We start from the raw sequence: 144,179 nt of genomic DNA on the forward strand, positions 1-144,179 counted from the left end.
GTACAATTCAAGTTTTAGGTATTGATTATTGACTTTTTAGCTGGCTTTGGTGCCTTGGACATGCGCTAGGACATTAAGATTCTGCATGAAAGGAGGACTAGCAGCCGAGTTGCACGGGAGAATGAGAAAAGTGTTCATATGTAGTAAAAACCTGAAAAATCCGTCCGCTTTCGTCATTTGTTATCGACCCTACTTAAAGCCAGATCGTCACATTGCGGGCTCTTCTCTCTGAAACGGTTGTACTTATCGTCTGCAAATCTATGTCGCGTGCTGCAGTATGCTGAGACACTAAAAGCACCATAGTAGAACACAGATAAAGCTTCTAAGTTGATGTAATAGCCAGTAAGAAGTAGTACAATTCAAGTTTTAGGTATCGATTATTGACTTTTTAGCTGGCTTTGGTGCCTTGGACATGAGCTAGGACCTTATGATTCTGCATGAAAGGAGGACTAGCAGCCGATTTACACGGGAGAATGTGAAAAGTGTTCATATGTAGTAAAAACCTGAGAAATCCGTCCGTTTTCGTCATTTGTTATCGAATCTACTTAAAGCCAGATCGTCACATTGCGGGCTCTTCTCTCTGAAACGGTTGTACTTATCGTCTGCAAATCTATGTCGCGTGCTGCAGTATGCTGAGACACTAAAAGCACTATAGTAGAACACAGATGAAGCTTCTAAGTTGATGTAATAGCCAGTAAGAAGTAGTACAATTCAAATTTTAGGTATTGAATATTGACTTTTTAGCTGGCTTTGGTGCCTTGGACATGAGCTAGGACCTTACGATTCTGCATGAAAGGAGGACTAGCAGCCGAGTTGCACGGGAGAATGTGAATAGTGTTCATATGTAGTAAAAACCTGAGAAATCGGTCCGTTTTCGTCATTTGTTATCGAACCGACTTAAAGCAAGATCGTCACATTGGCCGCTCTTCTCTCTGAAACGGTTGTACTTATCGTCTGCAAAGCTATGTCGCGTGCTTCGGTATGCTGAGACACTAAAAGCACCATAGTAGAACACAGACGAAGCTTCTAAGTTGATGTAATAGCCAGGAAGAAGTAGTACAATACAAGTTTTAGGTATCGATTATTGACTTTTTAGCTGGCTTTGGTGCCCTGGACATGAGCTAGGACCTTATGATTCTACATGAAAGGAGGACTAGCAGCCGAGTTGCACGGGAGAATGTGAAAAGTGTTCATATGTAGTAAAAACCTGAGAAATCCGTCGGTTTCGTCATTTGTTATTGCATCGACTTAAAGCTAGATCGTCACATTGGCCGCTCTTCTCTCTGAAACGGTTGTACTTATCGATTGCAAACCTATATCGCGTGCTGCGGTATGCGGAGACAGTAAAAGCACCATAGTCGAACACAGATGAAGCTTCTAAGTTGATGTAATAGCCAGTAGAAGTAGTACAATACAAGTTTTAGGTATCGATTATTGACTTTTTAGCTGGCTTTGGTACCTTGGACATGAGCTAGGGCCTTAACATTCTGCATGAAAGGAGGACTAGCAGCCGAGTTGCACGGGAGAATGTGAAAAGTGTTCATATGTAGTAAAAACCTGAGAAATCCGTCCATTTTCCTCATTTGTTATCGAATCGACTTAAAGCCAGATCGTCACATTGGTCGCTCTTCTCTCTGAAACACTTGTACTTATCCTCTGCAAAGCTATGTCGCGTGCTGCGGTATGCTGAGACACTAAAAGCACCATAGTAGAACACAGATGAAGCTTCTAAGTTGATGTAATAGCCAGTAAGAACTAGTACAATTCAAGTTTTAGGTATTGAATATTGACTTTTTACCGGCTTTGGTGCCTTGGACATGAGCTAGGAAAGGTGCATGAAAGGTGCATGAAAGCTGCATGAAAGGAGGACGAGGAGCCAAGTTGCACGGGAGAATGTGAAAAGTGTTCATATGTAGTAAAAACCCGAGAAATCGGTCCGTTTTCGTCATTTGTTAAAGAATCGACTTAAAGCCAGATCGTCTCATTGGCAGCTCTTCTCTCTGAAACGGTTGTACTTATCGTCTGCAAAGCTATGTCGCGTGCTGCGGTATGCGGAGACACTAAAAGCACCGTAGTAGAACACAGATGAAGCTTCTAAGTTGATGTAATACCCAGTAAGACGTAGTACAATTCAAGTTTTAGGTATCGATTATTGACTTTTTAGCTGGCTTTGGTGCCTTGGACATGAGCTAGGACCTTAACATTCTGCATGATAGGTGGACTAGCAGATGAGTTGCACGGGAGAATGTGTAAACTGTTCATATGTAGTAAAAACCTGCGAAATCCGTCCGTTTTCGTCATTTGTTATCGAATCGACTTAAAGCCAGATCGTCACATTCCCCGCTCTTCTCTCTGAAACGGTTGTACTAATCGTCTGCAAAACTATGTCGCGTGCTGCGGTATGCGGAGGAACTAAAAGCACCGTAGTAGAACACAGATGAAGCTTCTAAGTTGATGTAATAGCCCGTAAGAAATAGTACAATTCAAGTTTTAGGTATCGATTATTGACGTTTTAGCTGGCTTTGGTGCCTTGGACATGAGCTAGGACCTTATGATTCTGCATGAAAGGAGGACTAGCAGCCGAGTTGCACAGGAGAATGAGAAAAGTGTTCATATGTAGTAAAAACCTGAGAAATCCGTCCGCTTTCGTCATTTGTTATCGAATCTACTTAAAGCCAGATCGTCACATTGGCCGCTCTTCTCTCTGAAACGGTTGTACTTATCGTCTACAAAGCTATGTCGCGTGCTGCGATATGCGGAGACACTAAAAGCACCATAGTAGAACACAGATGAAGCTTCTAAGTTGATGTAATAGCCAGTAAGAAGTAATCCAATTCAAGTTTTAGGTGTCGATTATTGACTTTTTAGCTGGCTAGGACCTTACGATTCTGCATGAAAGGAGGACTAGCAGCCGAGTTGCACGGGAGAATGAGAAAAGTGTTCATATGTAGTAAAAACCTGAGAAATCCGTCCGCTTTCGTCATTTGTTATCGAATCTACTTAAAGCAAGATCGTCACATTGGCCGCTCTTCTCTCTGAAACGGTTGTACTTATCGTCTACAAAGCTATGTCGCGTGCTGCGATATGCGGAGACACTAAAAGCACCATAGTAGAACACAGATGAAGCTTCTAAGTTGATGTAATAGCCAGTAAGAGGTAGTACAATTGAAGTTTTAGGTATCGATTATTGACTTTTTAGTTGGCTTTGGTGCCTTGGACATGAGCTAGAACCTTACGATTCTGCATGAAAGGAGGACTAGCAGCCGAGTTGCACGGGAGAATGTGAAAAGTGTTCAAATGTAGGAAAAACCTGAGAAAAACGTCCGTTTTCGTCATTTGTTATCGAATCGACTTAAAGCCAGATCGTCACATTGGCCGCTCTTCTCTCTGAAACGGTTGTACTTATCGTCTGCAAAGCTATGTCGCGTGCTGCGGTATGCTGAGACACTAAAAGCACCATTGTAGAACACAGATCAAGCTTCTAAGTTGATGTAATAGCCAGTAAGAAGTGGTACAATTCAAGTTTTAGGTATTGAATATTGATCTATAGCTGGCTTTGGTGCCTTGGACATGAGCTAGGACCTTAAGATTCAGCATGAAAGGAGGACTAGCATCCGAGTTGCACGGGAGAAAGTGTAATGTGTTCATATGTAGTAAAAACCTGAGAAATCCGTCAGTTTTCGTCATTTGTTATCGAATCGACTTAAAGCCAGATCGTCACATTGGCCGCTCTTCTCTCTGAAACGGTTGTACTTATCGTCTGCAAAACTATGTCGCCTGCTGCGGTATGCGGAGAAACTAAAAGCACCGTAGTAGAACACAGAAGAAGCTTCTAAGTTGATGTAATAGCCAGTAAGAAGTAGTACAATTCAAGTTTTAGGTATTGATTATGGACTTTTTAGCTGGCTTTGGTGCCTTGGACATGAGCTAGGACCTTAAGATTCTGCACGACAGGAGGACTAGCAGCCGAGTTGCACGGGAGAATATGAAAAGTGTTCATATGTAGTAAAAACCTGAGAAATCCGTCCGTTTTCGTCATTTGTTATCGAATCGACTTAAAGGAGATCGTCACATTGGCCGCTCTTCTCTCTGTAACGGTTGTACTTATCGTCTGCAAAACTATTTCGCGTGCTGCGGTATGCTGAGACACTAAAAGCACCATAGTAGAACACAGATGAAGCTTCTAAGTTGATGTAATAGCCAGTAAGAAGTAGTACAATTCAAGTTTTAGGTATCGATTATTGACTTTTTAGCTGGCTTTGGTGCCTTGGACATGAGCTAGGACCTTAAGATTCTGCATGAAAGGAGGACTAGAAGCCGAGTTGCACGGGAGAATGTGAAAAGTGTTCAAATGTAGTTAAAACTTGAGAAATCCGTCCGTTTTCGTCATTTGTTATCGAATCGACTTAAAGCCAGATCGTCACATTGGCCGCTCTTCTCTCTGAAACGGTTGTACTTATCGTCTGCAAAACTATGTCGCCTGCTGCGGTATGCGGAGAAACTAAAAGCACCGTAGTAGAACACAGAAGAAGCTTCTAAGTTGATGTAATAGCCAGTAAGAAGTAGTACAATTCAAGTTTTAGGTATTGATTATGGACTTTTTAGCTGGCTTTGGTGCCTTGGACATGAGCTAGGACCTTAAGATTCTGCACGACAGGAGGACTAGCAGCCGAGTTGCACGGGAGAATATGAAAAGTGTTCATATGTAGTAAAAACCTGAGAAATCCGTCCGTTTTCGTCATTTGTTATCGAATCGACTTAAAGCCAGATCGTCACATTGGCCGCTCTTCTCTCTGTAACGGTTGTACTTATCGTCTGCAAAACTATTTCGCGTGCTGCGGTATGCTGAGACACTAAAAGCACCATAGTAGAACACAGATGAAGCTTCTAAGTTGATGTAATAGCCAGTAAGAAGTAGTACAATTCAAGTTTTAGGTATCGATTATTGACTTTTTAGCTGGCTTTGGTGCCTTGGACATGAGCTAGGACCTTAAGATTCTGCATGAAAGGAGGACTAGCAGCCGAGTTGCACGGGAGAATGTGAAAAGTGTTCATATGTAATGAAAACCTTAAAAATCCGTCCGTTTTCGTCATTTGTTATCGAATCGACTTAAAGCCAGATCGTCACATTGGCCGCTCTTCTCTCTGAAACGGTTGTACTTATCGATTGCAAAGCTATGTCGCGTGCTGCGGTATGCGGAGACACGAAAAGCACCATAGTAGAACACAGATGAAGCTTCTAAGTTGATGTAATAGCCGGTAAGAAGTAGTACAATTCAAGTTTTAGGTATCGATTATTGACTTTTTAGCTGGCTTTGGTGCCTTGGACATAAGCTAGGACCTTAAGATTCTGCATGAAAGGAGGACTAGCAGCCGAGTTGCACGGGAGAATGTGAAAAGTGTTCAAATGTAGTTAAAACTTGAGAAATCCGTCCGTTTTCGTCATTTGTTATCGAATCGACTTAAAGCCAGATCGTCACATTGGCCGCTCTTCTCTCTGAAACGCTTGTACTTATCGTCTGCTAAGCTATGTCGCGTGCTGCGGTATGCGGAGACACTAAAAGCACAATAGTAGAACACAGATGAATCTTCTAAGTTGATGTAATACCCAGTAAGAAGTAGTACAATTCAAGTTTTAGGTATCGATTATTTACTTTTTAGCTGGCTTTGGTGCCTTGGACATGAGCTAGGACCTCAAGATTCTGCTTGAAAGGAGGACTAGCAGCCGAGTTGCACGGGAGAATGTGAAAATTGTTCATATGTAGTAAAAACCTGAGAAATCCGTCCGTTTTCGTCATTTGTTATCGAATCGACTTAAAGCCAGATCGTCACATTGGCCGCTCTTCTCTCTGAAACGCTTGTACTTATCGTCTGCAAAGCTATGTCGCGTGCTGCGGTATGCGGAGACACTAAAATCACCATAGTAGAACACAGATGAAGCTTCTAAGTTGATGTAATAGCCAGTAAGAAGTAGTACAATTCAAGTTTTAGGTATTGATTATTGACTTTTTAGCTGGCTTTGGTGCCTTGGACATGAGCTAGGACATTAAGATTCTGCATGAAAGGAGGACTAGCAGCCGAGTTGCACGGGAGAATGAGAAAAGTGTTCATATGTAGTAAAAACCTGAAAAATCCGTCCGCTTTCGTCATTTGTTATCGACCCTACTTAAAGCCAGATCGTCACATTGGCCGCTCTTCTCTCTGAAACGGTTGTACTTATCGTCTACAAAGCTATGTCGCGTGCTGCGATATGCGGAGACACTAAAAGCACCATAGTAGAACAGAGATGAAGCTTCTAAGTTGATGTAATAGCCAGTAAGAAGTAGTACAATTAAAGTTTTAGGTATCGGTTATTGACTTTTTACCCTTCTTTGGGCCTTGGACACGAGCTAGGAACTTAAGATTTTGCATGATGGAGGACTAGCAGCCCAGTTGCACGGGAGAATGTGAAAAGTGTTCATATGTAGTAAAAACCTGAGAAATCCGTCCGTTTTCGTCATTTGTTATCGAATCGACATAAAGCCAGATCGTCACATTGGCCACTCTTCTCTCTGAAACGGTTGTACTTATCGTCTGCAAAGCTATGTCGTGTGCTGCGGTATGCTGAGACACTAAAAGCACCATAGTAGAACACAGATCAAGCTTCTAAGTTGATGTAATAGCCAGTAAGAAGTAGAACAATTCAAGTTTTAGGTATTGAATATTGATCTTTAGCTGGCTTTGGTGCCTTGGACATGAGCTAGGACCTTAAGATTCAGCATGAAAGGAGGACTAGCAGCCGAGTTGCACGGGTGAATGTGAAAAGTGTTCATATGTAGTAAAAACCTGAGAAATCAGTCCGTTTTCGTCATTTGTTATCGAATCGACTTAAAGCCAGATCGTCACATTGGCCGCTCTACTATCTGAAACGGTTGTACGTATCGACTGCAAAGCTATGTCGCGTGCTGCGGTATGCGGAGACACGAAAAGCACCATAGTAGAACACAGATGAAGCTTCTAAGTTGATGTAATAGCCAGTAAGAAGTAGTACAATTCAAGTTTTAGGTATCGATTATTGACTTTTTAGCTGTCTTTGGTGCCTTGGATATGGGCTAGGACCATAAGATTCTGCATGAAAGGAGGACTAGCAGCCGAGTTGCAGGGGAGAATGTGAAAAGTGTTCGTATGTAGTAAAAACCTAGAAATCCGTCTGTTTTCGTCATTTGTTATCGAATCGACTTAAAGCCAGATCGTCACATTGGCCGCTCTTCTCTCTGAAACGGTTGTACTTATCGTCTGCAAAGCTATGTCGCGTGCTGCGGTATGCGGAGACACGAAAAGCACCATAGTAGAACACAGATGAAGCTTCTAAGTTGATGTAATAGCCAGTAAGAAGTAGTACAATTCAAGTTTTAGGTATCGATTATTGACATTTTAGCTGGCTTTGGTGCCTTGGACATGAGCTAGGACCTTATGATTCTGCATGAAACGAGGACTAGCGGCCGCGTTGCACGGGAGTATGTGAAAAGTGTTCATATGTAGTAAAAACCCGAGAAATCCGTCCATTTTCGTCATTTGTTATCGAATCGACTTAAAGCCAGATCGTCACATTGGCCGCTCTTCTCTCTGAAACGCTTGTACTTATCGTCTGCTAAGCTATGTCGCGTGCTGCGGTATGCGGAGACACTAAAAGCACAATAGTAGAACACAGATGAATCTTCTAAGTTGATGTAATACCCAGTAAGAAGTAGTACAATTCAAGTTTTAGGTATCGATTATTTACTTTTTAGCTGGCTTTGGTGCCTTGGACATGAGCTAGGACCTCAAGATTCTGCTTGAAAGGAGGACTAGCAGCCGAGTTGCACGGGAGAATGTGAAAATTGTTCATATGTAGTAAAAACCTGAGAAATCCGTCCGTATTCGTCATTTGTTATCGAATCGACTTAAAGCCAGATCGTCACATTGGCCGCTCTTCTCTCTGAAACGGTTGTACTTATCGTCTGCAAAGCTATGTCGCGTGCTGCGGTATGCGGAGACACTAAAATCACCATAGTAGAACACAGATGAAGCTTCTAAGTTGATGTAATAGCCAGTAAGAAGTAGTACAATTCAAGTTTTAGGTATTGATTATTGACTTTTTAGCTGGCTTTGGTGCCTTGGACATGAGCTAGGACATTAAGATTCTGCATGATGGAGGACTAGCAGCCCAGTTGCACGGGAGAATGTGAAAAGTGTTCATATGTAGTAAAAACCTGAGAAATCCGTCCGTTTTCGTCATTTGTTATCGAATCGACATAAAGCCAGATCGTCACATTGGCCACTCTTCTCTCTGAAACGGTTGTACTTATCGTCTGCAAAGCTATGTCGCGTGCTGCGGTATGCTGAGACACTAAAAGCACCATAGTAGAACACAGATGAAGCTTCTAAGTTGATGTAATAGCCAGTAAGAAGTAGTACAACTCAAGTTTTAGGTATCGATTATTGACTTTTTAGCTGTCTTTGGTGCCTTGGACATGGGCTAGGACCATAAGATTCTGCATGAAAGGAGGACTAGCAGCCGAGTTGCAGGGGAGAATGTGAAAAGTGTTCGTATGTAGTAAAAACCTAGAAATCCGTCTGTTTTCGTCATTTGTTATCGAATCGACTTAAAGCCAGATCGTCACATTGGCCGCTCTTCTCTCTGAAACGGTTGTACTTATCGTCTGCAAAGCTATGTCGCGTGCTGCGGTATGCTGAGACACTAAAAGCACCATTGTAGAACACAGATCAAGCTTCTAAGTTGATGTAATAGCCAGTAAGAAGTGGTACAATTCAAGTTTTAGGTATTGAATATTGATCTATAGCTGGCTTTGGTGCCTTGGACATGAGCTAGGACCTTAAGATTCTGCATGAAAGGAGGACTAGCAGCCGAGTTGCACGGGAGAATGTGAAAAGTGTTCAAATGTAGTTAAAACTTGAGAAATCCGTCCGTTTTCGTCATTTGTTATCGAATCGACTTAAAGCCAGATCGTCACATTGGCCGCTCTTCTCTCTGAAACGGTTGTACTTATCGATTGCAAAGCTATGTCGCGTGCTGCGGTATGCGGAGACACGAAAAGCACCATAGTAGAACACAGATGAAGCTTCTAAGTTGATGTAATAGCCAGTAAGAAGTAGTACAATTCAAGTTTTAGGTATTGATTATGGACTTTTTAGCTGGCTTTGGTGCCTTGGACATGAGCTAGGACCTTAAGATTCAGCACGACAGGAGGACTAGCAGCCGAGTTGCACGGGAGAATATGAAAAGTGTTCATATGTAGTAAAAACCTGAGAAATCGGTCCGTTTTCGTCATTTGTTATCGAATCGACTTAAAGCCAGATCGTCACATTGGCCGCTCTTCTCTCTGAAACGGTTGTACTTATCGTCTGCAAAACTATTTCGCGTGCTGCGGTATGCTGAGACACTAAAAGCACCATAGTAGAACACAGATGAAGCTTCTAAGTTGATGTAATAGCCAGTAAGAAGTAGTACAATTCAAGTTTTAGGTATCGATTATTGACTTTTTAGCTGGCTTTGGTGCCTTGGACATGAGCTAGGACCTTAAGATTCTGCATGAAAGGAGGACTAGCAGCCGAGTTGCACGGGTGAATGTGAAAAGTGTTCATATGTAGTAAAAACCTGAGAAATCCGTCCGTTTTCGTCATTTGTTATCGAATCGACTCAAAGCCAGATCGTCACATTGGCCGCTCTTCTCTCTGAAACGGTTGTACTTTTCGTCTGCAAAACTATGTCGCGTGCTGCGGCATGCGGAGAATCTAAAAGCACCGTAGTAGAACAAAGATGAAGCTTCTAAGCCGATGTAATAGCCAGTAAGAAGTAGTACAATTCAAGTTTTAGGTATGGATTATTGACTTTTTAGCTGGCTTTGGTGCCTTGGACATGGGCTAGGACCTTAAGATTCTGCATGAAAGGAGGACTAGCAGCCGAGTTGCAAGGGAGAATGTGAAAAGTGTTCATATGTAGTAAAAACCTGAGAAATCGGTCCGTTTTCGTCATTTGTTATCGAATCGACTTAAAGCCAGATCGTCACATTGGCCGCTCTACTCTCTGAAACGGTTGTACGTATCGTCTGCAAAGCTATGTCGCGTGCTGCGGTATGCGGAGACACTACAATCACCATAGTAGAACACAGATGAAGCTTCTAAGTTGATGTTATAGCCAGTAAGAAGTAGTACAACTCAATTTTTAGGTATCGATTATTGACTTTTTAGCTGTCTTTGGTGCCTTGGACATGGGCTAGGACCATAAGATTCTGCATGAAAGGAGGACTAGCAGCCGAGTTGCAGGGGAGAATGTGAAAAGTGTTCATATGTAGTAAAAACCTGAGAAATCCGTTTGTTTTCGTCATTTGTTATCGAATCGACTTAAAGCCAGATCGTCACATTGGATGCTCTGCTCTCGGAAACGGTTGTACTTATCGTCTGCAAAGCTATGTCGCGTGTTGCCATAGGCGGAAACAGGAAAAGCACCATAGTAGAACACACATGAAGCTTCTAAGTTGATGTAATAGCCAGTAAGAAGTAGTACAATTCAAGTTTTAGGTATTGATTATTGACTTTTTAGCTGGCTTTGGTGCCTTGGACATGAGCTAGGACATTAAGATTCTGCATGAAAGGAGGACTAGCAGCCGAGTTGCACGGGAGAATGTGAAAAGTGTTCATATGTAGTAAAAACCTGAGACATCCGTCCGTTTTCGTCATTTGTTATCGAATCGACATAAAGCCAGATCGTCACATTGGCCACTCTTCTCTCTGAAACGGTTGTACTTATCGTCTGCAAAGCTATGTCGCGTGCTGCGGTATGCTGAGACACTAAAAGCACCATAGTAGAACACAGATGAAGCTTCTAAGTTGATGTAATAGCCAGTAAGAAGTAGTACAACTCAAGTTTTAGGTATCGATTATTGACTTTTTAGCTGTCTTTGGTGCCTTGGACATGGGCTAGGACCATAAGATTCTGCATGAAAGGAGGACTAGCAGCCGAGTTGCAGGGGAGAATGTGAAAAGTGTTCGTATGTAGTAAAAACCTAGAAATCCGTCTGTTTTCGTCATTTGTTATCGAATCGACTTAAAGCCAGATCGTCACATTGGCCGCTCTTCTCTCTGAAACGGTTGTACTTATCGTCTGCAAAGCTATGTCGCGTGCTGCGGTATGCTGAGACACTAAAAGCACCATTGTAGAACACAGATCAAGCTTCTAAGTTGATGTAATAGCCAGTAAGAAGTGGTACAATTCAAGTCTTAGGTATTGAATATTGATCTATAGCTGGCTTTGGTGCCTTGGACATGAGCTAGGACCTTAAGATTCAGCATGAAAGGAGGACTAGCAGCCGAGTTGCACGGGAGAATATGAAAAGTGTTCATATGTAGTAAAAACCTGAGAAATCGGTCCGTTTTCGTCATTTGTTATCGAATCGACTTAAAGCCAGATCGTCACATTGGCCGCTCTTCTCTCTGAAACGGTTGTACTTATCGTCTGCAAAACTATTTCGCGTGCTGCGGTATGCTGAGACACTAAAAGCACCATAGTAGAACACAGATGAAGCTTCTAAGTTGATGTAATAGCCAGTAAGAAGTAGTACAATTCAAGTTTTATGTATCGATTATTGACTTTTTAGCTGGCTTTGGTGCCTTGGACATGAGCTAGGACCTTAAGATTCTGCATGAAAGGAGGACTAGCAGCCGAGTTGCACGGGAGAATGTGAAAAGTGTTCAAATGTAGTTAAAATTGAGAAATCCGTCCGTTTTCGTCATTTGTTATCGAATCGACTTAAAGCCAGATCGTCACATTGGCCGCTCTTCTCTCTGAAACGGTTGTACTTATCGATTGCAAAGCTATGTCGCGTGCTGCGGTATGCGGAGACACGAAAAGCACCATAGTAGAACACAGATGAAGCTTCTAAGTTGATGTAATAGCCAGTAAGAAGTAGTACAATTCAAGTTTTAGGTATTGATTATGGACTTTTTACCTGGCTTTGGTGCCTTGGACATGAGCTAGGACTTTAAGATTCAGCACGACAGGAGGACTAGCAGCCGAGTTGCACGGGAGAATATGAAAAGTGTTCATATGTAGTAAAAACCTGAGAAATCGGTCCGTTTTCGTCATTTGTTATCGAATCGACTTAAAGCCAGATCGTCACATTGGCCGCTCTTCTCTCTGAAACGGTTGTACTTATCGTCTGCAAAACTATTTCGCGTGCTGCGGTATGCGGAGACACGAAAAGCACCATAGTAGAACACAGATGAAGCTTTTAAGTTGATGTAATAGCCAGTAAGAAGTAGTACAATTCAAGTTTTATGTATCGATTATTGACTTTTTAGCTGCCTTTGGTGCCTTGGACATGAGCTAGGACCTTAAGATTCAGCATGAACGGAGGACTAGCAGCCGAGTTGCACGGGTGAATGTGAAAAGTGTTCATATGTAGTTAAAACTTGAGAAATCGGTCCCTTTTCGTCATTTGTTATCGAATCGACTTAAAGCCAGATCGTCACATTGGCCGCTCTACTCTCTGAAACGGTTGTACGTATCGTCTGCAAAGCTATGTCGCGTGCTGCGGTATGCGGAGACACTACAATCACCATAGTAGAACACAGATGAAGCTTCTAAGTTGATGTAATAGCCTGTAAGAAGTAGTACAACTCAAGTTTTAGGTATCGATTATTGACTTTTTAGCTGTCTTTGGTGCCTTGGACATGGGCTAGGACCATAAGATTCTGCATGAAAGGAGGACTAGCAGCCGAGTTGCACGGGAGAATGAGAAAAGTGTTCATATGTAGTAAAAACCTGAGAAATCCGTCCGCTTTCGTCATTTGTTATCGACCCTACTTAAAGCCAGATCGTCACATTGGCCGCTCTTCTCTCTGAAACGGTTGCACTTATCGTCTACAAAGCTATGCCGCGTGCTGCGATATGCGGAGACACTAAAAGCACCATAGTAGAACACAGATGAAGCTTCTAAGTTGATGTAATAGCCAGTAAGAAGTAGTACAATTCAAGTTTTAGGTATCGATTATCGACTTTGTAGCTGGCTTTGGTACCTTGGACATGGGCTAGGACCTTAAGATTCTGCATGAAAGGAGGACTAGCAGCCGAGTTGCAAGGGAGAATGTGAAAAGTGTTCATATGTAGTAAAAACCTGAGAAATCGGTCCGTTTTCGTCATTTGTTATCGAATCGACTTAAAGCCAGATCGTCACATTGGCCGCTCTACTCTCTGAAACGGTTGTACGTATCGTCTGCAAAGCTATGTCGCGAGCTGCGGTATGCGGAGACACTACAATCACCATAGTAGAACACAGATGAAGCTTCTAAGTTGATGTTATAGCCAGTAAGAAGTAGTACAACTCAAGTTTTAGGTATCGATTATTGACTTTTTAGCTGTCTTTGGTGCCTTGGACATGGGCTAGGACCATAAGATTCTGCATGAAAGGAGGACTAGCAGCCGAGTTGCAGGGGAGAATGTGAAAAGTGTTCATATGTAGTAAAAACCTGAGAAATCCGTTTGTTTTCGTCATTTGTTATCGAATCGACTTAAAGACAGATCGTCACATTGGATGCTCTTCTCTCTGAAACGGTTGTACTTCTCGTCTGCAAAGCTATGTCGCGTGCTGCGGTATGCGGAGATTCAAATCACCATAGTAGAACACAGATGAAGCATCTAAGTTGATGTAATAGCCAGTAAGAAGTAGTCCAATTCAAGTTTTAGGTATCGATTATTGACTTTTTAGCTGGCTTTGGTGACTTGGACATGAGCTAGGACCTTAAGATTCTGCATGAAAGGAGGACTAGCAGCCGAGTTGCACGGGAGAATGTGAAAAGTGTTCATATGCAGTAAAAACGTGAGACATCCATCCGTTTCTTCATTTGTTATCGAATCGACTTAAAGCCAGATCGTCACATTGGCCGCTCTTCTCTCTGAAACGGTTGTACTTATCGTCTGCAAAGCTATGTCGCGTACTGCGGTATGCGGAGACCCTAAAATCACCATAGTAGAACACAGATGAAGCTTCTAAGTTGATGTAATAGCCAGTAAGAAGTAGTACAATTCAAGTTTTAGGTATCGATTATTGACTTTTTAGCTGGCTTTGGTGCCTTGGACATGAGCTAGGACCTTAAGATTCTGCATGAAAGGAGGACTAGCAGCCGAGTTGCACGGGAGAATGTGAAATGTGTTCATATGTAGTAAAAACCTGAGAAATCCGTCCGTTTTCGTCATTTGTTATCGAATCGACTTAAAGCCAGATCGTCACAATGGCCGCTCTTCTCTCTGAAACGCTTGTACTTATCGTCTGCAAAGCTATGTCGCGTACTGCGGTATGCGGAGACCCTAAAATCACCATAGTAGAACACAGATGAAGCTTCTAAGTTGATGTAATAGCCAGTAAGAAGTAGTACAATTCAAGTTTTAGGTATCGATTATTGACTTTTTAGCTGGCTTTGGTGCCTTGGACATGAGCTAGGACCTTAAGATTCTGCATGAAAGGAGGACTAGCAGCCGAGTTGCACGGGAGAATGTGAAATGTGTTCATATGTAGTAAAAACCTGAGAAATTCGTCCGTTTTCGTCATTTGTTATCGAATCGACTTAAAGCCAGATCGTCACATTGGCCGCTCTTCTCACTGAAACGGTTGTACTTATCGTCTGCAAAGCTATGTCGCGTGCTGCGCTAATCGGAGGCACTAAAAGCACCATAGTAGAACACAGATGAAGCTTCTAAGTTGATGTAATAGCCAGTAAGAAGTAGTACAATTCAAGTTTTAGGTATCGATTATTGACTTCTTAGCTGGTTTTGGTGCCTTGGACATGAGCTATTACCTTAAGATTCTGCGTGAAAGTAGGACTAGCAGCCGAGTTGCACGGGAGACTGTGAAAAGTGTTCATATGTAGTAAAAACCTGAGAAATCCGTCCATTTTCGTCATTTGTTATCGAATCGACTTAAAGCCAGATCGTCACATTGGCCGCTCTTCTCTCTGAAACGGTTGTACTTATCTTCTGCAAAGCTATGTCGCGTGCTGCGGTATGCGGAGACACGAAAATCATCATAGTAGAACACAGATGAAGCTTCTAAGTTGATGTAATAGCCAGTAAGAAGTAGTCCAATTCAAGATTTAGGTATCGATTATTGACTTTTTAGCTGGGTTTGGTGCCATGGACATGAGCTAGGACCTTACGATTCTGCATGAAAGGAGGACTAGCAGCCGAGTTGCACGGGAGAATGTGAAAAGTGTTCATATGTAATAAAAACCTTAAAAATCCGTCCGTTTTCGTCATTTGTTCTCGAATCGGCTTAAAGCCAGATCGTCACATTGGCCGCTCTTCTCTCTGAAACGGTTGTACTTACCGTCTGCAAAGCTATGTCGCGTGCTGCGGTATGTGGAGACACTAAAAGCACCATAGTAGAACACAGATGAAGCTTCTAAGTTGATGTAATAGCCAGTAAGAAGTAGTACAATTCAAGTTTTAGGTATCGATTATTGACTTTTTAGCTGGCTTTGGTGCCTTGGACATGAGCTAGGACCTTATGATTCTGCATGAAAGGAGGACTAGCAGCCGAGTTGCATGGGAGAATGTGAAAAGTGTTCATATGTAGTAAAAACCTAAGAAATCCGTCCGTTTTCGTCATTTGTTTTCGAATCGACTTAAAGCCAGATCGTCACATTGGCCGCTCTTCTCTCTGAAACGCTTGTACTTATCGTCTGCAAAGCCATATCGCGTACTGCGGTATGCGGAGACCCTAAAATCACCATAGTAGAACACAGATGAAGCTTCTAAGTTCATGTAATAGCCAGTAAGAAGTAGTACAATTCAAGTTTTAGGTATCGATTATTGACTTTTTAGCTGGCTTTGGTGCCTTGGACATGAGCTAGGACCTTAAGATTCTGCATGAAAGGAGGACTAGCAGCCGAGTTGCACGGGAGAATGTGAAATGTGTTCATATGTAGTAAAAACCTGAGAAATCCGTCCGTTTTCGTCATTTGTTATCGAATCGACTTAAAGCCAGATCGTCACATTGGCCGCTCTTCTCTCTGAAACGCTTGTACTTATCGTCTGCAAAGCTATGTCGCGTGCTGCGGTATGCGGAGACACTAAAATCACCATAGTAGAACACAGATGAAGCATCTAAGTTGATGTAATAGCCAGTAAGAAGTAGTACAATTCAAGTTTTAGGTATCGATTATTGACTTTTTAGCTGGCTTTGGTGCCTTGGACATGAGCTAGGACCTTAAGATTCTGCATGAAAGGAGGACTAGCAGCCGAGTTGCACGGGAGAATGTGAAAAGTGTTCATATGTAGTAAAAACCTGAGAAATCCGTCCGTTTTCGTCATTTGTTATCGAATCGACTTAAAGCCAGATCGACACATTGGCCGCTCTTCTCTCTGAAACGGTTGTACTTATCGTCTGCAAAGCTATGTCGCGTGCTGCGGTATGCGGACGCACTAAAAGCACCATAGTAGAACACAGATGAACCATCTAAGTTGATGTAATAGCCAGTAAGAAGTAATCCAATTCAAGTTTTAGGTATTGAATATTGCCCTTTTAGCTGGCTTTGGTGCCTTGGACATGAGCTAGGACCTTAAGATTCTGCATTAAAGGAGGACTAGCAGCCGAGTTGCACGGGTGAATGTGAAAAGTGTTCATATGTAGCAAAAACCTGAGAAATCCGTCCGTTTTCGTCATTTGTTATCGAATCGACTTAAAGCCAGATCGTCACATTGGCCGCTCTTCTCTCGGAAACGGTTGTACTTCTCGTCTGCAAAGCTATGTCGCGTGTTGCCGTAGGCGGAAACAGGAAAAGCACCATAGTAGAACACAGGTGAAGCTTCTACGTTGATGCAATAGCCAGTAAGAAGTAGTACAATTCAAGTTTTAGGTATCGATTATTGACTTTTTAGCTGGCTTTGGTGCCTTGGACATGAGCTAGGACTTTCAGATTCTGCATAAAAGGAGGACTAGCAGCCCAGTTGCACGTGAGAATGTGAAACGTGTTCATATCTAGTAAAAACCTGAGACATCCGTCCGTTTTCGTCATTTGTTATCGAATCGACTTAAAGCCAAATCGTCACATTGGCCGCTCTTCTCTCTGAAACGGTTGTACTTATCGTCTGCAAAGCTATGTCGCGTGCTGCGGTATGCGGAGACACTAAAAGCACCATAGTAGAACACAGATGAAGCTTCTAAGTTGATGTAATAGCCAGTAAGAAGTAGTACAATACAAGTTTTAGGTATCGATTATTGACTTTTTAGCTGGGTTTGTTGCCTTGGACATGAGCTAGGACCTTACGATTCTGCATGAAAGGAGGACTAGCAGCCGAGTTGCACGGGAGAATGTGAAAAGTGTTCATATGTAATGAAAACCTTAAAAATCCGTCCGTTTTCGTCATTTGTTATCGAATCGACTTCAAGCCAGATCGTCACATTGGCCGCTGTTCTCTCTGAAACGGTTGTACTTATAGTCTGCAAAGCTATGTCGCGTGCTGCGGTATGTGGAGACACTAAAAGCACCATAGTAGAACACAGATGAAGCTTCTAAGTTGATGTAATAGCCAGTAAGAAGTAGTACAATTCAAGTTTTAGGTATCGATTATTGACTTTTTAGCTGGCTTTGGTGCCTTGGACATGAGCTAGGACCTTAAGATTCTGCATGAAAGGAGGACTAGCAGCCGAGTTGCATGGGAGAATGTGAAAAGTGTTCATATGTAGTAAAAACCTAAGAAATCCGTCCGTTTTCGTCATTTGTTATCGAATCGACTTAAAGCCAGATCGTCACATTGGCCGCTCTTCTCTCTGAAACGCTTGTACTAATCGTCTGCAAAGCTATGTCGCGTACTGCGGTATGCGGAGACACTAAAAACACCATAGTAGAACACAGATGGAGCTTCTAAATTGATGTAATAGCCAGTAAGAAGTAGTACAATTCAAGTTTTAGGTATCGATTATTGACTTTTTAGCTGGCTTTGGTGCCTTGAACATGAGCTAGGACCTTAACATTCTGCATGAAAGAAGGACTAGCAGCCGAGTTACACGGGAGAATGTGAAAACTGTTCATATGTAATAAAAACCTTAGAAATCCGTCCGTTTTCGTCATTTGTTATCGTTTCGACTTACAGCCAGATCGTCACATTGGCCGCTCTTCTCTCTGAAACGGTTGTACTTCTCGTCTGCAAAGCTATGTCACGTGCTGCGGTATGTGGAGAGAGTAAAAGCACCATAGTAGAACACAGATGAAGCTTCTAAGTTGATGTAATAGCCAGTAAGAAGTAGTAGAATTCAAGTTTTAGGTATCGATTATTGACTTTTTAGCTGGCTTTGGTGCCTTGGACATGAGCTTGGACCTTAAGATTCTGCATGAAAGGAGGACTAGCAGCCGAGTTGCACGGGAGAATGTGAAATGTGTTCATATGTAGTAAAAACCTGAGAAATACGTCCGTTTTCGTCATTTGCTATCGAATCTACTTAAAGCCAGATCGTCACATTGGCCGCTCTTCTCTCTGAAACGCTTGTACTTATCATCTGCAAAGTTATGTCGCGTGCTGCGGTATGCGGAGACACTAAAATCACCATAGTAGAACACAGATGAAGCATCTAAGTTGATGTAATAGCCAGTAAGAAGTAGTACAATTCAAGTTTTAGGTATCGATTATTGACTTTTTAGCTGGCTTTGGTGCCTTGGACATGAGCTAGGACCTTAAGATTCTGTATGAAAGGAGGACTAGCAGCCGAGTTGCACGGGAGAATGTGAAAAGTGTTCGTATGTAGTAAAAACCTGAGACATCCGTCCGTTTTCGTCATTTGTTATCGAATCGACTTAAAGCCAGATCGACACATTGGCCGCTCTTCTCTCTGAAACGGTTGTACTTATCGTCTGCAAAGCTATGTCGCGTGCTGCGGTATGCGGAGACACTAAAATCACCATAGTGGAACACAGATAAAGCATCTAAGTTGATGTAATAGCCAGTAAAAAGTAGTCCAATTCAAGTTTTAGGTATCGATTATTGACTTTTTAGCTTGCTTTGGTGACTTGGACATGAGCTAGGACCTTAACATTCTGCATGAAAGGAGGACTAGCAGCCGAGTTGCACAGGAGAATGTGAAAAGTGTTCATATGTAGTAAAAACCTTAGAAATCCGTCCGTATCCGTCATTTGTTATCGAATCGACTTAAAGTTAGATCGTCACATTGGCAGCTCTTCTCACTGAAACGCTTGTACTTATCGTCTGCAAAGCTATGTCGCGTGCTGCGGTATGCGGAGACACTAAAATCACCATAGTAGAACACAGATGAAGCATCTAAGTTGATGTAATAGCCAGTAAGAAGTAATCCAATTCAAGTTTTAGGTATCGATTATTGACTTTTTAGCTGGCTTTGGTGCCTTGGACATGAGCTAGGACCTTAACATTCTGCATTAAAGGACGACTAGCAGCCGAGTTGCACGGGAGAATGTGAAAAGTGTTCATATGTAGTAAAAACCTGAGAAATCCGTCCGTTTCCGTCATTTGTTATCGAATCGACTTAAAGCCAGATCGTCACATTGGCCGCTCTTCTCTCTGAAACGGTTGTACTTATCGTCTGAAAAGCTATGTCGCGTGCTGTGGTATGCGGAGACACTAAAATCACCATATAAGAACACAGATCAAGCTTCTAAGTTGATGTAATAGCCAGTAAGATGTAGTTGAATTCAAGTTTTAGGTATCGATTATTGACTTTTTAGCTGGCTTTGGTGCCCTGGACATGAGCTAGGACCTTAAGATTCTACATGAAAGGAGGACTAGAAGCCGAGTTGCACGGGAGAATGTGAAAAGTGTTCATATGTAGTAAAAACCTGAGAAATTCGTCCGTTTCCGTCATTTGCTATCGAATCGACTTAAAGCCAGATCGTCACATTGGCCGCTCTTCTCTCTGAAACGGTTGTACTTATCGTCTGCAAAGCTATGTCGCGTGCTGCGGTATGCGGAGACACTAAAATCACCATAGTAGAACACAGATGAAGCATCTACGTTGATGTAATAGCCAGAAAGAAGTAATCCAATTCAAGTTTTAGTTATCGATTATTGACTTTTTAGCTGGCTTTGGTGACTTGGACATGAGCTAGGACCTTACGATTCTGCATGAAAGGAGGACTAGCAGCCGAGTTGCATGGGAGAATGTGAAAAGTGTTCATATGCAGTAAAAACCTGAGACATCCGTCCGTTTTCGTCATTTGTTATCGAATCGACTTAAAGCCAGATCGTCACATTGGCCGCTCTTCTCACTGAAACGGTTGTACTTATCGTCTGCAAAGTTATGTCGCGTGCTGCGGTATGCGGATACACTAAAAGCACAATAGTAGAACACAGGTGAAGCTTCTAAGTTGATGTAATAGCCAGTAAGAAGTAGTAAAATTCATGTTTTAGGTATCTGTTATTGACTTTTTAACCTTCTTTGGTGCCTTGGACACGAGGTAGGAACTTAAGACTTTGCATGAAGGAGGTCTAGCAGCCGAGTTGCACGGGAGAATGTGAAAAGTCTTCATATGTAGTAAAAACCTTAGAAATCCGTCCGTTTTCGTCATTTGTTATCGAATCGACTTTAAGCCAGATCGTCACATTGGCCGCTCTTCTCTCTGAAACGCTAGTACTTATCGTCTGCACAGCTATGTCGCGTGCTGCGGTATGCAGAGACACTAAAAGCACCATAGTAGAACACAGATGAAGCTTCTAATTTGATGTAATAGCCAGTAAGAAGTAGTACAATTCATGTTTTAGGTATCGTTTATTGACTTTTTAGCTGGCTTTGGTGCCTTGGACATGAGCTAGGACCTTAAGACTCTGCATGAAAGGAGGACTAGCAGCCGAGTTGCACGGGAGAATGTGAAAAGTGTTCATATGTTGTAAAAACCTGAGAAATCCGTCCGTTTTCGTCATTTGTTATCGAATCGACTTAAAGCCAGATCGTCAAATTGGCCGCTCTTTTCTCTGAAACGGTTGTACTTATCGTCTGCAAAGCTATGTCACTTGCTGCGGTATGCGGAGACACTAAAATCACCACAGTAGAACACAGATGAAGCTTCTAAGTTGATGTAATATCCAGTAAGTAGTAGTACAATTCGAGTTTTAGGTATCGATTATTGACTTTTTAGCTGGCTTTGGTGCCTTGGACATGAGCTAGGACCTTAAGATTCTGCATGAAAGGAGGACTAGCAGCCGGGTTGCATGGGAGAATGTGAAAAGTGTTCATATGCAGTAAAAACCTGAGACATCCGTCCGTTTTCGTCATTTGTTTTCGAATCGACTTAAAGCCAGATCGTCACATTGGCCGCTCTTCTCACTGAAACGGTTGTAATTATCGTCTGCAAAGCTATGTCGCGTGCTGCGGTATGCGGAGAAACTAAAAGCACCATAGTAGAACACAGATGAAGCTTCTAAGTTGATGTAATAGCCAGTAAGAAGTAGTACAATTCAAGTTTTAGGTATCGATTATTGACTTTTTAGCTGGCTTTGATGCCTTGAACATGAGCTAGGACCTTAACATTCTGCATGAAAGGAGGACTAGCAGCCGAGTTACACGGGAGAATGTGAAAACTGATCATATGTAATAAAAACCTTAGAAATCCGTCCGTTTTCGTCATATGTTATCGAATCGACTTAAAGCCAGATCGTCACATTGGCCGCTCTTCTCACTGAAACGGTTGTACTTATCGTCTGCAAAGTTATGTCGCGTGCTGCGGTATGTGGAGAGAGTAAAAGCACCATAGTAGAACACAGATGAAGCTTCTAAGTTGATGTAATATCCAGGAAGAAGTAGTAGAATTCAAGTTTTATATATCGATTATTGACTTTTTAGCTGGCTTTGGTGCCTTGGACATGTGCTAGGACCTTAAGATTCTGCATGAAAGGAGGACTAGCAGCCGAGTTGCACGGGAGAATGTGAAAAGTGTTCATATGTAGTAAAAACCTGAGAAATCCGTCCGTTGTCGTCATTTGTTATCGAATCGACTTAAAGCCAGATCGACACATTGGCCGCTCTTCTCTCTGAAACGGTTGTACTTATCGTCTGCAAAGCTCTGTCGCGTGCTGCGGTATGCGGACACACTAAAAGCACCATAGTAGAACACATATGAACCATCTAAGTTGATGTAATAGCCAGTAAGAAGTAATCCAATTCAAGTTTTAGGTATTGAATATTGACCTTTTAGCTGGCTTTGGTGCCTTGGACATGAGCTAGGACCTTAAGATTCTGCATTAAAGGAGGACTAGCAGCCGAGTTGCACGGGTGAATGTGAAAAGTGTTCATATGTAGTAAAAACCTGAGATATCCGTCCGTTTTCGTCATTTGTTATCGAATCGACTTAAAGCCAGATCGTCACATTGGCCGCTCTTCTCTCTGAAACGGTTGTACTTCTCGTCTGCAAAGCTATGTCGCGTGTTGCCGTAGGCGGAAACAGGAAAAGCACCATAGCAGAACACAGATGAAGCTTCTAAGTTGATGTAATAGCCAGTAAGAAGTAGTACAATTCAAGTTTTAGGTATCGATTATTGACTTTTTAGCTGGCTTTGGTGCCTTGGACATGAGCTAGGACTTTAAGATTCTGAATAAAAGGAGGACTAGCAGCCCAGTTGCACGGGATAATGTGAAAAGTGTTCATATCTAGTAAAAACCTGAGACATCCGTCCGTTTTCGTCATTTGTTATCGAATCGACTTAAAGCCAAATCGTCACATTGGCCGCTCTTCTCTCTGAAACGGTTGTACTTATCGTCTGCAAAGCTATGTCGCGTGCTGCGGTATGCGGAGACACTAAAAGCACCATAGTAGAACACAGATGGAGCTTCTAAATTGATGTAATAGCCAGTAAGAAGTAGTACAATTCAAGTTTTAGGTATCGATTATTGACTTTTTAGCTGGGTTTGTTGCCTTGGACATGAGCTAGGACCTTACGATTCTGCATGAAAGGAGGACTAGCAGCCGAGTTGCACGGGAGAATGTGAAAAGTGTTCATATGTAATAAAAACCTTAAAAATCCGTCCGTTTTCGTCATTTGTTATCGAATCGACTTCAAGCCAAATCGTCACATTGGCCGCTCTTCTCTCTGAAACGGTTGTACTTATAGTCTGCAAAGCTACGTCGCGTGCTGCGGTATGTGGAGACACTAAAAGCACCATAGTAGAACACAGATGAAGCTTCTAAGTTGACGTAATAGCCAGTAAGAAGTAGTACAATTCAAGTTTTAGGTATCGATTATTGACTTTTTAGCTGGCTTTGGTGCCTTGGACATGAGCTAGGACCTTAAGATTCTGCATGAAAGGAGGACTAGCAGCCGAGTTGCATGGGAGAATGTGAAAAGTGTTCATATGTAGTAAAAACCTAAGAAATCCGTCCGTTTTCGTCATTTGTTATCGAATCGACTTAAAGCCAGATCGTCACATTGGCCGCTCTTCTCTCTGAAACGCTTGTACTTATCGTCTGCAAAGCTATGTCGCGTACTGCGGTATGCGGAGACACTAAAATCACCATAGTAGAACAGAGATGAAGCTTCTAAGTTGATGTAATAGCCAGTTAGAAGTAGTACAATTCAAGTTTTAGGTATCGATTATTGACTTTTTAGCTGGCTTTGGTGCCTTGAACATGAGCTAGGACCTTAACATTCTGCATGAAAGGAGGACTAGCAGCCGAGTTACACGGGAGAATGTGAAAACTGTTCATATGTAATAAAAACCTTAGAAATCCGTCTGTTTTCGTCATTTGTTATCGTTTCGACTTACAGCCAGATCGTCACATTGGCCGCTCTTCTCACTGAAACGGTTGTACTTATCGTCTGCAAAGCTATGTCGCGTGCTGCGGTATGTGGAGAGAGTAAAAGCACCGTAGTAGAACACAGATGAAGCTTCTAAGTTGATGTAATAGCCAGTAAGAAGTCGTAGAATTCAAGTTTTAGGTATCGATTATTGACTTTTTAGCTGGCTTTGGTGCCTTGGACATGAGCTAGGACCTTAAGATTCTGCATGAAAGGAGGACTAGCAGCCGAGTTGCACGGGAGAATGTGAAATGTGTTCATATGTAGTAAAAACCTGAGAAATCCGGCTGTTTTCGTCATTTGTTATCGAATCTACTTAAAGCCAGATCGTCACATTGGCCGCTCTTCTGTCTGAAACGCTTGTACTTATCATCTGCAAAGCTATGTCGCGTGCTGCGGTATGCGGAGACACTAAAATCACCATAGTAGAACACAGATGAAGCATCTAAGTTGATGTAATAGCCAGTAAGAAGTAGTACAATTCAAGTTTTAGGTATCGATTATTGACTTTTTAGGTGGCTTTGGCGCCTTAACATGAGCTAGGACCTTAAGATTCTGCATGAAAGGAGGGCTAGCAGCCTAGTTGCACGGGAGAATGTGAAAAGTGTTCATATGTAGTAAAAACCTGAGACATCCGTCCGTTTTCGTCATTTGTGATCGAATCGACTTAAAACCAGATCGACGCATTGGCCGCTCTTCTCTCTGAAACGGTTGTACTTATCGTCTGCAAAGCTATGTCACGTGCTGCGGTATGCTGAGACACTAAAAGCACCATAGTAGAACACAGATCAAGCTTCTAAGTTGATGTAATAGCCAGTAAGAAGTAGTACAATTCAAGTTTTAAGTATTGAATATGGACCTTTTAGCTGGCTTTGGTGCCTTGGACAAGAGCTAGGACCTTAAGACTCTGCATGAAAGGAGGACTAGCAGCCGAGTTGCACGGGAGAATGTGAAAAGTGTTCATATGTAGTAAAAACCTAAGAAATTCGTCCGTTTTCGTCATTTGTTATCGAATCGACTTAAAGCCAGATCGTCACATTGGCCGCTCTTCTCTCTGAAACGGTTGTACTTATCGTCTGCAAAGCTATGTCGCGTGCTGCCGTATGCGGAGACACTAAAATCACCGTAGTAGAACACAGATCAAGCTTCTAAGTTGATGTAGTAGCCAGTAAGAAGTAGTCCAATTCAAGTTTTAGGTATCGATTATTGACTTTTTAGCTGGCTTTGGTGACTTGGACATGAGCTAGGACCTTAACATTCTGCATGAAAGGAGGACTAGCAGCCGAGTTGCACGGGAGAATGTGAAAAGTGTTCATATGTAGTAAAAACCTTAGAAATCCGTCCGTATTCGTCATTTGTTATCGAATTGACTTAAAGTTAGATCGTCACATTGGCAGCTCTTCTCACTGAAACGCTTGTACTGATCGTCTGCAAAGCTATGTCGCGTGCTGCGGTATGCGGAGGCTCTAAAAGCACCATAGTAGAAGACAGACGAAGCATCTAAGTTGATGTAATAGCCAGTAAGAAGTAATCCAATTCAAGTTTTAGGTATCGATTATTGACTTTTTAGCTGGATTTGGTGCCTTGGACATGAGCTAGGACGTTAACATTCTGCATTAAAGGACGACTAGCAGTCGAGTTGCACGGGAGAATGTGAAAAGTGTTCATATGTAGTAAAAACCTTAGAAATCCGTCCGTTTCCGTCATTTGTTATCGTATCGACTTAAAGCCAGATCGTCACATTGGCCGCTCTTCTCTCTGAAACGGTTGTACTTATCGTCTGCAAAGCTATGTCGCGTGCTGCGGTATGCGGAGACACTAAAATCACCATAGTAGAACACAGATGAAGCTTCTAAGTTGATGTAATAGCCAGTAAGATGTAGTTGAATTCAAGTTTTAGGTATCGATTATTGACTTTTTAGCTGGCTTTGGTGCCTTGGACATGAGCTATGACCATAAGATTCTACATGAAAGGAGGACTAGCAGCCGAGTTGCACGGGAGAATGTGAAAAGTGTTCATATGTAGTAAAAACCTGAGAAATCCGTCCGTTTCCGTCATTTGTTATCGAATCGACTTAAAGCCAGATCGTCACATTGGCCGCTCTTCTCTCTGAAACGGTTGTACTTATCGTCTGCAAAGCTATGTCGCGTGCTGCGGTATGCGGAGACACTAAAATCACCATAGTAGAACACAGATGAAGCTTCTAAGTTGATGTAATAGCCAGTAAGATGTAGTTGAATTCAAGTTTTAGGTATCGATTATTGACTTTTTAGCTGGCTTTGGTGCCTTGGACATGAGCTAGGACCTTAAGATTCTACATGAAAGGGGGACTAGCAGCCGAGTTGCACGGGAGAATGTGAAAAGTGTTCATACGTAGTAAAAACCTGAGAAATCCGTCCGTTTCCGTCATTTGTTATCGAATCGACTTAAAGCCAGATCGTCACATTGGCCGCTCTTCTCTCTGAAACGGTTGTACTTATCGTCTGCAAAGCTATGTCGCGTGCTGCGGTATGCGGATACACTAAAAGCACAATAGTAGAACACAGATGAAGCTTCTAAGTTGATGTAATAGCCAGTAAGATATAGTAAAATTCAAGTTTTATGTATCTGTTATTGACTTTTTAACCTTCTTTGGTGCCTTGGACACGAGGTATTAACTTAAGACTTTGCATGAAGGAGATCTAGCAGCCGAGTTGCACGGGAGAATGTGAAAAGTGTTCATATGTAGTAAAAACCTAAGAAATTCGTCCGTTTTCGTCATTTGTTATCGAATCGACTTAAAGCCAGATCGTCACATTGGCCGCTCTTCTCTCTGAAACGGTTGTACTTATCGTCTGCAAAGCTATGTCGCGTGCTGCGGTATGCGGAGACACTAAAATCACCATAGTAGAAGACAGACGAAGCATCTAAGTTGATGTAATAGCCAGTAAGAAGTAATCCAATTCATGTTTTAGGTATCGATTATTGACTTTTTAGCTGGCTTTGGTGCCTTGGACATGAGCTAGGACCTTACGATTCTGCATGAAAGGAGGACTAGCAGCCGAGTTGCATGGGAGAATGTGAAAAGTGTTCATATGCAGTAAAAACCTGAGACATCCGTCCGTTTTCGTCATTTGTTATCGAATCGACTTAATGCCAGATCGTCACATTGGCCGCTCTTCTCACTGAAACGGTTGTACTTATCGTCTGCAAAGCTATGTCGCGTGCTGCGGTATGCGGATACACTAAAAGCACAATAGTAGAACACAGATGAAGCTTCTAAGTTGATGTAATAGCCAGTAAGATATAGTAAAATTCAAGTTTTATGTATCTGTTATTGACTTTTTAACCTTCTTTGGTGCCTTGGACACGAGGTATTAACTTAAGACTTTGCATGAAGGAGGTCTAGCAGCCGAGTTGCACGGGAGAATGTGAAAAGTGTTCATATCTAAAAAAAAAAAAACCTGAGAAATCCGTCCGTTTTCGTCATTTGTTATCGAATCGACTTAAAGCCAGATCGTCACATTGGTCGCTCTTCTCTCTGAAACGGTTGTACTTATCGTCTACAAAGCAATGTCGCGTGCTACGGTATGCGGAGACACTAAAATCACCACAGTAGAACACAGATGAAGCTTCTAAGTTGATGTAATAGCCAGTAAGAAGTAGTACAATTGAAGTTTTAGGTATCGAATATTGACTTTTTAGCTAGCTTTGGTGCCTTGGACATGAGCTAGGACCTTAAGATTCTGCATGAAAGGAGGACTAGCAGCCGAGTTGCACGGGAGAATGTGAAAAGTGTTCATAAGTAGTAAAAACCTGAGAAATTCGTCCGTTTTCGTCATTTGTTTTCGAATCGACTTAAAGCCAGATCGTCAAATTGGCCGCTCTTCTCTCTGAAACGCTTGTACTTATCGTCTGCAAAGCTATGTCGCATGCTGCGGTATGCTGAGACACTACAAGCAGCATAGTAGAACACAGATGAAGCTTCTAAGTTGATGTAATAGCCAGTAAGAAGTAGTACAATTAAAGTTTTAGGTATCGGTTATTGACTTTTTACCCTTCTTTGGTGCCTTGGACACGAGCTAGGACCTTAAGATTCTGCATGAAAGGAGGACTAGCAGCCTAGTTGCAAAGGAGAATGTGAAAAGTGTTCATATGTAGTAAAAACCTGAGAAATCGGTCCGTTTTGGTGATTTGTTATCGAATAGACTTAAAGCCAGATCGTCACATTGGCCGCTCTTCTCTCTGAAACGGTTGTACTTATCGTCTACAAAGCTATGTCGCGTGCTGCGATATGCGGAGACACTAAAAGCACCATAGTAGAACACAAATGATGCTTCTAAGTTGATGTAATAGCCAGTAAGAAGTAGTCCAATTCAAGATTTAGGTGTCGATTATTGACTTTTTAGCTGGCTTAGGTGTGCCTTGGACATGAGCTAGGACCTTATGATTCTGCATGAAACGAGGACTAGCGGCCGCGTTGCACGGGAGTATGTGAAAAGTGTTCATATGTAGTAAAAACCTGAGAAATCCGTCCATTTTCGTCATTTGTTATCGAATCGACTTAAAGCCAGATCGTCACTTTGGCCGCTCTTCTCCCTGAAACGGTTGTACTTATCGTCTGCAAAACTATGTCGCGTGCTGCGGTATGCGGACACAATAAAAGCACCATAGTAGAACACAGATGAAGCTTCTAAGTTGATGTAATAGCCAGTAAAAAGTAGTAAAATTATAGTTTTAGGTATCGGTTAATGACTTTTACCCTTCTTTGGTGCCTTGGACACGAGCTAGGAAATTAAGATTTTGCATGAAGGAGGACTATCAGCCGAGTTGCACGGGAGAATGTGAAAAGTGTTCATATGTAGTAAAAACCTGAGAAATCCGTCCGTTTTCGTCATTTGTTATCGAATCGACTTAAAGCCAGATCGTCACATTGGCCGCTCTTTTCTCTGAAACGGTTGTACTTATCGTCTTTAAAACTATGTCGCGTGCTGCGGTATGCGGAGAAACTAAAAGCACCGTAGTAGAACACAGATGAAGCTTCTAAGTTGATGTAATAGCCAGGAAGAAGTAGTACAATTCAAGTTTTAGGTATCGATTATTGACTTTTTAGCTGGCTTTGGTGCCTTGGACATGAGCTAGAACCTTAAGATTCTGCATGAAGCGAGGACTAGCTGCCGAGTTGCAGGGGAGAATGTAAAAAGTGTTCATATGAAGTAAAAACCTGAGAAATCCGTCCGTTTTCGTCATTTGTTATCGAATCGACTTAAAGCCAGATCGTCACATTGGCCGCACTGCTCTCGGAAATGGTTGTACTTATCGTCTGCAAAGCTATGTCGCGTACTGCGGTATGCGGAGACTCTAAAAGCACCATAGTAGAACACAGATGAAACTTCTAAGTTGCTGTAATAGCCAGTAAGAAGTAATACCATTCAAGTTTTAGGTATCGATTATTGACTTTTTAGCTGGCTTTGGTGCCTTGAACATGAGCTAGGACTTTAAGATTCTGCATAAAAGGAGGACTAGCAGCCCAGTTGCACGGGAGAATGTGAAAAGTGTTCATATGTATTAAAAACCTGAGACATCCGTCCGTTTTCGTCATTTGTTATCGAATCGACTTAAAGCCAGATCGTCACATTGGCCGCTCTTCTCTCTGAAACGGTTGTACTTATCGTCTGCAAAGCTATGTCGCGTGCTGCGGTATGCGGAGACACTAAAGGCACCATAGTAGAACACAGATGAAGCTTCTAAGATGATGTAATAGCCAGTAAGAAGTAGTACAATTCAAGTTTTAGGTATCGATTATTGACTTTTTAGCTGGCTTTGGTGCCTTGGACATGAGCTAGGGCCTTAAGATTATGCATGAAAGGAGGACAAGCAGCCGTGCTGCACGGGAGAATGTGAAAAGTGTTCAAATAGAGTAAAAACCTGAGAAATCCGTCCGTTTTCGTCATTTTTATCGAATCGACTTAAAGCCAAATCGTCACATTGGCTGCTCTGCTCTCTGAAACGGTTGTATTTATCGTCTGCAAAGCTATGTCGCGTACTGCGGTATTCGGAGACACTAAAAGCACCATAGTAGAACACAGATGAAGCTTCTAAGTTGATGTAATAGCCAGTAAGAAGTAGTAGAATTCAAGTTTTAGGTATCGATTATTGACTTTTTAGCTGGCTATGGTGCCTTGGACATGAGCTAGGACCTTAAGATTCTGTATTAAAGAAGGACTAGCAGCCGAGTTGCACGGGAGAATGTGAAAAGTGTTCATATGTAGTAAAAACCTGATAACTCCGTCCGTTTTCGTCATTTGTTATCGAATCGACTTAAAGCCAGATCGTCACATTGGCCGCTCTTCTCTCTGAAACGGTTGTACTTATCGTCTGGAAAGCTATGTCGCGTGCTGCGGTATGCGGAGACACTAAAAGCACCATAGTAGAACACAGATGAAGCTTCTAAGTTGATGTAATAGCCAGTAAGAAGTAGTACAATTAAAGTTTTAGGTATCGGTTATTGACTTTTTACCCTTCTTTGGTGCCTTGGACACGAGCTAGGAACTTAAGATTTTGCATGAGGGAGGACTAGCAGCCGAGTTGCACGGGAGAATGTGAAAAGTGTTCATATGTAGTAAAAACCTGAGAAATCCGTCCGTTTTCGTCATTTGTTATCGAATCGACGTAAAGCCAGGTCGTCACATTGGCCGCTCTTCTCTCTGAAACGGTTGTACTTATCGTCTGCAAAACTATGTCGCGTGCTGCGGTATGCGTACACACTAAAAGCACCATAGTAGAACCCAGATGAAGCTTATAAGTTGATGTAATAGCCAGTAAGAAGTAGTACAATTAAAGTTTTAGGTATCAGTTAATGACTTTTTTCCTTTCTTTGGTGCCTTGGACACGTTCTAGGAAATTAAGATTTTGCATGAAGGAGGACTATCAGCCGAGTTGCACGGGAGAATGTGAAAAGTGTTCATATTTAGTAAAAACCTGAGACATCCGTCCGTTTTCGTCATTTGTTATCGAATCGACTTAAAGCCAGATCGTCAAATTGGCCGCTCTTCTCTCTGAAACGCTTGTACTTATCGTCTGCAATGCTATGTCGCGTGCTGCGGTATGCGGAGGCACTAAAAGCACCATAGTAGAACACAGATGAAGCTTCGAAGTTGATGTAATAGCCAGTAAGAAGTAGTACAATTCAAGTTTTAGGTATTGATTATTGACTTTTTAGCTGGCTTTGGTGCCTTGGACATGAGCTAGGACCTTAAGATCCTGCATGAAAGGAGGACTAGCAGCCGAATTGCACGGGAGAATGTGAAAAGTGTTCATATGTAGTAAAAACCTAAGAAATTCGTCTGTTTTCGTCATTTGTTATCCAATCGACTTTAAGCCAGATCGTCACATTGGCCGCTCTTCTCTCTGAAACGGTTGTACTTATCGTCTGCAAAACTATGTCGCGTGCTGCGGTATGCGGAGAAACTAAAAGCACCGTAGTAGAACACAGATGTAGCTTCTAAGTTGACGTAATAGCCAGGAAGAAGTAGTACAATTCAAGTTTTAGGTATTGATTATTGACTTTTTAGCTGGCTTTGGTGCCTTGGACATGGGCTAGGACCTTAAGATTCTGCATGAAAGGAGGACTAGCAGCCTAGTTGCAAGGGAGAATGTGAAAAGTGTTCATATGTAGTAAAAACCTGAGAAATCGGTCCGTTTTCGACATTTGTTATTGAATCGACTTAAAGCCAGATCGTCACATTGGCCGCTCTTCTCTCTGAAACGGTTGTACTTATCGTCTACAAAGCTATGTCGCGTGCTGCGATATGCGGAGACACTAAAAGCACCATAGTAGAACACAAATGATGCTTCTAAGTTGATGTAATAGCCAGTAAGAAGTAGTCCAATTCAAGATTTAGGTATCGATTATTGACATTTTAGCTGGCTTTGGTGCCTTGGACATGAGCTAGGACCTTATGATTCTGCATGAAACGAGGACTAGCGGCCGCGTTGCACGGGAGTATGTGAAAAGTGTTCATATGTAGTAAAAACCCGAGAAATCCGTCCATTTTCGTCATTTGTTATCGAATCGACTTAAAGCCAGATCGTCACATTGGCCGCTCTTCTCTCTGAAACGGTTGTACTTATCGTCTGCAAAACTATGTCGCGTGCTGCGGTATGCGGAGAAACTAAAAGCACCGTAGTAGAACACAGATGAAGCTTCTAAGTTGATGTAATAGCCAGTAAGAAGTAGTACAATTCAAGTTTTAGGTATTGATTATTGACTTTTTAGCTGGCTTTAGTGCCTTGGACATGAGCTAGGACCTTAAGATTCTGCATGAAAGGAGGACTAGCAGGCGAGTTGCAAGGGACAATGTGAAAAGTGTACATATGTAGTAAAAACTTGAGAAATCGGTCCGTTTTCGTCATTTGTTATCGAATCGACTTAAAGCCAGATCGTCACATTGGCCGCTCTTCTCTCTGAAACACTTGTACTTATCGTCTGCAAAGCTATGTCGCGTGCTGCGGTATGCGGAGACACTAAAAGCACCATAGTAGAACACAGATGAAGCTTCTAAGTTGATGTAATAGCCAGTAAGAAGTAGTACAATTCAAGTTTTAGGTATCGATTATTGACTTTTTAGCTGGCTTTGGTGCCTTGGACATGAGCTAGGACCTTAAGATTATGCATGAAAGGAGGACTAGCAGCCGAGTTGCAGGGGAGAATGTAAAAAGTGTTCATATGAAGTAAAAACCTGAGAAATCCGTCCGTTTTCGTCATTTGTTATCGAATCGACTTAAAGCCAGATCGTCACATTGGCCGCTCTGCTCTCGGAAACGGTTGTACTTATCGTCTGCAAAGCTATGTCGCGTGCTGCGGTATGCGGAGGCTCTAAAAGCACCATAGTAGAACACAGATGAAACTTCTATGTTGCTGTAATAGCCAGTAAGAAGTAATACCATTCAAGTTTTAGGTATCGATTATTGACTTTTTAGCTGGCTCTGGTGCCTTGGACATGAGCTAGGACTTTAAGATTCTGCATAAAACGAGGACTAGCAGCCCAGTTGCACGGGAGAATGTGAAAAGTGTTCATATGTATTAAAAACCTGAGACATCCGTCCGTTTTCGTCATTTGTTATCGAATCGACTTAAAGCCAGATCGTCACATTGGCCGCTCTTCTCTCTGAAACGGTTGTACTTATGGTCTGCAAAGCTATGTCGCGTGCTGCGGTATGCGGAGACACTAAAAGCACCATAGTAGAACACAGTTGAGGCATCTACGTTTTATGTAATAGCCAGTAAGAAGTAGTACAATTCAAGTTTTAGGTATTGATTATTGACTTTTTAGCTGGCTTTGGTGCCTTGGACATGAGCTAGGACCTTAAGATTCTGCATGAAAGGAGGACTAGCAGCCGAGTTGAAAGGGAGAATGTGAAAAGTGTTCATATGTAGTAAAAACCTGAGAAATCGGTCCGTTTTCGTCATTTGTTATCGAATCGACTTAAAGCCAGATCGTCACATTGGCCGCTCTTCTCTCTGAAACACTTGTACTTATCGTCTGCAAAGCTATGTCGCGTGCTGCGGTATGCGGAGACACTAAAAGCACCATAGTAGAACACAGATGAAGCTTCTAAGTTGATGTAATAGCCAGTAAGAAGTAGTACAATTAAAGTTTTAGGTATCGGTTATTGACTTTTTACCCTTCTTTGGTGCCTTGGACACGAGCTAGGAACTTATGATTCTGCATGAAACGAGGACTAGCGGCCGCGTTGCGCGGGAGTATGTGAAAAGTGGTCATATGTAGTTAAAACCTGAGAAATCCGTCCATTTTCGTCATTTGTTATCGAATCCACTTAAAGCCAGATCGTCACATTGGCCGCTCTTCTCTCTGAAACGGTTGTACTTATCGTCTGCAGAACTATGCCGCGTGCTGCGGTATGCGGAGAAACTAAAAGCACCGTAGTAGAACACAGATGAAGCTTCTAAGTTGATGTAATAGCCAGGAAGAAGTAGTACAATTCAAGTTTTAGGTATTGATTATTGACTTTTTAGCTGGCTTTGGTGCCTTGGACATGAGCTAGGACCTTAAGATTCTGCATGAAAGGAGGACTAGCAGCCGAGTTGCAAGGGAGAATGTGAAAAGTGTTCATATGTAGTAAAAACCTGAGAAATCGGTCCGTTTTCGTCATTTGTTATCGAATCGACTTAAAGCCAGATCGTCACATTGGCCGCTCTTCTCTCTGAAACGCTTGTACTTATCGTCTGCAAAGCTATGTCGCGTCCTGCGGTATGCGGAGACACTAAAATCACCATAGTAGATCACAGATGTAGCTTCTAAGTTGATGTAATAGCCAGTAAGAAGTAGTACAATTGAAGTTTTAGGTATCGATTATTGACTTTTTAGCTGGCTTTGGTGCCTTGGACATGAGCTAGGACCTTAAGATTCTGCATGAAAGGTGGACTAGCAGCCGAGTTCCAGCGGAGAATGTAAAAAGTGTTCATATGAAGTAAAAACCTGAGAAATCCGTCCGTTTTCGTCATTTGTTATCGAATCGACTTAAAGCCAGATCGTCACATTGGCCGCTCTACACTCGGAAACGGTTGTACTTATCGTCTGCAAAGCTATGTCGCTTGTTGCCGTAGGCGGAAACAGAAAAGCACCATAGTAGAACACAGATGAAGCTTCTAAGTTGATGTAATAGCCAGTAAGAAGTAGTACAATTCTAGTTTTAGGTATCGATTATTGACTTTTTAGCTGGCTTTGGTGCCTTGGACATGAGCTAGTACCTTAAGATTCTGCATGAAAGGAGGACTAGCAGCCGAGTTGCACGGGAGAATGTGAAAAGTGTTCATATGTAGTAAAAACCTGAGAAATCGGTCCGTTTTCGTCATTTGTTATCGAATCGACTTAAAGCCAGATCGTCACATTGGCCGCTCTTCTCTCTGAAACGGTTGTACTTATCATCTGCAAAGCTATGTCGCGTGCTGCGGTATGCGGAGACACTAAAAGCACCATAGTAGAACACAGATGAAGCTTCTAAGTTGATGTAATAGCCAGTAAGAAGTAGTACAATTCAAGTTTTAAGTATCGGTTATTGACTTTTTACCCTTCTTTGGTGCCTTGGACACGAGCTAGGAACTTAAGATTTTGCATGAGGGAGGACTAGCAGCCGAGTTGCACGGGAGAATGTGAAAAGTGTTCATATGTAGTAAAAACCTGAGAGATCCGTCCGTTTTCGTCATTTGTTATCGAATCGACTTAAAGCCAGATCGTCACATTGGCCGCTCTTCTCTCTGAAACGGTTGTACTTATCGTCTGCAAAGCTATGTCGCGTGCTGCGGTATGCGGAGACACTAAAAGCACCATAGTAGAACACAGATGAAGCATCTACGTTGATGTAATAGCCAGTAAGAAGTAGTACAATTCAAGTTTTAGGTATTGATTATTGACTTTTTAGCTGGCTTTGGTGCCTTGGACATGAGCTAGGACTTTAAGATTCTGCATGAAAGGAGGACTAGCAGCCGAGTTGCAAGGGAGAATGTGAAAAGTGTTCATATGTAGTAAAAACCTGAGAAATCGGTCCGTTTTCGTCATTTGTTATCGAATCGACTTAAAGCCAGATCGTCACATTGGCCGCTCTTCTCTCTGAAACACTTGTACTTATCGTCTGCAAAGCTATGTCGCGTGCTGCGGTATGCGGAGACACTAAAAGCACCATAGTAGAACACAGATGAACCTTCTAAGTTGATGTAATAGAAAGTAAGAAGTAGTACAATTCAAGTTTTAGGTATCGATTATTGACTTTTTAGCTGGCTTTGGTGCCTTGGACATGAGCTAGGACCTTAAGATTCTGCATGAAAGGAGGACTAGCAGCCGAGTTGCAGGGGAGAATGTAAAAAGTGTTCATATGAAGTAAAAACCTGAGAAATCCGTCCGTTTTCGTCATTTGTTATCGAATCGACTTAAAGCCAGATCGTCACATTGGCCGCTCTGCTCTCGGAAACGGTTGTACTTATCGTCTGCAAAGCTATGTCGCGTGCTGCGGTATGCGGAGGCTCTAAAAGCACCATAGTAGAACACAGATGAAACTTCTAAGTTGCTGTAATAGCCAGTAAGAAGTAATACCATTCAAGTTTTAGGTATCGATTATTGACTTTTTAGCTGGCTTTGGTGCCTTGGACATGAGCTAGGACTTTAAGATTCTGCATAAAAGGAGGACTAGCAGCCCAGTTGCACGGGAGAATGTGAAAAGTATTCATATGTATTAAAAACCTGAGACATCCGTCCGTTTTCGTCATTTGTTATCGAATCGACTTAAAGCCAGATCGTCACGTTGGCCGCTCTTCTCTCTGAAACGGTTGTACTTATCGTCTGCAAAGCTATGTCGCGTGCTGCGGTATGCGGAGACACTAAAAGCACCATAGTAGAACACAGATGAAGCTCCTAAGTTGATGTAATAGCCAGTAAGAAGTAGTACAATTAAAGTTTTAGGTATCGGTTATTGACTTTTTACCCTTCTTTGGTGCCTTGGACACGAGCTAGGAACTTAAGATTTTGCATGAGGGAGGACTAGCAGACGAGTTGCACGGTAGAATGTGGAAAGTGTTCATATGTAGTAAAAACCTGAGAAATCCGTCCGTTTTCGTCATTTGTTATCGAATCGACTTAAAGCCAGATCGTCACATTGGCCGCTCTTCTCTCTGAAACGGTTGTACTTATCGTCTACAAAGCTATGTCGCGTGCTGCGATATGCGGAGACATTAAAAGCATTATAGTAGAACACAAATGATGCTTCTAAGTTGATGTAATAGCCAGTAAGAAGTAGTCCAATTCAAGATTTAGGTATCGATTATTGACTTTTTAGCTGGCTTTGGTGCCTTCGACATGAGCTAGGACCTTATGATTCTGCATGAATCGAGGACTAGCGGCCGCGTTGCGCGGGAGTATGTGAAAAGTGTTCATATGTAGTAAAAACCTGAGAAATCCGTCCATTTTCGTCATTTGTTATCGAATCCACTTAAAGCCAGATCGTCACATTGGCCGCTCTTCTCTCTGAAACGGTAGTACTTATCGTCTGCAGAACTATGTCGCGTGCTGCGGTATGCGGAGAAACTAAAAGCACCGTAGTAGAACACAGATGAAGCTTCTAAGTTGATGTAATAGCCAGGAAGAAGTAGTACAATTCAAGTTTTAGGTATTGATTATTGACTTTTTAGCTGGCTTTGGTGCCTTGGACATGAGCTAGGACCTTAAGATTCTGCATGAAAGGTGGACTAGCAGCCGAGTTGCAAGGGAGAATGTGAAAAGTGTTCATATGTAGTAAAAACCTGAGAAATCGGTCCGTTTTCGTCATTTGTTATCGAATCGACTTAAAGCCAGATCGTCACATTGGCCGCTCTACACTAGGAAACGGTTGTACTTATCGTCTGCAAAGCTATGTCGCTTGTTGCCGTAGGCGGAAACAGAAAAGCACCATAGTAGAACACAGATGAAGCTTCTAAGTTGATGTAATAGCCAGTAAGAAGTAGTACAATTCTAGTTTTAGGTATCGATTATTGACTTTTTAGCTGGCTTTGGTGCCTTGGACATGAGCTAGTACCTTAAGATTCTGCATGAAAGGAGGACTAGCAGCCGAGTTGCACGGGAGAATGTGAAAAGTGTTCATATGTAGTAAAAACCTGAGAAATCGGTCCGTTTTCGTCATTTGTTATCGAATCGACTTAAAGCCAGATCGTCACATTGGCCGCTCTTCTCTCTGAAACACTTGTACTTATCGTCTGCAAAGCTATGTCGCGTGCTGCGGTATGCGGAGACACTAAAATCACCATAGTAGAACACAGATGAAGCTTCTAAGTTGATGTAATAGCCAGTAAGATGTAGTTGAATTCAAGTTTTAGGTATCGATTATTGACTTTTTAGCTGGCTTTGGTGCCTTGGACATGAGCTAGGACCTTAAGATTCTACATGAAAGGAGGACTAGCAGCCGAGTTGCACGGGAGAATGTGAAAAGTGTTCATATGTAGTAAAAACCTGAGAAATCCGTCCGTTTCCGTCATTTGTTATCGAATCGACTTAAAGCCAGATCGTCACATTGGCCGCTCTTCTCTCTGAAACGGTTGTACTTATCGTCTGCAAAGCTATGTCGCGTGCTGCGGTATGCGGAGACACTAAAATCACCATAGTAGAACACAGATGAAGCATCTACGTTGATGTAATAGCCAGTAAGAAGTAATCCAATTCAAGTTTTAGCTATCGATTATTAACTTTTTAGCTGGCTTTGGTGACTTGGACATGAGCTAGGACCTTACGATTCTGCATGAAAGGAGGACTAGCAGCCGAGTTGCATGGGAGAATGTGAAAAGTGTTCATATGCAGCAAAAACCTGAGACATCCGTCCGTTTTCGTCATTTGTTATCGAATCGACTTAATGCCAGATCGTCACATTGGCCGCTCTTCTCACTGAAACGGTTGTACTTATCGTCTGCAAAGCTATGTCGCGTGCTGCGGTATGCGGATACACTAAAAGCACAATAGTAGAACACAGATGAAGCTTCTAAGTTGTTGTAATAGCCAGTAAGATATAGTAAAATTCAAGTTTTATGTATCTGTTATTGACTTTTTAACCTTCTTTGGTGCCTTGGACACGAGGTATTAACTTAAGACTTTGCATGAAGGAGGTCTAGCAGCCGAGTTGCACGGGAGAATGTGAAAAGTGTTCATATCTAAAAAAAAAAAAAACCTGAGAAATCCGTCCGTTTTCGTCATTTGTTATCGAATCGACTTAAAGCCAGATCGTCACATTGGCCGCTCTTCTCCCTGAAACGGTTGTACTTATCGTCTGCAAAACTATGTCGCGTGCTGCGGTATGCGGACACAATAAAAGCACCATAGTAGAACACAGATGAAGCTTCTAAGTTTATTGTAATAGCCAGTAAGAAGTAGTAAAATTAAAGTTTTAGGTATCGGTTAATGACTTTTACCCGTCTTTGGTGCCTTGGACACGAGCTAGGAAATTAAGATTTTGCATGAAGGAGGACTATCAGCCGAGTTGCACGGGAGAATGTGAAAAGTGTTCATATGTAGTAAAAACCTGAGAAATCCGTCCGTTTTCGTCATTTGTTATCGAATCGACTTAAAGCCAGATCGTCACATTGGCCGCTCTTTTCTCTGAAACGGTTGTACTTATCGTCTTTAAAACTATGTCGCGTGCTGCGGTATGCGGAGAAACTAAAAGCACCGTAGTAGAACACAGATGAAGCTTCTAAGTTGATGTAATAGCCAGGAAGAAGTAGTACAATTCAAGTTTTAGGTATCGATTATTGACTTTTTAGCTGGCTTTGGTGCCTTGGACATGAGCTAGAACCTTAAGATTCTGCATGAAACGAGGACTAGCTGCCGAGTTGCAGGGGAGAATGTAAAAAGTGTTCATATGAAGTAAAAACCTGAGAAATCCGCCAGTTTTCGTCATTTGTTATCGAATCGACTTAAAGCCAGATCGTCACATTGGCCGCACTGCTCTCGGAAATGGTTGTACTTATCGTCTGCAAAGCTATGTCGCGTACTGCGGTATGCGGAGACTCTAAAAGCACCATAGTAGAACACAGATGAAACTTCTAAGTTGCTGTAATAGCCAGTAAGAAGTAATACCATTCAAGTTTTAGGTATCGATTATTGACTTTTTAGCTGGCTTTGGTGCCTTGAACATGAGCTAGGACTTTAAGATTCTGCATAAAAGGAGGACTAGCAGCCCAGTTGCACGGGAGAATGTGAAAAGTGTTCATATGTATTAAAAACCTGAGACATCCGTCCGTTTTCGTCATTTGTTATCGAATCGACTTAAAGCCAGATCGTCACATTGGCCGCTCTTCTCTCTGAAACGGTTGTACTTATCGTCTGCAAAGCTATGTCGCGTGCTGCGGTATGCGGAGACACTAAAGGCACCATAGTAGAACACAGATGAAGCTTCTAAGATGATGTAATAGCCAGTAAGAAGTAGTACAATTCAAGTTTTAGGTATCGATTATTGACTTTTTAGCTGGCTTTGGTGCCTTGGACATGAGCTAGGGCCTTAAGATTATGCATGAAAGGAGGACAAGCAGCCGTGCTGCACGGGAGAATGTGAAAAGTGTTCAAATAGAGTAAAAACCTGAGAAATCCGTCCGTTTTCGTCATTTTTATCGAATCGACTTAAAGCCAAATCGTCACATTGGCCGCTCTGCTCTCTGAAACGGTTGTATTTATCGTCTGCAAAGCTATGTCGCGTACTGCGGTATTCGGAGACACTAAAAGCACCATAGTAGAACACAGATGAAGCTTCTAAGTTGATGTAATAGCCAGTAAGAAGTAGTAGAATTCAAGTTTTAGGTATCGATTATTGACTTTTTAGCTGGCTATGGTGCCTTGGACATGAGCTAGGACCTTAAGATTCTGCATTAAAGAAGGACTAGCAGCCGAGTTGCACGGGAGAATGTGAAAAGTGTTCATATGTAGTAAAAACCTGATAACTCCGTCCGTTTTCGTCATTTGTTATCGAATCGACTTAAAGCCAGATCGTCACATTGGCCGCTCTTCTCTCTGAAACGGTTGTACTTATCGTCTGGAAAGCTATGTCGCGTGCTGCGGTATGCGGAGACACTAAAAGCACCATAGTAGAACACAGATGAAGCTTCTAAGTTGATGTAATAGCCAGTAAGAAGTAGTACAATTAAAGTTTTAGGTATCGGTTATTGACTTTTTACCCTTCTTTGGTGCCTTGGACACAAGCTAGGAACTTAAGATTTTGCATGAGGCAGGACTAGCAGCCGAGTTGCACGGGAGAATGTGAAAAGTGTTCATATGTAGTAAAAACCTGAGAAATCCGTCCGTTTTCGTCATTTGTTATCGAATCGACGTAAAGCCAGGTCGTCACATTGGCCGCTCTTCTCTCTGAAACGGTTGTACTTATCGTCTGCAAAACTATGTCGCGTGCTGCGGTATGCGGACACACTAAAAGCACCATAGTAGAACCCAGATGAAGCTTCTAAGTTGATGTAATAGCCAGTAAGAAGTAGTACAATTAAAGTTTTAGGTATCAGTTAATGACTTTTTACCTTTCTTTGGTGCCTTGGACACGTTCTAGGAAATTAAGATTTTGCATGAAGGAGGACTATCAGCCGAGTTGCACGGGAGAATGTGAAAAGTGTTCATATTTAGTAAAAACCTGAGACATCCGTCCGTTTTCGTCATTTGTTATCGAATCGACTTAAAGCCAGATCGTCAAATTGGCCGCTCTTCTCTCTGAAACGCTTGTACTTATCGTCTGCAATGCTATGTCGCGTGCTGCGGTATGCGGAGGCACTAAAAGCACCATAGTAGAACACAGATGAAGCTTTCAAGTTGATGTAATAGCCAGTAAGAAGTAGTACAATTCAAGTTTTAGGTATTGATTATTGACTTTTTAGCTGGCTTTGGTGCCTTGGACATGAGCTAGGACCTTAAGATCCTGCATGAAAGGAGGACTAGCAGCCGAATTGCACGGGAGAATGTGAAAAGTGTTCATATGTAGTAAAAACCTAAGAAATTTGTCCGTTTTCGTCATTTGTTATCCAATCGACTTAAAGCCAGATCGTCACATTGGCCGCTCTTCTCTCTGAAACGGTTGTACTTATCGTCTGCAAAACTATGTCGCGTGCTGCGGTATGCGGAGAAACTAAAAGCACCGTAGTAGAACACAGATGTAGCTTCTAAGTTGACGTAATAGCCAGGAAGAAGTAGTACAATTCAAGTTTTAGGTATTGATTATTTACTTTTTAGCTGGCTTTGGTGCCTTGGACATGGGCTAGGAACTTAAGATTCTGCATGAAAGGAGGACTAGCAGCCTAGTTGCAAGGGAGAATGTGAAAAGTGTTCATATGTAGTAAAAACCTGAGAAATCGGTCCGTTTTCGACATTTGTTATTGAATCGACTTAAAGCCAGATCGTCACATTGGCCGCTCTTCTCTCTGAAACGGTTGTACTTATTGTCTACAAAGCTATGTCGCGTGCTGCGATATGCGGAGACACTAAAAGCACCATAGTTGAACACAAATGATGCTTCTAAGTTGATGTAATAGCCAGTAAGAAGTAGTCCAATTCAAGATTTAGGTATCGATTATTGACATTTTAGCTGGCTTTGGTGCCTTGGACATGAGCTAGGACCTTATGATTCTGCATGAAACGAGGACTAGCGGCCGCGTTGCACGGGAGTATGTGAAAAGTGTTCATATGTAGTAAAAACCCGAGAAATCCGTCCATTTTCGTCATTTGTTATCGAATCGACTTAAAGCCAGATCGTCACATTGGCCGCTCTTCTCTCTGAAACGGTTGTACTTATCGTCTGCAAAACTATGTCGCGTGCTGCGGTATGCGGAGAAACTAAAAGCACCGTAGTAGAACACAGATGAAGCTTCTAAGTTGATGTAATAGCCAGTAAGAAGTAGTACAATTCAAGTTTTAGGTATTGATTATTGACTTTTTAGCTGGCTTTGGTGCCTTGGACATGAGCTAGGACCTTAAGATTCTGCATGAAAGGAGGACTAGCAGGCGAGTTGCAAGGGACAATGTGAAAAGTGTTCATATGTAGTAAAAACTTGAGAAATCGGTCCGTTTTCGTCATTTGTTATCGAATCGACTTAAAGCCAGATCGTCACATTGGCCGCTCTTCTCTCTGAAACACTTGTACTTATCGTCTGTAAAGCTATGTCGCGTGCTGCGGTATGCGGAGACACTAAAAGCACCATAGTAGAACACAGATGAAGCTTCTAAGTTGATGTAATAGCCAGTAAGAAGTAGTACAATTCAAGTTTTAGGTATCGATTATTGACTTTTTAGCTGGCTTTGGTGCCTTGGACATGAGCTAGGACCTTAAGATTCTGCATGAAAGGAGGACTAGCAGCCGAGTTGCAGGGGAGAATGTAAAAAGTGTTCATATGAAGTAAAAACCTGAGAAATCCGTCCGTTTTCGTCATTTGTTATCGAATCGACTTAAAGCCAGATCGTCACATTGGCCGCTCTGCTCTCGGAAACGGTTGTACTTATCGTCTGCAAAGCTATGTCGCGTGCTGCGGTATGCGGAGGCTCTAAAAGCACCATAGTAGAACACAGATGAAACTTCTAAGTTGCTGTAATAGCCAGTAAGAAGTAATACCATTCAAGTTTTAGGTATCGATTATTGACTTTTTAGCTGGCTTTGGTGCCTTTACATGAGCTAGGACTTTAAGATTCTGCATAAAAGGAGGACTAGCAGCCCAGTTGCACGGGAGAATGTGAAAAGTGTTCATATGTATTAAAAACCTGAGACATCCGTCCGTTTTCGTCATTTGTTATCGAATCGACTTAAAGCCAGATCGTCACATTGGCCGCTCTTCTCTCTGAAACGGTTGTACTTATCGTCTGCAAAGCTATGTCGCGTGCTGCGGTATGCGGAGACACTAAAAGCACCATAGTAGAACACAGATGAAGCATCTACGTTGATGTAATAGCCAGTAAGAAGTAGTACAATTCAAGTTTTAGGTATTGATTATTGACTTTTTAGCTGGCTTTGGTGCCTTGGACATGAGCTAGGACCTTAAGATTCTGCATGAAAGGAGGACTAGCAGCCGAGTTGAAAGGGAGAATGTGAAAAGTGTTCATATGTAGTAAAAACCTGAGAAATCGGTCCGTTTTCGTCATTTGTTATCGAATCGACTTAAAGCCAGATCGTCACATTGGCCGCTCTTCTCTCTGAAACACTTGTACTTATCGTCTGCAAAGCTATGTCGCGTGCTGCGGTATGCGGAGACACTAAAAGCACCATAGTAGAACACAGATGAAGCTTCTAAGTTGATGTAATAGCCAGTAAGAAGTAGTACAATTAAAGTTTTAGGTATCGGTTATTGACTTTTTACCCTTCTTTGGTGCCTTGGACACGAGCTAGGAACTTATGATTCTGCATGAAACGAGGACTAGCGGCCGCGTTGCGCGGGAGTATGTGAAAAGTGTTCATATGTAGTAAAAACCTGAGAAATCCGTCCGTTTTCGTCATTTGTTATCGAATCGACTTAAAGCCAGACCGTCACATTGGCCGCTCTTCTCTCTGAAACGGTTGTACTTATCGTCTGCAAAGCTATGTCGCTTGTTGCCGTAGGCGGAAACAGAAAAGCACCATAGTAGAACACAGATGAAGCTTCTAAGTTGATGTAATAGCCAGTAAGAAGTAGTACAATTCTAGTTTTAGGTATCGATTATTGACTTTTTAGCTGGCTTTGGTGCCTTGGACATGAGCTAGTACCTTAAGATTCTGCATGAAAGGAGGACTAGCAGCCGAGTTGCACGGGAGAATGTGAAAAGTGTTCATATGTAGTAAAAACCTGAGAAATCGGTCCGTTTTCGTCATTTGTTATCGAATCGACTTAAAGCCAGACCGTCACATTGGCCGCTCTTCTCTCTGAAACGGTTGTACTTATCATCTGCAAAGCTATGTCGCGTGCTGCGGTATGCGGAGACACTAAAAGCACCATAGTAGAACACAGATGAACCTTCTAAGTTGATGTAATAGCCAGTAAGAAGTAGTACAATTCAAGTTTTAGGTATCGATTATTGACTTTTTAGCTGGCTTTGGTGCCTTGGACATGAGCTAGGACCTTAAGATTCTGCATGACAGGAGGACTAGCAGCCGAGTTGCAGGGGAGAATGTAAAAAGTGTTCATATGAAGTAAAAACCTGAGAAATCCGTCCGTTTTCGTCATTTGTTATCGAATCGACTTAAAGCCAGATCGTCACATTGGCCGCTCTTCTCTCTGAAACGGTTGTACTTATCGTCTGCAAAGCTATGTCGCGTGCTGCGGTATGCGAAGACACTAAAAGCACCATAGTAGAACACAGATGAAGCTTCTAAGTTGATGTAATAGCCAGTAAGATGTAGTACAATTAAAGTTTTAAGTATCGGTTATTGACTTTTTACCCTTCTTTGGTGCCTTGGACACGAGCTAGGAAATTAAGATTTTGCATGAGGGAGGACTAGCAGCCGAGTTGCACGGAAGAATGTGAAAAGTGTTCATATGTAGTAAAAACCTGAGAGATCCGTCCGTTTTCGTCATTTGTTATCGAATCGACTTAAAGCCAGATCGTCACATTGGCCGCTCTTCTCTCTGAAACGGTTGTACTTATCGTCTGCAAAGCTATGTCGCGTGCTGCGGTATGCGGAGACACTAAAAGCACCATAGTAGAACACAGATGAACCTTCTAAGTTGATGTAATAGCCAGTAAGAAGTAGTACAATTCAAGTTTTAGGTATCGATTATTGACTTTTTAGCTGGCTTTGGTGCCTTGGACATGAGCTAGGACCTTAAGATTCTGCATGAAAGGAGGACTAGCAGCCGAGTTGCAGGGGAGAATGTAAAAAGTGTTCATATGAAGTAAAAACCTGAGAAATCCGTCCGTTTTCGTCATTTGTTATCGAATCGACTTAAAGCCAGATCGTCACATTGGCCGCTCTGCTCTCGGAAACGGTTGTACTTATCGTCTGCAAAGCTATGTCGCGTGCTGCGGTATGCGGAGGCTCTAAAAGCACCATAGTAGAACACAGATGAAACTTCTAAGTTGCTGTAATAGCTAGTAAGAAGTAATACCATTCAAGTTTTAGGTATCGATTATTGACTTTTTAGCTGGCTTTGATGCCTTGGACATGAGCTAGGACTTTAAGATTCTGCATAAAAGGAGGACTAGCAGCCCAGTTGCACGGGAGAATGTGAAAAGTATTCATATGTATTAAAAACCTGAGACATCCGTCCGTTTTCGTCATTTGTTATCGAATCGACTTAAAGCCAGATCGTCACGTTGGCCGCTCTTCTCTCTGAAACGGTTGTACTTATCGTCTGCAAAGCTATGTCGCGTGCTGCGGTATGCGGAGACACTAAAAGCACCATAGTAGAACACAGATGAAGCTCCTAAGTTGATGTAATAGCCAGTAAGAAGTAGTACAATTAAAGTTTTAGGTATCGGTTATTGACTTTTTACCCTTCTTTGGTGCCTTGGACACGAGCTAGGAACTTAAGATTTTGCATGAGGGAGGACTAGCAGACGAGTTGCACGGTAGAATGTGGAAAGTGTTCATATGTAGTAAAAACCTGAGAAATCCGTCCGTTTTCGTCATTTGTTATCGAATCGACTTAAAGCCAGATCGTCACATTCGCCGCTCTTCTCTCTGAAACGGTTGTACTTATCGTCTACAAAGCTATGTCGCGTGCTGCGATATGCGGAGACATTAAAAGCATTATAGTAGAACACAAATGATGCTTCTAAGTTGATGTAATAGCCAGTAAGAAGTAGTCCAATTCAAGATTTAGGTATCGATTATTGACTTTTTAGCTGGCTTTGGTGCCTTCGACATGAGCTAGGACCTTATGATTCTGCATTAAACGAGGACTAGCGGCCGCGTTGCGCGGGAGTATGTGAAAAGTGTTCATATGTAGTAAAAACCTGAGAAATCCGTCCATTTTCGTCATTTGTTATCGAATCCACTTAAAGCCAGATCGTCACATTGGCCGCTCTTCTCTCTGAAACGGTTGTACTTATCGTCTGCAGAACTATGTCGCGTGCTGCGGTATGCGGAGAAACTAAAAGCACCGTAGTAGAACACAGATGAAGCTTCTAAGTTGATGTAATAGCCAGGAAGACGTAGTACAATTCAAGTTTTAGGTATTGATTATTGACTTTTTAGCTGGCTTTGGTGCCTTGGACATGAGCTAGGACCTTAAGATTCTGCATGAAAGGAGGACTAGCAGCCGAGTTGCAAGGGAGAATGTGAAAAGTGTTCATATGTAGTAAAAACGTGAGAAATCGGTCCGTTTTCGTCATTTGTTATCGAATCGACTTAAAGCCAGATCGTCACATTGGCCGCTCTTCTCTCTGAAACGCTTGTACTTATCGTCTGCAAAGCTATGTCGCGTCCTGCGGTATGCGGAGACACTAAAATCACCATAGTAGATCACAGATGAAGCTTCTAAGTTGATGTAATAGCCAGTAAGAAGTAGTACAATTGAAGTTTTAGGTATCGATTATTGACTTTTTAGCTGGCTTTGGTGCCTTGGACATGAGCTAGGACCTTAAGATTCTGCATGAAAGGTGGACTAGCAGCCGAGTTGCAGGGGAGAATGTAAAAAGTGTTCATATGAAGTAAAAACCTGAGAAATCCGTCCGTTTTCGTCATTTGTTATCGAATCGACTTAAAGCCAGATCGTCACATTGGCCGCTCTACACTAGGAAACGGTTGTACTTATCGTCTGCAAAGCTATGTCGCTTGTTGCCGTAGGCGGAAACAGAAAAGCACCATAGTAGAACACAGATGAAGCTTCTAAGTTGATGTAATAGCCAGTAAGAAGTAGTACAATTCTAGTTTTAGGTATCGATTATTGACTTTTTAGCTGGCTTTGGTGCCTTGGACATGAGCTAGTACCTTAAGATTCTGCATGAAAGGAGGACTATCAGCCGAGTTGCACGGGAGAATGTGAAAAGTGTTCATATGTAGTAAAAACCTGAGAAATCGGTCCGTTTTCGTCATTTGTTATCGAATCGACTTAAAGCCAGATCGTCACATTGGCCGCTCTTCTCTCTGAAACACTTGTACTTATCGTCTGCAAAGCTATGTCGCGTGCTGCGGTATGCGGAGACACTAAAAGCACCATAGTAGAACACAGATGAACCTTCTAAGTTGATGTAATAGCCAGTAAGAAGTAGTACAATTCAAGTTTTAGGTATCGATTATTGACTTTTTAGCTGGCTTTGGTGCCTTGGACATGAGCTAGGACCTTAAGATTCTGCATGAAAGGAGGACTAGCAGCCGAGTTGCGGGGGAGAATGTAAAAAGTGTTCATATGAAGTAAAAACCTGAGAAATCCGTCCGTTTTCGTCATTTGTTATCGAATCGACTTAAAGCCAGATCGTCACATTGGCCGCTCTGCTCTCGGAAACGATTGTACTTATCGTCTGCAAAGCTATGTCGCGTGCTGCGGTATGCGGAGGCTCTAAAAGCACCATAGTAGAACACAGATGAAACTTCTAAGTTGCTGTAATAGCCAGTAAGAAGTAATACCATTCAAGTTTTAGGTATCGATTATTGACTTTTTAGCTGGCTTTGGTGCCTTGGACATGAGCTAGGACTTTAAGATTCTGCATAAAAGGAGGACTAGCAGCCCAGTTGCACGGGAGAATGTGAAAAGTGTTCATATGTATTAAAAACCTGAGACATCCGTCCGTTTTCGTCATTTGTTATCGAATCGACTTAAAGCCAGATCGTCACATTGGCCGCTCTTCTCTCTGAAACGGTTTTACTTATCGTCTGCAAAGCTATGTCGCGTGCTGCGGTATGCGGAGACACTAAAAGCACCATAGTAGAACACAGATGAAGCTTCTAAGTTGATGTAATAGCCAGTAAGAAGTAGTACAATTAAAGTTTTAAGTATCGGTTATTGACTTTTTACCCTTCTTTGGTGCCTTGGACACGAGCTAGGAACTTAAGATTTTGCATGAAGGAGGACTAGCAGCCGAGTTGCACGGGAGAATGTGAAAAGTGTTCATATGTAGTAAAAACCTGAGAAATCCGTCCGTTTTCGTCATTTGTTATCGAATCGACTTAAAGCCAGATCGTCACATTGGCCGCTCTTCTCTCTGAAACGGTTGTACTTATCGTCTACAAAGCTATGTCGCGTGCTGCGATATGCGGAGACATTAAAAGCACCATAGTAGAACACAAATGATTCTTCTAAGTTGATGTAATAGCCAGTAAGAAGTATTCCAATTCAAGATTTAGGTATCGATTATTGACTTTTTAGCTGGCTTTGGTGCCTTGGACATGAGCTAGGACCTTAGGATTCTGCACGAAACGAGGACTAGCGGCCGCGTTGCACGGGAGTATGTGAAAAGTGTTCATATGTAGTAAAAACCTGAGAAATCGGTCCGTTTTCGTCATTTGTTATCGAATCGACTTAAAGCCAGATCGTCACATTGGCCGCTCTTCTCTCTGAAACGCTTGTACTTATCGTCTGCAAAGCTATGTCGCGTCCTGCGGTATGCGGAGACACTAAAATCACCATAGTAGAACACAGATGAAGCTTCTAAGTTGATGTAATAGCCAGTAAGAAGTAGTACAATTCAAGTTTTAGGTATCGATTATTGACTTTTTAGCTGGCTTTGGTGCCTTGGACATGAGCTAGGACCTTAAGATTCTGCATGAAAGGAGAACTAGCAGCCGCGTTGGATGGGAGAATGTGAAAAGTGTTCATATGTAGTAAAAACCTGAGAAATCCGTCCGTTTTCGTCATTTGTTATCGAATCGATTTAAAGCCAGATCGTCACATTGGCCGCTCTTCTCTCGGAAACGGTTGTACTTATAGTCTGCAAAGCTAAGTCGCTTGTTGCCGTAGGCGGAAACAGAAAAGCACCATAGTAGAACACAGATGAAGCTTCTAAGTTGATGTAATAGCCAGTAAGAAGTAGTACAATTCTAGTTTTAGGTATCGATTATTGACTTTTTAGCTGGCTTTGGTGCCTTGGACATGAGCTAGTACCTTAAGATTCTGCATGAAAGGAGGACTAGCAGCCGAGTTGCACAGGAGAATGTGAAAAGTGTTCATATGTAGTAAAAACCTGAGAAATCCATCCGTTTTCGTCATTTGTTATCGAATCGACTTAAAGCCAGATCGTCACATTGGCCGCTCTTCTCTCTGAAACGGTTGTACTTATCGTCTGCAAAGCTATGTCGCGTGCTGCGGTATGTGGAGACACTAAAAGCACCATAGTAGAACACAGATGAAGCATCTAAGTTGATGTAATAGGAAGTAAGAAGTAATCCAATTCAAGTTTTAGGTATCGATTATTGACTTTTTAGCTGGCTTTGGTGCCTTGGACATGAGCTAGGACCTTAAGATTCTGCATGAAAGGAGGACTAGCAGCCGAGTTGCACGGGAGAATGTGAAAAGTGTTCATATGTAGTAAAAACCTGAGAAATCGGTCCGTTTTCGTCATTTGTTATCGAATCGACTTAAAGCCAGATCGTCACATTGGCCGCTCTTCTCTCTGAAACACTTGTACTTATCGTCTGCAAAGCTATGTCGCGTGCTGCGGTATGCGGAGACACTAAAAGCACCATAGTAGAACACAGATGAACCTTCTAAGTTGATGTAATAGCCAGTAAGAAGTAGTACAATTCAAGTTTTAGGTATCGATTATTGACTTTTTAGCTGGCTTTGGTGCCTTGGACATGAGCTAGGACCTTAAGATTCTGCATGAAAGGAGGACTAGCAGCCGAGTTGCGGGGGAGAATGTAAAAAGTGTTCATATGAAGTAAAAACCTGAGAAATCCGTCCGTTTTCGTCATTTGTTATCGAATCGACTTAAAGCCAGATCGTCACATTGGCCGCTCTGCTCTCGGAAACGATTGTACTTATCGTCTGCAAAGCTATGTCGCGTGCTGCGGTATGCGGAGGCTCTAAAAGCACCATAGTAGAACACAGATGAAACTTCTAAGTTGCTGTAATAGCCAGTAAGAAGTAATACCATTCAAGTTTTAGGTATCGATTATTGACTTTTTAGCTGGCTTTGGTGACTTGGACATGAGCTAGGACTTTAAGATTCTGCATAAAAGGAGGACTAGCAGCCCAGTTGCACGGGAGAATGTGAAAAGTGTTCATATGTATTAAAAACCTGAGACATCCGTCCGTTTTCGTCATTTGTTATCGAATCGACTTAAAGCCAGATCGTCACATTGGCCGCTCTTCTCTCTGAAACGGTTGTACTTATCGTCTGCAAAGCTATGTCGCGTGCTGCGGTATGCGGAGACACTAAAAGCACCATAGTAGAACACAGATGAAGCATCTACGTTGATGTAATAGCCAGTAAGAAGTAGTACAATTCAAGTTTTAGGTATTGATTATTGACTTTTTAGCTGGCTTTGGTGCCTTGGACATGAGCTAGGACCTTAAGATTCTGCATGAAAGGAGGACTAGCAGCCGAGTTGAAAGGGAGAATGTGAAAAGTGTTCATATGTAGTAAAAACCTGAGAAATCGGTCCGTTTTCGTCATTTGTTATCGAATCGACTTAAAGCCAGATCGTCACATTGGCCGCTCTTCTCTCTGAAACACTTGTACTTATCGTCTGCAAAGCTATGTCGCGTGCTGCGGTATGCGGAGACACTAAAAGCACCATAGTAGAACACAGATGAAGCTTCTAAGTTGATGTAATAGCCAGTAAGAAGTAGTACAATTAAAGTTTTAGGTATCGGTTATTGACTTTTTACCCTTCTTTGGTGCCTTGGACACGAGCTAGGAACTTATGATTCTGCATGAAACGAGGACTAGCGGCCGCGTTGCGCGGGAGTATGTGAAAAGTGTTCATATGTAGTAAAAACCTGAGAAATCCGTCCATTTTCGTCATTTGTTATCGAATCCACTTAAAGCCAGATCGTCACATTGGCCGCTCTTCTCTCTGAAACGGTTGTACTTATCGTCTGCAGAACTATGCCGCGTGCTGCGGTATGCGGAGAAACTAAAAGCACCGTAGTAGAACACAGATGAAGCTTCTAAGTTGATGTAATAGCCAGGAAGAAGTAGTACAATTCAAGTTTTAGGTATTGATTATTGACTTTTTAGCTGGCTTTGGTGCCTTGGACATGAGCTAGGACCTTAAGATTCTGCATGAAAGGAGGACTAGCAGCCGAGTTGAAAGGGAGAATGTGAAAAGTGTTCATATGTAGTAAAAACCTGAGAAATCGGTCCGTTTTCGTCATTTGTTATCGAATCGACTTAAAGCCAGATCGTCACATTGGCCGCTCTTCTCTCTGAAACACTTGTACTTATCGTCTGCAAAGCTATGTCGCGTGCTGCGGTATGCGGAGACACTAAAAGCACCATAGTAGAACACAGATGAAGCTTCTAAGTTGATGTAATAGCCAGTAAGAAGTAGTACAATTAAAGTTTTAGGTATCGGTTATTGACTTTTTACCCTTCTTTGGTGCCTTGGACACGAGCTAGGAACTTAAGATTCTGCATGAAACGAGGACTAGCGGCCGCGTTGCGCGGGAGTATGTGAAAAGTGTTCATATGTAGTAAAAACCTGAGAAATCCGTCCATTTTCGTCATTTGTTATCGAATCCACTTAAAGCCAGATCGTCACATTGGCCGCTCTTCTCTCTGAAACGGTTGTACTTATCGTCTGCAGAACTATGCCGCGTGCTGCGGTATGCGGAGAAACTAAAAGCACCGTAGTAGAACACAGATGAAGCTTCTAAGTTGATGTAATAGCCAGGAAGAAGTAGTACAATTCAAGTTTTAGGTATTGATTATTGACTTTTTAGCTGGCTTTGGTGCCTTGGACATGAGCTAGGACCTTAAGATTCTGCATGAAAGGAGGACTAGCAGCCGAGTTGCAAGGGAGAATGTGAAAAGTGTTCATATGTAGTAAAAACCTGAGAAATCGGTCCGTTTTCGTCATTTGTTATCGAATCGACTTAAAGCCAGATCGTCACATTGGCCGCTCTTCTCCCTGAAACGCTTGTACTTATCGTCTGCAAAGCTATGTCGCGTCCTGCGGTATGCGGAGACACTAAAATCACCATAGTAGATCACAGATGAAGCTTCTAAGTTGATGTAATAGCCAGTAAGAAGTAGTACAATTGAAGTTTTAGGTATCGATTATTGACTTTTTAGCTGGCTTTGGTGCCTTGGACATGAGCTAGGACCTTAAGATTCTGCATGAAAGGTGGACTAGCAGCCGAGTTCCAGGGGAGAATGTAAAAAGTGTTCATATGAAGTAAAAACCTGAGAAATCCGTCCGTTTTCGTCATTTGTTATCGAATCGACTTAAAGCCAGATCGTCATATTGGCCGCTCTACACTCGGAAACGGTTGTACTTATCGTCTGCAAAGCTATGTCGCTTGTTGCCGTAGGCGGAAACAGAAAAGCACCATAGTAGAACACAGATGAAGCTTCTAAGTTGATGTAATAGCCAGTAAGAAGTAGTACAATTCTAGTTTTAGGTATCGATTATTGACTTTTTAGCTGGCTTTGGTGCCTTGGACATGAGCTAGTACCTTAAGATTCTGCATGAAAGGAGGACTAGCAGCCGAGTTGCACGGGAGAATGTGAAAAGTGTTCATATGTAGTAAAAACCTGAGAAATCGGTCCGTTTTCGTCATTTGTTATCGAATCGACTTAAAGCCAGACCGTCACATTGGCCGCTCTTCTCTCTGAAACGGTTGTACTTATCATCTGCAAAGCTATGTCGCGTGCTGCGGTATGCGGAGACACTAAAAGCACCATAGTAGAACACAGATGAACCTTCTAAGTTGATGTAATAGCCAGTAAGAAGTAGTACAATTCAAGTTTTAGGTATCGATTATTGACTTTTTAGCTGGCTTTGGTGCCTTGGACATGAGCTAGGACCTTAAGATTCTGCATGAAAGGAGGACTAGCAGCCGAGTTGCAGGGGAGAATGTAAAAAGTGTTCATATGAAGTAAAAACCTGAGAAATCCGTCCGTTTTCGTCATTTGTTATCGAATCGACTTAAAGCCAGATCGTCACATTGGCCGCTCTTCTCTCTGAAACGCTTGTACTTATCGTCTGCAAAGCTATGTCGCGTGCTGCGGTATGCGAAGACACTAAAAGCACCATAGTAGAACACAGATGAAGCTTCTAAGTTGATGTAATAGCCAGTAAGATGTAGTACAATTAAAGTTTTAAGTATCGGTTATTGACTTTTTACCCTTCTTTGGTGCCTTGGACACGAGCTAGGAAATTAAGATTTTGCATGAGGGAGGACTAGCAGCCGAGTTGCACGGAAGAATGTGAAAAGTGTTCATATGTAGTAAAAACCTGAGAGATCCGTCCGTTTTCGTCATTTGTTATCGAATCGACTTAAAGCCAGATCGTCACATTGGCCGCTCTTCTCTCTGAAACGGTTGTACTTATCGTCTGCAAAGCTATGTCGCGTGCTGCGGTATGCGGAGACACTAAAAGCACCATAGTAGAACACAGATGAACCTTCTAAGTTGATGTAATAGCCAGTAAGAAGTAGTACAATTCAAGTTTTAGGTATCGATTATTGACTTTTTAGCTGGCTTTGGTGCCTTGGACATGAGCTAGGACCTTAAGATTCTGCATGAAAGGAGGACTAGCAGCCGAGTTGCAGGGGAGAATGTAAAAAGTGTTCATATGAAGTAAAAACCTGAGAAATCCGTCCGTTTTCGTCATTTGTTATCGAATCGACTTAAAGCCAGATCGTCACATTGGCCGCTCTGCTCTCGGAAACGGTTGTACTTATCGTCTGCAAAGCTATGTCGCGTGCTGCGGTATGCGGAGGCTCTAAAAGCACCATAGTAGAACACAGATGAAACTTCTAAGTTGCTGTAATAGCCAGTAAGAAGTAATACCATTCAAGTTTTAGGTATCGATTATTGACTTTTTAGCTGGCTTTGATGCCTTGGACATGAGCTAGGACTTTAAGATTCTGCATAAAAGGAGGACTAGCAGCCCAGTTGCACGGTAGAATGTGGAAAGTGTTCATATGTAGTAAAAACCTGAGAAATCCGTCCGTTTTCGTCATTTGTTATCGAATCGACTTAAAGCCAGATCGTCACATTCGCCGCTCTTCTCTCTGAAACGGTTGTACTTATCGTCTACAAAGCTATGTCGCGTGCTGCGATATGCGGAGACATTAAAAGCATTATAGTAGAACACAAATGATGCTTCTAAGTTGATGTAATAGCCAGTAAGAAGTAGTCCAATTCAAGATTTAGGTATCGATTATTGACTTTTTAGCTGGCTTTGGTGCCTTCGACATGAGCTAGGACCTTATGATTCTGCATGAAACGAGGACTAGCGGCCGCGTTGCGCGGGAGTATGTGAAAAGTGTTCATATGTAGTAAAAACCTGAGAAATCCGTCCATTTTCGTCATTTGTTATCGAATCCACTTAAAGCCAGATCGTCACATTGGCCGCTCTTCTCTCTGAAACGGTTGTACTTATGGTCTGCAGAACTATGTCGCGTGCTGCGGTATGCGGAGAAACTAAAAGCACCGTAGTAGAACACAGATGAAGCTTCTAAGTTGATGTAATAGCCAGGAAGACGTAGTACAATTCAAGTTTTAGGTATTGATTATTGACTTTTTAGCTGGCTTTGGTGCCTTGGACATGAGCTAGGACCTTAAGATTCTGCATGAAAGGAGGACTAGCAGCCGAGTTGCAAGGGAGAATGTGAAAAGTGTTCATATGTAGTAAAAACGTGAGAAATCGGTCCGTTTTCGTCATTTGTTATCGAATCGACTTAAAGCCAGATCGTCACATTGGCCGCTCTTCTCTCTGAAACGCTTGTACTTATCGTCTGCAAAGCTATGTCGCGTCCTGCGGTATGCGGAGACACTAAAATCACCATAGTAGATCACAGATGAAGCTTCTAAGTTGATGTAATAGCCAGTAAGAAGTAGTACAATTGAAGTTTTAGGTATCGATTATTGACTTTTTAGCTGGCTTTGGTGCCTTGGACATGAGCTAGGACCTTAAGATTCTGCATGAAAGGTGGACTAGCAGCCGAGTTGCAGGGGAGAATGTAAAAAGTGTTCATATGAAGTAAAAACCTGAGAAATCCGTCCGTTTTCGTCATTTGTTATCGAATCGACTTAAAGCCAGATCGTCACATTGGCCGCTCTACACTAGGAAACGGTTGTACTTATCGTCTGCAAAGCTATGTCGCTTGTTGCCGTAGGCGGAAACAGAAAAGCACCATAGTAGAACACAGATGAAGCTTCTAAGTTGATGTAATAGCCAGTAAGAAGTAGTACAATTCTAGTTTTAGGTATCGATTATTGACTTTTTAGCTGGCTTTGGTGCCTTGGACATGAGCTAGTACCTTAAGATTCTGCATGAAAGGAGGACTATCAGCCGAGTTGCACGGGAGAATGTGAAAAGTGTTCATATGTAGTAAAAACCTGAGAAATCGGTCCGTTTTCGTCATTTGTTATCGAATCGACTTAAAGCCAGATCGTCACATTGGCCGCTCTTCTCTCTGAAACACTTGTACTTATCGTCTGCAAAGCTATGTCGCGTGCTGCGGTATGCGGAGACACTAAAAGCACCATAGTAGAACACAGATGAACCTTCTAAGTTGATGTAATAGCCAGTAAGAAGTAGTACAATTCAAGTTTTAGGTATCGATTATTGACTTTTTAGCTGGCTTTGGTGCCTTGGACATGAGCTAGGACCTTAAGATTCTGCATGAAAGGAGGACTAGCAGCCGAGTTGCGGGGGAGAATGTAAAAAGTGTTCATATGAAGTAAAAACCTGAGAAATCCGTCCGTTTTCGTCATTTGTTATCGAATCGACTTAAAGCCAGATCGTCACATTGGCCGCTCTGCTCTCGGAAACGATTGTACTTATCGTCTGCAAAGCTATGTCGCGTGCTGCGGTATGCGGAGGCTCTAAAAGCACCATAGTAGAACACAGATGAAACTTCTAAGTTGCTGTAATAGCCAGTAAGAAGTAATACCATTCAAGTTTTAGGTATCGATTATTGACTTTTTAGCTGGCTTTGGTGCCTTGGACATGAGCTAGGACTTTAAGATTCTGCATAAAAGGAGGACTAGCAGCCCAGTTGCACGGGAGAATGTGAAAAGTGTTCATATGTATTAAAAACCTGAGACATCCGTCCGTTTTCGTCATTTGTTATCGAATCGACTTAAAGCCAGATCGTCACATTGGCCGCTCTTCTCTCTGAAACGGTTTTACTTATCGTCTGCAAAGCTATGTCGCGTGCTGCGGTATGCGGAGACACTAAAAGCACCATAGTAGAACACAGATGAAGCTTCTAAGTTGATGTAATAGCCAGTAAGAAGTAGTACAATTAAAGTTTTAAGTATCGGTTATTGACTTTTTACCCTTCTTTGGTGCCTTGGACACGAGCTAGGAACTTAAGATTTTGCATGAAGGAGGACTAGCAGCCGAGTTGCACGGGAGAATGTGAAAAGTGTTCATATGTAGTAAAAACCTGAGAAATCCGTCCGTTTTCGTCATTTGTTATCGAATCGACTTAAAGCCAGATCGTCACATTGGCCGCTCTTCTCTCTGAAACGGTTGTACTTATCGTCTACAAAGCTATGTCGCGTGCTGCGATATGCGGAGACATTAAAAGCACCATAGTAGAACACAAATGATTCTTCTAAGTTGATGTAATAGCCAGTAAGAAGTAGTCCAATTCAAGATTTAGGTATCGATTATTGACTTTTTAGCTGGCTTTGGTGCCTTGGACATGAGCTAGGACCTTAGGATTCTGCATGAAACGAGGACTAGCGGCCGCGTCGCACGGGAGTATGTGAAAAGTGTTCATATGTAGTAAAAACCTGAGAAATCGGTCCGTTTTCGTCATTTGTTATCGAATCGACTTAAAGCCAGATCGTCACATTGGCCGCTCTTCTCTCTGAAACGCTTGTACTTATCGTCTGCAAAGCTATGTCGCGTCCTGCGGTATGCGGAGACACTAAAATCACCATAGTAGAACACAGATGAAGCTTCTAAGTTGATGTAATAGCCAGTAAGAAGTAGTACAATTGAAGTTTTAGGTATCGATTATTGACTTTTTAGCTGGCTTTGGTGCCTTGGACATGAGCTAGGACCTTAAGATTCTGCATGAAAGGAGAACTAGCAGCCGCGTTGGATGGGAGAATGTGAAAAGTGTTCATATGTAGTAAAAACCTGAGAAATCCGACCGTTTTCGTCATTTGTTATCGAATCGATTTAAAGCCAGATCGTCACATTGGCCGCTCTTCTCTCGGAAACGGTTGTACTTATAGTCTGCAAAGCTAAGTCGCTTGTTGCCGTAGGCGGAAACAGAAAAGCACCATAGTAGAACACAGATGAAGCTTCTAAGTTGATGTAATAGCCAGTAAGAAGTAGTACAATTCTAGTTTTAGGTATCGATTATTGACTTTTTAGCTGGCTTTGGTGCCTTGGACATGAGCTAGTACCTTAAGATTCTGCATGAAAGGAGGACTAGCAGCCGAGTTGCACAGGAGAATGTGAAAAGTGTTCATATGTAGTAAAAACCTGAGAAATCCATCCGTTTTCGTCATTTGTTATCGAATCGACTTAAAGCCAGATCGTCACATTGGCCGCTCTTCTCTCTGAAACGGTTGTACTTATCGTCTGCAAAGCTATGTCGCGTGCTGCGGTATGTGGAGACACTAAAAGCACCATAGTAGAACACAGATGAAGCATCTAAGTTGATGTAATAGGAAGTAAGAAGTAATCCAATTCAAGTTTTAGGTATCGATTATTGACTTTTTAGCTGGCTTTGGTGCCTTGGACATGAGCTAGGACCTTAAGATTCTGCATGAAAGGAGGACTAGCAGCCGAGTTGCACGGGAGAATGTGAAAAGTGTTCATATGTAATAAAAACGTGAGAAATCCGTCCGTTTTCGTCATTTGTTATCGAATCGACTTAAAGTCAGATCGTCACATTGGCCGCTCTTCTCTCTGAAACGGTTGTACTTATCGTCTACAAAGCTAAGTCACGTGCTGCGGTATGTGGAGACACTAAAAGCACCATATGAGATCACAGATGAAGCTTCTAAGTTGATGTAATAGCCAGTAAGAAGTAGTATAATTCATGTTTTAGGTATCGATTATTGACTTTTTAGCTGGCTTTGGTGCCTTGGACATGAGCTAGGACCTTAAGATTCTGCATGAAAGGAGGACTAGCAGCCGAGTTGCAGGGGAAAATGTGAAAAGTGTTCATATGTAGAAAAAACCTGAGAAATCCGTCTGTTTTCGTCATTCGTTATCGAATCGACTTAAAGCCAGATCGTCACATTGGCCGCTCTTCTCTCTGAAACGGTTGTACTTATCGTCTGCAAAGCTATGTCGCGTGTTGCCGTAGGCGGAAACAGGAAAATCACCATAGTAGAACACAGATGAAGCTTCTAAGTTGATGTAATAGCGAGTAAGAAGTAGTCCAATTTAAGTTTTAGGTATCGATTATTGACTTTTTAGCTGGCTTTGGTGCCTTGGACATGAGCTAGGACCTTAAGATTCTGCATGAAAGGTGGACTAGCAGCCGAGTTGCACGGGAGAATGTGAAAAGTGTTCATATGTAGTAAAAACCTGAGAAATCCGTCCGATTTCGTTATTTGTTATCGATTCGACATAGAGCCAGATCGTCACATTGGCCGCTCTGCTCTCTGAAACGGTTGTACTTATCGTCTGCAAAGCTATGTCGCGTGCTGCGGTATGCGGAGACACTAAAATCACCATAGTAGAACACAGATGAAGCTTCTAAGTTGATGTCATAGCCAGCAAGAAGTAGTAGAATTCAAGTTTTTGGTATCGATTATTGACTTTTTTGCTGGCTTTGGTACCTTGGACATGAGCTAGGACCTTAAGATTCTGCATGACAGGAGGACTAGCAGCCGAGTTGCACGGGAGAATGTGAAAAGTGTTCATATGTAATAAAAAGTTGAGAAATCAGTCCGTTTTCGTCATTTGTTATCGAATCGACGTAAAGTCAGATCGTCACATTGGCCGCTCTTCTCTCTGAAACGGTTGTACTTATCGTCTACAAAGCTAAGTCACGTGCTGCGGTATGTGGAGACACTAAAAGCACCATATGAGATCACTGATGAAGCTTCTAAGTTGATGTAATAGCTAGTAAGAAGTAGTATAAATCATGTTTTAGGTATCGATTATTGACTTTTTAGCTGGCTTTGGTGCCTTGGACATGAGCTAGGACCTTAAGATTCTGCATGAAAGGAGGACTAGCAGCCGAGTTACACGGGAGAATGTGAAAAGTGTTCATATGTAGTAAAAACCTGAGAAATCCGTCCGTTTTGGTGATTTGTTATCGAATCGACTTAAAGCCAGATCGTCACATTGGCCGCTCTTCTCTCTGAAACGCTTGTACTTATCGTCTGCAAAGCTATGTCGCGTGCTGCGGTATGTGGAGACACTAAAAGCACCATAGTAGAACACAGATGAAGCTTCTAAGTTGATGTAATAGCCAGTAAGAAGTAGTGGAATTCAAGTTTTAGGTATCGATTATTGACTTTTTAGCTGGCTTTGGTGCCTTGGACATGAGATAGGACCTTAAGATTCTGCATGAAAGGAGGACTAGCAGCCGAGTTGCACGGGAGAATGTCAAAAGTGTTCATATGTAGTAAAAACCTGAGAAATCCGTCCGTTTTCGTCATTTGTTATCGAATCGACTTAAAGCCAGATCGTCACATTGGCCGCTCTTCTCTCTGAAACGGTTGTACTTATCGTCTGCAAAGCTATGTCGCGTGCTGCGGTATCCGGAGACACTGCACTCACCATAGTAGAACACAGATGAAGCTTCTAAGTTGATGTAATAGCCAGTAAGAAGTAGTACAATTCAAGTTTTAGGTATCGATTATTGACTTTTTAGCTGGCTTTGGTGCCTTGGACATGAGCTAGGACCTTAAGATTCTGCATGAAAGGAGGACTACTAGCAGCCGAGTTACACGGGAGAATGTGAAAAGTGTTCATATGTAGTAAAAACCTGAGAAATCCGTCCGTTTTCGTCATTTGTTATCGAATCGACATAGAGCCAGATCGTCACATTGGCGCTCTTCTCTCTGAAACGGTTGTACTTATCGTCTGCAAAGCTATGTCGCGTGCTGCGGTATGCGGAGACACTAAGAGCACCATAGTAGAACACAGATGAAGCTTCTAAGTTGATGTCATAGCCAGCAAGAAGTAGTAGAATTCAAGTTTTTGGTATCGATTATTGACTTTTTTGCTGGCTTTGGTACCTTGGACATGAGCTAGGACCTTAAGATTCTGCATGAAAGGAGGACTAGCAGCCGAGATGCACGGGAGAATGTGAAAAGTCTTCATATGTAGTAAAAACCTGAGAAATCCGTCCGTTTTCGTCATTTGTTATCGAATCGACTTAAAGCCAGATCGTCACATTGGCCGCTCTTCTCTCTGAAAAAGTTGTACTTATCGTCTGCAAAGCTATGTCGCGTGCTGCGGTATGCGGACACAATAAAAGCACCATAGTAGAACACAGATGAAGCTTCTAAGTTGATGTAATATCCAGTAAGAAGTAGTACAATACAAGTTTTAGGTATCGATTATTGACTTTTAAGCTAGCTTTGGTGCCTTGGACATGAGCTAGGACCTTAAGATTCTGCATGAAAGGAGGACTAGCAGACGAGTAGCATGGGAGAATGTGAAAAGTGTTCATATGTAGTAAAAACCAGGGATATTCGTCCGTTTTCGTCATTTGATATCGAATCGACTTAAAGCCAGATCGTCACATTTGCCGCTCTTCTCTCTGAAACGCTTGTACTTATCGTCTGCAAAGCTATGTCGTATGCTGCGGTATGCTGAGACACTACAACAGCATAGTAGAACACAGATGAAGTTTCTATGTTGATGTAATAGCCAGTAAGAAGTAGTACAATTCAAGTTTTAGGTATCGATTATTGACTTTTAAGCTAGCTTTGGTGCCTTGGACATGAGCTAGGACCTTAAGATTCTGCATGAAAGGAGGACTAGCAGACGAGTAGCACGGGAAAATGTGAAAAGTGTTCATATGTAGTAAAAACCTGAGAAATTCGTCCGTTTTCGTCATTTGTTATCCAATCGACTTAAAGCCAGATCGTCACATTGGCCGCTCTTCTCTCTGAAACGCTTGTACTTATGGTCTGCAAAGCTATGTCGCATGCTGCGGTATGCTGAGACACTACAAGCAGCATAGTAGAACACAGATGAAGCTTCTGTGTTGATGTAATAGCCAGTAAGAAGTAGTACAATTCACGTTTTAGGTATCGATTATTGACTTTTTAGCTAGCTTTGGTGCCTTGGACATGAGCTAGGACCTTAACATTGTGCATGAAAGGAGGACTAGCAGCCGAGTTGCACGGGAGAATGTGAGAAGTGTTCATATGTAGTAAAAACCTGAGAAATCCGTCCGTTTTCGTCATTTGTTATCGAATCGACTTAAAGCCAGATCGTCACATTGGCCGCTCTTCTCTCTGAAACGGTTGTACTTATCGTCTACAAAGCCATGTCGCGTGCTGCGGTATGCGGAGACACTAAAATCACCATAGTAGAACACAGATGGAGCTTCTAAGTTGATGTAATATCCAGTAAGAATTAGTACAATACAAGTTTTAGGTATAGATTATTGACTTTTTAGCTAGCATTGGTGCCTTGGACATGAGCTAGGACCTTAAGATTCTGCATGAAAGGAGGTCTAGCAGCCGAGTAGCAGGGGAGAATGTGAAAAGTGTTCATATGTAGTAAAAACCTGGGAAATTCGTCCGTTTTCCTCATTTGTTATCGAATCGACTTAAAGCCAGATCGTCACATTGGCCGCTCTTCTCTCTGAAACGGTTGTACCTATCGTCTGCAAAGCTATGTCGCATGCTGCGGTATGCTGAGACACTACAAGCAGCATAGTAGAACACAGATGAAGCTTCTATGTTGATGTAATAGCCAGTAAGAAGTAGTACAATTCACGTTTTAGGTATCGATTATTGACTTTTTAGCTGGCTTTGTTGCCTTGGACATGAGCTAGGACCTTAAATTTCTGCATGAAAGGAGGACTAGCAGCCGCGTTGCACGGGAGAATGTGAAAAGTGTTCATACGTAGTAAAAACCTTAGAAATCCGTCCATTTTCGTCATTTGTTATCGAATCGACTTAAAGCCAGATCGTCACATTGGCCGCTTTTCTCTCCGAAACGCTTGTACTTATCGTCTGCAAAGCTATGTCGCGTGCTGCGGTATCCGGAGACACTGCACTCACCATAGTAGAACACAGATGAAGCTTCTAAGTTGATGTAATAGCCAGTAAGATGTAGTACAATTCAAGTTTTAGGTATCGATTATTGACTTTTTAGCTGGCTTTGGTGCCTTGGACATGAGCTAGGACCTTAAGATTCTGCATGAAAGGAGGACTACTAGCAGCCGAGTTACACGGGAGAATGTGAAAAGTGTTCATATGTAGTAAAAACCTGAGAAATCCGTCCGTTTTCGTCATTTGTTATCGAATCGACATAGAGCCAGATCGTCACATTGGCCGCTCTTCTCTCTGAAACGGTTGTACTTATCGTCTGCAAAGCTATGTCGCGTGCTGTGGTATGCGGAGACACTAAGAGCACCATAGTAGAACACAGATGAAGCTTCTAAGTTGATGTCATAGCCAGCAAGAAGTAGTAGAATTCAAGTTTTTGGTATCGATTATTGACTTTTTTGCTGGCTTTGGTACCTTGGACATGAGCTAGGACCTTAAGATTCTGCATGAAAGGAGGACTAGCAGCCGAGTTGCACGGGAGAATGTGAGAAGTGTTCATATGTAGTAAAAACCTGAGAAATCCGTCCGTTTTCGTCATTTGTTATCGAATCGACTTAAAGCCAGATCGTCACATTGGCCGCTCTTCTCTCTGAAACGGTTGTACTTATCGTCTACAAAGCCATGTCGCGTGCTGCGGTATGCGGAGACACTAAAATCACCATAGTAGAACACAGATGGAGCTTCTAAGTTGATGTAGTATCCAGTAAGAAGTAGTACAATACAAGTTTTAGGTATAGATTATTGACTTTTTAGCTAGCATTGGTGCCTTGGACATGAGCTAGGACCTTAAGATTCTGCATGAAAGGAGGTCTAGCAGCCGAGTAGCATGGGAGAATGTGAAAAGTGTTCATATGTAGTAAAAACCTGGGAAATTCGTCCGTTTTCCTCATTTGTTATCGAATCGACTTAAAGCCAGATCGTCACATTGGCCGCTCTTCTCTCTGAAACGGTTGTACCTATCGTCTGCAAAGCTATGTCGCATGCTGCGGTATGCTGAGACACTACAAGCAGCATAGTAGAACACAGATGAAGCTTCTATGTTGATGTAATAGCCAGTAAGAAGTAGTACAATTCACGTTTTAGGTATCGATTATTGACTTTTTAGCTAGCTTTGGTGCCTTGGACATGAGCTAGGACCTTAAGATTCTGCATGAAAGGAGGACTAGCAGCCGAGTTGCAGGGGAGAATGTAAAAAGTGTTCATATGTAGTAAAAACCTGAGTAATCCGTCCGTTTTCGTCATTTGTTATCGAATCGACTTAAAGCCAGATCGTCACATTTGTCGCTCTGCTCTCAGAAACGGTTGTACTTATCGTCTGCAAAGCTATGTCGCGTGTTGCCGTAGGCGGAAACAGAAAAGCACCATAGTAGAACACAGATGAAGCTTCTAAGTTGATGTAATAGCCAGTAAGAAGTAGACCAATTAGAGATTTAGGTATCGATTATTGACTTTTTAGCTGGCTTTGGTGCCTTGGACATGAGCTAGCACTTTAAGATTCTGCATAAAAGGAGGACTAGCAGCTCAGTTGCACGGGAGAATGTGAAAAGTGTTCATACGTTGTAAAAACCTGAGAAATCAGTCCGTTTTCGTCAATTGTTATCGAATCGACTTATAGCCAGATCGTCACATTGGCCGCTCTTCTCTCTGAAACGGTTGTACTTATCGTCTGCAAAGCTATGTCGCGTGCTGCGGTATGCGGAGACACTAAAAGCACCATAGTAGAACACAGATGAAGCTTCTAAGTTGATGTAATAGCCAGTAATAGTAGTACAATTCAAGTTTTACGTATCGATTATTGACTTTTTAGCTGGCTTTGGTGCCTTCGACATGAGCTAGTACCTTAAGATTCTGCATGAAAGGAGGACTAGCAGCCGAGTTGCACGGGAGAATGTGAAAAGTGTGCATATGCAGAAAAAACCTGAGACATCCGTCCGTTTTCGTCATTTGTTATCGAATTGACTTAAAGCCAGATAGTCACATTGGCAGCTCTTATCTCCGAAACGCTTGTACTTATCGTCTGCAAAGCTATGTCGCGTGCTGCGGTATGCGGAGACACTAAAATAACCATAGTAGAACACAGACCAAGCTTCTAAGTTGATGTAATAGCCAGTAAGAAGTAGTACAATTCAAGTTTTAGGTATCGATTATTGACTTTTTAGCTGGCTTTGGTGCCTTGGACATGAGCTAGGACCTTAAGATTCTGCATGAAAGGAGGACTAGCAGCCGAGTTGCAGGGGAAAATGTGAAAAGTGTTCATATGTAGTAAAAACCTGAGAAATCCGTCCGTTTTCGTCATTTGTTATCGAATCGACTTAAAGCCAGATCGTCACATTGGCCGCTCTGCTCTCGGAAACGGTTGTACTTATCGTCTGCAAAGCTATGTCGCGTGTTGCCGTAGGCGGAAACAGGAAAAGCAAAATAGTAGAACACAGATGAAGCTTCTAAGTTGATGTAATAGCGAGTAAGAAGTAGTCCAATTCAAGTTTTAGGTATCGATTATTGACTTTTTAGCTGTCTTTGGTGCCTTGGACATGAGCTAGGACCTTAAGATTCTGCATGAAAGGAGGACTAGCAGCCGAGTAGCACGGGAGAATGTGAAAAGTGTTCATATGTAGTAAAAACCTGGGAAATTCGTCCGTTTTCGTCATTTGTTATCGAATCGACTTAAAGCCAGATCGTCACATTGGCCGCTCTCCTCTCTGAAACGCTTGTACTTATCGTCTGCAAAGCTATGTCGCATGCTGCGGTATGCTGAGACACTACAAGCAGCATAGTAAAACGCAGATGAAGCTTCTATGTTGATGTAATAGCCAGTAACAAGTAGTACAATTCACGTTTTAGGTATCGATTATTGACTTTTTAGCTAGCATTGGTGCCTTGGACATGAGCTAGGACCTTAAGATTCTGCATGAAAGGAGGACTAGCAGCCGAGTAGCATGGGAGAATGTGAAAAGTGTTCATATGTAGTAAAAACCTGGGATATACGTCCGTTTTCGTCATTTGATATCGAATCGACTTAAAGCCAGATCGTCACATTTGCCGCTCTTCTCTCTGAAACGCTTGTACTTATCGTCTGCAAAGCTATGTCGTATGCTGCGGTATGCTGAGACACTACAAGCAGCATAGTAGAACACAGATGAAGTTTCTATGTTGATGTAATAGCCAGTAAGAAGTAGTACAATTCAAGTTTTAGGTATCGATTATTGACTTTTAAGCTAGCTTTGGTGCCTTGGACATGAGCTAGGACCTTAAGATTCTGCATGAAAGGAGGACTAGCAGACGAGTAGCACGGGAGAATGAGAGAAGTGTTCATATGTAGTAAAAACCTGAGAAATCCGTCCGTTTTCGTCATTTGTTATCGAATCGACTTAAAGCCAGATCGTCACATTGGCCGCTCTTCTCTCTGAAACGGTTGTACTTATCGTCTACAAAGCCATGTCGCGTGCTGCGGTATGCGGAGACACTAAAATCACCATAGTAGAACACAGATGGAGCTTCTAAGTTGATGTAATATCCAGTAAGAAGTAGTACAAGTTTTAGGTATAGATTATTGACTTTTTAGCTAGCATTGGTGCCTTGGACATGAGCTAGGACCTTAAGATTCTGCATGAAAGGAGGACTAGCAGCCGAGTTGCAGGGGAGAATGTAAAAAGTGTTCATATGAAGTAAAGACCTGAGTAATCCGTCCGTTTTCGTCATTTGTTATCGAATCGACTTAAAGCCAGATCGTCACATTTGTCGCTCTGCTCTCAGAAACGGTTGTACTTATCGTCTGCAAAGCTATGTCGCGTGTTGCCGTAGGCGGAAACAGAAAAGCACCATAGTAGAACACAGATGAAGCTTCTAAGTTGATGTAATAGCCAGTAAGAAGTAGACCAATTAGAGATTTAGGTATCGATTATTGACTTTTTAGCTGGCTTTGGTGCCTTGGACATGAGCTAGCACTTTAAGATTCTGCATAAAAGGAGGACTAGCAGCTCAGTTGCACGGGAGAATGTGAAAAGTGTTCATACGTTGTAAAAACCTGAGAAATCAGTCCGTTTTCGTCAATTGTTATCGAATCGACTTATAGCCAGATCGTCACATTGGCCGCTCTTCTCTCTGAAACGGTTGTACTTATCGTCTGCAAAGCTATGTCGCGTGCTGCGGTATGCGGAGACACTAAAAGCACCATAGTAGAACACAGATGAAGCTTCTAAGTTGATGTAATAGCCAGTAATAGTAGTACAATTCAAGTTTTACGTATCGATTATTGACTTTTTAGCTGGCTTTGGTGCCTTCGACATGAGCTAGTACCTTAAGATTCTGCATGAAAGGAGGACTAGCAGCCGAGTTGCACGGGAGAATGTGAAAAGTGTGCATATGCAGAAAAAACCTGAGACATCCGTCCCGTTTTCGTCATTTGTTATCGAATCGACTTAAAGCCAGATAGTCACATTGGCAGCTCTTATCTCCGAAACGCTTGTACTTATCGTCTGCAAAGCTATGTCGCGTGCTGCGGTATGCGGAGACACTAAAATAACCATAGTAGAACACAGACCAAGCTTCTAAGTTGATGTAATAGCCAGTAAGAAGTAGTACAATTCAAGTTTTAGGTATCGATTATTGACTTTTTAGCTGGCTTTGGTGCCTTGGACATGAGCTAGGACCTTAAGATTCTGCATGAAAGGAGGACTAGCAGCCGAGTTGCAGGGGAAAATGTGAAAAGTGTTCATATGTAGTAAAAACCAGAGAAATCCGTCCGTTTTCGTCATTTGTTATCGAATCGACTTAAAGCCAGATCGTCACATTGGCCGCTCTGCTCTCGGAAACGGTTGTACTTATCGTCTGCAAAGCTATGTCGCGTGTTGCCGTAGGCGGAAACAGGAAAAGCAAAATAGTAGAACACAGATGAAGCTTCTAAGTTGATGTAATAGCGAGTAAGAAGTAGTCCAATTCAAGTTTTAGGTATCGATTATTGACTTTTTAGCTGTCTTTGGTGCCTTGGACATGAGCTAGGACCTTAAGATTCTGCATGAAAGGAGGACTAGCAGCCGAGTAGCACGGGAGAATGTGAAAAGTGTTCATATGTAGTAAAAACCTGGGAAATTCGTCCGTTTTCGTCATTTGTTATCGAATCGACTTAAAGCCAGATCGTCACATTGGCCGCTCTCCTCTCTGAAACGCTTGTACTTATCGTCTGCAAAGCTATGTCGCATGCTGCGGTATGCTGAGACACTACAAGCAGCATAGTAAAACGCAGATGAAGCTTCTATGTTGATGTAATAGCCAGTAAGAAGTAGTACAATTCGCGTTTTAGGTATCGATTATTGACTTTTTAGCTAGCTTTGGTGCCTTGGACATGAGCTAGGACCTTAAGATTCTGCATGAAAGGAGGACTAGCAGCCGAGTTGCACGGGAGAATGTGAAAAGTGTTCATATGTAGTAAAAACCTGAGAAATCCGTCCGTTTTCGTCATTTGTTATCGAATCGACTTAAAGCCTGATCGACACATTGGCCGCTCTTCTCTCTGAAACGGTTGTACTTATCGTCTACAAAGCCATGTCGCGTGCTGCGGTATGCGGAGACACTAAAATCACCATAGTAGAACACAGATGGAGCTTCTAAGTTGATGTAATATCCAGTAAGAAGTAGTACAATACAAGTTTTAGGTATCGATTATTGACTTTTTAGCTAGCATTGGTGCCTTGGACATGAGCTAGGACCTTAAGATTCTGCAAGAAAGGAGGACTAGCAGCCGAGTAGCATGGGAGAATGTGAAAAGTGTTCATATGTAGTAAAAACCTGGGAAATTCGTACGTTTTCGTCATTTGTTATCGAATCGACTTAAAGCCAGATCGTCACATAGGCCGCTCTTCTCTCTGAAACGGTTGTACTTATGGTCTGCAAAACTATGTCGCATGCTGCGGTATGCTGAGACACTACAAGCAGCATAGTAGAACACAGATGAAGCTTCTATGTTGATGTAATAGCCAGTAAGAAGTAGTACAATTCACGTTTTAGGTATCGATTATTGACTTTTTAGCTAGCTTTGGTGCCTTGGACATGAGCTAGGATCTTAAGATTCTGCATGAAAGGAGGACTAGCAGCCGAGTTGCAGGGGAGAATGTAAAAAGTTTTCATATGAAGTAAAGACCTGAGTAATCCGTCCGTTTTCGTCATTTGTTATCGAATCGACTTAAAGCCAGATCGTCACATTGGTCGCTCTGCTCTCTGAAACGGTTGTACTTATCGTCTGCAAAGCTATGTCGCGTGTTGCCGTAGGCGGAAACAGAAAAGCACCATAGTAGAACACAGATGAAGCTTCTAAGTTGATGTAATAGCCAGTAAGAAGTAGTACAATTCAAGTTTTAGGTATCGATTATTGACTTTTTAGCTGGCTTTGGTGCCTTCGACATGAGCTAGGACCTTAAGATTCTGCATGTAAGGAGGACTAGCAGCCGAGTTGCACGGAAGAATGTGAATAGTGTTCATATGCAGTAAAAACCTGAGACATCCGTCCGTTTTCGTCATTTGTTATCGAATTGACTTAAAGCCAGATAGTCACATTGGCCGCTCTTATCTCCGAAACGTTTGTACTTATCGTCTGCAAAGCTATGTCGCGTGCTGCGGTATGCGGAGACACTAAAATAAACATAGTAGAACACAGACCAAGCTTCTAAGTTGATGTAATAGCCAGTAAGAAGTGGTACAATTCAAGTTTTAGGTATCGATTATTGACTTTTTAGCTGGCTTTGGTGCCTTGGACATGAGCTAGGATCTTAAGATTCTGCATGAAAGGAGGACTAGCAGCCGAGTTGCAGGGGAAAATTTGAAAAGTGTTCATATGTAGTAAAAACCTGAGAAATCCGTCCGTTTTCGTCATTTGTTATCGAATCGACTTAAAGCCAGATCGTCACATTGGCCGCTCTGCTCTCGTAAACGGTTGTACTTATCGTCTGCAAAGCTATGTCGCGTGTTGCCGTAGGCGGAAACAGGAAAAGCACCATAGTAGAACACAGATGAAGCTTCTAAGTTGATGTAATAGCGAGTAAGAAGTAGTCCAATTCAAGTTTTAGGTATCGATTATTGACTTTTTAGCTGGCTTTGGTGCCTTGGACATGATCTAGTACCTTAAAATTCTGCATGAAAGGAGGACTAGCAGCCGAGTTGCACGGGAGAGTGTGAAAAGTGTTCATATGTAGTAAAAACCTTAGAAATCCATCCGCTTTCGTCATTAGTTATCGAATCGACTTAAAGCCAGATCGTCACATTGGCCGCTATTCTCTCTGAAACGGTTGTACTTATCGTCTGCAAAGCTATGTCGCGTGCTGCGGTATGTGGAGAAACTAAAATTACCATAGTAGAAAACAGATGAAGCATCTAAGTTGATGTAATAGCCAGTAAGAAGTAATCCAATTCAAGTTTTAGGTATCGATTATTGACTTTTTAGCTGGCTTTGGTGCCTTCGACATGAGCTAGGACCTTAAGATTCTGCATGTAAGGAGGACTAGCAGCCGAGGTGCACGGGAGAATGTGAAAAGTGTTCATATGTAAAAAAATACCTGAGAAATTCGTCCGTTTTCGTCATTTGTTATCGAATCGACTTAAAGCCAGATCGTCACATTGGTCGCTCTTCTCTCTGAAACGGTTGTACTTATCGTCTGCAAAGCTATGTCGCATGCTGCGGTATGCTGAGACACTACAAGCAGCATAGTAGAACACAGATGAAGCTTCTAAGTTGATGTAATAGCCAGTAAGAAGTAGTACAAATCAAGTTTTAGGTATCGATTATTGACTTTTTAGCTAGCTTTGGTGCCTTGGACATGTGCTAGGACCTTAAGATTCAGCATGAAAGGAGGACTAGCAGCCGAATAGCACGGGAGAATGTGAAAAGTGTTCATATGTAGTAAAAACCTGAGAAATTCGTCCGTTTTCGTCATTTGTTATCGAATCGACTTAAAGCCAGATCGTCACATTGGCCGCTCTGCTCTCGGAAACGGTTGTACTTATCGTCTGCAAAGCTATGTCGCGTGCTGCGGTATGTGGAGACACTAAAAGCACTATAGTAGAACACTGATGAAGCTTCTAAGTTGATGTAATAGCCAGTAAGAAGTAGTAGAATTCAAGTTTTAGGTATCGATTATTGACTTTTTAGCTGGCTTTGGTGCCTTGGACATGAGCTAGGACCTTAAGATTCTGCATGAAAGGAGGACTAGCAGCCGAGTTGCACGGGAGAATGTGAAAAGTGTTCATATGTAGTAAAAACCTGAGAAATCCGTCCGTTTTCGTCATTTGTTATCGAATCGACTTTAAGTCAGATCGTCATATTGGCCGTTCTTCTCTCTGAAACGGTTGTACTTATCGTCTACAAAGCTATGTCACGTGCTGCGGTATGTGGAGACACTAAAAGCAAAATAGTAGAACACAGATGAAGCTTCTAAGTTTGATGTAATAGCCAGTAAGAAGTAGTACAATTCAAGTTTTAGGTATCGATTATTGACTTTTTAGCTGGCTTTGGTGCCTTCGACATGAGCTAGGACCTTAAGATTCTGCATGTAAGGAGGACTAGCAGCCGAGTTGCACGGAAGAATGTGAAAAGTGTTCATATGCAGTAAAAACCTGAGACTTCCGTCCGTTTTCGTCATTTGTTATCGAATTGACTTAAAGCCAGATAGTCACATTGGCAGCTCTTATCTCGTAAATGGTTGTACTTATCGTCTGCAAAGCTATGTCGCGTGTTGCCGTAGGCGGAAACCGGAAAAGCACCATAGTAGAACACAGATGAAGCTTCTAAGTTGATGTAATAGCCATGAAGAAGTAGTCCAATTCAAGTTTTAGGTATCGATTATTGACTTTTTAGCTGGCTTTGGTGCCTTGGACATGAGCTAGGACCTTAAGATTCTGCATGAAAGGAGGACTAACAGCCGTGTTGCACGGCAGAATGTGAAAAGTGTTCATATGTAGTAAAAACCAGAGAAATCCGTCCGTTTTCGTCATTTGTTATCGAATCGACTTAAAGCCAGATCGTCACATTGGCCGCTCTTCTCTCTGAAACGGTTGTACTTATCGTCTGCAAAGCTATGTCACGTGCTGCGGTATGCGGAGACAATAAAATCACCACAGTAGAACACAGTTGAAGCTTCTAGGTTGATGCAATATCCAGTAAGAAGTAGTACAATTCGCGTTTTAGGTATCGATTATTGACTTTTTAGCTGGCTTTGGTGCCTTGGACATAAGCTAGGACCTTAAGATTCTGCATGAAAGGAGGACTAGCAGCCGAGTTGCACGGGAGAATGTGAAAAGTGTTCATATGTATTAAAAACCTGAGAAATTCGTCCGTTTTCGTCATTTGTTATCGAATCGACTTAAAGCCAGATCGTCACATTGGCCGCTCTTCTCTCTGAAACGGTTGTACTTATCATCTGCAAAGCTATGGCGCGTGCTGCGGTATGCGGAGACACTAAAATCACCATAGTAGAACACAGATGAAGCTTCTAAGTTGACGTAATAGCCAGGAAGAAGTAGTACAATTTAAGTTTTAGGCATCGATTATTGACTTTTCAGCTGGCTTTGGTGCCTTGGACATGAGCTACGACCTTAACATTCTGCATGAAAGGAGGACTAGCAGCCGATTTGCATGGGAGAATGTGAAAAGTGTTCAAATGTAGTAAAAACCCGAGAAATCCGTCCGTTTTCTTCATTTGTTATCGAATCGACTTAAAGCCAGATCGTCACATTAGCCGCGCTTCTCTCTGAAACGGTTGAACTTATCGATTGCAAAGCTATGTCGCGTGTTGCGGTATGCGGAGACACTAAAAGCACCATAGTAGAACACAGATGAAGCTTCTAAGTTGATGTAATAGCCAGGAAGAAGTAGTACAATTCAAGTTTTAGGTATCGATTATTGACTTTTTAGCTGGCTTTGGTGCCTTGGACATGAGCTAGGACCTTAACATTTTGCATGAAAGGAGGACTAGCAGCGGATTTGCATGGGAGAATGTGAAAAGTGTTCATATGTAGTAAAAACCCGAGAAATCCGTCCGTTTTAGTCATTTGTTATCGAATCGACTTAAAGCAAGATCGTCACATTGGCCGCTCTTCTCTCTGAAACGGTTGTACTTGTCGTTTGCAAAGCTATGTCGCGTGCTGCGGCATGCTGAGACACTATAAGCACCATAGTAGAACACAGATCAAGCTTCTAAGTTGATGTAATAGCCAGTAAGAAGTAGTACAATTCAAGTTTTAGGTATTGAATATTGAATTTTTAGCTGGCTTTGGTGCCTTGGACATTAGCTAGGACCTTAATATTCTGCATGAAAGGAGGACTAGCAGCCGAGTAGCATGGGAGAATATGAAAAGTGTTCATATGTAGTAAAAACCTGAGAAATCCGTCCACTTTCGTCATTTGTTATCGAATCGACTTAAAGCCAGATCGTCACATTGGCCGCTCTTCTCTCTGAAAAAGTTGTACTTATCGTCTGCAAAGCTATGTCGCGTGCTGCGGTATGCGGAGACACTAAAAGCACCATAGTAGAACACAGATGAAGCTTCTAAGTTGATGTAATAGCCAGTAAGAAGTAGTCCAATTCAAGATTTAGGTATCGATTATTGACTTTTTAGCTGGCTTTGGTGCCTTGGACATGAGCTAGGACTTTAAGATTCTGCATAAAAGGAGGACTAGCAGCCCAGTTGCACGGGAGAATGTGAAAAGTGTTCATATGTATTAAAAACCAGAGAAATCCGTCCGTTTTCGTCATTTGTTATCGAATCGACTTAAAGCCAGATCGTCACATTGGCCGCTCTTCTCTCTGAAACGGTTGTACTTATCGTCTACAGAGCTATGTCGCGTGCTGCAATATGCGGAGACACTAAAAGCACCATAGTAGAACACAGATGATGCTTCTAAGTTGATGTAATAGCCAGTAAGAAGTGGTCCAATTCAAGATTTAGGTATCGATTATTGACTTTTTAGCTGGCTTTGGTGCCTTGGACATGAGCTAGGACTTTAAGATTCTGCATAAAAGGAGGACTAGCAGCCCAGTTGCACGGGAGAATGTGAAAAGTGTTCATATGTATTAAAAACCAGAGAAATCCGTCCGTTTTCGTCATTTGTTATCGAATCGACTTAAAGCCAGATCGTCACATTGGCCGCTCTTCTCTCTGAAACGGGTGTACTTATCGTCTGCAAAGCTATGTCGCGTGATGCGGTATGTGGAGACACTAAATTTACCATAGTAGAACACAGATGAAGCATCTAAGTTGATGTAATAGCCAGTAAGAAGTAATCCAATTCAAGTTTTAGGTATCGATTATTGACTTTTTAGCTGGCTTTGGTGCCTTGGACATGAGCTAGTACCTTAAGATTCACCATGAAAGGAGGACTAGCAGCCGAGTTGCACGGGAGAATGTGAAAAGTGTTCATATGTAGTAAAAACCTGATAAATCCGTCCGTTTTCGTCATTTGTTATCGAATCGACTTAAAGCCAGATCGTCACATTGGCCGCTCTTCTCTCTGATACGCTTGTACTTATCGTCTGCAAAGCTATGTCGCGTGCTGCGGTATGTGGAGACACTAAAAGCAGCATAGTAGAACACAGATGAAGCTTCTAAGTTGATGTATTAGCCAGTAAGAAGTAGTACAATTCAAGTTTTAGGTATCGATTATTGACTTTTTAGCTGGCTTTGTTGCCTTGGACATGAGCTACGACCTTAACATTCTGCATGAAAGGAGGACTAGCAGCCGAGTTGCACTGGAGAATGTGAAAAGTGTTCATATGTAGTAAAAACCTTAGAAATCCGTCCATTTTCGTCATTTGTTATCGAATCGACTTAAAGCCAGATCGTCACATTGGCCGCTCTTCTCTCCGAAACGCTTGTACTTATCGTCTGCAAAGCTATGTCGCGTGCTGCGGTATCCGGAGACACTGCACTCACCATAGTAGAACACAGTTCAAGCTACTAAGTTGATGTAATAGCCAGTAAGATGTAGTACAATTCAAGTTTTAGGTACCGATTATTGACTTTTTAGCTGGCTTTGGTGCCTTGGACATGAGCTAGGACCTTAAGATTCTGCATGAAAGGAGGAATAGCAGCCGAGTTGCAGGGGAGAATGTGAAAAGTGTTCATATGTAGTAAAAACCTGAGAAATCCGTCCGTTTTCGTCATTTGTTATCGAATCGACTTAAAGCCAGATCGTCACATTGGCCGCTCTTCTCTCTGAAACGGTTGTACTTATCGTCTGCAAAGCTATGTCGCGTGTTGCCGTAGGCGGAAACAGGAAAAGCACCATAGTAGAACACAGATGAAGCTTCTAAGTTGATGTAATAGCCAGTAAGAAGTAGTCCAATTCAAGTTTTAGGTATCGATTATTGACTTCTTAGCTGGCTTTGGTGCCTTGGACATGAGCTAGGACCTTAAGATTCTGCATGAAAGGAGGACTAGCAGCCGAGTTGCAGGGGAGAATGTGAAAAGTGTTCATATGTAGTAAAAACCTGAGAAATCCGTCCGTTTTGGTCATTTGTTATCGAATCGACTTAAAGCCAGATCGTCACATTGGCCGCTCTTCTCTCTGAAACGCTTCTACTTATCGTCTGCAAAGCTATGTCGCGTGCTGCGGTACGTGGAGACATTAAAAGCACCATAGTAGAACACAGATGAAGCTTCTAAGTTGATGTAATAGTTAGTAAGAAGTAGTGGAATTCAAGTTTTAGGTATCGATTATTGACTTTTTAGCTAGCTTTGGTGCCTTGGACATGAGATAGGACCTTAAGATTCTGCATGAAAGGAGGACTAGCAGCCGAGTTGCACGGGAGAATGTGAAAAGTGTTCATATGTAGTAAAAACCTGAGAAATCCGTCCGTTTTCGTCATTTGTTATCAAATCGGCTTAAAGCCGGATCGTCACATTGGCCGCTCTTCTCTCTGAAACGGTTGTACTTATCGTCTGCAAAGCTATGTCGCGTGCTGCGGTATGTGGAGACACTAAAATCACCATAGCAGAACACAGATGAAGCTTCTAAGTTGATGTAATAGCCAGTAAGAAGTAGTACAATTCAAGTTTTAGGTATCGATTATTGACTTTTAGCTGGCTTTGTTGCCTTGGACATGAGCTAGGACCTTAAATTTCTAAATGAAAGGAGGACTAGCAGCCGCGTTGCACGGGAGAATGTCAAAAGTGTTCATATGTAGTAAAAACCTTAGAAATCCGTCCATTTTCGTCATTTGTTATCGAATCGACTTAAAGCCAGATCGTCACATTGGCCGCTCTTCTCTCTGACACGCTTGTACTTATCGTCTGCAAAGCTATGTCGCGTGCTGCGGTATGTGGAGACACTAAAAGCACCATAGTAGAACACAGATGAAGCTTCTAAGTTGATGTAATAGCCAGTAAGAAGTAGTACAATTCAAGTTTTAGGTATCGATTATTGACTTTTTAGCTGGCTTTGTTGCCTTGGACATGAGCTAGGACCTTAACATTCTGCATGAAAGGAGGACTAGCAGCCGAGTTGCACGGGAGAATGTGAAAAGTGTTCATATGTAGTAAAAACCCTAGAAATCCGTCCATTTTCGTCATTTGTTATCGAATCGACTTAAAGCCAGATCGTCACATTGGCCGTTCTGCTCTCGGAAACGCTTGTACTTATCGTCTGCAAAGCTATGTCGCGTGTTGCCGTAGGCGGAAACAGGAAAAGCATCATAGTAGAACACAGATGAAGCTTCTAAGTTGATGTAATGGCCACTAGGAAGTAGTCCATTTCAAGTTTTAGGTATCGATTATTGACTTTTTAGCTGGCTTTGGTGCCTTGGACATGAGCTAGTTCCTTACGATTCTGCATGAAAGGAGAACTGGCAGCCGAGTTGCAGGGGAGAATGTGAAAAGTGTTCATATGTAGTAAAAACCTGAGAAATCCGTCCGTTTTCGTCATTTGTTATCGAATCGACTTAAAGCCAGATCGTCACATTGCCCGCTGTGCTCTCGGAAACGATTGTACTTATCGTCTGCGAAGCTATGTCGCGTGTTGCCGTAGGCGGAAACAGGAAAAGCACCGTAGTAGAACACAGATGAAGCTATTAAGTTGATGTAATAGCCAGTAAGAAGTAGTACAATTCAAGTTTTAGGTATCGATTATTGACTTTTTAGCTGGCTTTGGTGCCTTGGACATGAGCTAGGACCTTAACATTCTGCATGAAAGGAGGACTAGCTGCCGCGTTGCACGGGAGAATGTGAAAAGTGTTCATATGTAGTGAAAAACTTAGAAATCCGTCCATTTTCGTCATTTGTTATCGAATCGACTTAAAGCCAGATCGTCACATTGGCCGCTCTTCTCTCTAAAACGGTTGTACTTATCGTCTGCAATGCTATGTCGCGTGCTGCGGTAAGCGGAGACACTAAATTCACCATAGTAGAACACAGATGAAGCATCTAAGTTGATGTAATAGCCAGTAAGAAGTAATCCAATTCAAGTTTTATGTATCGATTATTGACTTTTTAGCTGGCTTTGGTGCCTTGGACATGAGCTAGGACATTAAGATTCTGCATGAAAGGAGGACTAGTAGCCGAGTTGCACGGGAGAATGTGAAAAGTGTTCATATGTAGTAAAATCCTGAGAAATCAGTCCGTTTTCGTCATTTGTTATCGAATCGACTTAAAGCCAGATCGTCACATTGGCCGCTCTTCTCTCTGAAACGGTTGTACTTATCGTCTGCAAAGCTATGTCGCGTGCTGCGGTATGTGGAGACACTAAAAGAACCATAGTAGAACACAGATGAAGCTTCTAAGTTGATGTAATTGCCAGTAAGAAGTAGTACAATTCAAGTTTTAGGTATCGATTATTGACTTATTAGCTGGCTTTGGTGCCTTGGACATGAGCTAGGACCTTAAATTTCTGCATGAAAGGAGGACTAGCAGCCGCGTTGCACGAGAGAATGTGAAAAGTGTTAATATGTAGTAAAAACCTTAGAAATCCTTCCGTTTTCGTCATTTGTTATCGAATCGACTTAAAGCCAGATCGTCACATTGGCCGCTCTTCTCTCTGAAACGCTTGTACTTATCGTCTGCAAAGCTATGTCGCGTGCTGCGGTATGCGGAGACACTAAAATCACCATAGTAGAACACAGATGAAGCTTTTAAGTTGATGTAATAGCCAGTAAGAAGTAGTACAATTCATGTTTTAGGTATCGATTATTGACTTTTTAGCTGGCTTTGGTGCCTTGGACATGAGCTAGGACCTTAAGATTCTGCATGAAAGGAGGACTAGCAGCCGAGTTGCACGGGAGAATGTTAAAAGTGTTCATATGTAGTAAAAACCTTAGAAATCCGTCCGTTTTCGTCATTTGTTATCGAATCGACTTAAAGCCAGATCGTCACATTGGCCGCTCTTCTCTCTGAAACGCTTGTACTTATCGTCTGCAAAGCTATGTCGCGTACTGCGTTATGTGGAGACACTAAAAGCACCATAGTAGAACACAGATGAAGCTTCTAAGTTGATGCAATAGCCAGGAAGAAGTAGTACAATTCAAGTTTTAGGTATCGATTATTGACATTTTAGCTGGCTTTGTTGTCTTGGACATGAGCTAGGACCTTAACATTCTGCATGAAAGGACGACTAGCAGCCGAGTTGCACGGGAGAATGTGCAAAGTGTTCATATGTAGTAAAAACCTTAGAAATCCGTCCATTTTCGTCATTTGTTATCGAATCGACTTAAAGCCAGATCGTCACATTGGCCGCTCTTCTCTCCGAAACGCTTGTACTTATCGTCTGCAAAGCTATGTCGCGTGCTGCGGTATCCGGAGACACTGCACTCACCATAGTACAACACAGTTCAAGCTTCTAAGTTGATGTAATAGCCAGTAAGAAGTAGTACAATTCAAGTTTTAGGTATCGATTATTGACTTTTTAGCTGGCTTTGGTGCCTTGGACATGAGCTAGGACCTTAAGATACTGCATGAAAGGAGGACTAGCAGCCGAGTTGCAGGGGAGAATATGAAAAGTGTTCATATGTAGTAAAAACCTGAGAAATCCGTCCGTTTTCGTCATTTGTTATCGAATCGACTTAAAGCCAGATCGTCACATTGGCCGCTCTGCTCTCGGAAACGGTTGTACTTATCGTCTGCAAAGCTATGTCGCGTGTTGCCGTAGGCGGAAACAGGAAAAGCACCATAGTAGAACACAGATGAAGCTTCTAAGTTGATGTAATAGCCAGTAAGAAGTAGTAGCATTCAAGTTTTAGGTATCGATTATTGACTTTTTAGCTGGCTTTGGTGCCTTGGACATGAGCTAGGACCTTAAGATTCTGCACGAAATGAGGACTAGCAGCCGAGTTGCAGGGGAGAATGTGAAAAGTGTTCATATGTAGTAAAAACCTGAGAAATCCGTCCGTTTTGGTCATTTGTTATCGAATCGACTTAAAGCCAGATCGTCACATTGGCCGCCCTTCTCTCTGAAACGGTTGTACTTATCGTCTGCAAAGCTATGTCGCGTGCTGCGGTATGCGGAGACACTAAAATCACCATAGTAGAACATAGATCAAGCTTCTAAGTTGATGTAATAGCCAGTAAGAAGTAGTACAATTCTAGTTTTAGGTATCGATTATTGACTTTTTAGCTGGCTTTGGTGCCTTGGACATGAGCTAGGACCTTAAGATTCTGCATGAAAGGAGGACTAGCAGCCGAGTTGCAGGGGAGAATGTGAAAAATGTTCATATGTAGTAAAAACCAGAGAAATCCGTCCGTTTTCGTCATTTGTTATCGAATCGACTTAAAGCCAGATCGTCACATTGGCCGTTCTGCTCTCGGAAACGCTTGTACTTATCGTCTGCAAAGCTATGTCGTGTGTTGCCGTAGGCGGAAACAGGAAAAGCATCATAGTAGAACACAGATGAAGCTTCTAAGTTGATGTAATAGCCAGTAAGAAGTAGTCCATTTCAAGTTTTATGTATCGATTATTGACTTTTTAGCTGGCTTTGGTGCCTTGGACATGAGCTAGGACCTTATCATTCTGCATGAAAGGAGGACTAGCTGCCGCGTTGCACGGGAGAATGTGAAAAAGTGTTCATATGTAGTAAAAACCTTAGAAATCCGTCCATTTTCGTCATTTGTTATCGAATCGACTTAAAGCCAGATCGTCACATTGGCCGCTCTTCTCTCTGAAACGGTTGTACTTATCGTCTGCAATGCTATGTCGCGTGCTGCGGTAAGCGGAGACACTAAATTCACCATAGTAGAACACAGATGAAGCATCTAAGTTGATGTAATAGCCAGTAAGAAGTAATCCAATTCAAGTTTTAGGTATCGATTATTGACTTTTTAGCTGGCTTTGGTGCCTTGGACATGAGCTAGGACCTTAACATTCTGCATGAAAGGAGGACTAGCAGCCGAGTTGCATGGGAGAATGTGAAAAGTGTTCATATGCAGTAAATACCTGAGACATCCGTCCGTTTTTGTCATTTGTTATCGAATCGACTTAAAGCCAGATAGTCACATTGGCCGCTCTTCTCTCTGAAACGCTTGTACTTATCGTCTGCAAAGCTGTGTCGCGTGCTGCGGTATGCGGAGACACTAAAAGCACCATAGTAGAACACAGATGAAGCTTCTAAGTTGATGTAATAGCCAGTCAGAAGTAGTACAATTCAAGTTTTAGGTATCGATTATTGACTTTTTAGCTGGCTTTGGTACATTGGACATGAGCTAGGACTTTAAGATTCTGCATGAAAGGAGGACTAGCAGCCGAGTTGCATGGGAGAATGTGAAAAGTGTTCATATGTAGTAAAAACCAGAGAAATCCGTCCGTTTTCGTCATTTGTTATCGAATCGACTTAAAGCCAGATCGTCACATTGGCCGCTCTTCTCTCTGAAACGGTTGTACTTATCGTCTGCAAAGCTATGTCGCGTGCTGCGGTATGCGGAGACACTAAAATCACCATAGTAGAACACAGATGAAGCTTCTAAGTTCATGTAATAGCAGGTAAGAAGTAGTACAATTCAAGTTTTAGGTATCGATTATTGACTTTTTAGCTGGCTTTGGTGCCTTGGACATGAGCTAGGACCTTAACATTCTGCATGAAAGGAGGACTAGCAGCCGAGGTGCACGGGAGAATGTGAAAAGTGTTCATTTGTAGTAAAAACCTTAGAAATCTGTCCGTTTTCGTCATTTGTTATCGAATCGACTTAAAGCCAGATCGCCACATTGGCCGCTCTTCTCTCTGAAACGGTTGTACTTATCGTCTGCAAAGCTATGTTGCGTGCTGCGGTATGTGGAGACACTAAAAGCACCATAGTAGGAAACAGATGAAGCATCTAAGTTGATGTAATAGCCAGTAAGAAGTAATCCAATTCAAGTTTTGGGTATCGACTATTGACTTTTTAGCTGGCTATGTTGCCTTGGACATGAGCTAGGACCTTAATATTCTGCATGAAAGGAGGACTAGCAATCGAGTTGCACGCGAGAATGTGAAAAGTGTTCATATGTAGTAAAAACCTTAGACATCCGTCCGTTTTCGTCATTTGTTATCGAATCGACTTAAAGCCACATCGTCACATTGGCCGCTCTTCTGTCTGAAACGGTTGTACTTATCGTCTGCAAAGCTATGTCGCGTGCTGCGGTATGCGGAGACACTAAAAGCACCATAGTAGAACACAGATGAAGCTTCTAAGTTGACGTAATAGCCCGGAAGAAGTAGTACAATTCATGTTTTAGGTATTGAATATTGACCTTTTAGCTGGCTTTGGTGCCTTGGACATGAGCTAGGACCTTAACATTCTTCATGAAAGGAGGACTAGCAGCCGATTAGCATGGGAGAATGTGAAAAGTGTTGATATGTAGTGAAAACCCGAGAAATCCGTCCGTTTTCGTCATTTGTTATCGAATCGACTTAAAGCCAGATCGTCACATTGGCCGCTCTTCTCTCTGAAACGCTTGTACTTGTCGTTTGCAAAGCTATGTCGCGTGCTGCGTTATGCTGAGACACTGAAAGCACCATAGTAGAACACAGATGAAGCTTCTAAGTTGATGTAATAGCCAGTCAGAAGTAGTACAATTCAAGTTTTAGGTATCGATTATTGACTTTTTAGCTGGCTTTGGTACCTTGGACATGAGCTAGGACCTTAAGATTCTGCATGAAAGGAGGACTAGCAGCCGAGTTGCATGGGAGAATGTGAAAAGTGATCATATGTAGTAAAAACCTTAGAAATCCGTCCATTTTCGTCATTTGTTATCGAATCGACTTAAAGCCAGATCGTCACATTGGCCGCTCTTCTCTCCGAAACGCTTGTACTTATCGTCTGCAAAGCTATGTCGCGTGCTGCGGTATCCGGAGACACTGCACTCACCATAGTAGAACACAGATGAAGCTTCTAAGTTGATGTAATAGCCAGTAAGAAGTAGTACAATTCAAGTTTTAGGTATCGATTATTGACTTTTTACCTGGCTTTGGTGCCTTGGACATGAGCTAGGACCTTAAGATTCTGCATGAAAGGAAGTCTAGCAGCCCAGTTGCAGGGGAGAATGTGAAAAATGTTCATATGTAGTAAAAACCAGAGAAATCCGTCCGTTTTCGTCATTTGTTATCGAATCGACTTAAACCCAGATCGTCACATTGGCCGTTCTGCTCTCGGAAACGCTTGTACTTATCGTCTGCAAAGCTATGTCGCGTGTTGCCGTAGGCGGAAACAGGAAAAGCATCATAGTAGAACACAGATGAAGCTTCTAAGTTGATGTAATAGAAAGTAAGAAGTAGTCCATTTCAAGTTTTATGTATCGATTATTGACTTTTTAGCTGGCTTTGGTGCCTTGGACATGACCTAGGACCTTATCATTCTGCATGAAAGGAGGACTAGCTGCCGCGTTGCACGGGAGAATGTGAAAAAGTGTTCATATGTAGTAAAAACCTTAGAAATCCGTCCATTTTCGTCATTGGTTATCGAATCGACTTAAAGCCAGATCGTCACATTGGCCACTCTTCTCTCTGAAACGGTTGTACTTATCGTCTGCAATGCTATGTCGCGTGCTGCGGTAAGCGGAGACACTAAAATCACCATAGTAGAACACAGATGAAGCATCTAAGTTGATGTAATAGCCAGTAAGAAGTAATCCAATTCAAGTTTTAGGTATCGATTATTGACTTTTTAGCTGGCTTTGGTGCCTTGGACATGAGCTAGGACCTTAACATTCTGCATGAAAGGAGGACTAGCAGAAGAGTTGCATGGGAGAATGTGAAAAGTGTTCATATGCAGTAAAAACCTGAGACATCCGTCCGTTTTCGTCATTTGTTATCGAATCGACTTAAAGCCAGATAGTCACATTGGCCGCTCTTCTCTCTGAAACGCTTGTACTTGTCGTTTGCAAAGCTATGTCGCGTGCTGCGTTATGCTGAGACACTAAAAGCACCATAGTAGAACACAGATGAAGCTTCTAAGTTGATGTAATAGCCAGTCAGAAGTAGTACAATTCAAGTTTTAGGTATCGATTATTGACTTTTTAGCTGGCTTTGGTACCTTGGACATGAGCTAGGACCTTAAGATTCTGCATGAAAGGAGGACTAGCAGCCGAGTTGCATGGGAGAATGTGAAAAGTGATCATATGTAGTAAAAACCTTAGAAATCCGTCCATTTTCGTCATTTGTTATCGAATCGACTTAAAGCCAGATCGTCACATTGGCCGCTCTTCTCTCCGAAACGCTTGTACTTATCGTCTGCAAAGCTATGTCGCGTGCTGCGGTATCCGGAGACACTGCACTCACCATAGTAGAACACAGATGAAGCTTCTAAGTTGATGTAATAGCCAGTAAGAAGTAGTACAATTCAAGTTTTAGGTATCGATTATTGACTTTTTACCTGGCTTTGGTGCCTTGGACATGAGCTAGGACCTTAAGATTCTGCATGAAAGGAAGTCTAGCAGCCCAGTTGCAGGGGAGAATGTGAAAAATGTTCATATGTAGTAAAAACCAGAGAAATCCGTCCGTTTTCGTCATTTGTTATCGAATCGACTTAAACCCAGATCGTCACATTGGCCGTTCTGCTCTCGGAAACGCTTGTACTTATCGTCTGCAAAGCTATGTCGCGTGTTGCCGTAGGCGGAAACAGGAAAAGCATCATAGTAGAACACAGATGAAGCTTCTAAGTTGATGTAATAGCCAGTAAGAAGTAGTCCATTTCAAGTTTTATGTATCGATTATTGACTTTTTAGCTGGCTTTGGTGCCTTGGACATGACCTAGGACCTTATCATTCTGCATGAAAGGAGGACTAGCTACCGCGTTGCACGGGAGAATGTGAAAAAGTGTTCATATGTAGTAAAAACCTTAGAAATCCGTCCATTTTCGTCATTGGTTATCGAATCGACTTAAAGCCAGATCGTCACATTGGCCGCTCTTCTCTCTGAAACGGTTGTACTTATCGTCTGCAATGCTATGTCGCGTGCTGCGGTAAGCGGAGACACTAAAATCACCATAGTAGAACACAGATGAAGCATCTAAGTTGATGTAATAGCCAGTAAGAAGTAATCCAATTCAAGTTTTAGGTATCGATTATTGACTTTTTAGCTGGCTTTGGTGCCTTGGACATGAGCTAGGACCTTAACATTCTGCATGAAAGGAGGACTAGCAGAAGAGTTGCATGGGAGAATGTGAAAAGTGTTCATATGCAGTAAAAACCTGAGACATCCGTCCGTTTTCGTCATTTGTTATCGAATCGACTTAAAGCCAGATAGTCACATTGGCCGCTCTTCTCTCTGAAACGCTTGTACTTATCGTCTGCAAAGCTGTGTCGCGTGCTGCGGTATGCGGAGACACTAAAAGCACCATAGTAGAACACAGATGAAGCTTCTAAGTTGATGTAATAGCCAGTCAGAAGTAGTACAATTCAAGTTTTAGGTATCGATTATTGACTTTTTAGCTGGCTTTGGTACCTTGGACATGAGCTAGGACTTTAAGATTCTGCATGAAAGGAGGACTAGCAGCCGAGTTGCATGGGAGAATGTGAAAAGTGTTCATATGTAGTAAAAACCAGAGAAATCCGTCCGTTTTCGTCATTTGTTATCGAATCGACTTAAAGCCAGATCGTCACATTGGCCGCTCTTCTCTCTGAAACGGTTGTACTTATCGTCTGCAAAGCTATGTCGCGTGCTGCGGTATGCTGAGACACTAAAAGCACCATAGTAGAACACAGATGAAGCTTCTAAGTTGATGTAATAGCCAGTAAGAAGTAGTAGCATTCAAGTTTTAGGTATCGATTATTGACTTTTTAGCTGGCTTTGGTGCCTTGGACATGAGCTAGGACCTTAATATTCTGCATGAAAGGAGGACTAGCAATCGAGTGGCACGGGAGAATGTGAAAAGTGTTCATATGTAATAAAAACCTGAGAAATCCGTCTGTTTTCGTCATTTGTTATCGAATCGACTTAAAGCCAGATCGTCACATTGGCCGCTCTTCTCTCCGAAACGCTTGTACTTATCGTCTGCAAAGCTATGTCGCGTGCTGCGGTATCCGGAGACACTGCACTCACCATAGTAGAACACAGATGAAGCTTCTAAGTTGATGTAATAGCCAGTAAGAAGTAGTACAATTCAAGTTTTAGGTATCGATTATTGACTTTTTACCTGGCTTTGGTGCCTTGGACATGAGCTAGGACCTTAACATTCTGCATGAAAGGAGGACTAGCAGCCGAGGTGCACGGGAGAATGTGAAAAGTGTTCATATGTAGTAAAAACCTTAGAAATCTGTCCGTTTTCGTCATTTGTTATCGAATCGACTTAAAGCCAGATCGTCACATTGGCCGCTCTTCTCTCTGAAACGGTTGTACTTATCGTCTGCAAAGCTATGTTGCGTGCTGCGGTATGTGGAGACACTAAAAGCACCATAGTAGGAAACAGATGAAGCATCTAAGTTGATGTAATAGCCAGTAAGAAGTAATCCAATTCAAGTTTTGGGTATCGACTATTGACTTTTTAGCTGGCTTTGGTGCCTTGGACATGAGCTAGGACCTTAATATTCTGCATGAAAGGAGGACTAGCAATCGAGTTGCACGGGAGAATGTGAAAAGTGTTCATATGTAGTAAAAACCTGAGACATCCGTCCGTTTTCGTCATTTGTTATCGAATCGACTTAAAGCCACATCGTCACATTGGCCGCTCTTCTCTCTGAAACGGTTGTACTTATCGTCTGCAAAGCTATGTCGCGTGCTGCGGTATGCGGAGACACTAAAAGCACCATAGTAGAACACAGATGAAGCTTCTAAGTTGACGTAATAGCCAGGAAGAAGTAGTACAATTCAAGTTTTAGGTATTGAATATTGAAATTTAAGCTGGCTTTGGTGCCTTGGACATGAGCTAGGACCTTAACATTCTTCATGAAAGGAGGACTAGCAGCCGATTAGCATGGGAGAATGTGAAAAGTGTTCATATGTAGTGAAAACCCGAGAAATCCGTCCGTTTTCGACATTTGTTATCGAATCGACTTAAAGCCAGATCGTCACATTGGCCGCTCTTCTCTCTGAAACGCTTGTACTTGTCGTTTGCAAAGCTATGTCGCGTGCTGCGTTATGCTGAGACACTAAAAGCACCATAGTAGAACACAGATGAAGCTTCTAAGTTGATGTAATAGCCTGTCAGAAGTAGTACAATTCAAGTTTTAGGTATCGATTATGGACTTTTTAGCTGGCTTTGGTACCTTGGACATGAGCTAGGACCTTAAGATTCTGCATGAAAGGAGGACTAGCAGCCGAGTTGCATGGGAGAATGTGAAAAGTGATCATATGTAGTAAAAACCTTAGAAATCCGTCCATTTTCGTCATTTGTTATCGAATCGACTTAAAGCCAGATCGTCACATTGGCCGCTCTTCTCTCCGAAACGCTTGTACTTATCGTCTGCAAAGCTATGTCGCATGCTGCGGTATCCGGAGACACTGCACTCACCATAGTAGAACACAGATGAAGCTTCTAAGTTGATGTAATAGCCAGTAAGAAGTAGTACAATTCAAGTTTTAGGTATCGATTATTGACTTTTTACCTGGCTTTGGTGCCTTGGACATGAGCTAGGACCTTAAGATTCTGCATGAAAGGAGGACTAGCAGCCGAGTTGCAGGGAAGAATGTGAAAAATTTTCATATGTAGTAAAAACCAGAGAAATCCGTCCATTTTCGTCATTTGTTATCGAATCGACTTAAAGCCAGATCGTCACATTGGCCGTTCTGCTCTCGGAAACGCTTGTACTTATCGTCAGCAAAGCTATGTCGCGTGTTGCCGTAGGCGGAAACAGGAAAAGCATCATAGTAGAACACAGATGAAGCTTCTAAGTTGATGTAATAGCCAGTAAGAAGTAGTCCATTTCAAGTTTTAGGTATCGATTATTGACTTTTTAGCTGGCTTTGGTGCCTTGGACATGAGCTAGGACCTTATCATTCTGCATGAAAGGAGGACTAGCTGCCGCGTTGCACGGGAAAATGTGAAAAGTGTTCATATGTAGTAAAAACCTTAGAAATACGTCCATTTTCGTCATTTGTTATCGAATCGACTTAAAGCCAGATCGTCACATTGGCCGCTCTTCTCTCTGAAACGGTTGTACTTATCGTCTGCAATGCTATGTCGCGTGTTGCGGTAAGCGGAGACACTAAAATCACCATAGTAGAACACAGATGAAGCATCTAAGTTGATGTAATAGCCAGTAAGAAGTAATCCAATTCACGTTTTAGGTATCGATTATTGAATTTTTAGCTGGCTTTGGTGCCTTGGACATGAGCTAGGACCTTAACATTCTGCATGAAAGGAGGACTAGCAGCCGAGTTGCACGGGAGAATGTGAAAAGTGTTCATATGCAGTAAAAACCTTAGACATCCGTCCGTTTTCGTCATTTGTTATCGATTCGACTTAAAGCCACATCGTCACATTGGCCGCTCTTCTCTCTGAAACGGTTGTACTTATCGTCTGCAAAGCTATGTCGCGTGCTGCAGTATGCGGAGACACTAAAAGCACCATAGTAGAACACAGATGAAGCTTCTAAGTTGACGTAATAGCCAGGAAGAAGTAGTACAATTCAAGTTTTAGGTATTGAATATTGACCTTTTAGCTGGCTTTGGTGCCTTGGACATGAGCTAGGACCTTAACATTCTTCATGAAAGGAGGACTAGCAGCCGATTTGCATGGGAGAATGTGAAAAGTGTTCATATGTAGTGAAAACCCGAGAAATCCGTCCGTTTTCGTCATTTGTTATCGAATCGACTTAAAGCCAGATCGTCACATTGGCCGCTCTTCTCACTGAAACGCTTGTACTTGTCGTTTGCAAAGCTATGTCGCGTGCTGCGGTATGCTGAGACACTAAAAGCACCATAGTAGAACACAGATGAAGCTTCTAAGTTGATGTAATAGCCAGTCAGAAGTAGTACAATTCAAGTTTTAGGTATCGATTATTGGCTTTTTAGCTGGCTTTGGTACCTTGGACATGAGCTAGGACCTTAAGATTCTGCATGAAAGGAGGACTAGCAGCCGAGTTGCATGGGAGAATGTGAAAAGTGTTCATATGTAGTAAAAACCTGAGAAATCCGTCCGTTTTCGTCATTTGTTATCGAATCGACTTAAAGCCAGATCGTCACATTGGCCGCTCTTCTCTCTGAAACGGTTGTACTTATCTTCTGCAAAGCTATGTCGCGTGCTGCGGTATGCGGAGACACTAAAAGCACCATAGTAGAACAGAGATGAAGCTTCTAAGTTGATGTAATAGCCAGTAAGAAGTAGTACAATTGAAGTTTTAGGTATGGATTATTGACTTTTTAGCTGGCTTTGGTGCCTTGGACATGAGCTAGGACCTTAACATTCTGCATGAAAGGCGGACTAGCAGCCGAGTTGCACGGGAGAATGTGAAATGTGTTCATATGTAGTAAAAAACTTAGAAATCTGTCCGTTCTCGTCATTTGTTATCGAATCGACTTAAAGCCAGATCGTCACATTGGCCGCTCTTCTCTCTGAAACGGTTGTACTTATCGTCTGCAAAGCTATGTCGCGTGCTGCGGTATGTGGAGACACTAAAAGCAACATAGTAGAACACAGATGAAGCTTCTAAGTTGATGTAATAGCCAGTAAGAAGTAGTAGCATTCAAGTTTTAGGTATCGATTATTGACTTTTTAGCTGGCTTTGGTGCCTTGGACATAAGCTAGGACCTTAAGATTCTGCATGAAAGGAGGACTAGCAGCCGAGTTGCAGGGGAGAATGTGAAAAGTGTTCATATGTAGTAAAAACCAGAGAAATCTGTCCGTTTTCGTCATTTGTTATCGAATAGACTTAAAGCCAGAACGTCACATTGGCCGTTCTGCTATCGGAATCGCTTGTACTTATCGTCTGCAAAGCTATGTCGCGTGTTGCCGTAGGCGGAAACAGGAAAAGCATTATAGTAGAACACAGATGAAGCTTCTAAGTTGATGTAATAGCCAGTAAGAAGTAGTCCATTTCAAGTTTTAGGTATCGACTATTGACTTTTTAGCTGGCTTTGGTGCCTTGGACATGAGCTAGGACCTTACGATTTTGCATGAAAGGAGGACTGGCAGCCGAGTTGCAGGGGAGAATGTGAAAAGTGTTCATATGTAGTAAAAACCTGAGAAATCCGTCCGTTTTCGTCATTTGTTATCGAATCGACTTAAAGCCAGGTCGTCACATTGGCCGCTCTGCTCTCGGAAACGGTTGTACTTCTCGTCTCCAAAGCTATGTCGCGTGCTGCGGTATGCGGAGACACTAAAAGCACCACAGTAGAACACAGATGAAGCTTCTAAGTTGATGTAATAACCAGTAAGAAGTAGTACAATTCAAGTTTTAGGTATCGATTATTGACTTTTTAGCTGGCTTTGGTGCCTTGGACATGAGCTAGGACCTAAACATTCTGCATGAAAGGAGGAGTAGCAGCCGAGTTGCACGGGAGAATGTGAAAAGTGTTCGTATGTAGTAAAAACCTTAGAAATCCGTCCGTTTTCGTCATTTGTTATCGAATCGACTTAAAGGCAGATCGACACATTGGCCGCTCTTCTCTCTGAAACGGTTGTACTTATCGTCTGCAAAACTATGTCGCGTGCTGCGGTATGCGGAGAAACTAAAACCACCGTAGTAGAACACACATGAAGCTTCTAAGTTGATGTAATAGCCAGTAAGAAGTAGTACAATTCAAGTTTTAGGTATTGATTATTGACTTTTTAGCTGGCTTTGGTGCCTTGGACATGAGCTAGGACCTTAAGATTCTGCATGAAAGGAGGACTAGCAGCCGAGTTGCACGGGAGAATGTGAAAAGTGTTCATATGTAGTAAAAACCTGAGAAATCCGTCCGTTTTCATCATTTGTTATCGAATCGACTTAAAGCCAGATCGTCACATTGGCCGCTCTGCTCTCTGAAACGGTTGTACTTATCGTCTGCAAAGCTATGTCGCGTGCTTCGGTATTCGGAGACACTAAAAGCACCACAGTAGAACACAGATGAAGCTTCTAAGTTGATGTAATATCCAGTAAGAAGTAGTACAATTCAAGTTTTAGGAATCGATTATTGACTTTTTAGCTGGCTTTGGTGCCTTGGACATGAGCTAGGACCTTAAGTTTCTGCATGAAAGGAGGACTAGCAGCCGAGTTGCACGGGAGAATGTGAAAAGTGTTCATATGTGGTAAAAACCTGAGAAATCCGTGCGTTTTCGTCATTTGTTATCGAATCGACTTAAAGCCAGATCGTCAAATTGGCCGCTCTTCTCTCTGAAACGGTTGTACTTATCGTCTGCAAAACAATGTCGCGTGCTGCGGTATGCGGAGACACTAAAAGCACCATACTAGAACACAGATCAAGCTTCGAAGTTGATGTAATAGCCAGTAAGAAGTGGTACAATTCAAGTTTTAGGTATTGAATATTGACCTTTTAGCTGGCTTTGGTGCCTTGGACATGAGCTAGGACCTTAAGATTCTGCATGAAAGGAGGACTAGCAGCCGAGTTGAACGGGAGGATGTGAAAAGTGTTCATATGTAGTAAAAACCTGAGAAATCCGTCCGTTTTCCTCATTTGTTATCGAATCGACTTACAGCCATATCGTCACATTAGCCGCTCTTCTCTCTGAAACGGTTGTACTTATCGTCTGCAAAGCTATGTCGCTAGCTGTGGTATGCGGAGACACTAAACTCACCATAGTAGGAACAGATGAAGCATCTAAGTTGATGTAATAGCCAGTAAGAAGTAATCCAATTCAAGTTTTGGGTATCGATTATTGACTTTTTAGCTGGAATTGGTGCCTTGGACATGAGCTAAGAGCTTAAGATTCTGCATGAAACGAGGACTAGCAGCCGAGTTGCAAAGGAGAATGTGAAAAGTGTTCATATGTAATAAAAACCTGAGAAATCCGTCCGTTTTCGTCATTTATACTCGAATCGACTTAAAACCAGATCGTCACATTGGCCGCTCTTCTCACTGAAACGGTTGTACTTATCGTCTGCAAAGCTATGTCGCCTGCTGCGGTATGCGGAGACACTAAAAGCACCACAGTAGAACACAGATGAAGCTTCTAAGTTGATGTAATAGCCAGTAAGAAGTAGTACAATTCAAGTTTTAGGTATCGATTATTGACTTTTTAGCTGGCTTTGGTGCCTTGGACATGAGCTAGGACCTAAACATTCTGCATGAAAGGAGGAGTAGCAGCCGAGTTGCACGGGAGAATGTGAAAAGTGTTCGTATGTAGTAAAAACCTTAGAAATACGTCCGTTTTCGTCATTTGTTATCGAATCGACTTAAAGCCAGATCGTCACATTGGCCGCTCTTCTCTCTGATACGGTTGTACTTATCGTCTGCAAAACTATGTCGCCTGCTGCGGTATGTGGAGACACTAAAAGCACCACAGTAGAACACAGATGAAGCTTCTAAGTTGATGTAATAGCCAGTAAGAAGTAGTACAATTCAAGTTTTAGGTATTGATTATTGACTTTTAAGCTGGCTTTGGTGCCTTGGACATGAGCTAGGACCTTAAGATTCTGCATGAAAGGAGGACTAGTAGCCGAGTTGCACGGGAGAATGTGAAAAGTGTTCATATGTAGTAAAAACCTGAGAAATCCGTCCGTTTTCATCATTTGTTATCGAATCGACTTAAAACCAGATCGTCACATTGGCCGCTCTTCTCTCTGAAACGGTTGTACTTATCGTCTGCAAAGCTATGTCGCGTGCTGCGGTATTCGGAGACACTAAAAGCACCACAGTAGAACACAGATGAAGCTTCTAAGTTGATGTAATATCAAGTAAGAAGTAGTACAATTCAAGTTTTAGGAATCGATTATTGACTTTTTAGCTGGCTTTGGTGCCTTGGACATGAGCTAGAACCTTAAGTTTCTGCATGAAAGGAGGACTAGCAGCCGAGTTGCACGGGAGAATGTGAAAAGTGTTCATATGCAGTAAAAACCTGAGACATCCGTCCGTTTTCGTCATTTGTTATCGAATCGACTTAAAGCCACATCGTCACATTGGCCGCTCTTCTCTCTGAAACGGTTGTACTTATCGTCTGCAAAACTATGTCGCGTGCTGCGGTATGCGGAGACACTAAAAGCACCACAGTAGAACACAGATGAAGCTTCTAAGTTGATGTAATATCCAGTAAGAAGTAGTACAATTCAAGTTTTAGGAATCGATTATTGACTTTTTAGCTGGCTTTGGTGCCTTGGACATGAGCTAGGACCTTAAGTTTCTGCATGAAAGGAGGACTAGCAGCCGAGTCGCACGGGAGAATGTGAAAAGAGTTCATATGTAGTAAAAACCTGAGAAATCCGTCCGTTTTCGTCATTTGTTATCGAATCGACTTAAAGCCAGATCGTCAAATTGGCCGCTCTTCTCTCTGAAACGGTTGTACTTATCGTCTGCAAAGCTATATCGCTAGCTGTGGTATGCGGAGACACTAAAATCACCATAGTAGGAACAGATGAAGCATCTAAGTTGATGTAATAGCCAGTAAGAGGTAATCCAATTCAAGTTTTGGGTATCGATTATTGACTTTTTAGCTGGAATTGGTGCCTTGGACATGAGCTAAGAGCTTAAGATTCTGCATGAAAGGAGGACTAGCAGCCGAGTTGCAAAGGAGAATGTGAAAAGTGTTCATATGTAATAAAAACCTGAGAAATCCGTCCGTTTTCGTCATTTGTTATCGAATCGACTTAAAACCAGATCGTCACATTGGCCGCTCTTCTCTCTGAAACGGTTGTACTTATCGTCTACAAAGCTATGTCGCGTGCTGCGGTATGCGGAGACACTAAAACCACCATAGTAGAACACAGATGAAGCTTCTAAGTTAATGTAATAGCCAGTAAGAAGTAGTACAATTCAAGTTTTAGGTATTGATTATTGACTTTTTAGCTGGCTTTGGTGCCTTGGAGATGAGCTAGGACTTAAACATTCTGCATGAAAGGAGGAGTAGCAGCCGAGTTGCACGGGAGAATGTGAAAAGTGTTCGTATGTAGTAAAAACCTTAGAAATCCGTCCGTTTTCGTCATTTGTTATCGAATCGACTTAAAGCCAGATCGTCACATTGGCCGCTCTTCTCTCTGATACGGTTGTACTTATCGTCTGCAAAACTATGTCGCCTGCTGCGGTATGTGGAGACACTAAAAGCACCACAGTAGAACACAGATGAAGCTTCTAAGTTGATGTAATAGCCAGTAAGAAGTAGTACAATTCAAGTTTTAGGTATTGATTATAGACTTTTTAGCTGGCTTTGGTGCCTTGGACATGAGCTAGGACCTTAAGATTCTGCATGAAAGGAGGACTAGCAGCCGAGTTGCACGGGAGAATGTGAAAAGTGTTCATATGTAGTAAAAACCTGAGAAATCCGTCCGTTTTCATCATTTGTTATCGAATCGACTTAAAGCCAGATCGTCACATTGGCCGCTCTGCTCTCTGAAACGGTTGTACTTATCGTCTGCAAAGCTATGTCGCGTGCTGCGGTATTCGGAGACACTAAAAGCACCACAGTAGAACACAGATGAAGCTTCTAAGTTGATGTAATATCAAGTAAGAAGTAGTACAATTCAAGTTTTAGGTATTGATTATTGACTTTTTAGCTGGCTTTGGTGCCTTGGACATGAGCTAGGACCTTACGATTCTGCATGAAAGGAGGACTAGCAGCCAAGTTGCACGGGAGAATGTGAAAAGTGTTCATATGTAGTAAAAACCTGAGAAATCCGTCCGTTTTCGTCATTTGTTATCGAATCGACTTAAAGCCAGATCGTCAGATTGGCCGCTCTTCTCTCTGAAACGGTTGTACTTATCGTCTGCAAAACCATGTCGCGTGCTGCGGTATGCGGAGAAACTAAAAGCACCGTAGTAGAACACAGATGAAGCTTCTAAGTTGATGTAATAGCCAGTAAGAAGTAGTACAATTCAAGTTTTAGGTATTGATTATTGACTTTTTAGCTGGCTTTGGTGCCGTGGACATGAGCTAGGACCTTAAGTTTCTGCATGAAAGGAGGACTAGCAGCCGAGTTGAACGGGATGGTGTGAAAAGTGTTCATATGTAGTAAAAACCTGAGAAATCCGTCCGTTTTCCTCATTTGTTATCGAATCGACTTACAGCCATATCGTCACATTAGCCGCTCTTCTCTCTGAAACGGTTGTACTTATCGTCTGCAAAGCTATGTCGCGAGCTGTGGTATGCGGAGACACTAAAATCACCATAGTAGGAACAGATGAAGCATCTAAGTTGATGTAATAGCCAGTAAGAAGTAATCCAATTCAAGTTTTGGGTATCGATTATTGACTTTTTAGCTGGAATTGGTGCCTTGGACATGAGCTAAGAGCTTAAGATTCTGCATGAAAGGAGGACTAGCAGCCGAGTTGCAAAGGAGAATGTGAAAAGTGTTCATATGTAATAAAAACCTGAGAAATCCGTCCGTTTTCGTCATTTGTTATCGAATCGACTTAAAACCAGATCGTCACATTGGCCGCTCTTCTCTCTGAAACGGTTGTACTTATCGTCTACAAAGCTATGTCGCGTGCTGCGGTATGCGGAGACACTAAAAGCACCATAGTAGAACACAGATGAAGCTTCTAAGTTAATGTAATAGCCAGTAAGAAGTAGTACAATTCAAGTTTTAGGTATCGATTATTGACTTTTTAGCTGGCTTTGGTGCCTTGGACATGAGCTAGGACCTTGAGATTCTGCATGAAAGGAGAACTAGCAGCCGAGTTGCACGGGAGAATGTGGAAAGTGTTCATATGCAGGAAAAACCTGAGACATCCGTCCGTTTTCGTCATTTGTTATCGAATCGACTTAAAGCCAGATCGTCACATTGGCCGCTCTTCTCTCTGAAACGGTTGTACTTATCGTCTGCAAAGCTATGTCGCCTGCTGCGGTATGCTGAGACACTACAAGCACCATAGTAGAACACAGATGAAGCTTCTAAGTTGATGTAAAACCCAGTAAGAATTAGTAAAATTCAAGTTTTAGGTATTGATTATTGACTTTTTAGCTGGTTTTGGTGCCTTGGACATGAGCTAGGACCTTAAGATTCTGCATGAAAGGAGGACTAGCAGCCGAGTTGCATGGGAGAATGTGAAAAGTGTTCATATGTAGTAAAAACCTGAGAAATCCGTCCGTTTTGGTAATTTGTTATCGAATCGACTTAGAGCCAGATCGACACATTGGCCGCTCTTCTCTCTGAAACGGTTGTACTTATCGTCTACAAAGCTATGTCGCGTGCTGCGTTATGCGGAGACACTAAAAGCACCATAGTAGAACACAGATGAATCTTCTAAGTTGATGTAATAGCCAGTAAGAGGTAGTACAATTCAAGTTTTAGGTATCGATTATTGACTTTTTAGCTGGCTTTGGTGCCTTGGACATGAGCTAGGACCTTAAGATTTTGCATGAAAGGAGGACTAGCAGCCGAGTTGCACGGGAGAATGTGAAAAGTGTTCATATGTAGTAAAAACCTGAGAAATCCGTCCGTTTTCGTCATTTGTTATCGAATCGACTTAAAGCCAGATCGTCACATTGGCCGCTCTTCTCTCTGAAACGGTTGTACTTATCGTCTGCAAAGTTATGTCGCGTACTGCGGTATTCGGAGACACTAAAAGCACCACAGTAGAACACAGATGTAGCTTCTAAGTTGATGTAATATCCAGTAAGAAGTAGTACAATTCAAGTTTTAGGTATCGATTATTGACTTTTTAGCTGGCTTTGGTGCCTTGGACATGAGCTGTTACCTTAAGATTCTGCATGAAAGGAGGACTAGCACCCGAGTTGCACGGGAGAATGTGAAAAGTGTTCATATGTAGTAAAAACCTGAGAAATCCGTCCGTTTTCGTCATTTGTTATCGAATCGACTTAAAGCCAGATCGTCACATTGGCCGCTCTTCTCTCTGAAACGGTTGTACTTATCGTCTGCAAAACTATGTCGCGTGCTGCGGTATGCGGAGAAACTAAAAGCACCGTAGTAGAACACAGATGAAGCTTCTAAGTTGATGTAATAGCCAGTAAGAAGCAGTACAATTCAAGTTTTAGGTATTGATTATAGACTTTTTAGCTGGCTTTGGTGCCTTGGACATGAGCTAGGACCTTAAGACTCTGCATGAAAGGAGGACTAGCAGCCGAGTTGCACGGGAGAATGTGAAAAGTGTTCATATGTAGTAAAAACCTGAGAAATCTGTCCGTTATCGTCATTTGTTATCGATCGACTTAAAGCCAGATCGTCACATTGGCCGCTCTTCTCTCTGAAACGGTTGTACTTATCGTCTGCAAAGCTATGTCGCGTACTGCGGTATTCGGAGACACTAAAAGCACCATAGTAGAACACAGATGAAGCTTCTAAAATGATGTAATAGCCAGTAAGAAGTAGTACAATTCAAGTTTTAGGTATCGGTTATTGACTTTTTAGCTGGCTTTGGTGCCTTGGACATGAGCTAGGACCTTAAGATTCTGCATGAAAGGAGGACTAGCAGCCGAGTTGCACGGGAGAATGTGAAAAGTGTTCATATGTAGTAAAAACCTGAGAAATCCGTCCGTTTTCGTCATTTGTTATCGAATCGACTTAAAGCCAGATCGTCACATTGGCCGCTCTTCTCTCTGAAACGGTTGTACTTATCGTCTGCAAAGCTATGTCGCGTACTGCGGTATTCGGAGACACTAAAAGCACCATAGTAGAACACAGATGAAGCTTCTAAGATGATGTAATAACCAGTAAGAAGAAGTACAATTCAAGTTTTAGGTATCGGTTATTTACTTTTTAGCTGGCTTTGGTGCCTTGGACATGAGCTAGGATCTTAAGATTCTGCATGAAAGGAGGACTAGCAGCCGAGTTGCACGGGAGAATGTGAAAAGTGTTCATATGTAGTAAAAACCTGAGAAATCCGTCCGTTTTCGTCATTTGTTATCGCATCGACTTAAAGCCATATCGACACATTGGCCGCTCTTCTCTCTGAAACGTTTGTACTTACCGTCTGCAAAGCTCTGTCGCGTGCTGCTGTATGCTGAGACACTACAAGCACCATAGTAGAACACAGATGAAGCTTCTAAGTTGATGTAATAGCCAGTAAGAGGTAGTACAATTCAAGTTATAAGTATTGAATATTGACCTTTTAGCTGGCTTTGGTGCCTTGGACATGAGCTAGGACCTTAAGATTCTGCATGAAAGGACGACTAGCAGCCGAGTTGCACGGGGGAATGTGAAAAGTGTTCATATGTAGTAAAAACCTGAGACATCCGTCCGTTTTCGTCATTTGTTATTGAATCGATGTAAAGCCAGATGGTCACATTGGCCGCTCTTCTCTCTGAAACGGTTGTACTTATCGTCTGCAAAGCTATGTCGCGTACTGCGGTATTCGGAGACACTAAAAGCACCACAGTAGAACACAGATGTCGCTTCTAAGTTGATGTAATATCCAGTTAGAAGTAGTACAATTCAAGTTTTAGGTATCGATTATTGACTTTTTAGCTGTCTTTGGTGCCTTGGACATGAGCTAGGACCTTAAGATTCTGCATGAAAGGAGGACTAGCAGCCGAGTTGCACGGGAGAATGTGAAAAGTGTTCATATGTAGTAAAAACCTGAGAAATCCGTCCGTTTTCGTCATTTGTTATCGAATCGACTTAAAGCCAGATCGTCACATTGGCCGCTCTTCTCTCTGAAACGGTTGTACTTATCGTCAGCAAAGCTATGGGTCGTGCTGCGATATGCTGAGACACTAAAAGCACAATAGTAGAATACAGATCAAGCTTCTAAGTTGATGTAATAGCCAGTAAGAAGTAGTACAATTCAAGTTTTAGGTATTGAATATTGACCTTTTAGCTGGCTTTTGTGCCTTGGACATGAGCTAGGACCTTAAGATTCTGCATGAAAGGAGGACTAAAAGCCGAGTTGCACGGGAGAATGTGAAAAAAGTTCATATGTAGTAAAAACCTGAGAATTCCGTCCGTTTTCGTCATCTGTTATCGAATCGACTTAAAGCCAGATCGTCGGATTGGCCGCTCTTCTCTCTGAAACGGTTGTACTTATCGTCTGCAAAACTATGTCGCGTGCTGCGGTATGCGGAGAAACTAAAAGCAACGTAGTAGAACACAGATGAAGCTTCTAAGATGATGTAATAGCCAGTAAGAAGTAGTACAATTCAAGTTTTACATATTGATTATTGACTTTTTAGCTGGCTTTGTTGCCTTGGACATGACCTAGGACCTTAAGATTCTGCATGAAAGGAGGACTAGCAGCCGAGTTGCACGGGAGAATGTGAAAAGTGTTCATATGTAGTAAAAACCTGAGAAATCCGTCCGTTTTCGTCATTTGTTATCGAATCGACTTAAAGCCAGATCGTCACATTGGCCGCTCTTCTCTCTGAAACGGTTGTACTTATCGTCTGCAAAACCATGTCGCGTGCTGCGGTATGCGGAGAAACTAAAAGCACCGTAGTAGAACACAGATGATGCTTCTAAGTTGATGTAATAGCCAGTAAGAAGCAGTACAATTCAAGTTTTAGGTATTGATTATTGACTTTTTAGCTGGCTTTGGTGCCTTGGACATGAGCTAGGACCTTAAGACTCTGCATGAAATGAGGACTAGCAGCCGAGTTGCACGGGAGAATGTGAAAAGTGTTCATATGTAGTAAAAACCTGAGAAATCTGTCCGTTATCGTCATTTGTTATCGATCGACTTAAAGCCAGATCGTCACATTGGCCGCTCTTCTCTCTGAAACGGTTGTACTTATCGTCTGCAAAGCTATGTCGTGTACTGCGGTATTCGGAGACACTAAAAGCACCATAGTAGAACACAGATGAAGCTTCTAAAATGATGTAATAGCCAGTAAGAAGTAGTACAATTCAAGTTTTAGGTATCGGTTATTGACTTTTTAGCTGGCTTTGGTGCCTTGGACATGAGCTAGGACCTTAAGATTCTGCATGAAAGGAGGACTAGCAGCCGAGTTGCACGGGAGAATGTGAAAAGTGTTCATATGTAGTAAAAACCTGAGAAATCCGTCCGTTTTCGTCATTTGTTATCGAATCGACTTAAAGCCAGATCGTCACATTGGCCGCTCTTCTCTCTGAAACGGTTGTACTTATCGTCTGCAAAGCTATGTCGCGTACTGCGGTATTCGGAGACACTAAAAGCACCATAGTAGAACACAGATGAAGCTTCTAAGATGATGTAATAACCAGTAAGAAGAAGTACAATTCAAGTTTTAGGTATCGGTTATTTACTTTTTAGCTGGCTTTGGTGCCTTGGACATGAGCTAGGATCTTAAGATTCTGCATGAAAGGAGGACTAGCAGCCGAGTTGCACGGGAGAATGTGAAAAGTGTTCATATGTAGTAAAAACCTGAGAAATCCGTCCGTTTTCGTCATTTGTTATCGCATCGACTTAAAGCCATATCGACACATTGGCCGCTCTTCTCTCTGAAACGGTTGTACTTACCGTCTGCAAAGCTCTGTCGCGTGCTGCGGTATGCTGAGACACTACAAGCACCATAGTAGAACACAGATGAAGCTTCTAAGTTGATGTAATAGCCAGTAAGAGGTAGTACAATTCAAGTTATAAGTATTGAATATTGACCTTTTAGCTGGCTTTGGTGCCTTGGACATGAGCTAGGACCTTAAGATTCTGCATGAAAGGACGACTAGCAGCCGAGTTGCACGGGGGAATGTGAAAAGTGTTCATATGTAGTAAAAACCTGAGACATCCGTCCGTTTTCGTCATTTGTTATTGAATCGATGTAAAGCCAGATGGTCACATTGGCCGCTCTTCTCTCTGAAACGGTTGTACTTATCGTCTGCAAAGCTATGTCGCGTACTGCGGTATTCGGAGACACTAAAAGCACCACAGTAGAACACAGATGTCGCTTCTAAGTTGATGTAATATCCAGTTAGAAGTAGTACAATTCAAGTTTTAGGTATCGATTATTGACTTTTTAGCTGTCTTTGGTGCCTTGGACATGAGCTAGGACCTTAAGATTCTGCATGAAAGGAGGACTAGCAGCCGAGTTGCACGGGAGAATGTGAAAAGTGTTCATATGTAGTAAAAACCTGAGAAATCCGTCCGTTTTCGTCATTTGTTATCGAATCGACTTAAAGCCAGATCGTCACATTGGCCGCTCTTCTCTCTGAAACGGTTGTACTTATCGTCAGCAAAGCTATGGGTCGTGCTGCGATATGCTGAGACACTAAAAGCACAATAGTAGAATACAGATCAAGCTTCTAAGTTGATGTAATAGCCAGTAAGAAGTAGTACAATTCAAGTTTTAGGTATTGAATATTGACCTTTTAGCTGGCTTTTGTGCCTTGGACATGAGCTAGGACCTTAAGATTCTGCATGAAAGGAGGACTAAAAGCCGAGTTGCACGGGAGAATGTGAAAAAAGTTCATATGTAGTAAAAACCTGAGAATTCCGTCCGTTTTCGTCATCTGTTATCGAATCGACTTAAAGCCAGATCGTCGGATTGGCCGCTCTTCTCTCTGAAACGGTTGTACTTATCGTCTGCAAAACTATGTCGCGTGCTGCGGTATGCGGAGAAACTAAAAGCAACGTAGTAGAACACAGATGAAGCTTCTAAGATGATGTAATAGCCAGTAAGAAGTAGTACAATTCAAGTTTTACATATTGATTATTGACTTTTTAGCTGGCTTTGTTGCCTTGGACATGACCTAGGACCTTAAGATTCTGCATGAAAGGAGGACTAGCAGCCGAGTTGCACGGGAGAATGTGAAAAGTGTTCATATGTAGTAAAAACCTGAGAAATCCGTCCGTTTTCGTCATTTGTTATCGAATCGACTTAAAGCCAGATCGTCACATTGGCCGCTCTTCTCTCTGAAACGGTTGTACTTATCGTCTGCAAAACTATGTCGCGTGCTGCGGTATGCGGAGAAACTAAAAGCACCGTAGTAGAACACAGATGAAGCTTCTAAGTTGATGTAATAGCTAGTAAGAAGCAGTACAATTCAAGTTTTAGGTATTGATTATAGACTTTTTAGCTGGCTTTGGTGCCTTGGACATGAGCTAGGACCTTAAGACTCTGCATGAAAGGAGGACTAGCAGCCGAGTTGCACGGGAGAATGTGAAAAGTGTTCATATGTAGTAAAAACCTGAGAAATCTGTCCGTTATCGTCATTTGTTATCGATCGACTTAAAGCCAGATCGTCACATTGGCCGCTCTTCTCTCTGAAACGGTTGTACTTATCGTCTGCAAAGCTATGTCGCGTACTGCGGTATTCGGAGACACTAAAAGCACCATAGTAGAACACAGATGAAGCTTCTAAAATGATGTAATAGCCAGTAAGAAGTAGTACAATTCAAGTTTTAGGTATCGGTTATTGACTTTTTAGCTGGCTTTGGTGCCTTGGACATGAGCTAGGACCTTAAGATTCTGCATGAAAGGAGGACTAGCAGCCGAGTTGCACGGGAGAATGTGAAAAGTGTTCATATGTAGTAAAAACCTGAGAAATCCGTCCGTTTTCGTCATTTGTTATCGAATCGACTTAAAGCCAGATCGTCACATTGGCCGCTCTTCTCTCTGAAACGGTTGTACTTATCGTCTGCAAAGCTATGTCGCGTACTGCGGTATTCGGAGACACTAAAAGCACCATAGTAGAACACAGATGAAGCTTCTAAGATGATGTAATAACCAGTAAGAAGAAGTACAATTCAAGTTTTAGGTATCGGTTATTTACTTTTTAGCTGGCTTTGGTGCCTTGGACATGAGCTAGGATCTTAAGATTCTGCATGAAAGGAGGACTAGCAGCCGAGTTGCACGGGAGAATGTGAAAAGTGTTCATATGTAGTAAAAACCTGAGAAATCCGTCCGTTTTCGTCATTTGTTATCGCATCGACTTAAAGCCATATCGACACATTGGCCGCTCTTCTCTCTGAAACGTTTGTACTTACCGTCTGCAAAGCTCTGTCGCGTGCTGCGGTATGCTGAGACACTACAAGCACCATAGTAGAACACAGATGAAGCTTCTAAGTTGATGTAATAGCCAGTAAGAGGTAGTACAATTCAAGTTATAAGTATTGAATACTGACCTTTTAGCTGGCTTTGGTGCCTTGGACATGAGCTAGGACCTTAAGATTCTGCATGAAAGGACGACTAGCAGCCGAGTTGCACGGGGGAATGTGAAAAGTGTTCATATGTAGTAAAAACCTGAGACATCCGTCCGTTTTCGTCATTTGTTATTGAATCGATGTAAAGCCAGATGGTCACATTGGCCGCTCTTCTCTCTGAAACGGTTGTACTTATCGTCTGCAAAGCTATGTCGCGTACTGCGGTATTCGGAGACACTAAAAGCACCACAGTAGAACACAGATGTCGCTTCTAAGTTGATGTAATATCCAGTTAGAAGTAGTACAATTCAAGTTTTAGGTATCGATTATTGACTTTTTAGCTGTCTTTGGTGCCTTGGACATGAGCTAGGACCTTAAGATTCTGCATGAAAGGAGGACTAGCAGCCGAGTTGCACGGGAGAATGTGAAAAGTGTTCATATGTAGTAAAAACCTGAGAAATCCGTCCGTTTTCGTCATTTGTTATCGAATCGACTTAAAGCCAGATCGTCACATTGGCCGCTCTTCTCTCTGAAACGGTTGTACTTATCGTCAGCAAAGCTATGGGTCGTGCTGCGATATGCTGAGACACTAAAAGCACAATAGTAGAATACAGATCAAGCTTCTAAGTTGATGTAATAGCCAGTAAGAAGTAGTACAATTCAAGTTTTAGGTATTGAATATTGACCTTTTAGCTGGCTTTTGTGCCTTGGACATGAGCTAGGACCTTAAGATTCTGCATGAAAGGAGGACTAAAAGCCGAGTTGCACGGGAGAATGTGAAAAAAGTTCATATGTAGTAAAAACCTGAGAATTCCGTCCGTTTTCGTCATCTGTTATCGAATCGACTTAAAGCCAGATCGTCGGATTGGCCGCTCTTCTCTCTGAAACGGTTGTACTTATCGTCTGCAAAACTATGTCGCGTGCTGCGGTATGCGGAGAAACTAAAAGCAACGTAGTAGAACACAGATGAAGCTTCTAAGATGATGTAATAGCCAGTAAGAAGTAGTACAATTCAAGTTTTACATATTGATTATTGACTTTTTAGCTGGCTTTGTTGCCTTGGACATGACCTAGGACCTTAAGATTCTGCATGAAAGGAGGACTAGCAGCCGAGTTGCACGGGAGAATGTGAAAAGTGTTCATATGTAGTAAAAACCTGAGAAATCCGTCCGTTTTCGTCATTTGTTATCGAATCGACTTAAAGCCAGATCGTCACATTGGCCGCTCTTCTCTCTGAAACGGTTGTACTTATCGTCTGCAAAACCATGTCGCGTGCTGCGGTATGCGGAGAAACTAAAAGCACCGTAGTAGAACACAGATGAAGCTTCTAAGTTGATGTAATAGCCAGTAAGAAGTAGTACAATTCAAGTTTTAGGTATTGATTATTGACTTTTTAGCTGGCTTTGGTGCCGTGGACATGAGCTAGGACCTTAAGTTTCTGCATGAAAGGAGGACTAGCAGCCGAGTTGAACGGGATGGTGTGAAAAGTGTTCATATGTAGTAAAAACCTGAGAAATCCGTCCGTTTTCCTCATTTGTTATCGAATCGACTTACAGCCATATCGTCACATTAGCCGCTCTTCTCTCTGAAACGGTTGTACTTATCGTCTGCAAAGCTATGTCGCGAGCTGTGATATGCGGAGACACTAAAATCACCATAGTAGGAACAGATGAAGCATCTAAGTTGATGTAATAGCCAGTAAGAAGTAATCCAGTTCAAGTTTTGGGTATCGATTATTGACTTTTTAGCTGGAATTGGTGCCTTGGACATGAGCTAAGAGCTTAAGATTCTGCATGAAAGGAGGACTAGCAGCCGAGTTGCAAAGGAGAATGTGAAAAGTGTTCATATGTAATAAAAACCTGAGAAATCCGTCCGGTTTCGTCATTTGTTATCGAATCGACTTAAAACCAGATCGTCACATTGGCCGCTCTTCTCTCTGAAACGGTTGTACTTATCGTCTACAAAGCTATGTCGCGTGCTGCGGTATGCGGAGACACTAAAAGCACCATAGTAGAACACAGATGTAGCTTCTAAGTTATTGTAATAGCCAGTAAGAAGTAGTACAATTCAAGTTTTAGGTATCGATTATTGACTTTTTAGCTGGCTTTGGTGCCTTGGACATGAGGTAGGACCTTGAGATTCTGCATGAATGGAGAACTAGCACCCGAGTTGCACGGGAGAATGTGAAAAGTGTTCATATGTAGTAAAAACCTGAGAAATCCGTCCGTTTTCGTCATTTGTTATCGAATCGACTTAAAGCCAGATCGTCACATTGGCCGCTCTTCTCTCTGAAACGGTTGTACTTATCGTCTGCAAAACTATGTCGCGTGCTGCGGTATGCGGAGAAACTAAAAGCACCGTAGTAGAACACAGATGAAGCTTCTAAGTTGATGTAATAGCCAGTAAGAAGCAGTACAATTCAAGTTTTAGGTATTGATTATTGACTTTTTAGCTGGCTTTGGTGCCTTGGACATGAGCTAGGACCTTAAGATTCTGCATGAAAGGAGGACTAGCAGCCGAGTTGCACGGGAGAATGTGAAAAGTGTTCATATGTAGTAAAAACCTGAGAAATCTGTCCGTTTTCGTCATTTGTTATCGATCGACTTAAAGCCAGATCGTCACATTGGCTGCTCTTCTCTCTGAAACGGTTGTACTTATCGTCTGCAAAGCTATGTCGCGTACTGCGGTATTCGGAGACACTAAAAGCACCATAGTAGAACACAGATGAAGCTTCTAAAATGATGTAATAGCCAGTAAGAAGTAGTACAATTCAAGTTTTAGGTATCGGTTATTGACTTTTTAGCTGGCTTTGGTGCCTTGGACATGAGCTAGGACCTTAAGATTCTGCATGAAAGGAGGACTAGCAGCCGAGTTGCACGGGAGAATGTGAAAAGTGTTCATATGTAGTAAAAACCTGAGAAATCCGTCCGTTTTCGTCATTTGTTATCGAATCGACTTAAAGCCAGATCGTCACATTGGCCGCTCTTCTCTCTGAAACGGTTGTACTTATCGTCTGCAAAGCTATGTCGCGTACTGCGGTATTCGGAGACACTAAAAGCACCATAGTAGAACACAGATGAAGCTTCTAAGATGATGTAATAACCAGTAAGAAGAAGTACAATTCAAGTTTTAGGTATCGGTTATTTACTTTTTAGCTGGCTTTGGTGCCTTGGACATGAGCTAGGATCTTAAGATTCTGCATGAAAGGAGGACTAGCAGCCGAGTTGCACGGGAGAATGTGAAAAGTGTTCATATGTAGTAAAAACCTGAGAAATCCGTCCGTTTTCGTCATTTGTTATCGCATCGACTTAAAGCCATATCGACACATTGGCCGCTCTTCTCTCTGAAACGGTTGTACTTATCGTCTGCAAAGCTCTGTCGCGTGCTGCGGTATGCTGAGACACTACAAGCACCATAGTAGAACACAGATGAAGCTTCTAAGTTGATGTAATAGCCAGTAAGAGGTAGTACAATTCAAGTTATAAGTATTGAATATTGACCTTTTAGCTGGCTTTGGTGCCTTGGACATGAGCTAGGACCTTAAGATTCTGCATGAAAGGAGGACTAGCAGCCGAGTTGCACGGGGGAATGTGAAAAGTGTTCATATGTAGTAAAAACCTGAGACATCCGTCCGTTTTCGTCATTTGTTATTGAATCGATGTAAAACCAGATGGTCACATTGGCCGCTCTTCTCTCTGAAACGGTTGTACTTATCGTCTGCAAAGCTATGTCGCGTACTGCGGTATTCGGAGACACTAAAAGCACCACAGTAGAACACAGATGTCGCTTCTAAGTTGATGTAATATCCCGTTAGAAGTAGTACAATTCAAGTTTTAGGTATTGATTATTGACTTTTTAGCTGTCTTTGGTGCCTTGGACATGAGCTAGGACCTTAAGATTCTGCATGAAAGGAGGACTAGCAGCCGAGTTGCACGGGAGAATGTGAAAAGTGTTCATATGTAGTAAAAACCTGAGAAATCCGTCCGTTTTCGTCATTTGTTATCGAATCGACTTAAAGCCAGATCGTCACATTGGCCGCTCTTCTCTCTGAAACGGTTGTACTTATCGTCAGCAAAGCTATGGGTCGTGTTGCGATATGCTGAGACACTAAAAGCACAATAGTAGAATACAGATCAAGCTTCTAAGTTGATGTAATAGCCAGTAAGAAGTAGTACAATTCAAGTTTTAGGTATTGAATATTGACCTTTTAGCTGGCTTTGGTGCCTTGGACATGAGCTAGGACCTTAAGATTCTGCATGAAAGGAGGACTAAAAGCCGAGTTGCACGGGAGAATGTGAAAAAAGTTCATATGTAGTAAAAACCTGAGAATTCCGTCCGTTTTCGTCATTTGTTATCGAATCGACTTAAAGCCAGATCGTCGGATTGGCCGCTCTTCTTTCTGAAACGGTTGTACTTATCGTCTGCAAAACTATGTCGCGTGCTGCGGTATGCGGAGAAACTAAAAGCAACGTAGTAGAACACAGATGAAGCTTCTAAGATGATGTAATAGCCAGTAAGAAGTAGTACAATTCAAGTTTTACATATTGATTATTGACTTTTTGGCTGGCTTTGTTGCCTTGGACATGAGCTAGGACCTTAAGATTCTGCATGAAAGGAGGACTAGCAGCCGAGTTGCACGGGAGAATGTGAAAAGTGTTCATATGTAGTAAAAACCTGAGAAATCCGTCCGTTTTCGTCATTTGTTATCGAATCGACTTGAAGCCACATCGTCACATTGGCCGCTCTTCTCTCTGAAACGGTTGTACTTATCGTCTGCAAAACTATGTTGCGTGCTGCGGTATGCGGAGAAACTAAAAGCACCGTAGTAGAATACAGAAGAAGCTTCTAAGTTGATGTAATAGCCAGTAAGAAGTAGTACAATTCAAGTTTTAGGTATTGATTATTGACTTTTTAGCTGGTTTTGGTGCCTTGGACATGAGATAGGACCTTAATATTCTGCATGAAAGGAGGACTAGCAGCCGAGTTGCACGGGAGAATGTGAAAAGTGTTCATATGTAGTAAAAACCTTAGAAATCCGTCCGTTTTCGTCATTTGTTGTCGAATCGACTTAAAGCCAGATCGTCACATTGGCCGCTCTTCTCTCTGAAACGGTTGTACTTGTCTGCAAAGCTATGTCACGTGCTGCGGTATGCGGAGACACTAAAATAACCGCAGTAGAACACAGATGAAGCATCTAAGTTGATGTAATAGCCAGTAAGAAGTAGTACAATTCAAGTTTTAGGTATCGGTTATTGACTTTTTACCCTTCTTTGGTGCCTTGGACACGAGCTAGGACTTTAAGATTCTGAATGTAAGGAGGACTAGCAGCCGAGTTGCACGGGAGAATGTGAAAAGCGTTCATATGTAGTAAAAACCTGAGAAATCCGTCCGTTTTCGTCATTTGTTATCGAATCGACTTAAAGCCAGATCGTCACATTGGCCGCTCTTCTCTCTGAAACGGTTGTACTTATCGTCTGCAAAGCTATGTCGCGTGCTGCGGGATACTGAGACACTAAAAGCGCCATAGTAGACCACAGATCTAGCTTCTAAGTTGATGTAATAGCCAGTAAGAAGTAGTACAATTCAAGTTTTAGGTATTGAATATGGACCTTTTAGCTGGCTTTGGTGCCTTGGACATGAGCTAGGACCTTAAGATTCTGCATGAAAGGAGGACTAGCAGCCGAGTTGCACGGGAGAATGTGAAAAGTGTTCATATGTAGTACAAACCTGAGAAATCCGCCCGTTTTCGTCATTTGTTATCGAATCGACTTAAAGCCAGATCGTCACATTGGCCGCTCTTCTCTCTGAAACGGTTGTACTTATCGTCTGCAAAGCTATGTCGCGAGTTGCCGTAGGCGGAAACAGGAAATGCACCATAATAGAACACAGATGAAGCTTCTAAGTTGATGTAATAGCCAGTAAGAAGTAGTACAATTCAAGTTTTAGGTATCGGTTATTGACTTTTTACCCTTCTTTGGTGCCTTGGACACGAGCTAGGAACTTAAGATTTTGCATGAAGGAGGACTAGCAGCCGAGTTGCACGGGAGAATGTGAAAAGTGTTCATATGTAGTAAAACCTGAGAAATACGTCCGTTTTCGTCATTTGTTATCGAATCGACTTAAAGCCAGATCGTCACATCGGCCGCTCTTCTCTCTGAAACGGTTGTACTTATCGTCTGCAAAGCTATGTCGCGTGCTGCGGTATGCTGAGACACTAAAAGCACCATAGTAGAACACAGATGAAGCTTCGAAGATGATGTAATAGCCAGTAAGAAGTAGTACAATTCAAGTTTTAGGTATTGAATATTGACCTTTTAGCTGGCTTTGGTGCCTTGGACATGACCTAGGACCTTAAGATTCTGCATGAAAGGAGGACTAGCAGCCGAGTTGCACGGGAGAATGTGAAAAGTGTTCATATGTAGTAAAAACCTGAGAAATCCGTCCGTTTTCGTCATTTGTTATCGAATTGACTTAAAGCCAGATCGTCACATTGGCCGCTCTTCTCACTGAAACGGTTGTACTTATCGTCAGCAAAGCTATGTCGCGTGCTGCGGTATGTGGAGACACTAAAAGCACCTTAATAGAACACAGATGAAGCTTCTAAGTTGATGTAATACCCAATAAGAGGTAGTACAATTCAAGTTTAAGGTATCGAATATTGAGTTTTTAGCTGGCTTTGGTGCCTTGGACATGAGCTAGGACCTTAAGATTCTGCATGAAAGGAGGACTAGCAGCCGAGTTGCACGGGAGAATGTGAAAAGTGTTCATATGTAGTACAAACCTGAGAAATCCGTCCGTTTTCGTCATTTGTTATCGAATCGACTTAAAGCCAGATGGTCACATTGGCCGCTCTTCTCTCTGAAACGGTTCTACTTATCGTCTGCAAAGCTATGTCGCGTGTTGCCGTAGGCGGAAACAGGAAAAGCACCATAATAGAACACAGATGAAGCTTCTAAGTTGATGTAATATCCAGTAAGAAGTAGTCCAATTCAAGTTTTAGGTATCGATTATTGACTTTTTAGCTGGCTTTGGTGCCTTGGACATGAGCTAGGATCTTACGATTCTGCATGAAAGGAGGACTAGAAGCCGAGTTGCACGGGAGAATGTGAAAAGTGTTCATATGTAGTAAAAACCTGAGAAATCGGTCCGTTTTCGTCATTTGTTATCGAATCGACTTAAAGCCAGATCGTCACAATGGCCGCTCTTCTCCCTGAAACGGTTGTACTTATCGTCTGCAAAGCTATGTCGCGTGCTGCGATATGCTGAGACACTAAAAGCACCATAGTAGAATACAGATCAAGCTTCTAAGTCGATGTAATAGCCAGTAAGAAGTAGTACAATTCAAGTTTTAGGTATTGAATATTGACCTTTTAGTTGGCTTTGGTGCCTTGGACATGAGCTAGGACCTTAAGATTCTGCATGAAAGGAGGACTAGCAGCCGAGTTGCACGGGAGAATGTGAAAAATATTCATATGTAGTAAAAAAATGAGACATCCGTCCGTTTTCGTCATTTGTTATCGAATCGACTTAAAGCCACATCGTCACATTGGCCGCTCTACTCTCTGAAACGGTTGTACTTATCGTCTGCAAAACTATGTCGCGTGCTGCGGTATGCGGAGAAACTAAAAGCACCGTAGTAGAACACAGATGAAGCTTCTAAGTTGATGTAATAGCCAGTAAGAAGTAGTACAATTCAAGTTTTAGGTATCGGTTATTGACTTTTTACACTTCTTTGGTGCCTTGGACACGAGCTAGGACTTTAAGATTCTGCATGTAAGGAGGACTAGCAGCCGAGTTGCACGGGAGAATGTGAAAAGTGTTCATATGTAGTAAAAACCTGAGAAATCCGTCCGTTTTCGTCATTTGTTATCGAATCGACTTAAAGCCAGATCGTCACATTGGCCGCTCTTCTCTCTGAAACGGATGTACTTATAGTCTGCAAAGCTATGTCGCGTGCTGCGGGATGCTGAGACACTAAAAGCGCCATAGTAGACCACAGATCAAGCTTCTAAGTTGATGTAATAGCCAGTAAGAAGTAGTACAATTCAAGTTTTAGGTATTGAATATGGACCTTTTAGCTGGCTTTGGTGCCTTGGACATGAGCTAGGACCTTAAGATTCTGCATGAAAGGAGGACTAGCAGCCGAGTTGCACGGGAGAATGTGAAAAGTGTTCATATGTAGCAATAGCCTGAGAAATCCGTCCTTTTTCGTCATTTGTTAGCGAATCGACTTAAAGCCAGATCGTCACATTGGCCGCTCTTCTCTCTGAAACGGTTGTACTTATCGTCTGCAAAGCTATGTCGCGTACTGCGGTATTCGGAGACACTAAAAGCACCATAGTAAAACACAAATGAAGCTTCTAAGATGATGTAATAGCCAGTAAGAAGAAGTACAATTCAAGTTTTAGGTATCGGTTATTGACTTTTTAGCTGGCTTTGGTGCCTTGGACATGAGCTAGGACCTTAAGATTCTGCATGAAAGGAGGACTAGCAGCCGAGTTGCACGGGAGAATGTGAAAAGTGTTCATATGTAGTACAAACCTGAGAAATCCGTCCGTTTTCGTCATTTGTTATCGAATCGACTTAAAGCCAGATGGTCACATTGGCCGCTCTTCTCTCTGAAACGGTTCTACTTATCGTCTGCAAAGCTATGTCGCGTGTTGCCGTAGGCGGAAACAGGAAAAGCACCATAATAGAACACAGATGAAGCTTCTAAGTTGATGTAATATCCAGTAAGAAGTAGTCCAATTCAAGTTTTAGGTATCGATTATTGACTTTTTAGCTGGCTTTGGTAGCTTGGACATGAGCTAGGACCTTAAGATTCTGCATGAAAGGAGGACTAGCAGCCGAGTTGCACGGGAGAATGTGAAAGGTGTTCATATGTAGTAAAAACCTGAGAAATCCGTCCGTTTTCGTCATTTGTTATCGAATCGACTTAAAGCCAGATCGTCACATTGGCCGCTCTTATCTCTGAAACGGTTGTACTTATCGTCTGCAAAGCTATGTCACGTGCTGCGGTATGCGGAGACACTAAAATCACCACAGTAGAACACAGATGAAGCTTCTAAGTTGATATAATATCCAGTAAGAAGTAGTACAATTCAAGTTTTAGGTATTGAATATTGACCTTTTTGCTGGCTTTGGTGCCTTGGACATGTGCTAGGACCTTAAGATTCTGCATAAAAGGAGGACTAGCAGCCGAGTTGCACGAGAGAATGTGAAAAGTGTTCATATGTAGTAAAAACCTGAGAAATCCGTCAGTTTTCGTCATTTGTTATCGAATCGACTTAAAGCCAGATGGTCACATTTGCCGCTCTTCTCTCTGAAACGGTTGTACTTATCGTCTGCAAAGCTATGTCGCGTACTGCGGTATTCGGAGACACTGAAAGCACCATAGTAGAACACAGATGAAGCTTCTAAGATGATGTAATAGCCAGTAAGAAGAAGTACAATTCAAGTTGTAGGTATCGGTTATTGACTTTTTAGCTGGCTTTGGTGCCTTGGACATGAGCTAGGACCTTAAGATTCTGCATGAAAGGAGGACTAGCAGCCGAGTTGCACGGGAGAATGTGAAAAGTGTTCATATGTAGTACAAACCTGAGAAATCCGTCCGTTTTCGACATTTGTTATCGATTCGACTTAAAGCCAGATGGTCACATTGGCCGCTCTTCTCTCTGAAACGGTTCTACTCATCGTCTGCAAAGCTATGTCGCGTGTTGCCGTAGGCGGAAACAGGAAAAGCACCATAATAGAACACAGATGAAGCTTCTAAGTTGAAGTAATATCCAGTAAGAAGTAGTCCAATTCAAGTTTTAGGTATCGATTATTGACTTTTTAGCTGGCTTTGGTGTCTTGGACATGAGCTAGGACCTTACGATTCTGCATGAAAGGAGGACTAGAAGCCGAGTTGCACGGGAGAATGTGAAAAGTGTTCATATGTAGTAAAAACCTGAGAAATCGGTCCGTTTTCGTCATTTGTTATCGAATCGACTTAAAGCCAGATCGTCACAATGGCCGCTCTTCTCCCTGAAACGGTTGTACTTATCGTCTGCAAAGCTATGTCGCGTGCTGCGATATGCTGAGACACTAAAAGCACCATAGTAGAATACAGAACAAGCTTCTAAGTTGATGTAATAGCCAGTAAGAAGTAGTACAATTCAAGTTTTAGGTATTGATTATTGACTTTTTAGCTGGTTTTTGTGCCTTGGACATGAGCTAGGACCTTAATATTCTGCGTGAAAGGAGGACTAGCAGCCGAGTTGCACGGGAGAATGTGAAAAGTGTTCATATGTAGTAAAGACCTTAGAAATCCGTCCGTTTTCGTCATTTGTTATCGAATCGACTTAAAGCCAGATCGTCACATTGGTCGCTCTTCTCTCTGAAACGGTTGTACTTGTCGTCTGCAAAGCTATGTCACGTGCTGCGGTATGCGGAGACACTAAAATCACCACAGTAGAACACAGATGAAGCTTCTAAGTTGATGTAATAGCCAGTAAGATGTAGTACAATTCAAGTTTTATGTATTGAATATTGACCTTTTTGCTGGCTTTGGTGCCTTGGACATGTGCTAGGACCTTAAGATTCTGCATGAAAGGAGGACTAGCAGCTGAGTTGCACGGGAGAATGTGAAAAGTGTTCATATGTAGTACAAACCTGAGAAATCCGTCCGTTTTCGTCATTTGTTATCGAATCGACTTAAAGCCAGATCGTCACATTGGCCGCTCTTCTCTCTGAAACGGTGGTACTTATCGTCTGCAAAGCTATGTCGCGTGTTGCCGTAGGCGGAAACAGGAAAAGCACCATAATAGAACACAGATGAAGCTTCTAAGTTGATGTAATACCCAGTAAGAAGTAGTCCAATTTAAGTTTTAGGTATCGATTATTGACTTTTTAGCTGGCTTAGGTGCCTTGGACATGAGCTAGGACCTTAAGATTCTGCATGAAAGGAGGACTAGCAGCCGAGTTGCACGGGAGAATGTGAAAAATGTTCATATGTAGTAAAAAAATGAGACATCCGTCCTTTTTCGTCATTTGTTATCGAATCGACTTAAAGCCAGATCGTCACATTGGCCGCTCTTCTCTCTGAAACGGTTGTACTTATCGTCTGCAAAACTATGTCGCGTGCTGCGGTATGCGGAGAAACTAAAAGCACCGTAGTAGAACACAGATGAAGCTTCTAAGTTGATGTAATAGCCAGTAAGAATTAGTACAATTCAAGTTTTAGGTATCGGTTATTGACTTTTTACCCTTCTTTGGTGCCTTGGACACGAGCTAGGACTTTAAGATTCTGCATGTAAGGAGGACTAGCAGCCGAGTTACACGGGAGAATGTGAAAAGTGTTCATATGTAGTAAAAACCTGAGAAATCCGTCCGTTTTCGTCATTTGTTATCGAATCGACTTAAAGCCAGATCGTCACATTGGCCGCTCTTCTCTCTGAAACGGTTGTACTTATAGTCTGCAAAGCTATGTCGCGTGCTGCGGGATGCTGAGACACTAAAAGCGCCATAGTAGACCACAGATCAAGCTTCTAAGTTGATGTAATAGCCAGTAAGAAGTAGTACAATTCAAGTTTTAGGTATTGAATATGTACCTTTTAGCTGGCTTTGGTGCCTTGGACATGAGCTAGGACCTTAAGATTCTGCATGAAAGGAGGACTAGCAGCCGAGTTGCACGGGAGAATGTGAAAAGCGTTCATATGTAGCAATAGCCTGAGAAATCCGTCCTTTTTCGTCATTTGTTAGCGAATCGACTTAAAGCCAGATCGTCACATTGGCCGCTCTTCTCTCTGAAACGGTAGTACTTATCGTCTGCAAAGCTATGTCGCGTACTGCGGTATTCGGAGACACTAAAAGCACCATAGTAAAACACAAATGAAGCTTCTAAGATGATGTAATAGCCAGTAAGAAGAAGTACAATTCAAGTTTTAGGTATCGGTTATTGACTTTTTATCTGGCTTTGGTGCCTTGGACATGAGCTAGGACCTTAAGATTCTGCATGAAAGGAGGACTAGCAGCCGAGTTGCACGGGAGAATGTGAAAAGTGTTCATATGTAGGACATACCTGAGAAATCCGTCCGTTTTCGTCATTTGTTATCGAATCGACTTAAAGCCAGATGGTCACATTGGCCGCTCTTCTCTCTGAAACGGTTCTACTTATCGTCTGCAAAGCTATGTCGCGTGTTGCCGTAGGCGGAAACAGGAAAAGCACCATAATAGAACACAGATGAAGCTTCTAAGTTGATGTAATATCCAGTAAGAAGTAGTCCAATTCAAGTTTTAGGTATCGATTATTGACTTTTTAGCTGGCTTTGGTAGCTTGGACATGAGCTAGGACCTTAAGATTCTGCATGAAAGGAGGACTAGCAGCCGAGTTGCACGGGAGAATGTGAAAAGTGTTCATATGTAGTAATAACCTGAGAAATCCGTCCTTTTTCGTCATTTGTTAGCGAATCGACTTAAAGCCAGATCGTCACATTGGCCGCTCTTATCTCTGAAACGGTTGTACTTATCGTCTGCAAAGCTATGTCACGTGCTGCGGTATGCGGAGACACTAAAATCACCACAGTAGAACACAGATGAAGCTTCTAAGTTGATGTAATATCCAGTAAGAAGTAGTACAATTCAAGTTTTAGGTATTGAATATTGACCTTTTTGCTGGCTTTGGTGCCTTGGACATGTGCTAGGACCTTAAGATTCTGCATAAAAGGAGGACTTGCAGCCGAGTTGCACGGGAGAATGTGAAAAGTGTTCATATGTAGTAAAAACCTGAGAAATCCGTCAGTTTTCGTCATTTGTTATCGAATCGACTTAAAGCCAGATCGTCACATTGGCCGCTCTTCTCTCTGAGACGGTTGTACTTATCGTCTGCAAAGCTATGTCGCGTACTGCGGTATTCGGAGACACTGAAAGCACCATAGTAGAACACAGATGAAGCTTCTAAGATGATGTAATAGCCCGTAAGAAGAAGTACAATTCAAGTTTTAGGTATCGGTTATTGACTTTTTAGCTGGCTTTGGTGGCTTGGACATGAGCTAGGACCTTAAGATTCTGCATGAAAGGAGGACTAGCAGCCGAGTTGCACGGGAGAATGTGAAAAGTGTACATATGTAGTACAAACCTGAGAAATCCGTCCGTTTTCGTCATTTGTTATCGAATCGACTTAAAGCCAGATCGTCACATTGGCCGCTCTTCTCTCTGAAACGGTGGTACTTATCGTCTGCAAAGCTATGTCGCGTGTTGCCGTAGGCGGAAACAGGAAAAGCACCATAATAGAACACAGATGAAGCTTCTAAGTTGATGTAATACCCAGTAAGAAGTAGTCCAATTTAAGTTTTAGGTATCGATTATTGACTTTTTAGCTGGCTTAGGTGCCTTGGACATGAGCTAGGACCTTAAGATTATGCATAAAAGGAGGACTAGCAGCTAAGTTGCACGGGAGAATGTGAAAAGTGTTCATATGTAGTAAAAACCTGAGACATCCGTCCGTTTTCGTCATTTGTTATCGAATTGACTTAAAGCCAGATCGTCACATTTTCCGCTCTTCTCTCTGAAACGGTTGTACTTATCGTCTGCAAAGCTATGTCGCGTGCTGCGGTATGCGGAGACACTAAAAGCACCATAGCAGAACACAGATGATGCTTCTAAGTTGATGTAATAGCCAGTAAGAAGTAGTACAATTCAAGTTTTAGGTATCGGTTATTGACTTTTTACCCTTCTTTGGTGCCTTGGACACGAGCTAGGAACTTAAGATTTTGCATGAAGGAGGACTAGCAGCCGAGTTGCACGGGAGAATGTGAAAAGTGTTCATATGTAGTAAAACCTGAGAAATACGTCCGTTTTCGTCATTTGTTATCGAATCGACTTTAGCCAGATCGTCACATTGGCCGCTCTTCTCTCTGAAACGGTTGTACTTATCGTCTGCAAAGCTATGTCGCGTGCTGCGGAATGCTGACACACTAAAATCACCATAGTAGAACACAGATGAAGCTTCGAAGTTGATGTAATAGCCAGTAAGAAGTAGTACAATTCAAGTTTTAGGTATTGAATATTGACCTTTTAGCTGGCTTTTGTGCCTTGGACATGAGCTAGGACCTCAAGATTCTGCATGAAAGGAGGACTAGCAGCCGAGCTGCACGGGAGAATGTGAAAAGTGTTCATATGTAGTGAAAACCTGAGAAATCCGTCCGTTTTCGTCATTTGTTATCGAATTGACTTAAAGCCAGATCGTCACATTGACCGCTCTTCTCACTGAAACGGTTGTACTTATCGTCGGCAAAGCTATGTCGCGTGCTGCGGTATGTGGAGACACTAAAAGCACCTTAATAGAACACAGATGAAGCTTCTAAGTTGATGTAATACCCAATAAGAAGTAGTACAATTCAAGTTTTAGGTATCGAATATTGACTTTTTAGCTGGCTTTGGTGCCTTGGACATGAGCTAGGACCTTAAGATTCTGCATGAAAGGAGGACTAGCAGTCGAGTTGCACGGGAGAATGTGAAAAGTGTTCATATGTAGTAATAACCTGAGAAATCCGTCCTTTTTCGTCATTTGTTATCGAATCGACTTAAAGCCAGATCGTCACATTGGCCGCTCTTCTCTCTGAAACGGTTGTACTTTTCGTCTGCAAAGCTATGTCACGTACTGCGGTATGTGGTGACACTAAAATCACCGCAGTAGAGCACAGATGAAGCTTCTAAGATGATGTAATATCCAGTAAGAAGTAGTACGATTCAAGTTTTAGGTATCGATTATTGACTTTTCAGCTGGCTTTGGTGCCTTGGACATGAGCTAGGACCTTAAGATTCTGCATGAAAGGAGGACTAGCAGCCGAGTTGCACGGGAGAATGTGAAAAGTGTTCATATGTAGTAAAAACCTGAGAAATCCGTCCGTTTTCCTCATTTGTTATCGAATCGACTTAAAGCCAGATCGTCTGATTGGCCGCTTTTTTCTCTGAAACGGTTGTACTTATCGTCTGCAAAACTATGTCGCGTGCTGCGGTATGCGGAGAAACTAAAAGCAACGTAGTAGAACACAGATGAAGCTTCTAAGATGATGTAATAGCCAGTAAGAAGTAGTACAATTCAAGTTTTACGTATTGATTATTGACTTTTTAGCTGGCTTTGTTGCCTTGGACATGAGCTAGGACCTTAAGATTCTGCATGAAAGGAGGACTAGCAGCCTAGTTGCACGGGAGAATGTGAAAAGTGTTCATATGTATTTAAAACCTGAGAAATCCGTCCGTTTTCGTCATTTGTTATCGAATCGACTTAAAGCCACATCGTCACATTGGCCGCTCTTCTCTCTGAAACGGTTGTACTTATCGTCTGCAAAGCTATGTCGCGTACTGCGGTATTCGGAAACACTAAAAGCACCATAGTAGAACAAAAATGAAGCTCCTAACATGATGTAATAGCCAGTAAGAAGTAGTACAATTCAAGTTTTAGGTATCGGTTATTGACTTTTTAGCTGGCTTTGGTGCCTTGGACATGAGCTAGGACCTTAAGATTCTGCATGAAAGGAGGACTAGCAGCCGAGTTGCACGGGAGAATGTGAAAAGTGTTCATATGTAGTAATAACCTGAGATATCCGTCCTTTTTCGTCATTTGTTATCGAATCGACTTAAAGCCAGATCGTCACATTGGCCGCTCTTCTCTCTGAAACGGTTGTACTTATCGTCTGCAAAGCTATGTCGCGTGCTGCGGTATGTGGAGACACTAAAAGCACCTTAATAGAACACAGATGAAGCTTCTAAGTTGATGTAATACCCAATAAGAAGTAGTACAATTCAAGTTTTAGGTATCGAATATTGACTTTTTAGCTGGCTTTGGTGCCTTGGACATGAGCTAGGACCTTAAGATTCTGCATGAAAGGAGGACTAGCAGCCGAGTTGCACGGGAGAATGTGAAAAATGTTCATATGTAGTAATAACCTGAGAAATCCGTCCTTTTTCGTCATTTGTTGTCGAATCGACTTAAAGCCAGATCGTCACATTGGCCGCTCTTCTCTCTGAAACGGTTGTACTTATCGTCTGCAAAGCTATGTCACGTGCTGCGGTATGTGGTGACACTAAAATCACCGCAGTAGAACACAGATGAAGCTTCTAAGATGATGTAATATCCAGTAAGAAGTAGTACAATTCAAGTTTTAGGTATCGATTATTGACTTTTCAGCTGGCTTTGGTGCATTACACATGAGCTAGGACCTTAAGATTCTGCATGAAATGTGGACTAGCAGCCGAGTTCCACGGGAGAATGTGAAAAGTGTTCATATGTAGTACAAACCTGAGAAATCCGTCCGTTTTCGTCATTTGTTATCGAATCGACTTAGAGCCAGATCGTCACATTGGCCGCTCTTCTCTCTGAAACGGTTGTACTTACCGCCTGAAAGCTATGTCGCGTGCTGCGGTATGCGGAGACACTAAAATCACCATAGTAGAACACAGATGAAGCTTCTAAGTTGATGCAATAGCCAGTAAGAAGTAGAACAATTCAAGTTTTAGGTATCGATTATTGACTTTTTAGCTGGGTTCGGTACCTTGGACATGAGCTAGGACCTTAAGATTCTGCATGAAAGGAGGACTAGCAGCCGAGTTGCACGTCAGAATGTGAAAAGTGTTCATATGTAGTAAAAACCTGAGAAATCCGTCCGTTTTCGTCATTTGTTATCGAATCGACTTAAAGCCAGATGGTCACATTGGCCGCTCTTCTCTCTGAAAAGTTTGTACATATCGTCTGCAAAGCTATGTCGCGTGCAGCGGTATGTGGAGACACTAAAATCACCATAGTAGAACACGGATGAAGCATCTAAGTTGATGTAATAGCCAGTAAGAAGTAGTACAATTCAAGTTTTAGGAATCGATTATGACTTTTTAGCTGGCTTTGGTGCCTTGGACATGAGCTAGGACTTTAAGATTCTGCATGTAAGGAGGACTAGCAACCGAGTTGCACGGGAGAATATGAAAAGTGTTCATATGTAGTAAAAACCTGAGAAATCCGTCCGTTTTCGTCATTTGTTATCGAATCGACTTAAAGCCAGATCGTCACATTGGCCGCTCTTCTCTCTGAAACGGTTGTACTTATCGTCTGCAAAGCTATGTCGGGTGCTGCGGCATGCTGAGACACTAAAAGCACCATATTAGACCACAGATCAAGCTTCTAAGTTGATGTAATAGCCAGTAAGAAGTAGTACAATTCAAGTTTTAGGTATTGAATATGGACCTCTTAGCTGGCTTTGGTGCCTTGGACATGAGCTAGGACCTTAAGATTCTGCATGAAAGGAGGACTAGCAGCCGAGTTGCACGGGAGAATGTGAAAAGTGTTCATATGTAGTAATAACCTGAGATATCCGTCCTTTTTCGTCATTTGTTATCGAATCGACTTAAAGCCAGATCGTCACATTGGCCGCTCTTCTCTCTGAAACGGTTGTGCTTATAGTCTGCAAAGCTATGTCGCCCGTTGCCGTAGGCGGAAGCAGGAAAAGCACCATAGTAGAACACAGATGAATCTTCTAAGTTGATGTAATAGCCAGTAAGAAGTAGTCCAATTCAAGATTTAGGTATCGATTATTGACTTTTTAGCTGGCTTTCGTGCCTCGGACATGAGCTAGGACTTTAAGATTCTGCATAAAAGGAGGACTAGCAGCCCAGTTGCACGGGAGAATGTGAAAAGTGTTCATATGTAGTAAAAACCTGAGAAATCCGTCCGTTTTCGTCATTTGTTATCGAATCGACTTAAAGCCAGATCGACACATTGGCCGCTCTTCTCTCTGAAACGGTTGTACTTATCGTCTGCAAAGCTATGTCGCGTGCTGCGGTATGGGGAGACACTAAAAGCACCATAGTAGAACACAGATGAAGCTTCTAAGTTGATGTAATACCCAGTAAGAAGTAGTACAATTCAAGTTTAAGGTATCGATTATTGACTTTTTAGCTGGCTTTGGTCCCTTGGACATGAGCTAGGACCTTAACATTCTTCATGAAAGGAGGACTAGCAGCCGAGTTGCACGGGAGAATGTGAAAAGTGTTCATATGTAGTAATAACCTTAGAAATCCGTCCGTTTTCGTCATTTGTTATCGAATCGACTTAAAGCCAGATCGTCACATTGGCCGCTCTTCTCTCTGAAACGGTTGTACTTATCGTCTGCAAAGCTATGTCACGTGCTGCGGTATGCGGAGACACTAAAATCACCACAGTAGAACACAGATGAAGCTTCTAAGTTGATGTAATACCCAATAAGAAGTAGTACAATTCAAGTTTTAGGTATCGAATATTGACTTTTTAGCTGGCTTTGGTGCCTTGGACATGAGCTAGGACCTTAAGATTCTGCATGAAAGGAGGACTAGCAGTCGAGTTGCACGGGAGAATGTGAAAAGTGTTCATATGTAGTAATAACCTGAGAAATCCGTCCTTTTTCGTCATTTGTTATCGAATCGACTTAAAGCCAGATCGTCACATTGGCCGCTCTTCTCTCTGAAAAGGTTGTACTTTTCGTCTGCAAAGCTATGTCACGTACTGCGGTATGTGGTGACACTAAAATCACCGCAGTAGAGCACAGATGAAGCTTCTAAGATGATGTAATATCCAGTAAGAAGTAGTACGATTCAAGTTTTAGGTATCGATTATTGACTTTTCAGCTGGCTTTGGTGCCTTGGACATGAGCTAGGACCTTAAGATTCTGCATGAAAGGAGGACTAGCAGCCGAGTTGCACGGGAGAATGTGAAAAGTGTTCATATGTAGTAAGAACCTGAGAAATCCGTCCGTTTTCCTCATTTGTTATCGAATCGACTTAAAGCCAGATCGTCTGATTGGCCGCTTTTTTCTCTGAAACGGTTGTACTTATCGTCTGCACAACTATGTCGCGTGCTGCGGTATGCGGAGAAACTAAAAGCAACGTAGTAGAACACAGATGAAGCTTCTAAGATGATGTAATAGCCAGTAAGAAGTAGTACAATTCAAGTTTTACGTATTGATTATTGACTTTTTAGCTGGCTTTGTTGCCTTGGACATGAGCTAGGACCTTAAGATTCTGCATGAAAGGAGGACTAGCAGCCTAGTTGCACGGGAGAATGTGAAAAGTGTTCATATGTATTTAAAACCTGAGAAATCCGTCCGTTTTCGTCATTTGTTATCGAATCGACTTAAAGCCACATCGTCACATTGGCCGCTCTTCTCTCTGAAACGGTTGTACTTATCGTCTGCAAAGCTATGTCGCGTACTGCGGTATTCGGAAACACTAAAAGCACCATAGTAGAACACAAATGAAGCTCCTAACATGATGTAATAGCCAGTAAGAAGTAGTACAATTCAAGTTTTAGGTATCGGTTATTGACTTTTTAGCTGGCTTTGGTGCCTTGGACATGAGCTAGGACCTTAAGATTCTGCATGAAAGGAGGACTAGCAGCCGAGTTGCACGGGAGAATGTGAAAAGTGTTCATATGTAGTAATAACCTGAGATATCCGTCCTTTTTCGTCATTTGTTATCGAATCGACTTAAAGCCAGATCGTCACATTGGCCGCTCTTCTCTCTGAAACGGTTGTACTTATCGTCTGCAAAGCTATGTCGCGTGCTGCGGTATGTGGAGACACTAAAAGCACCTTAATAGAACACAGATGAAGCTTCTAAGTTGATGTAATACCCAATAAGAAGTAGTACAATTCAAGTTTTAGGTATCGAATATTGACTTTTTAGCTGGCTTTGGTGCCTTGGACATGAGCTAGGACCTTAAGATTCTGCATGAAAGGAGGACTAGCAGCCGAGTTGCACGGGAGAATGTGAAAAATGTTCATATGTAGTAATAACCTGAGAAATCCGTCCTTTTTCGTCATTTGTTGTCGAATCGACTTAAAGCCAGATCGTCACATTGGCCGCTCTTCTCTCTGAAACGGTTGTACTTATCGTCTGCAAAGCTATGTCACGTGCTGCGGTATGTGGTGACACTAAAATCACCGCAGTAGAACACAGATGAAGCTTCTAAGATGATGTAATATCCAGTAAGAAGTAGTACAATTCAAGTTTTAGGTATCGATTATTGACTTTTCAGCTGGCTTTGGTGCATTACACATGAGCTAGGACCTTAAGATTCTGCATGAAATGTGGACTAGCAGCCGAGTTCCACGGGAGAATTTGAAAAGTGTTCATATGTAGTAATAACCTGAGATATCCGTCCTTTTTCGTCATTTGTTATCGAATCGACTTAAAGCCAGATCGTCACATTGGCCGCTCTTCTCTCTGAAACGGTTGTACTTATCGTCTGCAAAGCTATGTCACGTGCTGCGGTATGCGGAGACACTAAAATCACCACAGTAGAACACAGATGAAGCTTCTAAGTTGATGTAATACCCAATAAGAAGTAGTACAATTCAAGTTTTAGGTATCGAATATTGACTTTTTAGCTGGCTTTGGTGCCTTGGACATGAGCTAGGACCTTAAGATTCTGCATGAAAGGAGGACTAGCAGTCGAGTTGCACGGGAGAATGTGAAAAGTGTTCATATGTAGTAATAACCTGAGAAATCCGTCCTTTTTCGTCATTTGTTATCGAATCGACTTAAAGCCAGATCGTCACATTGGCCGCTCTTCTCTCTGAAACGGTTGTACTTTTCGTCTGCAAAGCTATGTCACGTACTGCGGTATGTGGTGACACTAAAATCACCGCAGTAGAGCACAGATGAAGCTTCTAAGATGATGTAATATCCAGTAAGAAGTAGTACGATTCAAGTTTTAGGTATCGATTATTGACTTTTCAGCTGGCTTTGGTGCCTTGGACATGAGCTAGGACCTTAAGATTCTGCATGAAAGGAGGACTAGCAGCCGAGTTGCACGGGAGAATGTGAAAAGTGTTCATATGTAGTAAAAACCTGAGAAATCCGTCCGTTTTCCTCATTTGTTATCGAATCGACTTAAAGCCAGATCGTCTGATTGGCCGCTTTTTTCTCTGAAACGGTTGTACTTATCGTCTGCACAACTATGTCGCGTGCTGCGGTATGCGGAGAAACTAAAAGCAACGTAGTAGAACACAGATGAAGCTTCTAAGATGATGTAATAGCCAGTAAGAAGTAGTACAATTCAAGTTTTACGTATTGATTATTGACTTTTTAGCTGGCTTTGTTGCCTTGGACATGAGCTAGGACCTTAAGATTCTGCATGAAAGGAGGACTAGCAGCCTAGTTGCACGGGAGAATGTGAAAAGTGTTCATATGTATTTAAAACCTGAGAAATCCGTCCGTTTTCGTCATTTGTTATCGAATCGACTTAAAGCCACATCGTCACATTGGCCGCTCTTCTCTCTGAAACGGTTGTACTTATCGTCTGCAAAGCTATGTCGCGTACTGCGGTATTCGGAAACACTAAAAGCACCATAGTAGAACACAAATGAAGCTCCTAACATGATGTAATAGCCAGTAAGAAGTAGTACAATTCAAGTTTTAGGTATCGGTTATTGACTTTTTAGCTGGCTTTGGTGCCTTGGACATGAGCTAGGACCTTAAGATTCTGCATGAAAGGAGGACTAGCAGCCGAGTTGCACGGGAGAATGTGAAAAGTGTTCATATGTAGTAATAACCTGAGATATCCGTCCTTTTTCGTCATTTGTTATCGAATCGACTTAAAGCCAGATCGTCACATTGGCCGCTCTTCTCTCTGAAACGGTTGTACTTATCGTCTGCAGAGCTATGTCGCGTGCTGCGGTATGTGGAGACACTAAAAGCACCTTAATAGAACACAGATGAAGCTTCTAAGTTGATGTAATACCCAATAAGAAGTAGTACAATTCAAGTTTTAGGTATCGAATATTGACTTTTTAGCTGGCTTTGGTGCCTTGGACATGAGCTAGGACCTTAAGATTCTGCATGAAAGGAGGACTAGCAGCCGAGTTGCACGGGAGAATGTGAAAAATGTTCATATGTAGTAATAACCTGAGAAATCCGTCCTTTTTCGTCATTTGTTGTCGAATCGACTTAAAGCCAGATCGTCACATTGGCCGCTCTTCTCTCTGAAACGGTTGTACTTATCGTCTGCAAAGCTATGTCACGTGCTGCGGTATGTGGTGACACTAAAATCACCGCAGTAGAACACAGATGAAGCTTCTAAGATGATGTAATATCCAGTAAGAAGTAGTACAATTCAAGTTTTAGGTATCGATTATTGACTTTTCAGCTGGCTTTGGTGCATTACACATGAGCTAGGACCTTAAGATTCTGCATGAAATGTGGACTAGCAGCCGAGTTCCACGGGAGAATTTGAAAAGTGTTCATATGTAGTACAAACCTGAGAAATCCGTCCGTTTTCGTCATTTGTTATCGAATCGACTTAAAGCCAGATCGTCACATTGGCCGCTCTTCTCTCTGAAACGGTTGTACTTACCGCCTGAAAGCTATGTCGCGTGCTGCGGTATGCGGAGACACTAAAATCACCATAGTAGAACACAGATGAAGCTTCTAAGTTGATGCAATAGCCAGTAAGAAGTAGAACAATTCAAGTTTTAGGTATCGATTATTGACTTTTTAGCTGGGTTCGGTACCTTGGACATGAGCTAGGACCTTAAGATTCTGCATGAAAGGAGGACTAGCAGCCGAGTTGCACGTCAGAATGTGAAAAGTGTTCATATGTAGTAAAAACCTGAGAAATCCGTCCGTTTTCGTCATTTGTTATCGAATCGACTTAAAGCCAGATGGTCACATTGGCCGCTCTTCTCTCTGAAAAGTTTGTACATATCGTCTGCAAAGCTATGTCGCGTGCAGCGGTATGTGGAGACACTAAAATCACCATAGTAGAACACGGATGAAGCATCTAAGTTGATGTAATAGCCAGTAAGAAGTAGTACAATTCAAGTTTTAGGAATCGATTATGACTTTTTAGCTGGCTTTGGTGCCTTGGACATGAGCTAGGACTTTAAGATTCTGCATGTAAGGAGGACTAGCAACCGAGTTGCACGGGAGAATATGAAAAGTGTTCATATGTAGTAAAAACCTGAGAAATCCGTCCGTTTTCGTCATTTGTTATCGAATCGACTTAAAGCCAGATCGTCACATTGGCCGCTCTTCTCTCTGAAACGGTTGTACTTGTCGTCTGCAAAGCTATGTCGGGTGCTGCGGCATGCTGAGACACTAAAAGCACCATAGTAGACCACAGATCAAGCTTCTAAGTTGATGTAATAGCCAGTAAGAAGTAGTACAATTCAAGTTTTAGGTATTGAATATGGACCTCTTAGCTGGCTTTGGTGCCTTGGACATGAGCTAGGACCTTAAGATTCTGCATGAAAGGAGGACTAGCAGCCGAGTTGCACGGGAGAATGTGAAAAGTGTTCATATGTAGTAATAACCTGAGATATCCGTCCTTTTTCGTCATTTGTTATCGAATCGACTTAAAGCCAGATCGTCACATTGGCCGCTCTTCTCTCTGAAACGGTTGTGCTTATAGTCTGCAAAGCTATGTCGCCCGTTGCCGTAGGCGGAAGCAGGAAAAGCACCATAGTAGAACACAGATGAATCTTCTAAGTTGATGTAATAGCCAGTAAGAAGTAGTCCAATTCAAGATTTAGGTATCGATTATTGACTTTTTAGCTGGCTTTCGTGCCTCGGACATGAGCTAGGACTTTAAGATTCTGCATAAAAGGAGGACTAGCAGCCCAGTTGCACGGGAGAATGTGAAAAGTGTTCATATGTAGTAAAAACCTGAGAAATCCGTCCGTTTTCGTCATTTGTTATCGAATCGACTTAAAGCCAGATCGACACATTGGCCGCTCTTCTCTCTGAAACGGTTGTACTTATCGTCTGCAAAGCTATGTCGCGTGCTGCGGTATGGGGAGACACTAAAAGCACCATAGTAGAACACAGATGAAGCTTCTAAGTTGATGTAATACCCAGTAAGAAGTAGTACAATTCAAGTTTAAGGTATCGATTATTGACTTTTTAGCTGGCTTTGGTCCCTTGGACATGAGCTAGGACCTTAACATTCTTCATGAAAGGAGGACTAGCAGCCGAGTTGCACGGGAGAATGTGAAAAGTGTTCATATGTAGTAATAACCTTAGAAATCCGTCCGTTTTCGTCATTTGTTATCGAATCGACTTAAAGCCAGATCGTCACATTGGCCGCTCTTCTCTCTGAAACGGTTGTACTTATCGTCTGCAAAGCTATGTCACGTGCTGCGGTATGCGGAGACACTAAAATCACCACAGTAGAACACAGATGAAGCTTCTAAGTTGATGTAATATCCAGTAAGAAGTAGTACAATTCAAGTTTTAGGTATCGATTATTGACTTTTTAGCTGGCTTTGGTGCCTTGGACATGAGCTAGGACCTTAAGATTCTGCATGAAAGGAGGACTTGCAACCGAGTTGCACGGGAGAATGTGAAAAGTGTTCATATGTAGTAAAAACCTTAGAAATCCGTCCGTTTTCGTCATTTGTTATCGAATCGACTTAAAGCCAGATCGTCACATTGGCCGCTCTTCTCTCTGAAACGGTTGTACTTATCGTCTGCAAAGCTAGGTCGCGTGCTGCGGTATGCTCGGACACTAAAAGCACCATAGTAGAACACAGATCAAGCTTCTAAATTGATGTAATAGCCAGTAAGAAGTAGTAAAATTCAAGTATAAGGTACTGAATATTGAATTTTTAGCTGGCTTTGGTGCCATGGACATGAGCTAGGACCTTAATATTCTGCATGAAAGGAGGACTAGCAGCCGAGTTGCACGGGAGAATGTGAAAACTGTTCAAATGTAGTAAAAACCTGAGAAATCTGTCCGTTTTCGTCATTTGTTATCGAATCGACTTAAAGCCAGATCGTCACATTGGCCGCTCTTCTCTTTGAAACGGATGTACTTATCGTCTGCAAAGCTATGTCGCGTGCTGCAGTATGCGGAGACACTAAAAGCACCATAGTAGAACACAGATGAAGCTTCTAAGTTGATGTAATACCCAGTAAGAAGTAGTACAATTCAAGTTTAAGGTATCGATTATTGACTTTTTAGCTGGCTTTGGTCCCTTGGACATGAGCTAGGACCTTAACATTCTTCATGAAAGGAGGACTACCAGCCGAGTTGCACGGGAGAATGTGAAAAGTGTTCATATGTAGTAATAACCTGAGAAATCCGTCCTCTTTCGTCATTTGTTATCGAATCGACTTAAAGCCAGATCGTCACATTGGCAGCTCTTCTCTCTGAAATGGTTGTACTTATCGTCTGCAAAACTATGTCGCGTGCTGCGGTATGCGGAGAAACTAAAAGCACCGTAGTAGAACACAGATGAAGCTTCTAAGTTGATGTAATAGCCAGTAAGAAGTAGTACAATTCAAGTTTTAGGTATCGATTATTGACTTTTTAGCTGGCTTTGGTGCATTGGACATGAGCTAGGACCTTAAGATTCTGCATGAAAGGAGGACTAGCAGCCGAGTTGCACGGGAGAATGTGATAAGTGGTCATATGTAGTAAAAACCTGAGAAATCCGTTCGTTTTCGTCATTTGTTATCGAATCGACTTAAAGCCAGATCGTCACATTGGCCGCTCTTCTCTCTGAAACGGTTGTACTTATCGTCTGCAAAGCTATGTCGCGTACTGCGGTGTTCGGAGACACTAAAAGCACCATAGTAGAACACAGATGAAGCTCCTAAGATGATGTAATAGCCAGTAAGAAGTAGTACAATTCAAGTTTTAGGTATCGGTTATTGACTTTTTAGCTGGCTTTGGTGCCTTGGACATGAGCTAGGACCTTAAGATTCTGCATGAAAGGAGGACTAGCAGCCGAGATGCACGGGAGAATGTCAAAAGTGTTCATATGTAGTAAAAACCTGAGAAATCCGTCCTTTTTCGTCATTTGTTATCGAATCGACGTAAAGCCAGATCGTCACATTGGCCGCTCTTCTCTCTGAAACGGTTGTACTTATCGTCTGCAAAGCTATGTCGCGTGCTGCGCTATGTGGAGACACTAAAAGCACCATAGTAGAACACAGACGAAGCTCCTAAGTTGACGTAATAGCCAGTAAGAAGTAGTACAATTCAAGTTTTAGGTATCGATTATTGACTTTTTAGCTGGTTTTATTGCATTCGACATGAGCTAGGACCTTAAGATTCTGCATGAAAGGTGGACTAGCAGCCGAGTTCCACGGGAGAATGTGAAAAGTGTTCATATGTAGTAAAAACCTGAGAAATCCGTCCGTTTTCGTCATTTGTTATCGAATCGACTTAAAGCCAGATCGTCACATTGGGCGCTCTTCTCTCTGAAACGGTTGTACTTATCGTCTGCAAAGCTATGTCGCGTGCTGCGGTTTGCGGAGAAACTAAAAGCACCGTAGTAGAACACAGATGAATCTTCTAAGTTGATGTAATAGCCAGTAAGAAGTAGTACAATTCAAGTTTTACGTATCGATTATTGACTTTTTAGCTTTCTTTGGTGCCTTGGACATGAGCTAGGACCTTAAGATTCTGCATGAAAGGTGGACTAGCATCCGAGTTCCACGGGAGAATGTGAAAAGTGTTCATATGTAGTAAAAACCTGAGAAATCCGTCCGTTTTCGTCATTTGTTATCGAATCGACTTAAAGCCAGATCGTCACATTGGCCGCTCTTCTCTCTGAAACGGTTGTACTTATCGTCTGCAAAAATATGTCGCGTGTTGCGGTATGCGGAGACACTAAAAGCACCATAGTAGAACACAGATGAAGCTTCTAAGTTGATGAAATACCCAGTAAGAAGTAGTACAATTCAAGTTTAAGTTATCGATTATTGACTTTTTAGCTGGCTTTATACCCTTGGACATGAGCTAGGACCTTAACATTCTTCATGAAAGGAGGACTAGCACACGAGTTGCACGGGAGAATGTGAAAAGTGTTCATATGTAGTAAAAACCTGAGAAATCCGTCCGTTTTCGTCATTTGTTATCGAATCGACTTAAAGCCAGATCGTCACATTGGCCGCTCTTCTCTCTGAAACGGTTGTACTTATCGTCTGCAAAGCTATGTCGCGTGCTGCGGTATGCGGAGACACTAAAATCACCATAGTAGAACACAGATGAAGCTTCTAAGTTGATGCAATAGCCAGTAAGAAGTAGAACAATTCAAGTTTTAGGTATCGATTAATGACTTTTTAGCTGTATTCGGTACCTTGGACATGAGCTAGGACCTTAAGATTCTGCATGAAAGGAGGACTAGCAGCCGAGTTGCACGTCAGTATGTGAAAAGTGTTCATATGTAATAAAAACCTGAGAAATCCGTCCGTTTTCGTCATTTGTTATCGAATCGACTTAAAGCCAGATCGTCACATTGGCCGCTCTTCTCTCTGAAACGGTTGTACTTATCGTCTGCAAAGCTATGTCGCGTGCTGCGGCATGCTGAGACACAAAAAGCACCATAGTAGAACACAGATCAAGCTTCTACGTTGATGTAATAGCCAGTAAGAAGTAGTACAATTCAAGTTTTAGGTATTGAATATGGACCTTTTAGCTGGCTTTGGTGCCTTGGACATGAGCTAGGACCTTAAGATTCTGCATGAAAGGAGGACTAGCAGCCGAGTTGCACGGGAGAATGTGAAAAGTGTTCATATGTAGTAATAACCTGAGAAATCCGTCCTTTTTCGTCATTTGTTATCGAATCGACTTAAAGCCAGATCGTCACATTGGCCGCCCTTCTCTCTGAAACGGTTGTACTTATCGACTTCAAAACTATATCGCGTGCTACGGTATGCGGAGAAACTAAAAGCACCGTAGTAGAACACAGATGAAGCTTCTAAGTTGATGTAATAGCCAGTAAGAAGTAGTACAATTCAAGTTTTAGGTATCGGTTATTGACTTTTTAGCTGGCTTTGGTGCCTTGGACATGTGCTAGGACCTTAAGATTCTGCATGAAAGGACGACTAGCAGCCGAGTTGCACGGGAGAATGTGAAAAGTGTTCATATGTATTAAAAACCTGAGAAATCCGTCCGTTTTCTTCATTTGTTATCGAATCGACTTAAAGCCAGATCGTCACATTGGCCGCTCTTCTCTCTGAAACGGTTGTACTTATCGTCTGAAAAGCTATGTCGCGTGCTGCGGCATGCTGAGACACTAACAGCACCACAGTAGAACACAGATCAAGCTTCTAAGTTGATGTAATAGCCAGTAAGAAGTAGTACAATTCAAGTTTTAGGTATTGAATATGGACCTTTTAGCTGGCTTTGGGGAATTGGACATGAGCTAGGACCTTAAGATTCTGCATAAAAGGAGGACTAGCAGCCGAGTTGCACGGGAGAATGTGAAAAGTGTTCATATGTAGTAAAAACCTGAGAAATCCGTCCGTTTTCGTCATTTGTTATCGAATCGACATAAAGCCAGATCGTCACATTGGCCGCTCTTCTCTCTGAAACGGTTGTACTTATCGTCTGCAAAGCTATGTCGCGTGCCGCGGTGTGAGGAGACACTAAAAGCACCGTAGTAGAACACTGATCAAGCTTCTAAGTTGATGTAATAGCCAGTAAGAAGTAGTACAATTCAAGTTATAGGTATTGAATATGGACCTTTTAGCTGGCTTTGGTGCCTTGGACATGAGCTAGGACCTTAAGATTCTGCATGAAAGGAGGACTAGTAGCCGAGTAGCACGGGAGAATGTGAAAAGTGTTCATATGTAGTAATATCCTGAGAAATCCGTCCTTTTTCGTCATTTGTTATCGAATCGACTTAAAGCCAGATCGTGACATTGCCCGCTCCTCTCTCTGCAACGGTTGTGCTTATCGTCTGCAAAGCTATGTCGCGTGTTGCCGTAGGCGGAAACAGGAAAAGCACCATAGTAGAACACAGATGAAGCTTCTAAGTTGATGTAATAGCCAGTAAGAAGTAGTCCAATTCAAGATTTAGGTATCGATTATTGACTTTTTAGCTGGCTTTCGTGCCTTGGACATGAGCTAGGGCATTAAGATTCCGCATAAAAGGAGGACTAGCAGCCGAGTTGCACGGGAGAATGTGAAAAGTGTTCATATGTAGTAAAAACCTGAGAAATCCGTCCGTTTTCGTCATCTGTTATCGAATCGACTTAAAGCCAGATCGTCACATTGGCCGCTCTTCTCTCTGAAAAGGTTGCACTCATCGTCTGCAAAGCTATGCCGCATGCTGCGGTATGCAGAGACACTAAAAGCACCATAGTAGAACACAGACGAAGCTTCTAAGTTGACGTAATAGCCGGTAAGATGTAGTCCAATTCAAGATTTACGTATCGATTATTGACTTTTTAACTGCCTTTGGTGCCTTGGACATGAGCTAGGACATTGACATTCTGCATGAAAGGAGGACTAGCAGCCGAGTTGCACGGGAGAATGTGAAAATTGTTCATATGTAGTAAAAACCTGAGAAATCCGTCCGTTTTCGTCATTTGTTATCGAATCGACTTAAAGCCAGATGGTCACATAAGCCGCTTTTCTCTCTGAAACGGTTGTACATATCGTCTGCAAAGCTATGTCGCGTGCAGCGGCATGTGGAGACACTAAAATCACCATAGTAGAACACAGATGAAGCATCTAAGTTGATGTAATAGCCTGTAAGAAGTAGTACAATTCAAGTTTTAGGAATCGATTATTGACTTTTTAGCTGGCTTTGGTGCCTTGGACATGAGCTAGGACCTTAAGATTCTGCATGAAAGGAGGACTAGCAGCCGAGTTGCACGGGAGAATGTGATAAGTGTTCATATGTAGTACAATCATGAGAAATCCGTCCGTTTTCGTCATTTGTTATCGAATCGACTTAAAGCCAGATCGTCACATTGGCCGCTCTTCTCTCTGAAACGGTTGTACTTATCGTCTGCAAAGCTATGTCGCGTACTGCGGTGTTCGGAGACACTAAAAGCACCATAGTAGAACACAGATGAAGCATCTAAGTTGATGTAATAGCCAGTAAGAAGTAGTACAATTCAAGTTTTAGGTATCGGTTATTGACTTTTTAGCTGGCTTTGGTGCCTTGGACATGAGCTAGGACCTTAAGATTCTGCATGAAAGGAGGACTAGCAGCCGAGTTGCACGGGAGAATGTGAAACGTGTTCATATGTAGTAAAAACCTGAGAAATCCGTCCTTTTTCGTCATTTGTTATCGAATCGACTTAAAGCCAGATCGTCACATTGGCCGCTCTTCTCTCTGAAACGGTTGTACTTATCGTCTGCAAAGCTATGTCGCGTACTGCGGTGTTCGGAGATACTAAAAGCACCATAGTAGAACACAGATGAAGCATCTAAGTTGATGTAATAGCCAGTAAGAAGTAGTAAAATTCAAGTTTTAGGTATCGATTATTGACTTTTTAGCTGGCTTCGGTACCTTGGACATGAGCTAGGACCTTAAGATTCTGCATGAAAGGAGGACTAGCAGCCGAGTTGCACGGGAGAATGTGAAAATTGTTCATATGTAGTAATAATCTGAGAAATCCGTAGTTTTCGTCATTTGTTATCGAATCGACTTAACGCCAGATCGTCACATTGGCCGCTCTTCTATCTGAAACGGTTGTGCTTATCGTCTGCAAAGCTATGTCGCGTACTGCGGTATTCGGAGACACTAAAAGCACCATAGTAGAACACAGATGAAGCTTCTAAGATGATGTAATAGCCAGTAAGATGAAGTACAATTCAAGTTTTAGGTATCGGTTATTGACTTTTTAGCTGCCTTTGGTGCCTTGGACATGAGCTAGGACCTTAAGATTCTGCATGAAAGGAGGACTAGCAGCAGAGTTGCACGGGAGAACGTGAAAAGTGTTCATATGTAGTAAAAACCTGAGAAATCCGTCCGTTTTCGTCATCTGTTATCGAATCGACTTAAAGCCAGATCGTCACATTGGCCGCTCTTCTCTCTGAAACGGTTGTACTTATCGTCTGCAAAGCTATGTCACGTGCTGCGGTATGCGGTGACACTAAAATCACCACAGTAGAACACAGATGAAGCTTCTAAGTTGATGTAATATCCAGTAAGATGTAGTACAATTCAAATTTTAGGTATCGATTATTGACTTTTTAGCTAGCTTTGGTGCATTGGACATGAGCTAGGACCTTAAGATTCTGCATGAAAGGTGGACTAGCAGCCGAGTTCCACGGGAGAATGTGAAAATTGTTCATATGTAGTAAAAACCTGAGAAATCCGTCCGTTTTCGTCATTTGTTATCGAATCGACTTAAAGCCAGATCGTCACATTGGCCGCTCTTCTCTCTGAAACGGTTGTACTGATCGTCTGCAAAGCTATGTCGCGTACTGCGGTATGCTGAGACACTAAAAGCACCATAGTAGAACACAGATGAAGCTTCTAAGTTGATGCAATAGCCAGTAAGAAGTAGAACAATTCAAGTTTTAGGTATCGATTATTGACTTTTTAGCTGGCTTCGGTACCTTGGACATGAGCTAGGACCTTAAGATTCTGCATGAAAGGAGGACTAGCAGCCGAGTTGCACGTCAGAATGTGAAAAGTGTTCATATGTAGTAAAAACCTGAGAAATCCGTCAGTTTTCGTCATTTGTTATCGAATCGACTTAAAGCCAGATCGTCACATTGGCCGCTCTTCTCTCTGAAACGGTTGTACATATCGTCTGCAAAGCTATGTCGCGTGCAGCGGTATGTGGAGACACTAAAATCACCATAGTAGAACACAGATGATGCATCTAAGTTGATGTAATAGCCAGTAAGAAGTAGTATAATTCAAGTTTTAGGAATCGATTATTGACTTTTAAGCTGGCTTTGGTGCCTTGGACATGAGCTAGGACCTTAAGATTCTGCATGAAAGGAGGACTAGCAGCCGAGTTGCACGGGAGAATGTGAAAAGTGTTCATATGTAGTAAAAACCTGAGAAATCCGTCCGTTTTCGTCATTTGTTATCGAATCGACATAAAGCCAGATCGTCACATTGGCCGCTCTTCTCTCTGAAACGGTTGTACTTATCGTCTGCAAAGCTATGTCGCGTGCTGCGGTGTGAGGAGACACTAAAAGCACCGTAGTAGAACACTGATCAAGCTTCTAAGTTGATGTAATAGCCAGTAAGAAGTAGTACAATTCAAGTTATAGGTATTGAATATGGAACTTTTAGCTGGCTTTGGTGCCTTGGACATGAGCTAGGACCTTAAGATTCTGCATGAAAGGAAGACTAGCAGCCGAGTTGCACGGGAGAATGTGAAAAGTGTTCATATGTAGTAATATCCTGAGAAATCCGTCCTTTTTCGTCATTTGTTATCGAATCGACTTAAAGCCAGATCGTCACATTGGCCGCTCTTCTCTCTGAAACGGTTGTGCTTATCGTCTGCAAAGCTATGTCGCGTGTTGCCGTAGGCGGAAACAGGAAAAGCACCATAGTAGAACACCGATGAAGCTTCTAAGTTGATGTAATAGCCAGTAATAAGTAGTCCAATTCAAGATTTAGGTATCGATTATTGACTTTTTAGCTGGCTTTCGTGCCTTGGACATGAGCTAGGGCTTTAAGATTCCGCATAAAAGGAGGACTAGCAGCCGAGTTGCACGGGAGAATGTGAAAAGTGTTCATATGTAGTAAAAACCTGAGAAATCCGTCCGTTTTCGTCATTTGTTATCGAATCGACTTAAAACCAGATCGTCACATTGGCCGCACTTCTCTCTGAAAAGGTTGCACTCATCGTCTGCAAAGCTATGTCGCATGCTGCGGTATGCAGAGACACTAAAAGCACCATAGTAGAACACAGACGAAGCTTCTAAGTTGACGTAATAGCCGGTAAGATGTAGTCCAATTCAAGATTTACGTATCGATTATTGACTTTTTAACTGCCTTTGGTGCCTTGGACATGAGCTAGGACATTGACATTCTGCATGAAAGGAGGACTAGCAGCCGAGTTGCACGGGAGAATGTGAAAATTGTTCATATGTAGTAAAAACCTGAGAAATCCGTCCGTTTTCGTCATTTGTTATCGAATCGACTTAAAGCCAGATGGTCACATAAGCCGCTTTTCTCTCTGAAACGGTTGTACATATCGTCTGCAAAGCTATGTCGCGTGCAGCGGCATGTGGAGACACTAAAATCACCATAGTAGAACACAGATGAAGCATCTAAGTTGATGTAATAGCCAGTAAGAAGTAGTACAATTCAAGTCTTAGGAATCGATTATTGACTTTTTAGCTGGCTTTGGTGCCTTGGACATGAGCTAGGACCTTAAGATTCTGCATGAAAGGAGGACTAGCAGCCGAGTTGCACGGGAGAATGTGATAAGTGTTCATATGTAGTAAAATCATGAGAAATCCGTCCGTTTTCGTCATTTGTTATCGAATCGACTTAAAGCCAGATCGTCACATTGGCCGCTCTTCTCTCTGAAACGGTTGTACTTATCGTCTGCAAAGCTATGTCGCGTACTGCGGTGTTCGGAGACACTAAAAGCACCATAGTAGAACACAGATGAAGCATCTAAGTTGATGTAATAGCCAGTAAGAAGTAGTACAATTCAAGTTTTAGGTATCGGTTATTGACTTTTTAGCTGGCTTTGGTGCCTTGGACATGAGCTAGGACCTTAAGATTCTGCATGAAAGGAGGACTAGCAGCCGAGTTGCACGGGAGAATGTGAAACGTGTTCATATGTAGTAAAAACCTCAGAAATCCGTCCTTTTTCGTCATTTGTTATCGAATCGACTTAAAGCCAGATCGTCACATTGGCCGCTCTTCTCTCTGAAACGGTTGTGCTTATCGTCTGCAAAACTATTTCGCGTGCTGCGGTATGCGGAGAAACTAAAAGCATCGTAGTAGAACACAGATGAAGCTTCTAAGTTGATGTAATAGCCAGTAAGAAGTAGTCCAATTCAAGTTTTAGGTATCGATTATTGACCTTTTAGCTGGCTTTGGTGCCTTGGAAATGAGCTAGGACTTTAAGATTCTGCATAAAAGGAGGACTAGCAGCCCAGTTGCACAGGAGAATGTCAAAAGTGTTCACATGTAGTAAGAACCTGAGACATCCGTCCGTTTTCGTCATTTGTTATCAATCGACTTAAAGCCAGATCGTCACATTGGCCGCTCTTCTCTCTGAAACGGTTGTACTTATCGTCTGCAAAGCTATGTCGCGTGCTGCGGTATGCGGAGACACTAAAATCACCATAATAGAACTCAGATGAAGCTTCTAAGTTGATGCAATAGCCAGTAAGAAGTAGAACAATTCAAGTTTTAGGTATCGATTATTGACTTTTTAGCAGGCTTCGGTACCTTGGACATGAGCTAGGACGTTAAGATTCTGCATGAAAGGTGGACTAGAAGCCGAGTTGCACGGGAGAATGTGAAAAGTGTTCATATGTAGTAAAAACCTGCGAAATCCATCCGTTTTCGTCATTTGTTATCGAATCGACTTAAAGCCACATCGTCACATTGGCCGCTCTTCTCTCTGAAACGGTTGTACTTATCGTCTGCAAAACTATGTCGCGTGCTGCGGTATGCGGAGAAACTAAAAGCACCGTAGTAGAACACAAAATGGTTCAAATGGCTCTGAGCACTATGGGACTCAACTGCAGTGGTCATTAGTCCCTTAGAACTTAGAACTACTTAAACCTAACTAACCTAAGGACATCACACACATCCATGCCCGAGGCAGGATTCGAACCAGCGACCGTAGCAGTCGCACGGTTCCGGACTGCGCGCCTAGAACCGCGAGACCACCGCGGCCGGCAGTAGAACACAGAGGAAGCTTCTAAGTGGATGTAATAGCCAGTAAGAAGTAGTCCAATTCAAGTTTTAGGTATCGATTATTGACTTTTTAGCTGGCTTTGGTGCCTTGGACATGAGCTAGGAACTTAAGATTTTGCATGAAGGAGGACTAGCAGCCGAGTTGCACGGGAGAATGTGAAAAGTGTTCATATGTAGTAAAAACCTGAGAAATCCGTCCGTTTTCGTCATTTGTTATCGAATCGACTTAAAGCCAGATCGTCACATTGGCCGCTCTTCTCACTGAAACGGTTGTACTGCAAAGCTATGTCGCGTGCTGCGGTATGCGGAGACACTAAAAGCACCTTAGTAGAACACAGATGAAGCTTCTAAGTTGATGTAATACCCAGTAAGAAGTAGTACAATTCAAGTTTTAGGTATCGATAATTGACTTTTTAGCTGGCTTTGGTGCCTTGGACATGAGCTAGGACTTTAAGATTCTGCATAAAAGGAGGACTAGCAGCCCAGTTGCACGGGAGAATGTGAAAAGTGTTCATATGTAGTAAAAACCTGAGTAATCCGTCCGTTTTCGTCATTTGTTATCGAATCGACTTAAAGCCAGATCGTCACATTGCCGGTCTTCTCTCTGTAACGGTTGTACTTATCGTCTGCAAGGCTATGTCGCGTGCTGCGGTATGCGGAGACACTAAAATCACCATAGTAGAACACAGATGAAGCTTCTAAGTAGATGCAATAGCCAGTAAGAAGTAGAACAATTCAAGTTTTAGGTATCGATTATTGACTTTTTAGCTGGCTTTGGTGCCTTGGACATGAGCTATGACTTAAAGATTCTGCATAAAAGGAGGACTAGCAGCCCAGTTGCACGGGAGAATGTGAAAAGTGTTCACATGTAGTAAAAACCTGAGACATCCGTCCGTTTTCGTCATTTGTTATTGAATCGGCTTAAAGCCAGATCGTCACATTGGCCGCTCTTCTCTCTGAAACGGTTGTACTTATCGTCTGCACATCTATGTCGCGTAATGCGGTATGCTGAGACACTAAAAGAACTATAGTAGAACACAGATGAAGCATCTAAGTTGATGTAATAGCCAGTAAGAAGTAGTACAATTCAAGTTTTAGGAATCGATTATTGACCTTTTAGCTGGCTTTGGTGCCTTGGACATGAGCTAGGACCTTAAGATTCTGCATGAAAGGAGGACTAGCAGCCGAGTTGCACGGGAGAATGTGAAAAGTGTTCATTTGTAGTAAAAACCTGAGAAATCCGTCCGTTTTCGTCATTTGTTTTCGAATCGACTTAAAGCCAGATCGTCACATTGGCCGCTCTTCTCTCTGAAACGGTTGTACTTATCGTCTGCAAAGCTATGTCGCGTGCTGCGGTATGCGGAGACACTAAAATCACCATAGTAGAACACAGATGAAGCATCTAAGTTGATGTAATAGCCAGTAAGAAGTAGTACAATTCAAGTTTTAGGTATTAAATATTGACCTTTTAGCTGGCTTTGAAGCATTGGACATGAGCTAGGACCTCAAGATTCTGCATGAAAGGAGGACTAGCAGCCGAGTTGCACGTGAGAATGTGAAAAGTGTTCATATGTAGTAAAAACCTAAGAAATCCGTCCGTTTTCGTCATTTGTTATCGAATCGACTTAAAGCCAGATGGTCACATTGGCCACTCTTCTCTCTGAGACGGTTGTACATATCGTCTGCAAAGCTATGTCGCGTGCAGCGGTATGTGGAGACACTAAAATCACCATATTCGAACACAGATGAAGCTTCTAAGTTGATGTAATAGCCAGTAAGAAGTAGTACAATTCAAATTTTAGGAATCGATTATTGACTTTTTAGCTGGCTTTGGTGCCTTGGACATGAGCTAGGACCTTAAGATACTGCATGATAGGAGGACAATCAGCCGAGTTGCACGGGAGAATGTGAAAAGTGTTCATATGTAGTAAAATCCAGAGAAATCCGTCCGTTTTCGTCATTTGTTATTGAATCGACATAAAGCCAGATCGTCACATTGGCCGCTCTTCTCTCTGAAACGGTTGTACATATCGTCTGCAAAGCTATGTCGCGTGCAGCGGTATGTGGAACCACTAACATCACCATAGCAGAACACAGATGAAGCATCTAAGTTGATGTAGTAGCCAGTAAGAAGTTGTACAATTCAAGTTTTTGGAATCGATGATTGACTTTTTAGCTGGCTTTTGCCTTGGACATGAGCTAGGACTTAAAGATTCTGCATAAAAGGAGGACTAGCAGCCCAGTTGCACGGGAGTATGTGAAAAGTGTTCACATGTAGTAAAAACCTGAGAAATCCGTCCGTCTTCGTCATTTGTTATCGAATCGACTTAAAGCCAGTTCGTCACATTGGCCGCTCTGCTCTCTGAAACGGTTGTACTTATCGTCTGCAAAGCTATGTCGCGTACTGCTTTATTCGGAGACACTAAAAGCACCATAGTAGAACACAGATGAAGCTCCTAAGATGACGTAATAGCCAGTAAGAAGTAGTATACTTCAAGTTTTAGGTATCGGTTATTGACTTTTTAGCTGGCTTTGGTGCCTTGGACATGAGCTAGGACCTTAAGATTCTGCATGAAAGGAGGACTAGCAACCTAGTTGCACCGGAGAATGTGAAAAGTGTTCATATGTAGTAAAAACCTGAGAAATCCGTCCGTTTTCGTCATTTGTTATCGAATCGACTTAAAACCAGATCGTCACATTGGCCGCACTTCTCTCTGAAAAGGTTGCACTCATCGTCTGCAAAGCTATGTCGCATGCTGCGGTATGCAGAGACACTAAAAGCACCATAGTAGAACACAGACGAAGCTTCTAAGTTGACGTAATAGCCGGTAAGATGTAGTCCAATTCAAGATTTACGTATCGATTATTGACTTTTTAACTGCCTTTGGTGCCTTGGACATGAGCTAGGACATTGACATTCTGCATGAAAGGAGGACTAGCAGCCGAGTTGCACGGGAGAATGTGAAAATTGTTCATATGTAGTAAAAACCTGAGAAATCCGTCCGTTTTCGTCATTTGTTATCGAATCGACTTAAAGCCAGATGGTCACATAAGCCGCTTTTCTCTCTGAAACGGTTGTACATATCGTCTGCAAATCTATGTCGCGTGCAGCGGCATGTGGAGACACTAAAATCACCATAGTAGAACACAGATGAAGCATCTAAGTTGATGTAATAGCCAGTAAGAAGTAGTACAATTCAAGTTTTAGGAATCGATTATTGACTTTTTAGCTGGCTTTTGTGCCTTGGACATGAGCTAGGACCTTAAGATTCTGCATGAAAGGAGGACTAGCAGCCGAGTTGCACGGGAGAATGTGATAAGTGTTCATATGTAGTAAAATCATGAGAAATCCGTCCGTTTTCGTCATTTGTTATCGAATCGACTTAAAGCCAGATCGTCACATTGGCCGCTCTTCTCTCTGAAACGGTTGTACTTATCGTCTGCAAAGCTATGTCGCGTACTGCGGTGTTCGGAGACACTAAAAGCACCATAGTAGAACACAGATGAAGCATCTAAGTTGATGTAATAGCCAGTAAGAAGTAGTACAATTCAAGTTTTAGGTATCGGTTATTGACTTTTTAGCTGGCTTTGGTGCCTTGGACATGAGCTAGGACCTTAAGATTCTGCATGAAAGGAGGACTAGCAGCCGAGTTGCACGGGAGAATGTGAAACGTGTTCATATGTAGTAAAAACCTCAGAAATCCGTCCTTTTTCGTCATTTGTTATCGAATCGACTTAAAGCCAGATCGTCACATTGGCCGCTCTTCTCTCTGAAACGGTTGTGCTTATCGTCTGCAAAACTATTTCGCGTGCTGCGGTATGCGGAGAAACTAAAAGCATCGTAGTAGAACACAGATGAAGCTTCTAAGTTGATGTAATAGCCAGTAAGAAGTAGTCCAATTCAAGTTTTAGGTATCGATTATTGACTTTTTAGCTGGCTTTGGTGCCTTGGAAATGAGCTAGGACTTTAAGATTCTGCATAAAAGGAGGACTAGCAGCCCAGTTGCACAGGAGAATGTCAAAAGTGTTCACATGTAGTAAGAACCTGAGACATCCGTCCGTTTTCGTCATTTGTTATCAATCGACTTAAAGCCAGATCGTCACATTGGCCGCTCTTCTCTCTGAAACGGTTGTACTTATCGTCTGCAAAGCTATGTCGCGTGCTGCGGTATGCGGAGACACTAAAATCACCATAATAGAACTCAGATGAAGCTTCTAAGTTGATGCAATAGCCAGTAAGAAGTAGAACAATTCAAGTTTTAGGTATCGATTATTGACTTTTTAGCAGGCTTCGGTACCTTGGACATGAGCTAGGACGTTAAGATTCTGCATGAAAGGTGGACTAGAAGCCGAGTTGCACGGGAGAATGTGAAAAGTGTTCATATGTAGTAAAAACCTGCGAAATCCATCCGTTTTCGTCATTTGTTATCGAATCGACTTAAAGCCACATCGTCACATTGGCCGCTCTTCTCTCTGAAACGGTTGTACTTATCGTCTGCAAAACTATGTCGCGTGCTGCGGTATGCGGAGAAACTAAAAGCACCGTAGTAGAACACAAAATGGTTCAAATGGCTCTGAGCACTATGGGACTCAACTGCAGTGGTCATTAGTCCCTTAGAACTTAGAACTACTTAAACCTAACTAACCTAAGGACATCACACACATCCATGCCCGAGGCAGGATTCGAACCAGCGACAGTAGCAGTCGCACGGTTCCGGACTGCGCGCCTAGAACCGCGAGACCACCGCGGCCGGCAGTAGAACACAGATGAAGCTTCTAAGTGGATGTAATAGCCAGTAAGAAGTAGTCCAATTCAAGTTTTACGTATCGATTATTGACTTTTTAGCTGGCTTTGGTGCCTTGGACATGAGCTAGGAACTTAAGATTTTGCATGAAGGAGGACTAGCAGCCGAGTTGCACGGGAGAATGTGAAAAGTGTTCATATGTAGTAAAAACCTGAGAAATCCGTCCGTTTTCGTCATTTGTTATCGAATCGACTTAAAGCCAGATCGTCACATTGGCCGCTCTTCTCACTGAAACGGTTGTACTGCAAAGCTATGTCGCGTGCTGCGGTATGCGGAGACACTAAAAGCACCTTAGTAGAACACAGATGAAGCTTCTAAGTTGATGTAATACCCAGTAAGAAGTAGTACAATTCAAGTTTTAGGTATCGATAATTGACTTTTTAGCTGGCTTTGGTGCCTTGGACATGAGCTAGGACTTTAAGATTCTGCATAAAAGGAGGACTAGCAGCCCAGTTGCACGGGAGAATGTGAAAAGTGTTCATATGTAGTAAAAACCTGAGTAATCCGTCCGTTTTCGTCATTTGTTATCGAATCGACTTAAAGCCAGATCGTCACATTGGCCGCTCTTCTCTCTGTAACGGTTGTACTTATCGTCTGCAAGGCTATGTCGCGTGCTGCGGTATGCGGAGACACTAAAATCACCATAGTAGAACACAGATGAAGCTTCTAAGTAGATGCAATAGCCAGTAAGAAGTAGAACAATTCAAGTTTTAGGTATCGATTATTGACTTTTTAGCTGGCTTTGGTGCCTTGGACATGAGCTATGACTTAAAGATTCTGCATAAAAGGAGGACTAGCAGCCCAGTTGCACGGGAGAATGTGAAAAGTGTTCACATGTAGTAAAAACCTGAGACATCCGTCCGTTTTCGTCATTTGTTATTGAATCGGCTTAAAGCCAGATCGTCACATTGGCCGCTCTTCTCTCTGAAACGGTTGTACTTATCGTCTGCACATCTATGTCGCGTAATGCGGTATGCTGAGACACTAAAAGAACTATAGTAGAACACAGATGAAGCATCTAAGTTGATGTAATAGCCAGTAAGAAGTAGTACAATTCAAGTTTTAGGAATCGATTATTGACCTTTTAGCTGGCTTTGGTGCCTTGGACATGAGCTAGGACCTTAAGATTCTGCATGAAAGGAGGACTAGCAGCCGAGTTGCACGGGAGAATGTGAAAAGTGTTCATTTGTAGTAAAAACCTGAGAAATCCGTCCGTTTTCGTCATTTGTTTTCGAATCGACTTAAAGCCAGATCGTCACATTGGCCGCTCTTCTCTCTGAAACGGTTGTACTTATCGTCTGCAAAGCTATGTCGCGTGCTGCGGTATGCGGAGACACTAAAATCACCATAGTAGAACACAGATGAAGCATCTAAGTTGATGTAATAGCCAGTAAGAAGTAGTACAATTCAAGTTTTAGGTATTAAATATTGACCTTTTAGCTGGCTTTGAAGCATTGGACATGAGCTAGGACCTCAAGATTCTGCATGAAAGGAGGACTAGCAGCCGAGTTGCACGTGAGAATGTGAAAAGTGTTCATATGTAGTAAAAACCTAAGAAATCCGTCCGTTTTCGTCATTTGTTATCGAATCGACTTAAAGCCAGATGGTCACATTGGCCACTCTTCTCTCTGAGACGGTTGTACATATCGTCTGCAAACCTATGTCGCGTGCAGCGGTATGTGGAGACACTAAAATCACCATATTAGAACACAGATGAAGCTTCTAAGTTGATGTAATAGCCAGTAAGAAGTAGTACAATTCAAATTTTAGGAATCGATTATTGACTTTTTAGCTGGCTTTGGTGCCTTGGACATGAGCTAGGACCTTAAGATTCTGCATGATAGGAGGACTATCAGCCGAGTTGCACGGGAGAATGTGAAAAGTGTTCATATGTAGTAAAATCCAGAGAAATCCGTCCGTTTTCGTCATTTGTTATTGAATCGACATAAAGCCAGATCGTCACATTGGCCGCTCTTCTCTCTGAAACGGTTGTACATATCGTCTGCAAAGCTATGTCGCGTGCAGCGGTATGTGGAACCACTAAAATCACCATAGCAGAACACAGATGAAGCATCTAAGTTGATGTAATAGCCAGTAAGAAGTTGTACAATTCAAGTTTTTGGAATCGATGATTGACTTTTTAGCTGGCTTTTGCCTTGGACATGAGCTAGGACTTAAAGATTCTGCATAAAAGGAGGACTAGCAGCCCAGTTGCACGGGAGAATGTGAAAAGTGTTCACATGTAGTAAAAACCTGAGAAATCCGACCGTCTTCGTCATTTGTTATCGAATCGACTTAAAGCCAGTTCGTCACATTGGCCGCTCTGCTCTCTGAAACGGTTGTACTTATCGTCTGCAAAGCTATGTCGCGTACTGCTTTATTCGGAGACACTAAAAGCACCATAGTAGAACACAGATGAAGCTCCTAAGATGACGTAATAGCCAGTAAGAAGTAGTATACTTCAAGTTTTAGGTATCGGTTATTGACTTTTTAGCTGGCTTTGATGCCTTGACATGAGCTAGGACCTTAAGATTCTGCATGAAAGGAGGACTAGCAGCCTAGTTGCACCGGAGAATGTGAAAAGTGTTCATATGTAGTAAAAACCTGAGAAATCCGTCCGTTTTCGTCATTTGTTATCGAATCGACTTAAAGCCAGATCGTCACATTGGCCGCTCTTCTCTCTGAA

The sequence above is a fragment of the Schistocerca gregaria genome, unplaced genomic scaffold, assembly GCF_023897955.1.
Source record: "Schistocerca gregaria isolate iqSchGreg1 unplaced genomic scaffold, iqSchGreg1.2 ptg000448l, whole genome shotgun sequence".
NCBI lineage: Eukaryota > Metazoa > Arthropoda > Insecta > Orthoptera > Acrididae > Schistocerca > Schistocerca gregaria.